The sequence below is a fragment of the Myotis myotis genome, unplaced genomic scaffold (genome assembly GCF_014108235.1).
Source record: "Myotis myotis isolate mMyoMyo1 unplaced genomic scaffold, mMyoMyo1.p scaffold_m19_p_7, whole genome shotgun sequence".
NCBI lineage: Eukaryota > Metazoa > Chordata > Mammalia > Chiroptera > Vespertilionidae > Myotis > Myotis myotis.
This window is the reverse complement of record NW_023416379.1, coordinates 3,617,140-3,747,804: the sequence shown is the minus strand read 5'-3', so window position 1 is coordinate 3,747,804 and position 130,665 is coordinate 3,617,140. Positions and strand designations below refer to the sequence as shown.

The window sequence follows — 130,665 nt, the reverse complement described above, 5'->3', positions numbered from 1 at the left end:
ATTATCTCAAATTAGATCTAGACCTACATGTAAAACCTAAAACTACAACTTGTAGGAGAAAGCATAACAGAAAGCCTGTTACCTTGGCTTAGGCAGAGCTTTCTTAGACAGAACACCAACCACACAGCCCGTAAAACAGCAAATTGATCAATTGTGCTTCCTCAAAATGAAAAACTGCTCCTCGGAAGGTTCCGTAAAGAGAATGAGAAGAAAAGCCATAGGCGGGGAGGACATTTTTGCAAAGCATTTATGTGAAAATTGTAACCGGACAACCAAGGGGTCTGGGCTGCCTGTCACTACCAGATACTTGGCCAACGAAGCAGAGACAGGGTTGAATCATATATGAGCGCTTATTCCAGCAATGCCGGCAGCCTGGGGGAGCAGCAGGTCACCCACAAACATCTGCTCCGCCACTCCCATAAGCCAGCTGCTCCTGTTGGGTAGAAGGACAAAGATACCAGGGGAAGTAGGCAATGTGAGCGGGGGGCGGGGTTCCACTGTTTGGGCAACAAGGTTGTTCATCTCTCCCTGATAATAGGCAGCTCTTGAATGAGAATGGACTGTATTCCAAGGGTGACTCCCAGGTCCAAGATTGACAGCCAGGTCCCCGGGGCAGACAACTCCCAGCCAGGTTAGAATGTCCTTTTTAAAATCAGAACAAAACAACCACTATTAACAGAGCATGATTAACATGTCTTATAACTATCGCTGGTCCCCTATATTCTATTTTTGCCCCTAACGAAACAACTGGTATCCAGAATATATAAAGAATTCTCAAAACTCAGCAATAAACAACTCAATTTTAAAATGGGCAGAAATGAGCTAGGTAGATGGAAGATATAAGGATGGCAAATAAGCACACAGAAAGATGCTCATCATCATTAATTAGGGAAATGCAAATTACAACCACAGTGAGGTAACACTACACACTTATGACAAAGGCTCACATTTAAAAGACTAACACACCCAATGTTGGGGAGGATGTGGAAAAAGTGGAACTCTCAGACACTGCTGGTGGAAATGTAAAACGGTGCACCCATTTTTAAAAACAGTTTAGTAGGATGTTAAAAAATTAGACATATACCTACCATATATCTGGCCAGCCTGCTCCTAGGAAAAAAGAAGACATGTGTTCAAAGACACGTATACTACCCTAACCGTTCTGGCTCAGTGGATAGAGCGTCGGCCTGTGGACTGAAAGTTCCCAGGTTTGATTCCGGTCAAGGGCATGTACCTTGGTTGCGGGCACATCCCCAGCAGGATGTGTGCAGGAGGCAGCTGATCGATGTTTCTAACTCTCTCTCTTCCATCCTCGCTGTAAAAAAATTAATAAAATATATTTTAAAATAATAAAAATATAAAACTTAAAAAATAAAAAAAGACACGTACACTAATGTTCCTAGCACCCAGCCCAAATTTCCATCAGCACGTGAGTGGATAAGCAAGCAAGTGGTACAACAGAACATTACGCAGCAATAAAAAGGAATGAAGTGTTGATCCAGGCAACAACGTCGATAAATCTCAAAATAATTACAGCGAGTGAAAGAATGCAGACAAAGAGAAGCGCATGCTACATGATCCCATTTATAGTAAAACCTAGAAGATGCAAACGCATCTAGTGACAGAAAGCAGAGCGGAGGTTGTTTGGGGGGAGGGAGGGGTGGGATCACCAAGGAGAGGCACAGGAAACTTCTGGAGGGTGGATTTTTTCAGTATCTTGACCGCGCTGATGGCTGCTTTATATGGCTGGTTTCTTGTACGTTGATATGCAGTTTATTGCATGACAATGATACCTCAATAAAGCCATTTGAATTTCCAAAATCCCCCTAACTGAGCTGCTGCCAAGCGCTTTTCAGCAAAGCTCCCTTTCTCAAAATCGAGAGATAAGGTGGTGCCAAAAGCTGAAACTAAAAGGAGTCATCCCTCCCAAAGGAGAGAAGATTCTAGAACAGGGGTGGGCAAACTTTTTGACTTGAGGGCCACAATGGGTTCTTAAACTGGACCGGAGGGCCGGAACAAAAGCATGGATGGAGTGTTTGTGTGAACTAATATAAATTCAAAGTAAACATCATTACATAAAAGGGTACGGTCTTTTTTTTCAATAGTTTTATTCATTTCAAACGGGCCCCCGCGGGCCGTAGTTTGCCCACGGCTGTTCTAGAACCTCGTGCATTTTCTGGGAAGGGGCTGAGTGAGGGGATAGAGAAGAGCAGGCTGGTTGGCGTGTCCAGGAGCCTTCACTTCCTCCCTGAGCTGTGTCCTCCCCTGTCAGATGGCAGCCTTGGGGAAGTGGCCTGTACAGTCAAGGCCTCGGGGTGTGGTGGGAGCACCCTGTGAGTGAATACTGGGCAATGCTGGATTTGAATTCTGGCTCCACCGCACACTGGCTATTGCCTTTGCAGCCCTTCACCTCTTTTTTTTAAAAAAATATGTTTTTATTGATTTTGGAGAGAGAGGAAGATGGGGAGAGAGAAATATATATCAGTTGTCTCCTGCACACCCCCTACTGGGGATTGAGCCCGAAACCAAGGCATGTGCCTTGACTGGAAATCAAAACAGTGACCTCTGGGTGCCTGGGATGATGCTCTACCACTGAGCTACCCCTACCAGGGCTAGTCCTTGACCTCTCTGACCCTGGGCGTCCTCCGTCAGTGTGGGGAGAGGGGAGATTCTGAACCCCTTGCGGACTGTGGGGAGGACTCATGCATTGATGTTGAAGAGGGTCTGGGCTAGAGAATACACTCCGTGTGTTGAGTCCTTCCTTCCCCTCATTCTACTGGGTATGAATCTCAGTCCACCCCGTCAGATATGCAGGAAGTCGGATTTTCTCTCTGCTTTTCTGGTATTGAGTTTAATTTCTACTTTGAGCCGTCAATTCATTGGAGAGTAGCGATCAATCAATTTGATTGGAGCCTTTCCTCAGAATAACTTCCTAGTTGCAGAGGGTTTACGTAGGGCCCTGGTGGCAGTGGGGGGCTGAGCCTCACCCCGACTGAGGTCTACTCAAATGTCCTGACTGGCCCTCGGGGGGCAATCCGTGCGGCTCACAGAAGCGTCCTATCTCGTGCCACCTCAGGCCTCGGCAGGCCCCACCTGCTTCCTCCGTGCCCATGCAGGGCAGCGGTTGGCACGGAAGTTAGGAGTGGGAGCCTACCTTCTTGGGTGTGAAGTCCTGCTCGGCGTCTCTGAGTGAGGCAGACGCTTCATTCTCACATGTGAGCAGAATGGGAATTCAAATAACTTAACTCATCGGGTGGGTGTGAAATCAGACGGGTTAGAACTTCTGACCGTCCCGGGACTCGGTGAGCCTTCAGTAGGTTGATATGTACTGTGTCATGCTGGAGGGCGAGGCCCTGTCTGCCCTGCTGGGCTCCTGGTGCTTCCAGGCTCCACCAGAAAAGGGGGCATTCGGTCCTTCTGACCTCATCTCCCCCAAATGATCTGGGGGTTCCAAAGGATGGAGAGGCCAAGGCCCCGGCCCCGTCATGATCTACTCCCTGAAGGCTCCTCTCCAGAGAGGCCCACCTTGGAATCTGTCCAGTCTATGGGTAGAAGGGTGAGGGCATCTGCCAAAAACACCAACCGAACAAAAAGCCATCCCTGGGCCCTGAAACCGCAGTGCCAGGGACGGGCTCTGCTGTCGGCATTCTGCCCGATGCAGAGCGCCATGATACACCACACAGGTGGGCAGCCCTGGTTGAATGTGGGGGGCTCCCAGGCACAGTGGCAGGCAGGGGCACCCTTTGCTCACATCTCCAAACGTTAGCGTCCACCTGGCTCTCTGGGGCCTCGGAGGAGGTGCCTGGTGCAGAGGGGCTTTGCCAGTAGAAGCCACGCTGGCACACGGACCCCACAAGCATGAAGCTGGGATGGTGGCCGCAGGCCTCAGGCCTCTGCGTGCAGGTGACCAGACCTGCCGAGTCAGCATTCCCTGGCGCGTGGGCTCGGAGGTGGCCCTGCCTGTGTCCTTTGCCAAGGTCCAGGCTGAGCCGAAAGGGCTGAGGATGACCCAGGAGTAGAATCTGCGCCACCCCACTTTCTTCCGGGGACATTGACGCGAGCTATGGTTGGTAGCGGTAGCGTGCTGGGTAGCGTGCTGGGTGGCGTGCTGGGTGGGCTAGTAAGGATTTGGAAGAGAATTTGAAGCTGGGCAATACTGACGGAAGAGCAATGCCATTCTGCCACCTGGTGGTGACGTCCTTCTGGGACTGGTTTTTGTGACTGGCCTGGTAGGGAAACCCGACTTTTCCTGAAAAGGATGTGTTTAATCCTACGCTGTGTCTTCGTGACCACCATGGCACTCTCCAGGAAAAATAGATGATTTAGGTGCAAAGTCCATCATTAAGGTGAATCTTTGAGGTGTCTGACTCTGAAAATATTCCTTCAACCTTTGTCTTCCTATCCTCAAGGAGCAGTGCTGGGCTGGAGGGGGGGGGGGGGGGGCGGGGGGGCGGGGCGGGACTATACATACAGTCTCTGTTGTAAGTCATACAGACAATAAGGAGCGTTTACCTGAATATCTATGTTACAAGGAGAAAAGAAGCGTCTGTCATGTGCGGAGGTCTGGGTCACCAGGGGAAGAAGCTGATGACAGCATGGGCAACTGGGCAGGTCCAATGAGGGAGGGGGCATTTGAGCCCAGGGAGGCACCAAATGCAGGAGGGACATCGGAGGGTCCGTGTGGCAGAAAGGGCCCTGGGTTAGTGGTGGAGAGCCATGACCTGCAAACTTTTCTGACCGTGTACCACTGAAATCTAACGAGAGCAGAAGTGAGAAGTGAGTGTGCTTTTCACTGAAAGCATTTCTTTATAATAAAAGGGTAATATGCAAATTGTTTCCTCCACTGGGAGTTCAACCAGAGTTCAATCAGAGTTCGACCAGGGGGTGGGGCTGGCCCGCCAACCACCTGTGGCCCCTCTCCCCGGCTGCCCCGACCCCACCTGTGCACAAATTCGTGCACCAGGCCTCTAGCTTCTCTATAAGTCATAAGCATTTGTGGATGTAGCACGGACAGCATAAGGCATGTATTTTTTTTTAATCCTCACCCAAGGATATATTCCCATTGGTTTTTAGAGAGAGTGGAATAAAGAGGAAAAGATAGAAAGAAACATCAACGTGAGAGAAGCACATCCATTGCTTGCCCCCTGCACGCGCCCTGACCAGGGCCCAGGCCACAGAAGAGCCTGTAACCACAATACATGCCCTTGACCAGAATCAGACCCAGGACCACGGGCCAATGCTCTATCCACTGAACCAAACCAGCTAGGGCAGGCATGTATTAAAAGGGACAGACCAGCCCTAGCCAGTTTGGCTCAGTGGATAGAGTGTCGGCCTGCCAACTGAAGGGCCCCGGGTTCGATTCCCAGTCAGGGCTCGATCTCCAGTGGGGGGCGTGCAGGAGGCAGCTGACAATGATTCTCTCTCACTGATGTTTCTACTTCTCTCCCCCTCTCCCTTCCTCTCTGCAGTCGATAAAAGCATATGTATTATGAAAAAGGGACAGATTAACTAATGAAGAGAGTAGTCCCCGACCCGCTTCTTCTTCCTATTGGGTTGCCAGGCCCGCCCCACTCTGGACATCGCTGGTGTAGACACGTATGTGTAGGAAGATGGACAAAGCGGGGGAGAGACCTTGGAGGCCTCAGGACAGCCCAGGCAGGAGGTGATAGGGACCCGGGGAAAGTGGACACAGAGGGACCCTGAGGGAAGGGACAGTTTTCAGAGACAGAGCTAGAGAATTGCCAGGCGTTTAGTAGACAAAGCTGTTACGGGTCATTCTAAGCCGTTTGCTGGAAGGGGATGAATCACTAACTGAAAAAACACAGAAGAGCCCGGGCAGTGTGGCTCAGTGGCTGAGCGTCAACCTATGAACCAGGAGGTCACAGTTCGACTCCTGGTCGGGGCACAGGCCCGGGTTGCGGCTCCATCCCCAGTGTGGGGCGTGCAGGAGGCAGCCGATCCATGATTCTCCCTCATCATTGACGTTTCTCTCTCCCTCCCTCTCCCTTCCTCTCTGAAATCAATAAAAATATATTTTTAAAAAAAGAACATAGAAGAAAGGGCAGGTTCCAGGAGAAGATAAGGGGCTTGTTTGTGCATATTGAGCACCAGTGAGAACTGTTTAGCTTCCACAGGAATCTGGAAGTTTCTGAAGGCCGGAGCAGAGGTGGGAAAGCCTGCAGATGAGAAGGAAGCAGAGCCGAGGACAGGCGCCCACGGACGCCAGAGCCAGGGGCTGCAGCGTGGGTTCCCTGGGAGACGGGCGGAGCTGGGAGTCCCAGCAGGTGTACTGGGGCGTGTCCAGGATCGACATCTGGAAGGCATGAGGGAGCAGGAGTGGGCGGAGGGAGGAGGAGCAGGGCTGTGGTTTCCGCAGGTCTCAGCTGATCCCATGGGAGTTCTGAATGGTGAAGGCCCTTTGAGAGCTGTCGGTGGCAGGAGGACTGGTTTCTGCCAGCTCTGGGAGGGACTGCGTGAGTCTCCTCCCAGCCCCTCACTCAGTGATGGCAGCTTGATCTTGACATTGGCCATGGTGGAAGCCTGAAACCTCCCAATATTACAAACCAGGGCTTCCCCCCAGGGAACCAGTTGTAACATGTTTACCAGGACACACACCTGTGTCCTAGTGAGGTCGAGGACAGAGCCTTTGAATCTTTGCAGCGGTGCATCGCTGGGTGTGGGCTGCCCCTCTCCCTGTCCCTCCCCAGAGGGATGCTACGTGGGGTAGGGCAGCTCCCTTCAGGTGAGGACCACACCTGGAGAAGAGCACAGGGTGAGCCTCCAGGAGACACAGTGCCGCACCCGGGGGATGGGGCCTCGGCTGTGAAGAGGGAACGTGGACGGCCCTATTACCATCTCCTGTGTAGAGGCTTTACACCGCTGTTCATCTGGAAACAGCTCCTCCAGGCTTCTGGTCGGTCTCTTTTCTTGGGGAAACGTAACAAGAGTAAGATTGGTCCCCCTGGCTGCAGGTAGTCTTGAGGCCGCTTGCTGTTCTTCATCTCCCTCCTCTTCTATCCATTCTAGATTCTCCTCCCCTCAGCCGGCACCTCTGCTGGTCCACGCAGTGTGCCTGGGGGTGACCCCGCCGCCCATCTCCTGGGCTGGAAATGCCGGTCATCATGTCCTCGGGCTGCAGCTGCTGCATGGTGACTGGTTGCCATCAGAACTGGGCGGGGGAGCGCCAGGGGACGGCCTGTGGACCACCCGTGTGCAGATCTCCTCTTCCTTCCCTTCCCTCACGGGGGAAGGCCAGACCCTCCCGAAAACCAGGGTCAATTACTCATCTCTTGACACAAGGACACCTGGTGGAGGCATCCTTCTCTGGGAGCCAGGGCCTCTCTCCCCACAGACCCAGGATCCTCTGCATCCACTCACCCAACTCTGGCCAAGCGCTCCATGTGCAACGTTCTTCCGGCTGCAAGGAAATGAGTCTGGCTTCCTGGTTGGTGGGAGTTGAACCATTAGGCTGTGGTTTGGACTCAGAACTGGGACACAGCTGCGCTCCTTTTTTAATTTTTATTTAATAGGAATTCTTTTCTTTTTTTTATTGATTTCAGAGAAGAAGGGAGAGGGAAAGAGAGATAGAAACATCAATGAGAGAGACTCATTGATCGGCTGCCACTGGGGATCGAGCCCACAACCCGGGCACGTGCCCTGACTGGGGACTGAACTCCTGGTACACAGGCCTGCAGGCCCGGCCCAGCTGCGCTCCTTTTAAAGGGCGCCCCTAAGTGTGCTGTAGCGAGCACAGGTCCTCCGCTCTCACTAACAAGAGCAGAAGCAGGAAGAACTGTGATTCCTTCTGCCCCAACAGGTCTGGTGAGGAGTAACTGGGCCATCTCCAAAACTAACATCATATGCTTGTCAGCGTTAGGGGCGGAGCTTTTATCGGACCCATTGTCTAATACTTCCTTTTCCATTAGTAATGAAGCATATGCTCTAAAAAGTAAACTCTCTCACAAGTCATATGGCTTCTTCGTCATGCACCCTCTCTGTGCATCATACACCCCTACCTTGTTTTAGAGTTTCTAGCCCCAATTTTTTACAAATATATTTTTATTGATTTTAGAGAGGGAGGGAGGGAGGGAGGGAGAGAGAGAGAGAAAGAGAGATCGAGAGAGAGAGAGAGAGAGAGAGAGAGAAACATCAATGATGAGAGAGAATCATTGATTGGCTGCCTCCTGCATGCCCCACAATGGGGATCAAGCTCACAACCTGGGCATGTGCCCTGACCGGGAATCGAACCGTGACCTCTTGGTTCATAGGTCAAATCTCAACCATTGAACCATGCCAGCTGTGCTCTAGCCTTAATTTTTTAGATAAGTCAAGGTGTCTATCCTTGTTCCAGAAATATGGAATTCTCAAAATGAAGTTAATTTTAACTCACTTAAAATGCCACAACCACACCATTACTAAGGGTGGGGAAGAGTAGAAAGGGAAGAGGGAGGTGTCATCACCCCGAAGCGTTAAGGATGATAATAACAGCGGGACTTATTGTGTGACCTCTCAGGGGGTGTTACTTTCGCCTCCCTCACTAGGTTGCGGATTCTTTGATGCTCCTGACTTGCCATTTGCCACAGCTAATGAAGAGTGCTAGAGGGCAGGTGAGAGTAAATGCTGGGCTACGTTACTTGGTTCTCACCAGAGAAAGGTTCACTGGATTGGCTTGATTTTCAACTTCATAACGAATAGGCCATAACAGATCATTCTACCGCATGGCCCAATGGTTCATGCCAGGCCGCTTCGCCAGACTCCTGACCTCACAGCTTCCTCCTGGTACTTATCCCCTTTTCCTCACTCTGTGCTCTGGGAGAATAGAAGACACTCACTCATTGGAATGTTACTTTCTCATTCATTCATTTATCAACTATTTTATTGGGTTCCTCTTATATGCCTAGTCACCTATGAGTTCCACTGGTATAATACAAAGGTACCTTGCTTTATTCAGAATAGGTATGTTCTGCATTGGGTACCTGCCTGGTCTTTATTGTTATTATCATTATTGAAATAACAATAATGGAGATTATTGTTATTGACATATAACTTACAGAGATATAACTCACATACCACACAATTTGCCTATTTAAAAATTTTTACTATATTCATCACCTCAAAAAGAAATCCCATACACCAGGGGTCCTCAAACTTTTTAAACAGGGGGCCAGTTCACTGTCCCTCAGACCGTTGGAGGGCCGGACTATAGTTTAAAAAAAAACTATGAACAAATTCCTATGTACACTGCACATATCTTATTTTGAAGTAAAAAACCAAAACGGGAACAAATACAATATTTGTATTTGCATGTGGCCCGTGGGCTGTAGTTTGAGGACCCCTGCCATACACTTTAGCCACCATCCCCGTGACCCTCTCCAGCCCCTGCCCATCCTTAAGCCATCATTAATCTATTCTTTCTATAGATTTCCTTTTTCTAGACTTTTCATATAAGTGGAATGATATAATATGTGGCCTTCCATGTCTGGCTTCTTTCACTTAGCACAATAGTTTCATGCTTCATCCATGTGCTAGTATGTGTCAGTATTTCATTCATTTTTGTGGCTGAATAATATTCCATTTTATGAATATACCATATTTTATTTAGCCATTTGTTAGTTGATGAAAATCTGGGTTGTTTCCACCAATTGACTATCATGAATAAAGCTGCTATAAACATAAGTTTTTAAAAAATATATATATTTTTAAAAATATATTTTATTGATTTTTTACAGAGAGAAAGGGAGAGAGATAGAGAGTTAGAAACATCGATGAGAGAGAAACATCGATCAGCTGCCTCCTGCACATCTCCCACCGGGGATGTGCGCGCAACCCAGGTACATGCCCTTGACCGGAATCGAACCCGGCACCCTTCAGTCCGCAGGCCGACGCTCTATCCACTAAGCCAAACCGGTTTCGGCAAAAAATATTTTTAATTGATTTTTAGAGAGAGAGGAGGGGAGATAGAGAGAAACATCGATGAGAGAGAAACATCATAGATTGGCTGCTTCCTGCCAGCACCCTACTGGGGATCGAGCCTGCACCCTGGGCATGTGCCCTGACCAGGAATCAGTGGGTGACTTCTTGGTTCCTGGGACGATGCTTAACCGGCAGAGCTAAGCACGAATGCTTATGTGGACAACTGTCTTCATTTCTCTTGGGTATATACCTACAAGGAAAATTGCTGGAAACCATTTTAAGAACTGGCAGACTGTTTTCCAAAGTGCTACACCATTTATATTCCCACGGGGAAGGGCAGGAGGGGCCCCGTTTCTCCACACCCTTGCCGACACCTGCTGTTATCTCACCTTTTCTTTTTATATATATTTTATTGAGTTTTTACAGAGAGGAAGAGAGAGGGATAGAGAGCTAGAAACATCGATGAGAGAGAAACATGGATTGGCTGCCTCCTGCATACTCCCCACTGGGGATGCGCCCGCAACCAAGATACATGCCCTTGACCGGAATCGAACCAGGGACCCTTCAGTTCGCAGGCTGATGCTCTAGCCACTGAGCCAAACCAGTTAGGGCTCACCTTTTTTTTTTTTTTTTTTTGAGTAATGCTGACACTAAGCATTTATTTTATTTTTATTGATTTCAGAGAGGAAGGGAGAGGAAGAGATAGAAACATCAATGAGAGAGAGTCACTGATCGGCTGCCTCCTGCGTGCCCCCGACTGGGGATCAAGTCCGAAACCCAGGCATGTGCCTTTGACTGGAATCGAACTTGGGACCCTTCAGTCCACAGGCAGAGGCTCTATCCACTGAGCCAAACTGTCTAGGACTTATCGCACTGTTTGGTTGTAGCCATTCTAGTGAGTAGGAAATGGTATCTTGCAGTTTTGAGGTGCATTTCTCTAATGACTAATGACCTCGAGGGCCTTTTCATGAGCTCCTTGGCCATTTGTGTAACTTCCTTGGAGAAATGTCTATTCAGATCCTTTGCCCGTTTTTTGATTGGGTTATTTGTCTTTTTAAAAATTGAGTTGTAAGAAGGTGCCTGGTCTTTTAGGGGAGCTAATATTTAGAGCAGCACACCCCAGTCTTGGGTGATATGGTCCTTAGGAGTTTCACCTTTGTATCATGTTATTTTTAACATTTCCAAAAACTGTACATGTACCGATGATGAGTCCTCGCAGAATAATTAAATTCCCAGATTCCATTCCGTCACTCAGCCCAGAGCGGTCACACGAGTAATGTCCTACTCGCCAGAGGCTGATGCCATCGAGTCTTCCAGAGGGAAACCAGTGACCTGGGCAAAGTGGACAGGGCCACATATCAGGGCCCTGAGCTGACATATCCAACATGCACTCAGCCTCCGATAAGAATACAAAGTGGCCCTCGCTGGTTTGGCCCAGTGGATAGAGCGTCAGCCTGCGGACTGAAGGGTCCCAGGTTCGATTCCAGTCAAGGGCACATGCCTGGGTTGTGGGCTTGATCCCCAGTGGGGGACGTGCAGGAGGCAGCCAATCAATGATTCTGTCTCATCATGGATGTTTGTATCTCTCTCTCCCTCTGTCTTCCTTCCTCTCTGAAATCAATAAAAATATATTTAAAAAAAGAATACAAAGTGAAGGAAGCAGTTACTGAAGATCGGCCGGCCTCCCTTGTCGCCCCTAAAAGATTTTGGGGATGGAAGTCCCTGAGGAGGGAGTGAGACAGCCCAGGGAGCCAGGACAAGGGGGATCGGGAAACTGAGACAGCAGAAAGTCACAAAATCCTATCTCCCCGAACCAGCACACTTAGGAATAAATGGTTTACACTCCTCCTCCCCGACCTGAGGGTAAATAGCTTACGGCTCAGGGAGACAGAGAGCAGAAGTCCAATCGGTGTCATTTGTGCCACCACACCCAGGGCAAGAGGAAGGTGAGGGAACCTCCTGTTGGCCATCAGCATTGAGACCCTCCTCTCAGCCCTCCCTGAACCCCAGCCTTCAAACCCTCGAGAGGAAGGCCTGAGGTGTGTCTCCCTCCCTGGAGCCAGCCCGCGCCTCTCCCTGCTCAGGCCTGCTTTTCCCAAGCTCTGAGGGTCCCCACGAGACTGGCAATGGGCCGCAGCAGCTCACCCCTGAGCCTGTCTGAGGCCCCTTCTCTCTGACTTCCCAGTGAACCACAGCTGCCCCGCCCAGGCTCCCTTCTTTCCTAGAACACGGCGAGGGAGCCAAGCACCCGCCCACGCTCCCGCCGGCTGTGCTTCCAAGCCCGTCTGTCTCAGTGTCCACGGCTTTAATGAACGGACTCGCAAAACAAAAGGAAGAGCCAGTGGTTGCGCGTCGACCTATGAACCAGGAGGTCACGGTTCGATTCCCCGTCAGGGCACATGCCTGGGTTGTGGCTTGATCCCCAGTGGCAGCCGATCGATCAATGATTCTCTCTCATCATTGATGTTTCTAACTCTCTCTCCTTCTCCCTTCCTCTCTGAAACCAATGAAAATATACTTTAAAAAAATAAAGTAAAACTAAGAAAAAAGAATGTGAATTAGTAACATACCAAATCTTAGCAGCATTTGCGATCATTTATTCTTTCAACAAGCTGATGACATTTTGTAGGTTGTGAACGATGAGAATAATTTGTAAGGCAAGTTGTTGACTTCATGTATTGCCTCTGTAAATGCACACTTTCTTATTGGAAAAGAGAACACCTGTGTGACCATTACTCTTCAGCATTCTTCAGGCTAAAGATTACTCCATTTTTTTTTTAAATGTGCTTTTATTGATTTCTAGAGAGAGAGAGGAAGGGAGAGGGATAGAGAGATAGAAACACCAATGAGAGAGGAACATCACCGATCGGCTGGCTCCTGCACACCCCACACAGGCGATTGAGCCTGCAACCCGGGCATGTGCCCTGACCGGGAATCGAACCTCGACCTCCTGGTTCATGGATCAACGTTCAAGGGCTGAGCCACGCTGGCCGGGCTCCACTTTGTCATATTTTGTTGTTATTTATCCTGCTCTCTCCAGGGTCTTCTTCAGCAAATCGCAACTTGCTTGGAGCATGGGTTACACTGTGGACACATGGTTCTCTTTTCCACCTCACCAGTGGGGGGCAGAGGCCGGCTGACCAGAGCTCCCCTCCCTCCTCTGAGTCATGCACAGCCCCTCCTTCTCTGATGGGGAAGAACTATAAGTGCCGTTCCCTCTGGGTCCCCACCCCTCAGATATGCGGGCCTTGCCCACTCCCGTCCCAGTACATCAACTGGTTTTCTCTCCGGGGCTGGGAAGCTCAGTGGTCAGCCAGTCATTCCCCGCCTCCAACTGCCAGTGCACTTTCTGGAGCCCTCGGTTATGCTGCTTCGTAGGTTGTCTGCTTGCGTGTCCACTTGTTCAACAGTCACTTGGCAGGTGCCCCCGTACGTGGGTGCTGTGCTCGGACGAGGGTGTCACGGTGGGCGCCGAGGGCAGTCCCCGCCCCCACGGAGCTCGCAGTGCAGCGGCGACACGTCATAAACGAGCAAGTGGCTGTGGAGTGGGAAATGCTGTGGATGAAGAGAGAAGCGTGCCGAGGTGGAGAACAGGATGTCGAGAGCAGGCTGCTTAGCTCAGTGGGAGGCGCGCTCTGCAGGAGGGAGGGAGGGCACCTGGCAGAGAACCTCATGGTCAGCCTGGTCAGGAAGGGCCTTGGCCAGCGTGCCCGTGCCGTTCACAGAGGACACCAGTGGGGCAGGGGAGCGGAGGAGGCGGGCGTGGCAAATGGACAAGAGCACCGGGAACCACGTGGCCGGGTGAGCGGGCGGTTGCTGTGCCGAGATAAAGGCCTCGCTCCTCCACCTGCTGACCTGGTGCAGAAAGGGGCCTGCTCCCCCCGGGCTCTCCTTGGCTGACAGCTTTTCATTTCTTCTGATGGAGAACTTTGTCCTCCACAGCCCAGTGACCTCCAGTTTGCAGTCTCTTCAGGAAACTGCTGGATAATTCGGGGTTCGCTAACCCAGCTCCCTCCTCCTCTGTCCCCAGGTGGCATCTGGGTTCAGGCTCCCACACTGCCTTGTGGTGGGGAAGGCACTTTGTGGTCCTTGGCCTTCTTGTTCTTCTATTTTTTTAAAAAAATCCTCATCGGAGGATATTTGTTCCATTAATTTTCAGAGTGGAGACACACAGAGAGAAACATCGATTGGTTGCCTACAACCAAGGTACATGCCCTTGACCGGAATCGAACCCAGGACCCTTCAGTCCACAGCTGACGCTCTCACCACTGAACCAAACTGGCCAGAGCACAGCCTTCTGGTTCTCGCTGGCCTCCAGGGAGGCACACTGTCCCGCCAGGCCACCCCACTGGGCCGACTTGGTGGTCTTTGTTCCAACCAGTGGAGCCCCATTCGGGACCTTGGACCCCTAGGCATCCTGGCCATTCCCTTGTTGCCCCACCCCCTGTGATCCTCTCTCCAGCCCACCTGCCTGAGGCCTGGGCTTTGCTACCCATCCACTCAGGGGCCGCCCTGTGGGCTCAGAAACTCTCTCTGGGAGTTGCCGCCTTGGGCACTCCGCCCTGAGAGCCAGGCGTGATCCGTTTGCCTGGATTTTCTTTCCTCCTTTCTGTGCTCGCCCACCCCAGGAGCCAGCCCAGAAGGCAGCGTGTGGGTCCCAGGAGCCAGCCCAGAAAGCAGCGTGTGGGTCCCTTTCCAGAGACCCCCAGCATCTGAGCTGTTAATGACGCTCCATTTTGCCTTCTCGCCTGTAGGTGGCGCTCTGCCTTTGGGGTGGGCCATGGCTTTGTGCTGCTCCTTTCCCATTCCGAAGGCAGCTCGTTACCAGAGTCCTGGGAAGTACAGCAGGCTCAGCATATTCCACCCCGGGGCTTAAAAACGAGTTCCATCTAAGCCAGCCTGCTAAAGTGAGAGTTCCCTGCATGCTCCCAGCCCCCCGCCTCCGGTGCACACCCCACAAGCACCTCTGTCCTCTATTCTAGGGGACTTGGGAGTGACCTGGGCCCCAGACAGCGGAATGGGGAGTCAGGAGGCACAGGTTTGAGTCGACTAAAACCAGCTACTTGGCGGGCAACAGGCTGGCGATCCCCAACAAAGGGCAGCGGGAGGCCGCCCCCCTTACCCCCTCCTGCAGACTTGAGGCGACCTGAGGCCTCTCTTGCCTGCTCCCCGGGGACCCTCCCCTTCCTCTCTGCCTCCTCAGCTCCTGGCATATTTATCTCAGCTCTTTGAGCTACAAACTAGCCCTCTAAATCTGCATCAGAACCTTCCATCTGAGCCTGGTAGACAAGCATTTGCAAACTTGGTTCCTGGTGCAAGTGGGTGACTCAGGCCCCAGGGAGGAGAGGCCCGAGGTCCCTAGAAGGGGGTGGGGGTGGGGATGGAGAGCCCAGAGGGATAGTCTCTGGCAAGTGCTTTGAAATCTGATTCTAGAGCTTTCTAAACATTCTAAAACTTCCCAGTGGCTCCCAGGGAGCAGAGAGGAGGGAGGGAGCCCAGGCAGGAGGCTGGAGAGGAGGGTGGCCGGGCCTGGGGGTGGCCCTGGAGGCGGAAGGGCTCCCAAGTGGTCTGTTTTGTATCCGTGGCCCCCACTGTATTGTGTGCCCCTGAGTCAGGGACCTCATTCTATTTCCATGTTTCAAGGAACCTTGGAGAGTAGTCGTGCATGTTCGTGGAATTCACCAACGGCTATTTCAGTCCATTAACCTTTCTCAGCCTTTCGGGGTCATCTTGATTATATTCTTGTTCTGCCAAAGACTAGCCATTCCACATAAATTTTGATTAACGGCAACAACTGGCCAAAGAAAGCAGATGTCTTTTGTAACCGCTCTCAGGATCTACTTTATCTGCAGGAGCGCCGGCTCCTCCCGAGGGCGCCTCCAGGAAGGGCCTGCGTGCAAGTGATGAGGCGGCGAGGGAAGCTGTGTAATTAAAGGGGAATGTGCCTTCGCCGTTCCTTCTTGGAAGGTGTCTGGTTTCTCTCTGTAGCCCAAAGCCAGCCAGTTCCAGCCCTCGTTTGGGAAAGTCAGAGCCTGCTGGGCCTGGGCAGAGCCCACGCACGCCGTCTCCCTCGCCCACCAGAAAGGGAAGACTTGCTGAAGGGATGCCAAGGTCAACCACGGAACACACCCCTGGTGCTTGGGTGCCTCCTGCCGAGATTTGCTGTCTCCTGGGTGGCAAGTCGGCCTGGGCTCGATTGCACCATCTGCATTGGTTCTGCGGGACAGGAAACCGTGAGGCAATAATCCATATATAATTAGCCCAGCCCACCCAGCCTTTTTAACGTCTGTAACCCCTATAGCATACTCTTGGGAAACAGAGACAGTGTCAGAACTCCCAAAGGTACGCTTTTACAAACTCTGGGATTGCTCGGAGCGAAGCCTAGTGCTCAAGGTGGAAAATCAAGTTCGGAGCAAACGGACAGCGAGCACAGCGGGTTTGCGGGGGCCGTTCTCGGGAGCCGCAGCCTGGCACGGGGGGCACCCTTCTTAACCTAAAACGAAGGCGATTCTTCCGCAACAGTGTCCGTGGGCCTTGCTTGTTTTGCAACTGTGATTACGAACAGGAACGTGGGCAGGACCTCCTGAAACAGACCCATCAGGAAAATGTGTTCTGAAGTCAGAGGGCGTCCTCAGCACTGCTGGGGGGGTGGGGGGGGTGGAGGGGGGAAGATGCAGGACAGGGGGTTTCTCACGGGCCCCTGCAAAGGGAGCTCATGGGCGTCTAGATCTGGGGTTCCTACACCTGGTCTCGGGATGCCTTGGCACTCTTAAAAATTATGGAGACCCCGAAGTGGTTTCTTTTTCTTTAATGTGAGTTATATCTATTGGTATTTACCGTATTCAAAATGGAAAGACATGTAAAAGACACAGCGATACTGAAACGCTCATGCCGTTAGCTGAGAGAGACGACATCCTCACACCTATGGAAAATACCGCTGTGCACGTGTGAGCAAGTGAAAGAGACAGAGCACACCGTAGTTCTATTATAAAAAAGCGCGTTGACCTCACAGACACGTTGCCAGGCTGTCAGGGCCCCTCAGGGTTCCCGGGACCACACTTTGAGCACTGCTGATATAAAGAACTAGGAATGGCTCCTGGGTCCCTGCTGGACACCACTGAAGAAGTGATTTCTATGCACAGGGGGACGTGCAAGTTTGGTAAAACCTATGCCCGAAGAAAGGGCTGCAGCACCAGGTGGAGCAGGGGCGAGTCCCTCTCATAGGGATCAAAATACGGCCCCCAGCGCTGCAAGAGGGCAGCAGAGCTGAAGTCACGTTTACTCCTGTGAATGCTTAGTCTGCTTTCTTATGTGCACTCAGCAGGTGCCTTTGTCACTGATATTTAAAAACCGCACCACGCCTGTTCCATCCTGAGTACTTCTGTGTCAGGTGCTGTCTGTGCTCGCATGGCAGTGCTAGGCACTTCAACGCCATTCCTTATTATGCATATTTTACAGGTTAGGAAATCAAAGTTGAGGGGATTAAGGAAATCTCCAGAATGTAGGAGAGCAGGGTTTCAAACCCAGGATGACTTTTTGGAAGTCCAGGCACTTAACCATAAAACCATAGTGCATCCTATAAACACTTCTATTATTCAAGAGCCTACAGGGAAAGGCTCACACATCCAGATCCACCACAAAAAGCTCACAGATCTAGATTCATCAAGAAAGGGCTCACACATCCAGATCCATCAAGAAAGGCTCACACATCCAGATCCACCAGGAGAAGCTCACACACCCAGATCCATCAGGAAAAGGCTCTCACATCCAGATCCACCAGGAGAAGCTCACACATCCAGATCCACCAGGAGAAGCTCACACATCCAGATCCATCAGGGAAGGCTCTCACATCCAGATCCACCAGGAGAAGCTCACACATCCAGATCCATCAGGAAAAGGCTCACACATCCAGATCCACCAGGAAAGGCTCACCCATCCAGATCCATCAGGGAAGGCCCACTCATCTAGATCCATCAGGAAAAGACTCACTCATCTTGATATGTGTCACTGGTCAAGCTCTCTTGCCAGGCCGATTGGACATCCAATAAGTGCGTGTTGTTGCATGCTTGGTGTTGTATTAGAGCCTGTGATAGGCATAAAAAATACTATGTGGGCACAAAACACAGCCCCTGACTTTGAGTTCACAGACATAATTGCACGTAGATGGAACATGAACTAACAGTACAAATTAGTATTTGGCAAACGCCAAACAAGAACACCATCCTTGGCATCAGAGCGGAGGCCCTGGAAGCCAGAGAGGATTGTGGAGGAGGAGGGTTTTGCGCTGGGCTTCAAGGGAAGATGTCAGTTTACAGGGAAGAAAATGGACTTGGATTTAGAAACTCGCCTTCAGCTGGAGTCCCAGTTCTCCCATCAATCAGATGCGTGAACTTGAGCCCTTCCAGAGCTTCCCGGGCTTGGGAGCAGCGTGCAGCGTGCAGCGTGGACGTGGCCGTCTCCGGAGCTGATGCCAGCTCCCGCTCACCGGCCGCCCCTCGGGGCAGCTTGTCATCACGTTTCCTGCTCATGCCCACGTGCCGTCCCCAGAGCCCTGCTACCCCGAGGTGCAGGTCCCACCCCTGGCGCTGGCCTCGCAGGCCGCGGCACTACTCGAAGTCTGGCACTTTTCTAAGCTTCTGGCAGCTCACACCTTCCCTAGTGTTTCCCAACTGAGTCATTCTCCCCGAACCTCCTTTGAGATCTCCCAGACCTCTCTGTGACTCCGGGGGGGTGGGGGGGCCCCCACTTCCTGTTCTGCAGCCCTCGGCAAGCTGCTTTAACCTCTTGTGAACCTCAACTTGCTCACGCGTAAAACCCAAGACGATGATGCCTTACGGGCTGGAGGGAAGGTTAATGATTGTCCGCCACCCAGTACCACGCTACACGGGGCCCAGCGCAGGCCTTGATGCGGTGGAGAGGCCACTTCTTAATTTATTATCCGCATCTGGACTCTGTACCTATGACATAGTTGCGGGCAATGCGAGTTATGAAATGTCATATTGGATTAATTTATTTCCCTGTTTCAAATTTCAAATCATCAGGAAACTGGGTCATCATGGAAACGTAAAAAAAGAAATAGAGAAAGAAAGACTTCGAGTTGCGCTCAACGTCCCAGGGGGGAGAGGAGAGCCAGAGAGTTTAAACTTTCTGTCTTTTACGAAATAGCTGCACACCCCTACTGCCACCCCCACTTGCACCCCTTTCTCACTAGGGAACATCACTTGTGAGGACAGTGATATCTAGTCTGTAATTTACTTGGGGGCAGAAGCTGTTTAGGCAAGAAGACCGATTTCTGACTCCAGCCCCACACCCTCCGACCCAAGGCTCTGCGTTGCTGTTTCCAGGAGAGAAGGAAAGGGATGAAGAGGGAGGCGGGAGCTGCTCGCAGGAAACTTCAGTGCATCACTCTGACAGGCCGATAATTACTGCTGGTTTCCTGCTCCACGCCTTTCCTTCTGTGGGTTGGGACTCTCAAGCTAAAAGAAATAATAGTTTGCAATTTTAAAAAGTTTCGGATGGCGGTGGCCAGAGGGAGGGAGCGGGGACTGGGTGGAGGTGAGTCAAGGGGGCGCTGGGGGAATCTGTAATCATGTCAACAATAAGTTTAAAAAACTTATGGAAGAGAAACGAAGGGCTTTGATTTTCGGTGGAATAGGGTGTCAAAGGCCTGCGTGGACAGTCCATGTGACTGAGACCCAGCATTGACCTGGGGGAGGGGTGTTTGGTGATTATTTCAATAGGACCAATATTCATGTTGGTAGAGCTTATTTATTTATTTTAAGTGTTTTAAATCCTCCCCTTTGGAGTGAGGATATTTTTTCCATTGATTTTTAGAGAGAGTGGAAGGGGGGAGGGCAGAGAGAGAGAGAGAGAGAGAGAGAGAGAGAGAGAGAGAAACATAGATGAGAGAGAGAGACATCAATTGATTGCCTCCCACACGCACCCTGACCAGGGGATGGGGATTGAACCCTCACCCCCTGCGGAGCACAGGCCGATATTCTCACCACTGAGCACGCCCGCCAGGGCTTTTATTGATTCTTCAGTCACTGCGGCATTCAGTATTATATTAGTTTCAGGTGTGCTTTACAATTTACATGCCATGGTGACATTATCCATTAAGATTTCATAACTACCCTTTGAAGGAGGTTTTCACTCAGGATGCTTTTAGCTGAAATAACAGATGACCCGATTCAGAGCTAATAAAGAGAAGTTGGGAGGTTGTTGTTTTTTTTTTTAGCTCACATGAAAAGAAGGCTAGAGACAAGCTCTTCTCCACCGTCCACGTTGTCAGATTGTTCCTAAAGCTGGCGGGATAGCTGCTCGTGGTGACAGAGCCTTGGCGGTTTCTTGCCCACACCCGGGCCAGCTTTGGGCAGTAGCATTTTCCCAAGAGCAAGGGCTGACTTCCCAGAAGCCTCCAGGGCGGCCGCATTGGCACAGCACGGCTCGGGCATGCCCACTTCTGAGCTAGTAGAGAGCTTTGGTTGGCTTCGAGTAATGAGCTGGGATGTAATCGATATTGAACACTGAACCACAACGTTCTCCACATGCGGCCATTTTCTGGATCAGGGGTTGGCGAGCCGTAGCCTGTGCTCCAAGCCTGGCTGCCTGCCTGCTCTTCTAAATAACACGAAAGCCAACTACACATGCGGTAGCAGTCTGCGCCCACTCAGGAGACAGACACACGGAAAGTTTAATATAAAGAGTTATTAACGGCCCGACCGGGTGGCTCGGTTGGTTGGAGCATCATCCTGTATGCCAAAAAGTTTGTGGGTTCGATTCCTGGTCAGAATACATACTTAGGTTGCGGGTTTGATCCCTGGTCGGAGTGTGTATGGGAGGCAACTGATCAATGTTTCTCTCTCGCATTGATGTTCCTCTTTCTCCTCTTTCCCTAAAAAAAAATCAATAAACATATCCTCAGGCAAGGATTAAAAATGCATAAAAAAAAGAATTATTAACTAGAAGGGAGCTCTATGTGGTGCCCTAGGGCTGAGGGAGAGGACCCAAGAAAAGCCCAGCTGGGAAGGGGTTCGGAGCGCATCGGAGAAGGTGCGGTTCAGCTCACCGAGTAGCAGAGCCGTTCCCGGAGCGGCCAGGCCGGCGCTGGCCCCCAGCGGCAGCAGGTCCCCCTCCGGCCTGCGGGGCAGGTGGCGGTGCCCGCGGCGTGGCTGTGCTGGACACAGCGAGGAACCCCTTCTCCCGCGAGGTCCCCCCAGAGTGTGTTCCACTCAGAAAGCTGACCAGCATGCTCACTGGGAAGAAGCACTTACTAGTAAAAGAATGTCTTTGTTTATCACGGAGCATCCATCAAAGCTGAGAGGCAATAACTTATTAACTAACACACAGGGCTCAAGCACTGTTATTTATTGTGCCCCAGAGCCAATGGCCAGACCTCGGCCAGTGCGAGGGCTCTGGTGACGTGGTCAACAACAGCACCGAAGGTCCTGATGCTCTCCATCTTCCTCGCACGGTGCTGGCCACTTCTCCCTTCAGAGTTCAGGGGCTACGGCAGCCACAGGGGCCTCAAGCTGAGACACTCACACACACGCTAAAAGGAAGGGTTCCTGCGGCCGGCAGGGCTCAGTGGTTGAATGTCAACCTATGAACCAGGAGGTTACGGTTCAATTCCTGGTCAGGGCACATGCCTGGGTTGCGGGCTTGATCCCCAGTAGGGGGCGTGCAGGAGGCAGCTGATCAATGATTCTCTATCATCATTGATATTTCTATCTCTCTCTCCCTTCCTCCCTGGAATCAATAAAGACATTCTCAGAGGGTCCCAGGAGACCTCCCATCAATGTCATGGTCAGGATTGGGTCACATGCCCTTGCTCTGGTTGTAAAATAGCTGGGGTGCAAGGGCCTCACACCTTTAGCCTCTTTGTTGGGAGGGGCTGTGCCCGCAGAGGAGGGAATGCCCGCAGGAAGGCAGCCAACCGTCTGGGCCTCACGCCTCTATCCCCATCCCCCTCCGTTCCCAGGCCACTGCTCTCGGGAGTCACGGGGTGCCCAGGTGTTCTTGAAGTCACCAGGCCTGCGCGCTCCCCGTGGCCAGGTGTGACCCAGTTCTTGGGGAAGGACACAGGGCTTCTGCAGTCTCTTTTGTCGCCTTGACTCTAATACTGTCACTGAGCAGCTCCTAGTCTCTCCTGCCACCAGATGGGTCACCCGTGAGCCCCTCTCTCAGGCTCAAAGCTCTGAGTGAGGGAGTTTGTGAGGTAAGGTGATGGGCTTTACGGTACCAGATCATACAGCTCGTGTCGAAGGTCTGTCTCTTATTTGCACGACCGTGGCAAGGTATCTGATGTCTTTATGCCTGAATGAAGGTCTCACCTTTTAAAGGAGGGTAATAAAAGCCCCTGTCTCATAGGTGTCTGATGTTTAAATGATACGAGGCCGAATGGTTTTGGACGGGTCGTGAGTCTTTAATAAGTATTATTTTGCCAGCTATTATTGTTCCTCACTTTATAGCCATGGAAATCTAAATTTCTTAAGTGACCCTTCCAGATCCTATAGGAAATGGCCCTAATAAAATTGTTCCAAACTTATATTAAAATGGACTATGGTCCCTATTAAGCCATGAACTACTCGAGGGAAGGAATACATTTCATAAGGCCAGGATGTAGCACAATATTTGGCTAAAGTAGCTTCTATTCCCATATGGTTTTCACTCAAGCAAAGAAGTCTTGTTCATGACACAGCTTCTGCCTGAGCCTTGTTCTCCCGTCTACAGTGCCCTTTCTCTACATCCCCTCACCCCATCCTCCCACAATTCACTCAGAAACAGTCTCCTCCATGATGGGATTTCTTTCCCAACTTTTTTTTTTTTTCAAAAAGAAATATTTTTATTGATTTCAGAGAGGAAGGGAGAGGGAGCGAGAGATAGAAACATCAATGATGAGAGAGACTCATTGATTGGTTGCCTCCTACATGCCCCTACTGGGGATCAAGCCTGCAACCCAGGTATGTGCCCTGAATGGGAATCGAACCCAGGACCTCTTGGTCCATGGGACGATGCTCAACCCACTGAGCCACCACAGCCGGGCCCCAACTTTCTTTTAAAAAATGTCAAACCTCCACAGGAGTTGAGAGGCTACTCCAGGAGCACCGATACAGGCTTCCCCTGCGTTCAGCAGCTGTTAATATTCCGACCTCTGCTTTCTTTCTTGTTTTAAATTAATGTTTTCATTGATTTTTAGAGAGATAGAAACATGCATGAGAGAGGAACATCACTCATCAGCTGCCTCCTGCACGCCCCTACTGGGGATTGAACCTGCAACCCAGGCATGTGCCCTTGACCGGGAATCGAACTGGCCACCTGTGCTCTCTACCTGTACACGTAGCCTTGTAGACTCTTCTTTTCTGGACCATTTAAAAGTTGCCGACATGGTGATATCACACTCTGCATGAACCACGTAAGAAGAAGGACGTTCTTCTACACACGCACAATACCATTATCTCAGTCAAGAAATGTCACATTGATTTTACGATACTACTTCCCATACAGGTTTTGTTTCTTTTTTCTGGGCTGTTCAGGAAAGTGGCTGGGACTGGTTGCGCCTTCTGCCTGAGATGCACTGAGCACCGCCGGCTGCACAGCTGGGTGGTACCCCACAGGGGCATCCAGCAGCCTGACCTGCAGCCCCACGGCTCATGGCTCCAGAAACCAAGCTGGGAGCCCACAGCAGCGCGTGCCTCTGTTCCTGCACTGCCTCCTGAGCTGTTTCCACAGCCAGGCGGGCGTCCGAGGCCGGCAGACCGAGCCTGCAGTGGGCAGTGGCTGGAGCTGCGGGATCTGCCCTGTGGGGGCGAGGTGGTGGCGAGGTGTGTTCACCTAGCACTGCCGTAACCAGGTGCCACTTTGTTCAAACAGAAATGGATGGTCTCAGTTCTGGAGGCTGGAAGGTCCAAAGTCCAGGTGTGGGGAGGGCCGTGCGCCCTCTGAGGTTCTGCGGGGCCATCTATTCCTCTCCCCCGGTCCCTGGTGTTGCGGCCGAGCTCGCCCTCCCCTCCCCCGGCTCTCAGATGCCACCCCTGCATCCAGACACGGCCGCCTTCTCCCTGTCTCTGCGTCTCCTCTTCTTCTCAGGACCCAGCCACACTGGACTGACCCCACCACCCCCCGGTATGACGTGATGTTAGCTAATTGCATCCGCAACGACTGTTCTCCAATAAGGTCACGTTCTGAAGTAACGGGGGGGCTGGGACTTCAATGCATCTTTTTAGGGGACCTAACTCCATAGCATGGGGTCTTGGGCTAACGCCTCTGAGTCTCTGTTTTCTGGAAGGTTTGCAGCACAATTTCAATGAAATACAGGAGTTAGTCCCTATACCAGGGGTAGGCAAGCCCTGGCACGCGTGCCAAACATGGCACGCCAGTCAGTAACTGTTGCTGGCACGCGAAACCCTCTCCTATAATCTTCCAATTACAATTTTTTTCTTAATATCAACTTTTTTATTTTTCAGATAAATTCAGTGTAGGTGCATCTTAGATAAATAAATAATTTTACATAACAAGTTATCTTGAAGACCATAGACATGGATTGACGAGAGAGGGGAAGAGCAATTTCTATGCCTCTGCCTTAACTCTCCCTGCCTTCCTAGAGCCGACCAGTGTTTTGGTTTCATCCACATATGCTTGTGGATCTTTGTTCTCAGTGATGAATTTTGTTAAGTCTCGTAATAGGAGTAGCCTGACGGATGAAAGTAGTAGCGCATGCGTATCTCTGAAGGTCACAAAATAGAAACCTGATGTAAAATCTCTGTCATCACCGATGCAGCAGCAAAAGTCCCACTGATAATATCACACGGAGTCATAAAGTCTTCTGTCGGACTATCAGTGTACATGTATACATTAAAAAATAAATGTATTTTTCATCATCATATACTGTGTTTCTGTCGCTCGAATGAATTTTATTATTTCTTCAAGGTTCTTCACATACATACACCTTAAGAGATATCAAGTAGGCGTAACATGTTCTCAAAAAATTAGGGTTGGCACGCAGAAGTATTTTGAGTCAGAGATTTTGCTGGTTTTGGCACGCACTCACAAAAAGGTTGCCCACCCCTGCCCTGTACCATTTGCCTTTAGAGTTTCTAATAGACCATTTCTATCCAAGTTTTTCCAGTGATCCCCAAGCACCCCTTATCCCTTCCTTTTTTGGGACCCAGGCTCTAGGTAAGGGTCATGCATCATACTTTGTTGTCTTGATTAGTCTCCTTTGATTGAAGACAGTGTTTCTCAAACCTTCGAGGTGCGTGTGAGAATCCCCCGGAGAACTTGTTCAAACACTTTCCTGGGGCCGTCGCCAAAGACTCGGAGTCACTAGGTCAGAGTTTGTGTCACTAGGTCAGAGTGGAGCACATGGATGGGCGCTTCTTTGTTTGTTTGTTTGTTTGTTGGAATCCTCACCTGAGGATATGGTTTTCATTGAAGAGAGAGAGAGAGAGAGAGAGAGAGAGAGAGAGAGAGAGAGAAAGGAAGGCAAGAAGGAAGGAGGAAAGGAAGGAGGGAGGGAGGGAGTAAAGAAAGAAGGAAAGAAGGTTGGCTGGTTGCCTTCCACCCTGGCTCAAACCCGACCCTCTGGTGCACAGGATGACGCTGTAACCATCTGAGCCACACCAGCCAGGGTGTGAAGTGGGGTTTCTAACAAGCTGCCAGGAAATGCTAAAACTGCTGTTCCCAGGACCACACTTTTGCAAACCACTGATCTAGAAAAGAGTTACAAACCTTTTCTGTAGAGGGCCAGATGGTGAAACACTTGCTGTTCCGCGGGTTCTGTTGCAACTGAGTCCTGCCATGGTAGACAAGAGCAGCCACAGGAAAGTGCAGGCACAAAGGGGTGTGGCTGTCTTCCAATGACACTTGACTTTCAACACAGCCTCCTGGCCAGAGCGGGCCCTCAGCCTGCAGTGTGCCAGTCTGACCGGGGACAGTGCTCCCACTTCTCCTCTATTTTGGTGGTGGTGGTGGAGGGGGCGGGGGGGAGCAATATTCCAAAGCACTGACATCTTTGAATTGTCCAGTTCAGTTTTCTAGTAGAATGTTTCACAATCTGGATTTGATGGTTTCATTCTGATTACATTTAGGTTATATGTTGGCAAGAATACCACAGAAGTGGTATTTTGTACTATAGACAAAACTTGTGAAAGACTGTGAAATGGACCAAATATATTATTGGGGAACTTGAATGGACAGCTGGGCATTGTATAGTGCGTCCTCTGGGTTATCTAATTGGCTGTGGGCCTGTGCTTTTCATAGTCTTTGAGCTATTTTACAGCTCTGTAATTTGTGGACTACTGATGGTATTGTCTCTTAATTCTTCTCTTTAGAAATGCAAATGGTGTCCATTAGACATACAGTTGATTTTTGACCCATGGATGTTGATCAGTCTTCTATTAGGCAACTGAACTTCAGCGTCCTGACTGCCTATACTGTATATAAAATGTTGGGCTCTCTTCAGAATCTACCTTAAACCAGTTTTAACATGTTACTGGTTCTTACATTAATTAATGAGTCAAATAATACCTTTGACATGTTCATTTCACATCTGCATCTGAGTCATAATTATACTCTCGGCTTAAATATTAACCGTTAGCAGTATTTTTCATCACATCACTTTGGAAAGCAGAAAGTGTTAGTTCTTCACAAAAGTTGGTGATACTAATTTAAATCACCTGATTAAGGTGGTTCGACCAGACCCTTCTATTGTAAAGATATCTTTCCTCTTTATCAGGAGAAAAATACTTCGAGACAAAGTGAATATTCCAGTTTGCAATAATGTTTCACCCGGTGGTTTGAGTATCCGCTGAAGATCTTTGCCTGTGTCAACGGTAACATTGGGATTGAAAACATGACCACGACGGGGAGCAGAACATGCCACTCCAAAATGGGCTACGCTGGCGCGTGGGTTATTTTGAACTGAGGGCAATCAAGACCCAGGGGACTCAAGAAAATCCCTCACCTCTCCCAGAACCGTCTAGAAGAATTTAGATAGAAGCCTGACTTAGAAAGAGAGCTATTACCACAGGTGACCTTTTTTTTTTTTTTTAAAAAAAAAATATTTTATTGATTTTTTACAGAGAAGAAGGGAGAGGGATAGAGAATTAGAAACATCGATGAGAGAGATCCATCAGTTGCCTCCTGCACGCCTCCCAGTGGGGATGTGCTCGCAACCAAGATACATGCCCTTGACCAGAATCAAACCCGGGACCCTTCAGAGCGCAGTCCGATGCTCTATCCACTGAGCCAAACCCGTTCGGCCACAGGTGACTTTTTAATCTGGAAGATTTCCCTGCCGCTTGGGGCAAATATTTGGTTATCAAACTCTGGCTCTTCCTGTGGTTCTGGAAATTACCGTCCTCTCCGGTGAATTCCCAGGCTTAACTCCTTCCATTCCTTAGTTTAGGGTGGCATAGAAGCCTCAATTGCCTGACCTTTGGGTCTCATATTTTTATGGGGCTTCAATGTGCCCGAAATGGAATGTTTTCCTCCTGTTAATCTGTTTTATGCCGATTTAATGAGGAGGCCAGACAAAGAACCTAGAAGGGCAAAGGACATTTTTCTGCCTGGACAAATCCTTTCTTGATGTCCCCAGCCGGACATTGGAGCCACGCCCTTTGAGCCACTGCAACACTTTCCTCTTGGGCCGCATTACTCTGTGGCAGCGTAGCCTCGTGGCTAATCACAGGCTCTGGGGCTGCCCCGCTCGGGCTCCAACCCCGGCTTTTTCACTTACTCGTTTCATGACCTGAAAGTCATTTAATCTCTTAGTGCCTCCGTTTCCTTCAGTATAAAATGGTGCGATCAAGATACTTTTCTCATAGGATTGCCTTAGGGTCAAATGAGCTAAGTAAAAGCGCCAGTATGTTGCATGGCACATCATTACCTACTCGATACATGTTAGCTATTATTGAATCGCGGTTACTGTGTGTGTGTGTGTGTGTGTGTGTGTGTGTGTGTGTGTGTGTGTGAGTTCCAGCTCTGCCACGTCTCACGGTGCCTTTGGGCAAGTTATTAACAGTCTGTGCCTCCGCCCCACACCTGTGACAAGGTTCCCACCGATTGAGGCTTGTGGAGCGCTGGCCGAGCATCAAGAAAGATGAGCTGTTTCCATCGCGATGGTCCTGGATGCTGTCTTTGCTGGGAGAGAAGGTGAACGAGCTGAACTTTTTACTTTCACTCTGCCCAGCTCCCAGGCGTTCCCATGCTGTGGGTGCAACCACATACTTGAACGGAGGGATGAATACGGCTTTGTTGAGGGGCGCTCGCTGGGCAGTTACACTTTTGCCTCCTTTACAGTCCACGGCCCCATACTTGTGCCCCCCTTTTCTTTGTGGGAGCCACGCGCTCAGGGAAGACCGTTCCCACCGGAGATCGCGGGAGGCTCCCTCCCGGGCAAAGGCTGGAAAGCCCGGCGCAGGGCTGCGCGACCTGCGTCCGCGGGGCAGGACCCCAGCAACAGCTGTGCGGTGGCACCGGTGGCACCGGCGCCCGGGCACCAGCCCGCCCCGGGCCGCCCCCGGCCCGTCCAGGTTGGGAAGCGGTTCCTCTAAGCGGAGAAGCGCCCACGTGCCGATCCGGCGTTCGCTGGGAGAAACTGAGGCCGCGTCGGGCAGGCAGGTCTCCGCCCACACCTGCGCCCGCGCCCCGCCACGCCGCTTCTCGCCCCGCGCGTGGGGTGCCCACGTGACCCGGCCTGGGCGGAGCCGGCGGGCGGGGATCACCTGAACAAGGGAGTCACGTGAGCGGGGCGGGGCGGGGGCGGGACTGGCGGTGGTCACGTGACGCGGTTCCGGGGCCGCCGCCGCCGCCGCCGAGCCCAGCCGAGCCGCGCGCCCCTCGGCTCTCACTCCGCTCCCGCTCCTCTCGCGCTCCTGTCCGCCTCCACCCTGGCGGCGCATCCATGTCCCGGGCGCGGCCCCCGGCAGCCGCGCGCCGCCAACCCCGCGCCCGCCGTGCCGCCCGGGCCCCGCGCGATGGGTGCTGCCGCCGGCCGGAGCGCCCACCTGGGGCCCGCGCCCGCCGGCCGCCCGCTGCGCTCCCTGCTCGCGCTGCAGCTGCTGCTGCTCGTCGGGGCCCCGGGGGCCGCGAGGGCCCAGGGCGCCGAGTTCCCCGAGCTGTGCAGGTGGGTGGCCCGCCCGGCGGTGGCTGCGCTCGCGGTGCCCCGGCGCGCCGCGGGGCTGGGCGGGGGGCGGGGGCGCTCGGGAGGGTCCGGGGTCCCCGGGGCACCTCTCGTCCAGGCTGGGTTCCCCCCCGCCCCCGAGGGAAAGTTGCCCGCGTGGTGGGGAAGGAAGCGACCCCGCCGGCGGGGGGTGCGGCGGGCGGGGGCGCGCCGTGCCGGCGCTGGCGGGGCCCGGGGCCCGGCCACTTGTGGCTGTCACCGAGTCCGGCGGCTTTGTGTGCGGGTGCGGGTGCGGGCCGGCGCCACCCGTGCGGGGGACACGCCGCGGGCCCCTGGCGCCGGGCGCCGGCGAAAGTTGGAGGGCGCAGGACCCCGGGCACGGCCTCGCTTTGTTCCCACCCCACGTTTCCTCAAAGTTCCACCGGGGCCGCGGCGCCCCTTCCGTGGGACGCTCACGGCACAGATGGCCGTGGGGTTGGGGTTTTGGTTTCATTTGCTGATGGGTTTCCTCCATGTGGGTTTTCCATTTTTTCTTTGAGTATCATTTCCACAGAAAGCGACTTTCTTTTTTCTTTTCTTTTTTTTTTTTTTGGTGGAGGAACGGGGTGAACGGGCTTTCAAGATCTCACCCTTCGCTCCTCGGAGCCTAACTTCCTGTCTAGTTGCTCACATGATGTCATTGTCTCGTGCAGATTATTCTAGCGGAGCCTTCTGCTCTGGGAACCATGATTGTGTAATGCCATCGCTGGTCTCGTCGACGGCTTTTGGTTTTCGCCAGTGGCCAGGAGCCGCGGGGAGCCGTCTATGCGGAGGATTTCTCACCCGCCTCCTCTGGCCTGTGGAGGAGGATGGGGACTCCAGCGCGCCCCCACCCCCTTTGGGGTAAAGGAAGCTGATGGGAAGCCGAGGGGCGCTGGTGGCCAGCCCGCCGCCCCCTCCCTCGCACTGGCGAGTTACTTCTCAGCGTAAAGTGAGGCTGAGCCCGCCGTGGGCTGGGCTGCGAGTTGGTGGCGGGGCTTTGTGGGGTCTTACTCTTCCCACGGGTCAGAGATGGCCTGGCCAGCACCCGCACCCCCAGCCCAGAACTTGGAGGAATGTTTTTCTAAGGGGAGTGAGGCTCAGCTCCCGGTGGAAACTCTTTGGAAAGAGACTCTCTCTTCCCTTTCTTTGGAGGGGGGAGGGGCCGGAGGGAGCGGCTACTGCCCATGAGTTTGCCAGCCAGTTAGCGGCCCCGACCCCCACAGTTACTCGGGTAAATCAACGAGCAGGACACGGAGGGGAGGGCTGCAGCGCCAGCATGGTCGGGCCGGGGCTGCCGTGGCACGGCGTTCCGAGTCATGGCTGCGGTGACCAGCCTTATCTCCAAGAAACTCGTCCAGCTGGGCTCGTGAGGTCCAAGTCTGGCTCTTGTGAGCACATCGGAGTTTATTTCTTAATAGTTAAGGTTAAACTTGGCCTCAAGGGCGGCCCCAGCCGGCGTGGCTGGCTAGTGTGGGGGAGGGGGGAGGGCCTTGCTTTTGCTTTGGTGTCGTCGTCTGCGCCTTGAACCTGCATTCATTCACTTCATCTCCAGGTGGAATGCCCAGGGCCTCGCTGTGGAGCAGAAAATGGCCTTTGTATCTCTAAGTGCTTCTCCCTCCCGTGATAGGTGGGCAGGACTTGCCACAGGGGAGAGTGCCTGCAGGGTGATAGGCACGTTAGCTGATAAACTGCCCTCCGCAGTTTATCTGAGAGTATCTTCGAAGTGGGTGTGTTTAGTTTTTCTTAGGACGCAAACCCCTGGCCCGACCTGAGGGCTCGTCCACGTTTTTCCCTTTGTCTGCGATGCTCTGTGCTTCGCGTGGGGACCTCTCCAGAGCCATGTGCACAATCTCTCTCTCCACCCAGGACCTGCCAAGGGAAGTTCTTCCATTTGTTTGTTTTAAATGGATACCTTGGCCTCGATCCTTGTTAAGGCATTTTCTTTGGTGTGTGTGTGAGAGAGAATAATTGGTGTACTTTTCTTGAGAGAACTCTGGCTAAAAGTTCCTTAACTCCGGCTCACAGTTACTTGAAGTTTGGGAATGTGAGCTGGTCTTTTTTTTTTTTTAATCCAGTATGAAAAGTTCTATGAAATATCACCAAAGCAGGATGTATGAAGCTGCCTTTTCAACCCATTCCTGGGTGTCCATTTGGCCGAAACGTAAACAGCTCTGCAAGGTCTCCCCGGGAGTGTGAAAAGTCAAGTCGGCTTCAGAAGTGTTACTGTTTCTTTGTGCTGCTTGTGTGTGGAGCAGGCCCTGGTGGGCGCGGGATCACACGCCAAATGCTTGTCCAGCGGTATATTTTCTGTTGAAATTGTCTCATTCATTGTGGTTTGGTGCTCAGGGCAGTCCCCAGACACCCCTCCTCGGAGCCACAGGTTTGGAGTGCCCAGACACTGTCCAGGCCTCACTAGATCTCCCCCCCCCACAATAGTAAATTCTCATCGCCTCTAAAACACAGAGTTGGAGTTCTGCGGATACAACCTCCCCTCTAGCATCCCAGAGGGACTTTCATCTGCAGTCCCCTAGGGCCAGCGGGAGGGGAGGCTGGGCCTGCTGCAGGGGAGCTGGCCCCATGCTGGGCCCTCGGATTGGGGGACAAAGCTGCGGGGTGAGCAGTGGCCCTGACCGCTCCTGGGGTCAGGGTGGTGGGCAGGGGTGCAGTTCCTGGCGCGCTCTGCGGTTGGAAGGATTTCAGCAGCAGCTTGAGCTGCGCTCGGGCACATGGAGAGAACAGGCCGCTGCGGCCGTGCACAGAGGCAGGGACGGCCCTGCATGTTTCCCAAAGTGCCTGGCTCCACTCACTCAAAGTACTGGTTCTTCGGGGCGATTCAGCTCTAGTTTCTAGGGGTCAGGAGGACTCCTGGCCGGTGAGCCCTGTGCTCTGGAAGAAGTTGGCGATTCTTAACTGCCGAGTCAGCTCTTTGTTGGGAGGTGGTGGCTATTAGGAGGCCAGCGTGAGCGGCTGCGGGCTCGGCCGCACAGAGGTCTTGAGGCCTGAGGGCTGTTGTGCTGGTGAGGAATGTCTGAGGGTCTCAGGACCAGAGAGAGAGAGAAAGAGAGGGAGAGAGAGAGTGAGCACAGAGGCCAAGCAGTCGCCAGAAGTGACCACGATGCCCTGTAGCTTTCCTCACTGCGGTGTGATTCTCACTTTCTAAAAGTGTTATCTTGCACGTATAATAGGTGAGCTTCCACCCTTTATTTAAGGTGTTAACATCCTTAATGAGTGAGGTCTTAACAGTTTGTACTAGTTATAAACTAATGCATTGGGCTGGCTTGATTTACGTAGTTAACCACTTTAAAATTTATTCAGAACAAGTTTCCCCCCAATTGTTTGGGTATAAATCCTGGAAGTTTTTATTACATTGAGGACAAGAGGATAATGAAGCCAGCTGGGAGTTGAGGTTGGTTTAGTTGCTGTCTCTAGATTTTTTTCCCTGCAAATTTTTTTTTTTTTTTTCCGAAGGAACAATGCTTATATGCTTAATTTGGGCCACATGTTAAACTTGGACCACATCCACTTGTGTGTGTACATTTCTTGCAACAATAAGTGTGTCGAAGTCCAGGATGGTTAATTACGGGTACGTTAGACCACATGCATTAATTCTTAGAACAACTTCCGGACACATTCCCAGGGAATGAATTCCTGATTGGGCTCCACATCTTTTATCAGCGTTTTACAGAGGAATTTTTGAAGGATGGGGTTGAGAAAAAGAATTCCGATGTTCTCATCTTTACTTTGACCCTTGGCATATGAAACTGTATTGTGCGGGCAGAGAGAATGTAACAGGGTTCTGGACCTGGGAATAGGGGCAGAGAGTAGCTCATTACTTCGCAGGTCCTGTTCTTTCCTTCCTTTTTACAGCTTGTCCCAGGAATGGAGACTTCCTGGGAATGGAGACTTCGTGGGACTGCTCCCACCGGTGGTGGGTGGTGTGTGAGGTGGATGGAGCTGAGATTGGGTCTCCTCACAGTCCTTTGTTTTCCTCACAGCTGGCTCATGACCAGTGAGGGACAGAGGCCTGAATATATGCCAGGAGCGTCTCCTCACCTTTAATCCTGGCAAGGTGACGCAGGATTCGTATATTCTCCAAGTGGTTCTGAAGCATTTCTTAAGCAGAGGGGAGGACTGGGAGGGGCTAGAGCTGGAATGGAGACATCTCAAACGGAATGTCACACTGGGATCCCAAAAGATTGTTTTGGCCTTGGCCTTTACCTTGACCTTGACCACTCTCCCCGGGAGGCAGCGGCCATGAGCACCCTCCTCTTCCTATTTCTGTTAATTTTAAATAATATGTCGTCTTAGCCTTGATTTTGTTTTCCATCCAAGAGTAATTTAGATGTTGCTAGTTTGTGGCTATCATGAATAAAAGCCATTGTGAATATTTGAGTACAAGATTTTGTGTGGACACATGCATTCTTTTTGGGGCGGGGAGAGGGTTGGAGGGGAGATTCTTGAATGGCGAGTGAGCGTTTAACTTCATGGAAACTGTCAGACTGTTTGGAAGTGGTGGTCCATTTTGTATCCCCACCAGCAGTCTGTTCCATTTGCTCCGTATCTTCGGCCAACACTGATGGTATCAGTCTTCTCTCTTTGAGCCATTCTTGCGGGTTTGCAGTTGTATCTGTGGTTTTAATGTTCGTGTCCCCCTGGCTCGTGATGTTGAATATGTTTTTGTATTTATTGTGATGCCTGATGATGTTGAACGTCTTTCATGAACTCTTGACTATGTGGATGTCCTTTGTAGTGTCTGTTAAAAACAGTCTTTTGTCCCTCAGCCCTTACAATTTTTTTGGGGTCATCTTGCTGAGTTTTAAGAATTCGTTTTTTCATTCTTTTTATTTTTTTTAAATATATTTTTATTGATTTTAGAGAGGGAGGGAGAGAGAGAGAGAAACATCAGTGATGAGAGAGCACGGCCCCTACCTGGGGTCAAACCCGGGGACCCTTCAGTCTGCAGTGGACACTATCCACTGAGCCAAACTGGCTAGGGCTTAAGAATTCTTTATTCTGGGTACAAGTCCTTTCTTAGGTATGTATAATATGTATTATGAATATTTTTTCCCCAGTCTTTGGCTTGCTCCTTTTCATGTCCTTAATGTATTCTTTGAAATATAGATACTTTAAAAAATTTTGATGAACTCCAACTGATTTTTTAAAAAAATATTTTTAAATCTTTGGTTCCCCAAGGTTTCTCAGCCTCAGCAGCATCGACGTTTGGGCCAGGTAACGTGTGTGTGGAGGCTGCGCTGTACAGTGTGGGGTCAGCAGCACCCCTGGAGTACTACCCCCAAACCCCAGTGGTAACAAGCAGAAATGTCTTCACATTTCAAATGACTCCTGGGTGGAGGACAAAATTACCTCCAATTGAGAACCCCTGGTCTACCCTGAGGTCAAATAGATTTTTCCCCCCCTATGATTGTTTCTAGAAGTTTTATAATTTTAACTTTATGTTTACCCATATGATAATTTTTTGAGTTAATTAAAAAAACACATGTTTTTATTGATTTTTTTTTTTTTTTTGAGAGGAAGGGAGAGGGGGAGAGAGAGGAACATCAGTCGTGGGGCTGCCTTCTGCATGCCGCCCCGGCTGGGATTGAGCCTGAAACCCAGGCACGTGCCCTGTTGGGGAGTGGAACCGGTGACCTTTCGGTGCATGGGACAGTATTCAACCAACTGAGCCACAGCAGCCAGGGCTGAGTTAGCTTTTGAGTGTGATGTGAGGAAAGGGTGAAAATATTTTCCCCCATTAATATATCTAGTTCTGTTTGCTAATACTTTATGTAGGATGCTCGCAGCTGTTTTTAAGAGTGATGGGGCTGTAATTTTCTTTGCTGTGCTGTTCTTGGCTGACTTTAGTATCAAGCATATGTTTGCTTTGTGGAAAGCGCGAGGTAGATTTTAGTATTTTGTATGCCGTGGTACAGTGTCTGTATAGGACCGACATTTTCTCTTTCTTAAATCTTGGTAGAACTCACCAGTAAAACTGTCTGATGCCTTTGTGGAGGTGGAGTTTTGCCTATAGTTTCAGTTTTATCTGCTTTATCTGTTCAGGTTTTCTACTTTTTCTTGAGCCAGTTTTGGTTGTCTGTTGTTTTCCTAGAAAGCTTGTAATTTTAATTAGGTATTCATATATAAATATGCAGCGTGCTACTTTTATACTTTTGAAAATACTGTTTGTATCTGTAGGTAAATTTAAAAAACTCCTGCTCCTTATTTATGTAAAATTTCCCCCTTAATCACATTTCCTAAAGATTTACCTTTTTTAACCTTTCCAAAAGAAATAGCGTTTTCATTTCCTTAATGTAAATGGGAATCTCTATCTCCATTTTTCCCCCCATGCTGTTAATTTCTGCTCTCTGTTACTAGCTCTCACCTCATTCTTCTTTTTCTAGTTTGAGATGAATTTAAAGCTGTATGCTTCTTTGTCCTGAAGAACACACCATCCAGAGCCTTTGGTACCTAGCTTCTAATCCTTCCATTCTGAGTCTTTCCTTCTGGGGCCCACATGTTCTAACTTTGTCAACTTCCTGAACTCACGAAGTTTTTGACGATTTATCCCCAGGTTAAATGGACTCCCCCGTCATGGTGGCAGGGAACGGGGTAGAATTTATTGACACTTCCCGTGTGGCCTTGCACCTAGTCAGGCTGAGAGTGTGCTGTGTGTTTGGAAACAATGTTCTCTCTTTGAGTCAGAGTTTCATTAACGGTGCTGGTTCAGCCTTTCCTCAGCCTAAAACCTGTTCTTTGTCTTGCTCGGTTTGTCCTTTGTATCTGGCTACCACTTTGGACGGGGCTCCGGGGAATGTCCTGTGTCCTGTGTCCCAGCTTAGCAACTCTCCTGTGTTTATAAGCCCTTTAACCTCTCGAGTGTGTCCACTGTGTGTGTGTGTGTGTGTGTGTGTGTGTGTGTGTGTGTATGTCAACAAGGTTTCCAATGGATGTATATTCGCCACGGCCTGTTCTTTCTTCATGGACGGCTCTTGGCTGTGAGGTTCTGCTCTGTGAAGGCTGCTCAATCCATTCTCGCTCCCTGGGCCCAGCTTCTTTGTTGGCATTTGTAATATTGATTTTGTGGTGCCCTGTGGCCACTGGTGATTCCCGAGAGAGCTCTTTGCAGTCCAGCCCCGTCCAGCCCCCTCCGGCCCCCTCCCCCCTCCGGCCCCCTCCGGCCTGCAGCTGCACGGAGTCAGATGGAAGCAGTTGTTGGAGCTTGGCTATAAATTGTTTTTGGGGAGGTCGGGGGGATGGGCAGGGCGTTCCTCTGGCTGGTATGTCTCCGTGGCTTTTCCGCCCTCCCCGTGACGACCCCCAGCCTGTTCCTGCCAGGAGACAGCTGCTGGGCCCCGCAGAGGGCCGCTGGCAGGGTGCGGCTGGAGCGGGAGAGCTGGATTATGGAGTTGGCGGGGGCAGATCGCCTCCTTTCTCTGGCCTCAGTTCCCTCCTGCGAGATGGTCCCTGAGTTGGGAAGTGGCTGTCCTGGTTTTGAATCCAGACTCTTCCCTGCATTCGTCGTGGGGCCTCAGGAAGTCAGTGATCCTGAGGTCTGCCCTCCTGAGCCCAGTGGTGCTGTTAGGGCGGGAGGGAGAGTCAGGAGGCTTGGCGGGGGCCGGCCCACCTCGGGCCCCTCCGCGGTGGGGAGGGGCGGCAGTGACTGCTTTCCCTCTGTAAGTTGGGGCTGCTGGGTTAGATCAGAGACATTGTTAGCCCGTCACTCTGTCCCCCGAGTCCCCGTTAGCGTCTCGGGGCTTCTGCCTCAACCAGGACGCATTTCTCATTTCTCTGTTTTATGCATTGACACCCCACGTCAGAATCCTTTGGAGAGAGCAACGTTTCCATCTAAAAAAGTTTTAAAACCACTGGACTGTGATTCTCGGGGTCCATCTTGCATCCAAACTCCTGTGGTTTCGAGGTATGTATCCTCGAGGATTCCTGCAGCCCGAGGAGCAGAAAGCCCAACTCACATTCCCTCGAACAAGGAGGGGCTTGAGGACAGGAGGTGTGGGGTTTGGGCGGGTGCCAGGTGCCATATGTCGGGTGGCCGGGGGGCAGGGGGGGCCCTCCTGCGTTTTCTTGGCTTCGTCCTCCCTTCCTGTTGTGGCTGCTGCACTTCAGGCCGAGTGGAGAAGTCCCAGCCGGCTTGGGCCCGGGGTGGCGGTCGGGGGGCTCCCGCCCTCGCGGGGGCCTCACCAGGTGGGGACAGGGAAGGAGGATGCAAGCCCATGGGAAGGTTGTGAAAGCGCCTGGGGAAACCACGGTGCCAGACGAGAAGCAGCTGCTGCAGGCTCGGGCGTCGAGGTGCCCGGAGCTGTGCGTCACGGCCTATTTCTGTGAGGCGGGGCGGAGGCAGGGCCTGCGAGTCCTCTGTGTGGGGAAGTCCCAGGCCCTCTGGTTCCGGTGACACTTGCCCCTCCGATCAGCTCCCGACCTGGGGTGGGATTTTCCTTTTCCTTTTGTGCATTTAGATCCCCGGGGGCAGCTTCCCCAGGCCCAGGGGCACATTCCTGCACGTAGTTCTGGCCTGACCATCTGGCCGGGAGAGTTGGAGGGACTGGAGATGGTGAAAGTCTTTTTTTTTAAATATATTTTCAATATATGTTTATTGATTTTAGAGAGGAAGGGAGAAGGAGAGGGAGATAGAAATACCAATGATGAGAGAGAATCATCGATTGGCTGCCTCCTGCCTGTGCCCTGACCGGGAATCGAACCGTGAGCTCCTGGTTCATAGGTCGACGCTCAACCACTGAGCCAGGCCGGCCGGGCGAGATTGTGAAAGCCTTCATGTCAGTTTTGTTAGCACACGGAGGGGCCAGGGAAAGGCCAGGGAACGTGGGAGCAGTGGAGGGTGGGCGGCTGGGAGGAAAGTGTCGGAGGAGCTCCCTGCCCCTGCGGCTTGCACGCGGAGAGCTGGTCAGGAGCCTGTGGCCCCGGGTGTTGACGGCGTATGGAATCAGTTTGTTGCCATCTCTACTCTAAAGCACTGCTTTACACAGAAACAAAAACTCCCCAACAGCCCCTGCTCCTCGCCCCCGGCTTGTAAGTAGAAACCCAAACCACTGGCCTGGAAGAGCTGAAGAGCAGGGTTCCTAGAAGTGACGAGGGTGTGTCGCACCGAGTCCCCTCCGGCTCCGCCCCCTGCCATCTGCTCTGGAAGTGTGATCAAAGTGAGAAGCCAGCCTAGCTCTCTTGTCCTTTCAGAAGTGGCCCCGCAGAGGAGGCAGAGGAGTTAGTGGCGTTGGTTGACATTCTGAGGGTGGGGGGTGGGGGAAGTGAGGGTTTGGGCTGCTCTCAGTGGGTGCACCCCCTGGCCTGTCTGTAAGATGGAGTTTCAGCAGAGACCGCGAAGGCCATGAGTGAGGGAACCCTGTGTCTAGTTGGGGGGGACATGCTTGGGGACTGGCGAAGGGGCCCTTGGGGCTGGAGCGGCGAGTGCCCGAGAGGAGGATGGGGGAGAGGATAGGGCGGTTGAGTGAGGAGGGAGGAGAGGACGTGGTGGAGACGTGGTTCCGGACCAGTCCTTCCGAGGAGCTTGCTGTGAAAGGGCTCAGAGGACCGGTGGTCGCTGCCCTGGAATGTGGGGCCCAGGGAGGGCTGTGGAATGGTGCTCCAGGAGGAGCGCGGGAGGGGGAGAGGGGAAGCAGCAGTCTGGGGGAGTGCCGGGGCCAGGGCTGAGGTGCAGGGCCGGGTGCAGGGTGGCCCTAGGGACGGGGGAGGGGGCGGGGGGTGAGGTGGTGGGTGGGGGTGGGGGGTGGGGGAGGGAGGCAGAGTGTGGGAGGACCATGCAGGCATCGATGGAGACGTGGAAGATCCAGTTCGGTCTCCCCAGGGACCCAGGACGCAAGGCCTCCTCTCAGGCTAGCGGTTGAGCACGCGGCCGCTTTTCCTCCGCACGGCGCGCCGACGCGGGCCAGCCACGCGTGTGCAGGTCATGCCCTGGACACGCGGGCGTCCAGTCAGTTGCTCAACGGACATTCCTCTTGTTCTTCTTTTTCCTTCCTCTTGTCCTTAAAGTCTTTCAAGGGTTAGGTGAGACCATGCTGCTCCTTTCAAATGAACACACATGGGGACGTGCGTTTCTCTTCCCCGCGGAGCCCCAGGTGCCAGCCTTACCGGGACCCCCGCAGCTGCAAGCAGAGGCGTTTCCTGTGTCACCTCATCAGCCCAGGGAAGAGCCAGCACCTTCGGGGGCCGCATTCGCATCATGAACTAACCAGCCGAGCTGACTGCCCAGGACTGAGGAAGGCAGACGCCTTCCCTTCCGAAGGAGGGACACTGTGTCCGGCCGGGAGGGTGCCTGGCCGGGGTGACCTGGCTTGGGGCCTGAGCATTAAGGTTTGCGTTCTCTGCCGAGGGCTGGGTTGACTTTCAAGGCAGTTGGATTCTGACATCCGTGTAATTACGAAGGAGGTTTCGCCTCTAATCCAACCTCTCCTTACGCATATGAGGGACGAGGGATGAGAACATCAGGTGATTACTCTGATTTTTAAAAACTCCTCCCCGAGCAGGGTTCAGGGTGGACGTGCCGGCTGGTGCCCTGGTGGTGCCTGAGAGCGGAACTGGGCGAAGGCGTGGAGCGGCAGTCGACCTCACAGAGCGAGGCCAGGCCAGTCCTTCGGCAGCTTTGTGCTGGGAGGGTCACTTGCGATCTGTGACGAATTCCACACCTTGCCCTGCTGTGAGGCCTCTTTAGGGACAGCGTGTCCTGTCCTCTTCTCCTGCCCCTCTGCTGGAAGTCCGGTTCTGCAGGTCTGTGCTGGCGTCGGCTCGGGAGGCCCAGCGGCGCTGTCCTGTCCGAAGTGGTCCCAGGAGGCTGCTGTGTGTGTGTGTCTGTCTGTCCTGAGCCCTCCTCTTCCCCCATCTCTGTCTTGAGTTCCACCAGCTCGGAGGAGAAGGGCAAGACAAGATCCTGTCCCCTCCCTTTCGCCCTCCTCTCCAGTTCTTGCCAGTGTCAGGTGACATTCCTTTAGGAGGCCCCACACCCACTTAACCTTTCTTTGTAAAGTTAATTTTTAGCAGTCTGAGTCCTGTTGAGCCAGATGAAAGCCTTCGATCCTAGGCTCTCAAAAGCTCTACCTTACCAGTCTCCATTTTCTTGGCAGCGACCTTTTGGGGTGACTCAGTTCTGTAGATCAGGAAGCCAGGGCTCAGAAACTACGCCTGACTCACAGCTGGCCAGGGTGGAGCTGGAGTCAGGGCTGGGGCCAGGGCTGGGGCCAGGGCCGGGGCTGTGGGCTGTGCCCATGGTTGCCATGCCCCTTTCTGAGTGCCCTCATCTCCTTCTGTTTCAGGTGACCTCGGTCAGCCACTTGGGATGCTGGCTTTTAAAGCTTTGCTGGGGCCTGCGCCCCTGCTCTGGGGAGGACTAGCGCCTGGCTCAGCCGGATCTCTCTCTCTCTCTCTCTCTCTCTCTCTCTCTCTCTCTCTCGCTCTCTCGCTCGCCACTGGCTTCCTGCGCCCAGACCTGTGGAGCCACCAGGGAAAGACCTCTCCTTTATTTCTCTCTTTCTCGCAGGCCCCGTATCTTTTCCACAGCCTGTGGGTTTGTTAGAATAGGAAGTGAAGTGCTTCCTGTATGAGCGTTGGCCACGCTGTGTCAGATGTGCTTGTCCCCCGCCTTCAGGTCAGGGTGCAGATTGTCACACCAAACCCGATCTTTCTCCTCCAGTGTCCGCGGCCGAGCGTGGTGACACTCCGCCGCTGACGCCCATGTCCCATGTCGGGAGCCCTGCCTCTTGCTGTGCCGTCTTTCTTGCCCGCCTCTCCCCCCTTCATCCCTCCCCGTCTTATTGGAAAAGACTTGGGGATTTTTGAAGGGCATGGGGCTGGATGTATGAGCTGAGAAGCTCTCTGATCATGATAAGGGGCAGTCACGAGCCAAACAATTTCCTCCATGTTCTGTTAAGGACTTGGATGCAGGCCAAAGTAGGAACCCTCCCCCCCCCCGCCTTTTCTTTATTGAATTTTAGAGAGAGGAAGGGAGGGAGGGAGGGAGGAGGAAAGAAAGAGAGACATCGATTTGTTGTTATACTTCCTTATGCACTCACTGGTTGCTTTTTGTATGCGTCCTGACTGGGGATTGAACCCACAACCTTGGTGTATGGGGACGACGCTCTAACCAACTGAGCTACCTGGCCAAGGCAGGAAAATCCTTTTTGATGTACAGATTGGAAAGACTTTTCATTCCCCTCGTCCCCCCAACTTTAGATTTTCTGTTCACTCTAGATTCAGATTCAGAAAAACAACCCTCTAGCCCAGGGGTCCTCAAACTTTTTAAACAGGGGCCAGTTCACTGTCCCTCAGACCGTTGGAGGGCTGGACTATAGTTTAAAAAAAAACAATGAACAAATTCCTATGCACACTGCACATATCTTATTTTGAAGTAAAAAACCAAAACGGGAACAAATACAGTATTTGTATTTGCATGTGGCCCGCGGGCCGTAGTCTGAGGACCCCTGCTCTAGCCAGTGGCCACGCTATGGGAATTTAGCTCGTATATCACCAACTCGGTTGTCTTTTTTTTTTAATTTTTTTTTTTAAGGAAACCAAATTATAGATTTATACATGCTTATTTTATTACTGACTCCTCTGTCCTGCTTTATGCAACGACCATTGTAGGCCAATAATAAAATGTTTAATAGCCATGTGACCATTGCCGTAGCCCCGGGCTCAGGGGGCCAGGGAGCACAGACGTATTTCAGAAGCGTCCGGCCATGTGGCCGTGGGAGGCAGGGAGAGGAGGAGGGCTCACGAACTCAGTTTTCCAGGATTTTTTTTTTTTTCTTTTAAGGGGTTGGGCACACCATCCATTTTGTAACTGAATTTTATAGGCTTTATTTTAGATGTTAGCCGGTTTTAAACTGAAAGAACCCCAAGTTATATTTTACAAGGTATTGTAGTTTTGTAGCACTCACTGATGACATACGAAAACTTGAGAGACATTGTGGAAGACACCAATGTCAAATGCTTTAAAAACATTGTCCAGTCCTAGCCAGTTTGGCTCAGTGGATAGAGCACTGGCCTGCAGACTGAAGGATCCCAGGTTCGATTCTGGGTACGTACCTCTCAGTTGCAGGCTCAATCCCTGCCCCTGGTCAGGGCACGTATGGGAGGCAACCAGTCGATGTGTCGCTCTCACATGGATGTTTCTCTCTCTGTCTCTCCCTCTCCCTTCCAATCTCCCTAAAAATCAATGGAAAAATATCCTCGGGTGAGGATTAACGAAAAATAAATAAATACACAAGTAAATAAATAAATGTAACGTTTTTAAAAAAGAGATTGTCCAGTTGTACCCCTCTAGCTTTTTCTTTAGAATTTCCTCGTTCGCTGGACACGTTCACAGAGGTGTGGTCTGGTGGAGACGGCTCTGCACGTCTCCGTGAGGCTTGGGGCTCCGGGCGGCTGTGTTGGCCACGCGGACTGCCCTGCAGGGCTGCCCTCGGCTGCTGAGCCTGGACCAGGATGGCGCTCGGCGTGGCATTTGCCGGAGCAACGCTGCGAAGGTCGAAGCGCCTTCCTGTCTCTGGGTTGGCTGGCAGTGTGCTGCTTGTGTGCTTCCTGCTAACTGGTGACCTGCCAGCACCTTTCAGGATATTAGGAAACTTAACCAATTGAGGTTAAAACGGAACCTCCGTGCCATGAACAAATGCGGACCGAGTGCAGAAGTCTGCGATGGGCTTGGCAGAGGCCGTGGGATCATCGTCAGGGTCAGACAGTCCTCCTCTTTCTGTGTGCTCAGCGAGGAGGGCGAAGTCAATTGTCCACGTCCAGGCGTATTTCCGCCGCACAGATCACTCTAAAGTCTGAGGTCCCTTCAAGGGATTTCCTTGGGCATGACTTCTGCCCCCACCCCCGGGCCCTGCTGGAGCTGATGGTTTGCTGGTGGGCTGCTTTCCGAGTTCCTGAGGATGCTTTGTGAGGGCGGCTCTCTCTGCACTAAGTAGTCACGTTCAAGGAGAGTGAGTCCGAGATGGGGACAGCATGGATGTGTCCCTTCCTAGCGGGGCCTCAGCCAGCTGGGTGCAGAGTGAGGCGAGAGCAGCCGGGAGAAGGGGATGGATGGCCTTCCCGGGGGAACCGCTGGGCGAGGAAGCAGAGGTTGCAGAAGGTGCGGCTGCCTCTGGTGTTTGGCCGCTCAGCTGTGCAGAAGAGAAAGCAGAGCCGGGTGGGGGTGTAAGGAGCAGACGTGTAAAACTTGGGGAAGAGCTTGATCCAGCTCAGGTCCACCACCTGTCGATCGGTCCCACGGCACAGCCTGGACCTTGCAGAGGCCACCGCTTGGCCTCGGTGGGCTCACCCAGCTCCGGCGAGGTCCACCCCGTGCCCAGTCCCCTCGGTGGCATCAGGGTACATCACGAGATCAAGACTCAAGTTCTGTAAAACGTTTTGCCACGTTCAGTGTTGTGTTGTCATTGAAACAGAATGTTTTCTGAAGAGGTAAAGAGACTTCTTTGAGCGTGGGAATGAGTGAGGGGCTCGGACGGACCGGGCTAGTTCCTGGCCTCGTCCTTCCAACTGAGTGATGTTGGACGAGGGGCTTGCCTGATCCTTCTGCGCTTTGGCCTCTGACCGCAAAGCTGGGCCCCGGGACAGGTGACTTATGGCAGCGAGTCCTGGGGGCTTTGCCCTGGAGATGCTCGCTCCCAAAGACGTGCTGCGATGCCGTGCGGGTGTCCTTCCTCCCCCGCGTTGATTCTGTGCCTGCCTGTCCTTGTCCTGGGCGGGTGGGCCCGCCTGTCCTGCGTGGCGGTGTGGTGGGGGCCCGAGATCTGGCCTTAAATGGTGGGAGAGGCCGGCGGGGCCGGCGCCAGAGCTGCGGCCCCAGGGGGTGAGGCCGCGCGGTCCAGAGGACATCCATCTAGCAATGTCAGGGTTGCTTTGACATGGATGTGGATTTTTTGAGAGTGGGAGGCGACATCGGCTCAGTACATTTGACGCTCTGGGAGATGAGGTGTGGAATGACGAGGATTTTGCTTGCTTTTGCTGATTTTCAAAGCCAAGGCTCTCGCACATACCGTTTTGTGTCCAGAAGAGCTGTTCTGACTGGGGCTGGGCTGCTCCCTTAAGGATATTAACTGCCTTTCGCAAGGCTGGGCCCCGGGACAGGGCTTCTGGGTGGTGGCTCTTATGGACCATCTGCTTCTCCCCCCCCCCCCCCTTTGTGGGCCCCACCTCCCTGGGGCCCCTCAGATAAGAGGGAGGACAGCCTTGTGACTTTTGGAAGGCTTGACCCTGACACGGGGAGTTAGTGTTTCAAGAACACGCCTGCGGCTCTCCTGCCTACCCCGCTGCAGGAGCTGCCTGAGAGCAGATAGATTTAAACCATACGTGTGTGCTTTTGAGCACAGATTACATTTCCACACAGCTTGCAAATATTTTCTTCCAGAGGTTTGTTTCTTGCCAAAAATTTAAATTTTAATGTTACAGCTTAGTTTTCATTTTGATCTAACATGTCGGTCTCATTTCTTGCTGTTTTCCCCTTGTCTTTCCTCGCACACGCCCCAACGGTTGGTCTAGGTCAGGGTACGGACTCTCTGTGACTCTGGCTGTGGCGTGAGTCGCGCTGCAGGCTGTGTTCTGCTCACTTCAGGTAGAGCACTTCTAGCACACGAGTTCTTGGACAAAAGTTTATTATTCCTTAAAGATATCATTAAGTTTTATTTCGTGTATATAATACGTTTTTTTATTGTTTCTGAGACCATTTTCCGATTCTCTGACATGATCGTGCTGCCTTTGAATGTTCACATACGTGGAGAGATCGGTTTCGGCCTGGGCCCTTTGATCTGGCAAGGAGTCTGGGATCATCTGGTTCCAAACACGTAATTTTCTTAAACAGTGCTATCAGATATTTACATGACTTCCAAGCTTATTACGAAACAGTCTTTAAAAGTATTTATTACCAGCAGAAGCAGATCTAGATAATAATTTGATCTAACTAGGGTGCATACCAGACTACACAGCCGTTTCTGGAAAATGTTTCCTGAGTTTTCAGATAAATTATTGCAACTAGAGGATTATTCCTGATAGAAGGTGATAGGCATGTTTTTTTTTGTTTTAAAGCTGACATAAGTCCATTGGACTCAGGATGCTTCAGGCATTGATGGTCTGCAGATGCCAGGGTAGCTAGTGGGGAACATGCCGTGGCCCTCCCCTCCTCTGTAAGTGACCGAGGACTGCGCCCACGTGCTGCAGTTGGGTGCGTGAGTGGCATTGAGGCGCCGGCCTGGAGGGGCCACCCTGTGCGAAGTGGCTCAGTCAACCCCCTGAAAAAAGCCGGCACTCAAGTACTTACCTAGGACCCTCCCTTCCTGCTCCCATAACCACTTATCCTTTGGGTAAATCTTGACAAAGCAAATACGAAGTGCACACAGAGAAGAGACGTGTAATCGGATGGAGCAACCGTTTTTCTTTCTAGGGACCCTGGTTTCCAGAGAAGCAGGACAGTGTCCCCCATTTCTCTCTCTCTCTTCTCTTTTCTGCTCCCCAAACACCCACTCTTTACAGCTCGCTTACTTAAATACCATCTCTACAAACACCCCAGTGGGTTTCTGTTGTTAAAGAATTGCATAGCATTTTAGGTGCTGTGTGGATTTCCTTAGTTTATTCCTACCAGTCAGCTCGTTCTGAAATGATGCCTTCCTGCCCTCTCTGGCATACTCGGGCTGTGGAGCAGCTCAGCGAGGCTGGCGGAGGGGCACGCTGGCTGTCCAGTGTCCGGGAGAACTTAGTCCTGGCTTCCGGACAAGAGGCTAGCCGTCTCCGAAATTAACCGTGACTAATAGACAAGTTTCACTAATGCCCTGCAAATAAAAACACTGACAACTTTAAGGAAAGATCCATGGGGTCTTCTCTTTGAGGGGCCTTCCTTCGCTTCAAGTACAAAGTCAAAACTGCTTCCTTTAAAAAAACAAAACAAAACAGCAAAACTGCTTCCTTTAATCTGCAGGCCCTGGCGCGGCCGGCGGCCCATGTCCTTGGCCTCACCACCTGCCACCCTCACCTGCTCTAGCCGCAGGCCTTTCTTTTCCATCAGCCTCGCGGCCTTGCCACGGCCGGTCCCTCTGCGGAATCCTCATCCCACCACATCTCAGTCTGCGGCTCCTTTTTGGTATTGGCCTCAGGCAATTGCCCTCGGAAGGAGGTCCCGTCCGCATGGCTCCTGGGCTGGTTCCACTTTGTTTCGGTCCCAGCAGCACAGACTCCTCGGTAGAACGTCCTGTGTATTTGTCTTGCTTGTTTTCTGTTCTCAACTGGAAAAGACCCCAGGAGGGCAAGGGCTTTTGGGTCTGATTTGATCACTGCTGTACTCAGTACCTGTGCTGTACTTGGTACCCCTGCAGTCCTAGGGAACATTTGGTGCGGCAAAGGAAAGAGGTTAATGAAGGTCAAAGGGAGCAGGCTTTGTTGATGACTTTCTGCTGCCTGGTAACGGCTATTTTCTCCTGCGGCCAGCCCTCCGACGGTAGGAGGTAGCCAGCTCTGTTCCTGGTGCGGAAGGGGGTTCAATGGCACCTGCTTCCCAGCCGCCGTCACCCCGGGGCAGGCACTTGACAAGCACACCAGCCTGTTTTTCAGGGTTCTACCAGTGCAGGGGCCGCTGAACTGGGGGAGGAAGAGGCAGCCCGCCACCCTGCCTGACCGCTCCCGTGTGCTTCCCTCCCCCGGGCTTTGTGGGGGGGTGTGTGACCAGGCCCCACACCTACGTGCAGGAGAACGCGGGGCTTCTTGCTGCCACCAACCCCACTGTGGGGTTCCTCCGTTGCCGGATGGGCTTCTGGGGGGACTCTTCTCGGCTGGAGGGGTGTTGCCTGGTGTGTTCTGCCCAGCCCTGGTCCCTACGTGTGGGGGAGGGTATCTGGGGAGTGGGCCGCGCCCTCTCTGAGGGAGTGCCTATCGTCCAGGGGCGCTGTGTGGGGAGCAAACACTGACACTGATGAGTCTGACCTCCAGCAGCTCCTGGGCAGGCCAGCTAGGCTAGTGGTCGGCAAACTCATTAGTCCACAGAGCCAAATGTCAACAGTACAACGATTGAAATTTCTTTTGAGAGCCACATTTTTAAACTTAAACTATATAGGTAGGTACATTGTTATTAACTTAATTAGGGTCCTCCTCAGGCTTAGGAAGAGCCACACGCAAGGGGCCAAAGAGCTGCAGGTGGCTCGTGAGCCGCAGTTTGCCGACCGCAGAGCTAGGCGGTTCCCAGGTGCTCCCTTTCCCTTTCACCAGTTTTGGTGACAGACGCTGCATTCTGCAGGGGACGTCCAGCCACATGCCGCCCTTTCTGCCTACCCTGAGGAAATGACCCCCAGGCTCCCAAATGGACAGAACATTCTCTCTGTCCGGACTGGAGAATTGAGACTCATTGTTTTGACACAACTGACAAGCCATTATTTTGTCCCAAGTATGCAGATTCATTCATTAACAGTTCATTAACTCAAGAGCTACTTTGCTAGAGGTTTGAACATACAATGAGGTTTTTTTTAAAAAAAATTCTCATTCGAGGATATGTTTTTTAAATTGATTTTTAGAGAGAGAGAGGAGGAGAGAGAGGGAGAGAGGTTGAACCTACAACCTAGGTATGTGGCCTGACTGGGAATCGAACCCACAATCTTTTGGTGTACAGGCTGACACTCCAGCCAACCGAGCCACCTGGCCAGGGTGCGCACAGTGCCTGTGACATGCTCGTCCCAGTGGGCCAACCTAGGGGTGCGTCTGATTTTGAATCTGATAGTGGACTCATTACATGACTTCGTCTTGTCAGTTTCAGTCTGAGCTGTAGCTGTAAAAGTAAAACCAGAAGTAGAACCGGCTTTCATGCCACAACTAGTTTTTAAGTAAAATAAACAAAGTAGAAAACACTCTGGCTTTCCAGCACTCCAGTGTGATTTGAACGGTTCCTGTCTTACACCAACACGATTCTTGGGCAATGACTTTTCTGAGTTGATACTCCTAAGCGGATGGTAGCATTTTAAGAATTTTGATGACCGATGAGTCTTGAGGTGGCTTCAGGGCGGGTGGGAGCAGAGCTGGGTGGTGGTTAGTGGTTTCTGCCCTGGCTTCTGGTCAACTTGATGTCGTCGCCTTCGGGATCTGGCTGATGGCGGCTCCGTGGCCCTAAAGCAAATGAGGCTTGAATGTTAAACCAGAGAGAGGGTTAATTATTGGCAGATCCCTGACAACGACATATTTTCTTCCTTTTCAGCTACACTTGGGAAGCTGTTGATACCAAAAATCAGATGCTTTACAAGATCAGCGTCTGCGGGAACGTGGCCATTGCCGCGTGCGGGGCGTCGAGTGCCGTCTGCGTGCAGGACCTGAAGACGGGCCGCTACCGCTCCGTGGGTGAGTGAACTGGCCTGGCGCCACTGGGCGCACCTCCCGGCGTTGCCAGGATAACTCGGTGACTGTACAGCAGCCTACACAGTTACATGTCCAGCTATAATGGACGTTTTATGTTTGATCATAGTTAAAAGGGATAACAGTTTAAATGTCCACTATGAGATCAGATTAGATGTCTTCCATTTAGTGCAGCGATTTTCAACCGGGGAGCCGCGAGAGTGTTGAAAAGACGCAATACCTGGCGCTCTCATCAGGGGCGCCGACCTCTCCTTCCTTAGGCTGGCATAGAAAAATGACAAAATGACAAGCTACGGTTGGGAACGAATCAAAATTATACCTTTTTTTTTTTTTTTTGTCAGATTGGCAAAAAAAGGTATTTTTTGGTGTGCTGCCAAATCTTAGTAATTCTAAAATGTGTGCCGTGAGGTGAGAAAGGTTGAAAATCGCTGATCTGGTGGATCCTATGTCGGTAATCGTTACGAAGAACTATGCACGTTTGTACTTACTGACCTAGAAGGACGCTTCCCGTGGGCTGTGCCTTCTCACGCTTTTCTCAAACCCTCTCTCCACTCTCCTCCCTCCCTCCCTCCTCCCTCCCTCCCCCTCTCCCTCCCTCCCTCCCTCCTTCCCCCATCTCCTCTATTGTTGGGTCCTTTCCCCGTGTCATGTCTGCTTCCTTCTGGGGTCCCTTGATTCTCAGGCAGTGTGTGTTCACGTGGGGTCCACGGTGGCCGTTGGTTCTAGGCTTACGTGAACGAATGAGTGGTCCCAAGGGCCGGCATTCCTCCATTAAACGCGCAGACCTTTCTCCTGGGGCCCCAGTGCCCTCCTTTTGGATCATGACCCCCTTCCCTTGGTGAGGAGGGAAAGGGGCCGATGCCTAAATGAAGGGACTCAGGACCGACCGAAGAGCAGCAGGTGCCAGGGTCCTTGCACTTGGCGGCATGGATGCCCGCGGCGGTTAGACGGGTGGGGTCCCCTGGGGTGGCGCGGGAGGCTTTGGCGTGGGAGGCTTTGGCGTGGGAGGGGCAGGTGTTGCGGTAGCTCTGCCCGTCGTTTTGAATGGAAAGGTTTCGAGTAAGAAGAGTCAGGTCTCCAAGGTCAGCTGGTGGAGGCCCGGGCCCTCCTTGGTTTCTCTGTCTCCCACGGAGGAGACTCAGACGGAAAACACAGCGCGAGGGGCTTGCGGCCCAGACGAAGACCTGAGGAGCACCAGGTTCGGAACTCTCGGGCCCGGCAGGTTTTTGTGTGTGATACACTTAAAACACGGGCAAGTGGGATGGCCGTTTTCCTGCCTGGGATCTTTTGATGATTCATGGAGAGGCCCCGAGTGGGCCTGTGTGCCAGCGTTACTCAGGTTTTCAGAAAGAGGAAAAAGAGGTTTCCTCTGTTTTTCACTGTGATGCTTGACTGTAATGCTTTTGGCTAAGGAAAGTGTGTCCTATGTTACAGTCTAATGTAGCCCCAGATGCAGAAAAATCACCAGAGGAGGATTTGTGAGGTTGGCGTGGTGGGACAAAATTTGAGAATGACCAAGTTCCGTAAGCTTTGGCCCTGGCTGGTGTGCTCAGTGGTTAGAGATTCATCCTGCCTTCCGAAGGGTCACAGGTTCGATTCTGGTCATGGGCATGCACCTGGTGCAGGTTCCCGCCCAGTCGGGGTACGTGTGGGAGACAACCAGTTGAGGTGGCTCTCTCACATCGATGTTTTTCTTTCTCTCTCTCTTCCCCACTCCCCCCTTCCACTCTCTCTAAAGTCAATGGAAAAAATATCCATTGATATTAACAAAAAAAGAAAGAAAGAAAAAAAGAAAGAAGTTACATAGGCTTTGGAAGCCAGGCAGAAGCATGGTGATATTCCGGGGTAGGTAGTAGATTATTTGTGATGGTGATAGGGGAGGCGATTTGATAAAATGTGAGTTTAGAAAGCTGGGCCCAGTGGAATAGCAGAGCTTGGTTAAAGGAGAGAGGCTGACGGTAACTAGACGAGTTAACAGCTAAGCTACAGGTTGACGATGATATGAACCAGCAGTTTTCAGTCTCGTTTGCTCTCCCAGACACATACCACATGCTTTTCCCAGAGCTCCAAACTCCCAAACTCCCACGGGGAGGAGGCAGGCTGGGTGCCGTGAACTTTTAGCACTAGCACTTACTGCCCTGTCCTTCAGCTCAAGAAAGCAACTAGGGGGAGTGGATGAAGGTGACATTAACATGTAGAGGTGATTTTGAATTAGATCTAATTTTGCTGATATGTGTCTTACAGTGGATGTAACGAAATTTGCCTTTATAACTTGTTTTATAAGTTTCTTGTGTACTGTGTGTGAGGTGTTATGTTTTAAAATAAAATAATCTCAATTCATTCAGCAACTTTTTTGAAGTAGGTGATTTCATTTCCCTCATTTTATAAATGAGGACACGAGAGCCCAAAATAGATAAGCCGTTTGCCAGAGGCTGGTTGCCAGAGGCTGATGGTTGCGAATGTGAGCTGACAGGCCAGCCCGGAGCCTGTACTTATTTGGGGCTGTGTTGTTTGGAGAGTCGTGGAGGCACATCAGACAGTTGTAGAGCTAAAATGGGAACCACGACGGGAAATCTGAACTCCTGGAAAACTAACTTATGAACTAGCTAGGAAGGGGGGGGAAAGTGAATTTTGAGAACAGGCACAAAAACTGGAGTTTCCAATAGATCAGAGGAACGGGAGAATTAGGATGGCAATAGAGCCAAATATATATGAGAATTTAATGTATAACCAAAATTTTAGGTGTAATTTAGGTATTTCTCTCTCAGCAAACAGTGTCAGACCTCTCCTTCATGTCACGTAACAGGAGTGACAGGTCGGTTAGAATTAAAAAGACAGCGGAGCGCTAGGGGAATAGAAATATATCTAGAGGAGGCAGGATCTTCTCTTAATAAATAAGACGAACAACCTGGGAGAAAAGCGGCCAAGTCTAAGAGCAGGCACTTCCCCAAGAGGAAATCCTGATCGTCAGTGCAGCTTCATTAGTAAGTCAGGTGTAAATGCAAAGCAAAGCAAGAAAAAAATCTCACTTTTCTTCAGTCAAATTGGCAGAAGTTTAAATGGTTGCATCAGACAGCGTTGGCAGGGAGCCTAGACGTGGGCACGTTTGTATGGTGCTGTGGAATGGTTGTCTACAGCCCTTGAGGGAAGATAATTGTTGATGCAAGTTTTATAGTGCCCACAGGGCTGTTATACTTAGAAACAAATAGTAAGACCTCAGCTTTGGTTTAAATAATAGTACATTATTTTTGATTAAGAAATCAAACATTAGTTCTTCCTTAAGCAGATGATCCTGTTACATGTGTAATGTAGCAGAGTGGAGCAGCTAGGTTTTATGGGGCCTGCAAACAACATTTGGTTCCATTTACAACTTAGATGAGTCACCTTCACCACATTTTAAAATGACTTTTACGTCTTATATATTTGATTTCCTTTGAAAGTGTGATCTGACCATGAAACCTTAAGCACTAATAATAATTCTTAAAAATGTAACACTTTAAACTTTTAAATAGGATGAACCTAAAATTCTTAGTCTGATACAATTAGTCTAAAGGAATTGCTCGTTATAACCTTTGAGTTAGAGTTATAACATTAAACATTGCAAGTATGTAAAAACACCAAAGGTGTTCACGTTCCTCCCAACATCCTAAATATTAATACTGTGGTTTTAATTTAATCTAAGGGTTAGAAGCTATATATCCACCACTGAAAGCCCGTTACCAGCCCATTTAACAGGTAATGTGCCCACGAGGGAAGAATGTTAATTGCGGTTACTCACCATCAGAGCCTGGGATTCTGGCTGCCTTCTTGTTGGGGACCTGGGTGTAGGACACAGGGAATCCGTCTGGTTGTAGGCGCTGTGTCCAGTGACTTCATTTACTCAGGAGCCTGGCCGACTTCAGGTGGTACCTATGCTGTGACTCCCGTGTGCAGCCTCAGGAATCTCCCACCACCCCACCCAGCCTGATCACTGGATTGAATTTTGTATCACTGGTTATTAAGATGTGAAAATATATTCTTTTCTTCTTAAGCCCTACATATATATATATATATATATACACACACACACACACACACACACACACATATATATATGTGTGTGTGTGTGTGTGTGTATATATATTTTTTTTTTTTTGGTAAAACCATGTAATTCTATTGGACATTTAAGATATCTGGTTGAGTTTTAGATATAACTCATGTTTTTGTCCCATTTATGGTCTCTCCCGATAGTCTAGCAATTTCTGCTAAATTTTAAAACATATTCCTATAACCTACTTTTGCAAATCTTACCAATAGAGGAATTAGTACTGTACAGAGATTTCTGTACAGATTTTTTTTTGTAGTGCTGTGATAAATAGTATGCTGGGACAGCCTACCTGTATGGGGCAGTTCAATAAATTGTTTTATTCTGATTTCCTTGGTTAATTCCCAGATATATAAATAAAATATGTAAAAACAACCGACACTTAATATTCATTTATTTGAAGAAACAAATACTTGAATGAATCAGTCACTAAAACAGACACAAACCCCTTTTCTCATGGAACTTACACACAAAACCACAAGGGCTCAGTCGGGTATTGGAATGTGATGAGTTCTGTAGAAACAGGGAAGGAGAGAGTCAGCGCTGGCGGTCTCAGGGGCGTGTATGTGCTCAGGCATATTAGCTCGGGAACCTGCTGCCGAGAAAAGCCACATTGAAGCAAAGACTGGGAGCCGAGGGAGTGAGTCTTGTGCCTCTTGGGGAACAGCCAGTGCAGGGGAGGAAGGGGAGTACGGGGTGGGGGTCACCGGTGGTAGCAAGAATAGAAATCTCTTTTCAGGGGTGTTGTTGCTAGAGAGCAGAACACGGAGGCAGTAGCTTGGAGGGGAGACCACGGTAGAGGGGATTCTTTCTCAATTTGGTGACACAGCATGTGACAGTCCACTTTGAAGGACACGACACAGTCAAGATGGGAGGTGGGCAGCCAGGAAGCCCCGCTCGGGAGCCTTGCTGAGCGCAGCGCTGCCTAGCGCGGCGAGGGCTGCGCGCCCGCCTGGCCAGCCCTGCGGGAGGAGTTGGCGGGGCGCCGCGGCCGCCCGGTGGCCGGCCCCGGAGGCGGGATCACGAGGCCCAGCAGCCTCAGCGAGGCCGGGTAGCGAGCTCGGCTGGGCTCGGCCGGGGGCGCCTGGGGTGGCAGATGAGGCTCGGCCGGCTGGGCTCCGGGGAGCGGGGCCTGGCGCGCAGGGTCTGCACGACCCGGCGCGGCCTGGCGGGGACGGGCGAGCGCGGCCTGGGGCGCAGGGTCTGGAGGACTCGGCGAGGCCTGGCTGGCAGAGCGTGGCCCGGCCGGGCGGGGACTGGCGAGCGCGGCCTGGGAGGTCCCCTGGTGCGCAGGGTCGGGAGGATCTGGCGAGGCCTGGCTGGCAGAGCGTGGCTCGGTCTGGAGGGTCCCGGCGAGCGCGGCCTGGTCTGGCGGGCCCGGGCGAGCGCGGCCTGCAGGGCTCGGGACGGCGAGCGTGGTCTGGCGGATCCAGCGCGCGACCTGGCGGAGCCGGCGCGATCGGGCGGCCCGGGCCTGCTGGAGCCCGCCGCCTGGCGGACCTGCCACGGCCGGGCGGGGCCGGCGGGCGCGGACGGGTCTGGCGGGCCCAGGCGAACGCGGCGCGGCCTGGCGGGCCCGTCCTGCAGCGCGCGGGACGGCGGGCTCGGCGCGCGCATCCTGCTCGGCGGGGCCCGGCCAGGAGAGCGGGGCCTGGAGGAGCCGGAGCGGTCTAGTCTCGGGGGGCCCTGCCAGTGCGGCCGGCCCTGATGAGGCCGGGCGAGCTCGACCTGGTCTGGCGGAGCGGGCCTGGAGAGCGCGGTCGGGAGGACACGGCGAGGCCTGGCGGGCCCTGGAGAGCGCGGCCTGGCGGGTCCGGTACGCAGGGTCTGTAGGACCCGACGCGGCCTGGCCTGCAGAGCTCGGCCTGCTCTGGCTGACCCGGCCTGGAGAGCGCCGTCTGCTGGGCCGGGAGCTCGGGATCTGGTGGGGAGCGCCCGGCCTGGAGACCGCGGTCGGGAGGACCGGGCGCGCGCGGCCGGGCGCGCTCTGGAGGACCCGGCGCGATCTGGCGGGCCCGGCGAGCGCGGCCTGGTCTGGCGGGCCCAGCGGGCGCGGCCTGCTCGGGTGGGCCCGGTTTGGAGAGCGTGGTGAGGAGGACCTGGCGCCCGCGGTCGGGTGGGCCTGGCGCGGTCCGGCGGGCCCAGCGCGCGGTTCGGCGGGCCCAGCGCGCGGTCTGGCGGACCCAGCGCGCGGTCTGGAGGACCCAGCGCGGTCTGGCGGACCCGGCCTGGCGATCGGGATCTGGAGGACTCGGTGCGGCCCGGCGGGCCTGGGCGAGCGCGGCCTGGCCTGGCGGGCTCGGCCTGGAGACCGTGGTCGGGCGGGCCTGGCGCGCGCAGCCTGGGCTGGAGGAAGCGCCCTGGCGAGCGCGGCCTGGAACTCGCGCGCTCCGATCGGCCGGGGCCCCGCCAGTGCGTTCTGGCCTGGCGGACCCGGCCTGGAGAACGTGGCCTGGCGGGCCCTGCGCGAGGTCTGGAGGACCCGGCGCGGTCTGACGGGCCCGGCGAGCGCGACCCAGCCCATTTGGCGCCGTCCTCGGGAGCTGGCCGTGGGCCTGGCGTGCTGGCCGCCGCCCCGCAGTCCTCGCCCGGCTCTCGTCCGGGGAGGATGGCCTGGCTGGCCGGTTGCCGCGGTGGTTTGCCGCGGTTGCGTGCCGCGGTGCGCTGCGCTGCGGCCTCTCCTCGTGTGCCCTGGGCGGCAGCCGGTCTCGGCCGCCAGGCGGAGCGGGCAGAGGAGGAAGACGAGATGGATGGGCTGGCGCAATGCCGATGGGGCCTGGTGCTGAGGGATGCCGGTGCCTCGCGCCGCGGCGGCAGAGCTCGGCCGGATCCCTCTCGGCCCGAGGCCAGGGCCCTTCTCCTTCCCTTTTCAGGATGGGCCCGCAGTTATGAGGAGCCCCCAGGAGCTCTGGGCACAGGGCCGGAACGGGCTGCGGTATGGGGGGACTGCAGTGTGGGGGAGGGTCTTTAAGATGGGGGGGTGCCGGCCCGTGCGCGCCCTCTTGTGGCCGCAGCGCACTGCTTTCCGCCGCCGCCTCCGCGTCTCCTGCAGCGCTGGGCTGCGGGGGCGCCCGGAAGCCCCGCCCCATCGCCCGGTCCCAGACACGCCCACTGTGGGCGGGGCTTCGGGCGCTGTCCACGGGCGCTGTCCACGGTCCGGGCGCTGTCCACGGTCCCGGCGCTGCGGCGGGGTTTCTGCGTCCTTTTGCCGAGGAAAGGGTTGAGCGGACAGACCTCCGAGTCTCCCGCAGACGCCGGCGCGCAGGCGGGCAGGACAAAGAACCGCTGCGCTGTCATGTCAGCGCGCCGCTGTCGCAGCTCTGAAACCATGGCCTCTTCCCAGTTGGCATCATCATTTTACCCCCTCTCCTTTCTTTAAAAAGACCTCAGCTGTATGTATTGAATTGAACTATACTCCTGCGTTCATGATATGCACTTACCAGTAATCCGAGGGCTAACCTTTTAATTTAATTTTTTTAAAAATATATTTTTATTGACTTCAGAGAGGAAGGGAGAGGGGGAGATAGAAACATCAGTGATGAGAGAGAATCATTGATTGGCTGCCTCCTGCACGCCCCCCACTGGGCCTGCAATCCCAGCATGTGCCCTTGATCGGAATGGAACCTGGGACCCTTCAGTCCGCAGGCCGACGCTCTGTCCACTGAGCCAGACCAGCTAGGGCTCATTTTGTTTTTAATTAGTTGTTTTAGAAAATGTAGTGAATCCTATCTTCAACAAAATGTAGGAACCTGACAGTAACCACTACTTATGTCTTCCCCCAATGACTGGGAGTGACCATCAGCCCACATCTGTATTTAAAAATTTGTCCGTTCTCTTCCTCCCTTCCTCATCCCCCATCCCCCAATCTGGGTGTGTGTATACGTGAGGTTTTCAACTTTTTGGGGACTCGAATGGTAACAGTATTGTGTTGCTGAAAATCAGCTATATTGTCATCTTTCACTGTGGTTTATTCCCTGTAACCCCTATGCAATGTTGTGTGGCCCAACCAAGTTTAATCTGCTCTTCTGTTGAGGGGCATTTGGGTTGTTTCCAGGTGATTGCTAGTGTGAAGTACACAAGTTGTTCTTTCACTTGTTTCCTGCTACGAGAGTGCATGATTTTCTCTTAGGTATATGCCTGAGAGTTGAATAGTTAGGTCATAGGGTATATGAAAATTCAATTTTAGGGCATGATGCCAAACTGACTTCCGAAGTGGTCATACCAGTTTACACGTCCACACAACATAGGAGAGCTCTCCACTGTGTCTCCTCCACCGCTTGGTATTTAATTTTTTCAATGGAATTGCTGAAATTGGCATGCCATGTGGTCTCGATTAGCAGTTCCTTGTTCACCAGTGATGTTCTACATCTTCATGTATTTATTGATGTGCTTCCTTCTGTCTGAATATGTCCTGTCCATTTTATATTGAGTTTAGTCATATGACTTATTCTTTCTGCCTAGAAGGTTTAGATTTTTCTCTTTGCTTTTGATATTAAAATTCATCATATCTTGACTAGTTGTGGGTCTGAAAAAAACACTCTCTTTTTGTGTTCTGTCAGGTCATTCATTTCCTTTATTCCCTAGATTTATAAATTTGTTGGTCTTTGTGATTATATATATATTCTAGATGCCAGTTCTTTGCCAGCTCTGTGTATCTCCCAGTTTATAACTTGTTTCTTTTGTTAAGCTATTTTTGATGAATATAAAATTTTCAATTTAGTAACAAATTTACCAGTTTTTTATAGTTAATGCTACTTAGTGTTATTTTCTCTCATTAAGATATAAAAGATGGCTAACTATATTTTCTACTAAAAATTTGAAAGTTTGGTGTTTGATGTTTACATCTTTAACCCATTTAGAGTTTATTTTTGCATATGGTGGTAGGTAGTGATCCTATTTTATCTTTTTTTTTATATGGATTGCCATTTTGTTTCCAGTTCCATTTGTTGACTATCCTCTTCTTTGCCCATTGATGATATATTAAAGTTTGATTTGCACAAATGTCTCTGCTATGTTCTAGTCTATTTGTCAGTTTATCTGTTTCTATGCTAACTACCATCAGTTAACTGCCATGCGTCCAAAACGGAAACCATTCCCACACACCACGATATTTTGAATTTAATTAAAAAAAATCAATTTGCAATGAATATTATAAAAATAAATATATTACAATTCGGGTGTTCTTGAGTATTTTCAGTTGAAAATTCACACAAAAAATGATTTTAAAGTTGGTCTATAGACGCTTATGGCAGGCAAATGGTTAATACTATGCATATTTTTTATTTTTGATTATTACAGTAATGTCCCAGGCCAACTAAGACATTATTACTCAACTTGTGGGCCATTCTAAAGAATTTTGATTTATAGCACATATGGGAAGTTATTGAAGAATATTAGTGGCCGAGTAATAGGTTCTAAAATTCATTTTTGATGATCACACTGGTGCTAGATGGATGGGGTGGGGAGATGGTGAGGGACAAGACAAGAGTTGAGTTAAGGGGACCAGTTAGGCTAGAGCTGGTGAGAGATGAGAGTGGTTTTAGTAGTAACAGCGATGGAGGGATGTGGGTGGATTTGAGATGGAGGTAGAACCAGTAGAACTTTCCGATGTGTTGAATGTGGTAGAGAGAAAGGTAGGACTCAATGTGATGTGTTTGGGGCTTGAACAGCTGGGTGGATAAGATGCCATTCCTGGGATGCAGAATTCTGGGGAAAGGATAGTTTGTAAGTTTGTAAACTTTCAGATGAGTGATAGCACCGCTTTTAATTTGTTTTTGCTTGGAGATAGCTTTATGGTGGTGAATATTTTATAGCTTGTTAATTCTCTTTCCTTTCCGAATAGGTGACTCTCTTCTGAAAAGTGCAACCAGAACTCTTCTGGAATTCAACACGACAGTGGACTGTGACGGGGAGCGGCGTGCACGTCACAAAACCCAGAGCAGCATCACCTTCCTCTGCGGGAAAACCTTGGTGAGCCCGAGGTCGCATTTTATAATCTTTTGTTAGAAATGTTTGCCCCTTGGGAGGCCTTGCTATAGTGGTTATTCCAGGGAGAATAAGTGAAAAAAATGGAAAGCACAAAAGATAAAAACCCCAACCAAAATCACCATCGCCATTAAGAACCAATAAGTAAAAAATCCGAAGTCTATAGTTACAACTTTTGAGTGAAACTTGATCCACATCCTGTGTAAAACTACAAATCAAAGTGATTAATGTGTTTAAACTCAAAGCACAGTTTAATGTTTATTGCAGGCATAATTTTTTTTTCTTCTTTCTAAAGTCTCTTCTCCCAGCATTTTATTTGGATAGTTTTTAGGGCAATGTGTTTATTTTTTAAAATGTTTTTCTTTCCTCATTTACATTAAACTGTAGAGACGGACATCTATGTAGGACAGCGGTTTTCAAATGCTGTGCGGCAGAATGTTTAAAACGTGCAATACCTATTTAGTTGGGGGCGCTGACCTTTTTTCCCTTAGATTGTCAAATAAAAAAAAGCACAACAATAGCCGTCCGGCGTGAATGAATCAAAATTACATGGATTTTTTTTGTCAGATCGGCAAAAAATGTATTTTTTGGTGTGCTGCTTAATGTTAGTAATTCGTTTACGTGTGTGTCATGAGATGAAAATAGTTGAAAATAGCTGATCTAGAAGGTTTTGCTAGTGGGTAGTAGGCTTTCCAACCTTTCTGGGTATTCCTAGTGTTGAAATGGGACATAATTGTTTAAAGTGTGATTTGTTCTTGCTGTCTCTATATTGCATGGGATTTAAAAAATTTTAATCTTTAGTGGTTAGTGAGCATCTTGAAGTAAATAATTGTTAGTTTTTAGGAAAAGCAATTTGTATACAGATCCTATAAACGTTCTCTAATCAGAGTAAGCGCCCAAGTATTTAGAAAAATCAGGGTGAGTAAAACTCATGTGGCCACCAGATTGCTTTAAAATATTACTTTAGAATTTGCTGTGCCTGTTATATCCTCAGGCCCATAATGTCTCATCTCAAGAATTTTTTAAAGATAGGACTTACATGTTACATTTGGACCGGCCTATCAGTTGTCCATGTTGAAACACTGGGAGAAAGTTGGTTTGCCGTGCTCTGAAATATGGAGGTCTGTGTTACTGAATATGCTAGCTCCTGTTTTAATTTTAACTGATTTCCTTCAAGAATTCTGTGTTCACCATAAAAGAACCAGAATTGTGGCGAACTCCAGATTTGCACATGGGTGTGTAGAGGTAAATTCCCGCCGGGTCAGGTATCGCCCGGCAGCGCTGTGGCTAAGTTTGGAGTCTACCCGGGTCCAGGCGTTCGGGGGGGTGGAGTGGGGTGTGGGGGGGGCAGCGGCTGAAGCGAGGCTGGCGTAGGAACTCAGCCGGGCTTGGGTGGGCCTCCTCCCTCGCTGACAGGAAGCATGAGGTCACATTTTCTGGCTTTGATTTTGTTGGCATTTGGTTAAGAGAACATTTGGAGTTTGAGAGGATCAGGACTCTGAGGATTGCTTCCCATGAGTTTACTGTACTCGCATAGTTGGGGCAGTAGAACAGTGTTGGCCCGATTCTACCAAAATTCCAACATGATTTCATGAAGCTTTTGTCTCAGAGTTCTTGGGTTTGGGAACTTGGTGATGACCTTGTTGAACTAAAAACGGTTGCGTTTGCCCGCCACCCCCGTGTTGCTACTTTTAAAACGGCCGTTCGCTGTTTCTGACTTTAATAAGGGAGCCTCACAGGGTGCAGCAGGGTGACTTTTAATCTTATTTTTAACAGGGCACTCCCGAGTTTGTCGCTGCTGCAGACTGTGTGCACTACTTCGAGTGGAGGACTTCCGCAGCCTGCAAGAAAGACACGTTCAAAGCGAAGAAAGAGGTAACCTCAAGGTTACATGCTTGGAAAGAACGTTCGGGGACCCTTCAGACCTGAAATACTGGTTTAGTTGTTAATATTGTGCTGGGTGTTTCTCCGCTTAGGACAGGGCTCTCGGCATCCCACAGGAATGGAATGGCCCACCCGTGCAAGCAGGTTCGTTCCTGGTTTCTGGTGCCGTGCAACTCAGTACCTAAGGGACTCGGTGGAGTGGGTGCAGTGTGTTCACGATGCCTCCAGGTGCCGTCTCCCCCTGGAGCTCTAGGGAGGCTGCTGGATGGTGGCTCCCGGCCAGGCGTCCTGAGCCCTCCAGGTCTTGGCCAGCTCACCTCGGAGACTGGATGGCTTACCGTTCCTTCCGTTCTTTCTTGGTCAGATCATTCTTTAAAAAAAATAAATTTTAAAATAAATTAAAAAAAAATTTAATTTCAGAGAGGAGGCAAGAGGGAGATAGAGATAGAAACATTAATGATGAGAGAGAATCATTGATTGGCTGCCTCCTGTACATCCCCTACCGGGGATTGAGCCCGCAACTCAGGCATGTGCCCTGACCAGGAATCCAACAGTGACCTCCTGGTTCATGGACTGACGCTCACCACTGACCCACACCAGCCGGCCCGGTCAGGTCATTCTTGTTGATCCCCGAAGTGTCCTGCTCCCTAGACTAGGGCCTCTGAAGGTGGCTCCACCGCGTGCCTTTCCCTGGTCATGGAGGAGAGGGGAGTGGGTAGCACTCTCTTTCTGCTTCACTCCTCCCGCCACCGGGTCGGACCCGTGCTCGCCTGGACAGCGGTGTTCGTGGGCTGGCTATTCTCACTTTCGCCATTAGTTTTCTGTTCTGAAGGGTTGAGTTCAAAGTCTTAGGAGCGGGGAACTGAGCAGTGGGAGTTGTTTTCACTGATGGCTTAATGCCGTATCGTTCCAGAAGGGCAAAAAGAGGTACATTCGTTTTTAAAAAGTAAAACCAGTGACATGATGAGTGCTGAGTGATCGCAGGCCTTTCACACGGGCAGTCCGGGAAAGAGGACAGTCTCACGCGGCGTGGAAGAGGCCACGCTGCCTCGCGGAGGAGCCGGAGGAGGCTCAGTGCAGAACAGCTTCAAGTGTGAAAGGGAATAAGGCCCATGAAATGTCACCGACATTGAGGAACGGTGTCAGGTTTACACTTTCAATCGTAAAATGGAGGGCGAGCAGTTTGCCAGCATACAGTGCGTGGCGGGAGGAGCCTGTCGGGGCTGCAGGGTAGCTGCCTGCTCTTCCCGGAGACCTGCACCTCCCCGGCCCCTCGAGCCCCCGCGGCCCGACGCCCCCGCCTGCCAGCGAGGCTGTTTTCCTGCCGCTGCCGCGGGGCCTCTTCCTCGCTCTCCTGAGCTGGCGGCGGCGTCTCCCACCACCTGGGGAAAGCGCCTTTCCACGCTAAAGAAAGAAATAAGAAGCAGTTTGTCTCCCCTCTGCCTGGTGCGGCGGTGGGAAGTCACACAGCCGCCCGGGGCCCAGCCCTGCTGGTCTGTTTGTACAGCCCAGAGCGGAGAATGGCCTCACGTTTTATAGGCTGTAAAGAGACAAAGAAGAATGCAGGGCAGAGGCCTACGTGACGCGAGCCTGGCATGTTTACTCTGTGGCCTTTGCAGCAGACGGGTGCCCTGCTCTAAATTGTTCTTTGGGGCGGAGGGGGGAGGGCCAGCTGTTTTTTCTCAAGACAGTGACATTTAATTTCTCTTCGAAGTGGACCTGAAGGTGCAGGAGAGACGTTGCAGTCTGCGCTCTGCTGTCTCTGGGGCTGGGTGGCAGCGGGGCCTGATCCCTCCCGTTCCCAGGCAGGGAGGGCCCGTGGGGGGCCACGCAGGAGGAATTCCTTGCGTTTTGAAAGGCTGCTTGCTTTCAGGGGCCCGTGGACTCAAGGTCCGGAGGGCGCGTCCCTGCTCACGACCTGAACTCCTTTCTGCCCCCCGTGCCGGCACCTTAGAGGGAGGGCCCGAAGAGCATGTGGCCGCTCGCGCACTGCTGTCGCCGCTCCGGTCCCAGTCGCTCCCGGGTGACAGTCGAGCACACCCGCTCTGCCCTGTCTCCGGGGGATGGATTGTGCCGAGCGGCTGTGGTGTGACTCCAGAATGGTTAAAGCTCTCAGCATTTCTTCTCTTTTTTTCTCTCAACTTAAATTCTTTATTGTTGAAAGTCTTAGGTTTGTCTCCTTTTTCCCCCATTGACCTCTCCCCGGCTGCTCCCGCCCCCAGCACATACCCTCGCCCCCTATTCTCTGTGTCCGTGGGTTGTGCTTATCCGCCTGCATACAGCACCCGGCATTTCTTAAACAAGAATCCGCGCTCGGTCTAGGGTTGCTGTCGCCATGATGTCCACACCTCACTCATATTTCCTGGTTTCTTTGTTTGTGTTGCTCTGACGGCAGTGCGCGGCTGCCTTTAGCACGGCCACTTTGGCCCCTTCAGTGGGCCCTGGGAGGGTTTTTTCCGATGGTAATTTCTCTAAAGGACCCTGGGCGGACGCCCCCTACCCTAGCACTCCGGGGAACACAGGGGACTCAGAACTCAGCAGCCACACAAGCCCGGTTAACATACGGCGTGAACAAGGTCCACTCAGTGTGCGGAGCGGGGGGCCGGCTGCCCCTCCCCCGGCGGCCGCGTTCCTGCTCTCATGAATGTCTCCATTGCTTTGCTCCGTGGGGCAGGAAGTGGGAGGCCTTTCCCCAGGAGCCCGGCTGTTTTCCGACGCGCACTCCAGTTCTGTGGGCGCAGAGCTGGGCGGGCCCGCAATTCCTTCCTGGCCCGCGCGCCGGCCAGCGGTGGCTGGCTGCCTGGAGTGGGGGTCTGAGCGCCTGCTTCTCACTGGGATCCCTCGAGCCCGTCCAGGACGGCGAGTCCTTGCACACGTGGCCGTCTTGCCTTCCCCCCGCCTGGGCCACGGCCCCCTGGCTTTCACAGGCTTTCATTTTGTCGCTGGGGAGGTGCCCCGCCTCCATTCTGACCCTCTCGAGTTGGTGTCTGTGTGAACGTGCTGGGGATCGGCACCCGTCAGATTCACAAGATTAGGAACGCTGTGACCACTGTCCTGGGGTCCGGTGACAGCCTGCAGGGAGACCTTTATTTTAATTTAGGTAATTTTTAAAGTGTGTGGACCTAGCCTCTCTGCAGGATGTAGCCTGAGGCCTGGCGTCTAGCCCCTGTGTCATGTTCTCCCTGTACCAGATGTGCCAGCCCCTGCGGTTATCAGCGGGATCTCCGATCGTGGGAGCCTCTGCTTTAGGGATCTGGTCGGAATGAGGGCGCGTGTCCCCCGAGGCAGCGAGGAGGTGCAAGTTGTTGATTCAGGCCACTAGCTCTCCATGAAATCTTGGGAAACGGGGCTGGGGAAAAAAGGTTAGTGGGTCAGAGCGTTCCTGCAGGTCTGATAGCATCTTTCTAAGAAGGATTTGAAAGCTAAATATTAGGCAGTTAACCTTTGCGAGCAGACCTGCATGTAAAAGGCTTCATTGTCAAAGACGGAGTCTCAACAACATCGTGTCTAGAAAACGCTGAAACACACTACTTTGAAATGATTGCCGAGAACACGAGTCTTCAGAGTCCTTCTTCGCACGAGTGATTGAAGTGATGCCAGGGTATTTTTTTGGAAATAAGACTTACAAGGGGGTTTCAAAGGCAGACCTGGGAGGGGGTGGTGTGATCTGGGTGACGAGGGCCTTTGTGTGTCTGGGCACGTGTCTGGGCGCGATGGCTCTGCTTTAGAAGGAGGAGGAACTGTTGGAGCCCGGAGCCGTGTCAGCTGGAATGGGCTCCTTGACATTTTAGAAATAAGAGGCCATTAGTTCCTAGAGATGAGGGCGTGAGTGGTCATAAATGAGAATCAGGAAGGTGGCTCGGTGCTCGAAGGAGGGCCCTGTCTTCATGCTGCTGAGCAGAGGCTGGTGCAGGCGTTGTCCTGAGCCTGTCCTTTAGGCTTCAGCAAGGACAGCCCTGCACTCAGCCAGCGGTCTCTCCCGTGGGAGGAAGCTAACAGGTAACACACACCAGCGCTCTGAAGGGCAGGAAGGCGGGGGAGGCACAGAGAGGTGGAGAGCACTGCTTTAGATCAGGGTGTCAAGACAGGCTCCCCGAGCACGTGACGGCTCATCCGAGACTGGAGCGAGGTGGAGAGAGAGCGGTGTGATCCCGGGGAAGTGCATTCCAGCGGGAGGGAGGGTCGAGTTCCCCGGGCCGAGCAGCACCTGGGGGCCCAGAGACTGCGTCCTCGAGGTTGGGGGGGCTCCCTCTCTGTGGATCTGAGCAGAGTGATATGGCCGATGCGGCTTGGGCAGGGCTGAGCTGGTGGTGGTGGGGACATGGGCCGCAGGGCAGGGTGTGTGTCATCGGGAAGCAAGGACCCGGTGAAAAGACGGGTGGTCGCAGGCCAGTTGGAAGGTGTGTGTTCGAGACTGACTCTCTCCCCCTCTCTTCTAGGTGCCGTGCTATGCGTTTGATGGCGAGTTCAAGAAGCACGATTTAAACCCACTGATCAAGCTCAGTGGCGCTTACTTGGTGGACGACTCGGACCCGGACACGTCTCTGTTCATCAATGTTTGCAGAGACATAGGTGTGGACCTTGGGGGGCGTGGGCGAGGGGTGGGGAAGGGTCGCTTGGAAACGTCCTTGTCTTTGCCCTCCGCCTGCGCTCACCTGTCTGGAGAAACACGTGGCTTGTGAGGCCTCTGCGATAGCGCTTGTCCCCACAGATGTCTCTGTGCATAGCCCACCCCGCGGCCCCAGGAATCCGATCCCTCACACGTCCCCTCCACACTGCGAGTCCAGCCCCGTGTGCTCTCTCTGTCTGACAGTTGGGGTTTCAGGATTCTCACGTGAATCTTACTTCCAATGAGATTGGGGTGGGGGTGGGGGATGGATGGATTTGGTGTGTGGGCGCTGAGGACGGCTGGAGGAAATGGAGTCCGGAGTTCCTGCCAGGCTGGGGAAGCCACATGCCCCGGCTGTGGGTATCTGAGTCCCTTGGCTGTGAGCTGCAGGCTGGGAAAAGGGGGAGAGGGGTGCCCAGGGTCCTGGGGCACTTGGTCATGACCCATATTTCGTTCTGGGCCGACTTCCTGCCTGGCTGTCTCTGAAGCTGCCAGGACTGGTGTGAGAAGCTTGGGTGTCTGCTCAGCTACCTGAAGGCTGTGCCCAGCCTTTATCCAGCGAGGCCGTGGGAAGCTGTGCTAAGCCCGGCTGGAGCCTCGCTTGGCCTTGGCTTCAAGGGCTGTGAGTTGTTAGTCCTATGCTAGCTTTGCTCATAATTAATAAAAAATAATTCTTCCGTTTCCTTTACATTCTTATTCCTCACATCGTATGTAGGACTTTGGCCTTAGAAAAGTTTGGAAAAGTTTTTAAAAAGAAAGCCAGCCCATGAGAGGACTGTGGGCGCAGGCACACGCGTGAGTGTGTGAGTGTTCTTTACCCTGTGCGTGGCCATCACGTGCCACTTGGCTCACTACTTCTACCTTGTTCTAAAAAGGGAGCCACACGGCTCCCCAGGGGCCAGCGCCGGGCAGGTGTGCCTCAGGCTGTTCATGCCATTCTTTTGTGCTCCAAGGATGGCTTCTGTTGTTCTTCTGGAAAAAGGTCGGTAGACAAAGTCTTTGTCTTAAGTGCGCCTGTAACTCAGATTTGATGATTAAGTTGAAGAGGCCTGTAGGTGGTTGAATTCTGAAATAATATGCGATTATTCACGTTCACTGGATATATTCTTTTTTTAAATTTTATTTTATTGTTTAAAGTATTACAGATAGTAGTACATATGTCTCCCCCTGCCCCCCCATTGACCTTCCCCCAGCCTCCCCTACTCCCCGGCACATGCCCTTACCAACCCCCCCCCGGCTCCCCCCCCCAGTGTCTTGTGTCCATTGGTTATGCTTATATGCATGCATACAAGTCCTTTGGTTGATCTTTTACCTCCCCACCCCCAACACTCCCCAGCCTTCCCGCTGTAATTTGACAGTCTGTTCCATGCTTCTCTGCCTCTGTATCTTTTTTCATCAGGTTATAATGATTTATTCTTAAAAGCGCTTTGTTTCTTTCCCATTGACTGGCAGTTTGAGTTGGGTTTCTGTGACTTTGATTCACACGGGATCATCCACACTGAGTGTCTTTACCCTGACTTCCTCCAGCCCCAGGAGATTGCTCCGGGCCTCCCACTGGTTTGAAAGTGACCCTGGAAACCATGAACAGCGTAGCTTTCCTGCCGGCTGCTCAACTGCACGCTGAGGGCTTGTGCCTTGCATTTGCTTTCAGTCCCCCAAGTGCTCCGTCCCCGTGGGTCACTGTGGGCGCAGACGCTTGGGGTGCACGAACCACCCGGCAGGGAAACCTCATGATGGGGCCTGAGACCGATGGTCGTGTCCCTTCATTGTCCGTGATTCCTCAACCCTGTGAGGGGCTCGGCTGGGAGAGCTGTGGAGTTAGGTCAAAGGTATAGCAGAAGTCAGTGGTGGATCGGGGATTTGAATCCAGAACCATCTGTGGGTTCTCTCTCGGATCTGTGTGTCTTCACACAGACCGGTGGATCCCTGCCTTTGCTGGTCTGTTTATAGATGGAAAGGTGGTCATGCTGAAGGTAGTGAGTTTCCAGGAGGAGGGGGCACATTCCTTAACGTCAGCGAACACGAGAGCCCCGGCTTATCGGGCGCCTCTGACGTGCCAGGTGCGGAGCGAGTGCCCTGCATTCCTTCCCCGACACGTGCCCGCAGCCCTGCCGGTGGGGGCTGCTGCTCTCCCTCCTCCTGACACGCAGGCAGGTCACTGATGTCCAAGGTCTCAGAATGGAATGTGGTCCAAACGTCTACCTTATGTTACTTAGGGAGACTTTTGAAATGTTGATCTTGTTTTTTTCTTTAAGGGGACCTTGGGCCCGAGGGTAAGTGTGATGACCCTTGCTGATGCATAATCCACATCCCATGTAATGTTTTACAGACACTCTCCGGGACCCGAGCCTGCAGCTGCGCGCCTGCCCCGTGGGCACCGCCGCCTGCCTGGTGCGAGGGGGCCAGGCCTTCGACGTGGGCCAGCCCAAGGAGGGGCTGAAGCTCGTGAGCAAGGACAGGTCAGTGTGCGTGGGGCAGCTGCCTCCTCAGCAGGAGCCTGGCTTTGTAGTTTGCTGCAAGATAATGCTTGCAAAACGATGGCTTCCCACATGCTTGCAAAACCACCAGTCATCGCGGTGAGTCACCGAGGCTGCCTGACTCCTAATCGCTTGTCTCCAGAGCTGTAGACGTGGGTCGGGATGAGCCCCACACGGCTGCCTCGTGACAGCTCCATGTGACAGCTCCCTGCAGGTGTGTCTGACGGTGGCCATGGCAGCTCCCTGGTGAAGTTCACTGTTTCCTCCTTATCTGCTCTTTAGAGACACACTCCTGCAGGGAGAGGGCAGGAAGGGCAGTTTGCTGGCTCCCTTCCAGGGCGCGGGGCCTGCTTCCTGCCGGGGCACTGGCGCCCCAGGCCCTCCAGGCCCCCAGGCCCCCCAGGCGCCCCAGGCCCGGTGCTTCATTCCTCATGATAAGAGGTGCTGCTTGCTCGTGCTCTTCCTGCCTCTGTGCCTGACTTGGCAGGGAGACGCTTTTCTCCGTGGGCACACGTGACCGCGACCGGCACCGGGGGGAGGGGTTTTGATGGCCCCGGTGGCAGGGCCCTTGATGGACACCTCGTGGGCTGCTCTGCGTGGAGCTGTGGCTCATCAGTGCTGCGATTACAGATGCCTGCGGAAACGGGGCATGCCTGTGATGTGACATGTTGGGGAGGTTTCTAGGTGCGTGTCTGCATTAGTTTGCAGGGCTGCTGTGAGCAAAGTACCACAGCTTGGGCGGCCGGCAGCGGAAAGTTATTTGCTCTGTTTTGGAGGCCAGCGGTCCAGGGCGCCAGGGCTGTTTTCCTGCGGCCTTTCTCCTTGGTGTGCGGGCGGCCGTCTTCTCCCTGTGCCCGCGTGCTTCCCTCTGCCTGTCCTGGTCTCTTCTTACAAGGACACGGTGCTGTCTGATTAGCGCCCACCCTGATGGCCTCGCCTTACTCACCTCTTTAAATACCTCATCTCCAAAGACTCACATGCTGAGGGGCTGGGGTTCGGGCTTCTGCGGGAGTCGGGGGAGGGAGGACACCATGCAGCCCATCATGTTGTCCTACGTGACAAATGGGGGATCCTTCGTACCCGGAGGGCTTTGTGAGAAGCGGGTATTGGAAGAAAGCCTGGGCTTGTCTTCAGGGGAAAGGCAGGCCGTGCTTTCGGCTGTTCTGTGGCCGGCTCACCAGGAGCTCGGGTGAGGCCCCGAGGTGAGGCCCCCACCCCTCGTGAGGCCTTCCCGCTGCGGCCAGCTGGCCAGCACGCTCCGCTATCTTCAGGTGACAAAGGCGACCTTGGCTCGCACGGAGACGACGTTGTTTGGGAGGAAGTGGTCTTGCGGGCTCTGGCGCGATGGCTTGACCTGCTCAGCTGTGTTTGTTTGGTTTTGTTAGAGTGTAATGTTTTTTGTTTGACTCAAACAGCTTTTCTTAGCATTTAAATTTACACGTTGCTTGTTTTTAAAAGAAAATAGCACAAAATTGAAGTTTACTCTTAAATTTATTTCTCTTCCCCAAATGGAAATGAATTAAAGTGTTGTACTACGTGTGGCTTCTTTCACATTGTAATCTTCCTTCAGTTACCAGTGTCCCCCAAATGAATGCTCAGGGCTCTCGGGTGAATTTGAATGCCTTTAATTTGAAAGCGATTCTTTGTAACACTCTTGTCTCTCTGTGGCCTCCAGGCTGGTCCTGACCTACGGAAAAGAAGGGGCAGGGAGGCCCGACTTCTGTGAGGGCCACAGCCCGGCCGTGACCATTACCTTCGTCTGCCCCTCGGAGCGCCGGGAGGTGAGCTGTTCTGTTCTCTCGGGACTTCCCAGTGCCCGCCAGCGGGCTCCCTGGGAGCAGGGGCCAGGGCTGCGGTGGGCGGTGGGTCTGTGCGGGCCGGGGGTGCGGACTGGGGGAAATCATGCTTCCCGGGATGGCCGAGCGGTCGAGGCTCCTGGAGAACAGCCGGCTTTTTGCTCTCTCAGACACCTCTAGGGGCCCGGGGTGTTCACGTAGGACTGTGTTTTGTTCTGTTGTGGGAGACAATTTTAATTGGTTCGTGGACAGATTTAAAAATTTTCATAGCTACGCTGATTTGAGTGGGTTTTGAAAAACCATCCTTACATCCCCAAACCCGTGATTTCATGGCCCTTATTGTTTTGGGATGAAACCAGGTGAAAGTAGCTAATGAGTTTCCAGAAACGTGGTCAGAAAGAAGCAGTGCAGATGCGGTGCAGACCCGGGAGGCTTCATGCAGGGCCGTGGCGGGCTGTGGGGGTCCTGCCTGGTGTGGGAGGATGTCGGCCGAGGGAAGGCTCCCTGGGCTCACAGGGGAGCGGTCACCCTCCCTGCCTCCCCCCTCCCCGCCGGCCCCCCCCTGCCGAGCTGCCAGCAGCCTGATTGCTCTGTCCTTTGGCTGTTTACGCAGTTGAGCACAGCTGTAAACTCCGTGAGGGTAGGGCGGTCTGGGTTGTCCTTGGCCGGTGCCCAGTGGTGTTGCATGCACGTGTGGCTGTGAAGTGTTTTAGCAGATGTGGGTGCCGATGGACGGAGACAGCCCGAAGGAAGGGCAGGGCTTCCCCCTGATTTATTCCCGTCTCCTCCGAGCAGAGGGAGCGAGGAGGAGGGGAGTTCTTGGGCTAGGGAGCCCTACTCCCCTCCCCCCAAATAAACGTGGAATGTGCCGTGGCAGCCGGCCAGCTTTGTGCGCTGGGGTATGGGGACAAAGGTTTAGTCCTGACCAGCTTTCCACGTTAGGTCCCCAGACTCCCAGGGCCCGCGGTGGCAGCTCACAGGACCCGCCTGGCCGCCCCGGGCTCGACGTCAGCTCTGAATGCTAGGTGGAGGGGCTCTGATTTATTCCTTCCGTCCGTGCCTACGCATGGGAATGGAAACCTTCTCAGGCTGTGGAGGCTGTCTCGGGGCCGCGGGCTCACAGGCTCCCCCCTCGTTTGCGCGGCGTTCAGTGAGGACCCTGTGTGCTGGAGAGGAGTGGGCGCCCCCTCTCCCGCCCGCCCCTCCCGCCCTCTCCTCCCAGACGTGAGGCACCGCGGTGTCCGTGCAGGGGCTGGTTTGCTGCTAGGAAGGGAAGGGTCCCGCCCAGGCTAGCTGTTCACGGGCAGCACTCGGGTTACATGTGGTGCCTTCACACTTGAAGGTTTGCTGAAGCGTTTGCGCTGGCTGTTGAACACTTTTAGGAGCTGGGAGTTCAGTCAGCGTGTACCTTGTAGATCTCTTTAAAAAAGCTTTAGTGAATGTACAGATGGCAAAAGCCCCTGTTGTAAGCACAGGAACAGAATTGTGCAACCAGTGCCCCCTGTCTGATGTTCGGACGTGTCCATCACCCCGAAAGAGACTTTGTGTGGCCACTACTACCCCTGCCCCAGCCTGGCGGCCACAGCCTGTGGACTTGCCTTTCTGGGCATCTTGTGCAGTGACCGTCTAGTGCAGTGACCGCACACCGTGTGCCTTTGTGCCCAACTTCTCCCACGCGGCCCGCCGCCGTCAGCACGGGTCCGACCTGACCGCGCTGAGGGCTGAAAGCACCAGCTCTGAGTCAGAGTCGGAGCCGGACACGCCACTTCACAGCTTAGTCATCACATGACCTGTGTTTGCAACCAGCGTGGAGGCCTGTGCCTGGCACGCAGCGGCGCCGGGTAAACGTTTGCAGAGCGGCGGCGCTCAAGAGGCAGCAGCCCTGCCTGGTGCTGAGCAGCTGCACGCTCTCCCGGCGATGGTTACGGACGGACGGCACTGCCCTCGGGAGCAGGGCCTCCCGGCCTCCGTCCCTGTCCCACCGCAGGCTTGGCCAGAGCTCACGTCTGCAGTGTGTGGGTGAGGCCCTGTCCCTGGGGCAGGAGCATATGGAGGCGTGCCCAGGACCCTGAGACAGTCGGGAGAGGGGTGCAGGGCCGTCTCCCTAGAGCAGCTGTGGGCAAACTACAGTTTGAAATGAATAAAACTAAAAAAAAAAAAAAAAAAAAGACCGTACCCTTTCATGTAATGATGTTTACTTTGAATTTATATTAGTTCACACAAACACTCCATCCATGCTTTTGTTCTGGCCCTCCGGTCCAGTTTAAGAACCCATTGTGGCCCTCGAGTCAAAAAGTTTGCCCACCCCTGCCCTAGAGGCTCCCAGGCACAGCGATTCCCATGCAACTTGGGGGGGGGGGGGGGTGGGCCCGGGCTCCCCAGCTCTTCTGATTGGAAGGCACGGCTGCCCGCCCTTTGCCTCACTCGCCTGGCTGCTGCTGAGGCCGGGGTGTCGGGTGACGCTGGGTTCAGGGTGCACTGGCTGAAGTCCAGTGTGACCCTGAAGGTGTGGGGGTGCTGGCGAGTCCCTGGGGTCGTGGCGAGTCAGAGAGTCCAGACACTGAGGGTGCAGAGCAGGGACAGGAAAGCGTAAAACCCAGCAACTGACTCCTGAGACTTCAGAAGGGGGAACCTGGGTTGAAGCTGAATGCTCACAATTTAAGTTTGCACCTTCCCAACCGTTTCCGATAGGGCACCCTTCCCAAGCTCACGGCCAAATCCAACTGCCGCTACGAGGTCGAGTGGGTCACGGAGTACGCCTGCCACCGGGATTACCTGGAGAGCAGCAACTGCTCCCTGAGCAGCGCACAGCACGACATCGCCATCGACCTGTGGCCGCTGCGGCAGAGCCGAGGTGAGCGGCCGGCCGGTGCTGGGCGCCCTTCCCGCGGGGGGTGCAGAGCCCGGGCCGCCGAGCGGCGCCGTGACTTCCAGCGGCTGTGGCTGCGGCGGGGCCTCTCTCATTTGCTCCCTTCTCTCCAGGTCGTTACTACACTGCCGACGGGAAGGAGTACGTTTTTTATTTGAATATCTGCGGAGAGATTGAAGCAGCCCCGAAGGCCTGTAATGAGAAGCAGGCTGCGGTTTGCCAAGGGAAGAAGCCTGATTTCACTCAAGTCAGAGCGGCAGGAAAATTCCAGAGCCAGACTCTCCGGTGTGTAAACAGCCTTCCCGCGCTTTTCGAGCGCATTGTGTCTGTTCTCGTTAAACTTACCCGACTTCCCGTGGCCCTTCCTCCTCCGTCCCCGCAAAGCCCAGGAGCCGGGAGGACGCGTCCCTCCCTCCGACCTGCCTGGGGCGTGGGGCCTTGGTCACTGGGCACCGGGCTGCTCTTCCTGGCAGGACAATGAGATGGCTCCTGTTAAATCTGTTTGCTTTACAAGCCATTGTTTGGAAGGAGCCACACTGTAGGAAACTTACTTAATTAGTTTACAGTTGAAGCAGCTTTTGTACTTAAAAATTTATGTTTCCTAGCTTCCCGTTGTCTCCGGCACTTAGAGAATCTGAAATGCCGTTAGCATAACGTAAAGGTTTTAAACAACTAAGAAAACACACCCAGCCCAATTCTCATGGCCCCTGACTTAGTGGTCATCGTTACTGAGCGAGAGGAGATGCCGTTCCCTGAGAACGCGCATCGTCCAGGGCCCGCAGGTAAGGCCGCGCCGATGGCCGTGGCCGCAGCACCATGCGCTTCACGGCCATTGTTTGTCTTGTACAAAATCCAAGGAGGAGAGCGGAGGAGTGTGCAGGCTCACAGCAAACCTTCGGCGCTGTCCTGCCGCCGTTAGGACTTTGAAGTAAGAGGACGATAAGCCCGTCCATTTGGAACTCATTTCCTCTCGCCGTTTTCCCCAGCTGGCGAGAGCGTGCTGTTCTGTGTCAGCACCGATTTGTCGGGGGTATGCGAAGGGCTTAATGGAGAAAAGTTTAAAAATGCAGGTTCCTCTCGGGGTTCTGCTAAACATGCATGCATGTGTGTTTCCAAAATCCAGGTACTCGGACGGAGACCTCACCCTCATCTACTCAGGAGGCGACGAGTGCAGCTCGGGCTTCCAGCGCATGAGCGTCATAAACTTCGAGTGCAACGAGACCGCAGGTGAGTGTGCCGCGGGTGAGCGTGCCCAAGGGTGAGCACTTTCGTCTGTGTCAGGCGCCGGGCACGGGTGTTCCTGGGAGTGGAGCGCTGAATGGGGCCGTCAGGCGTCCTCCAGGCGTGGCACCTCCAGCCCCCAGCCAGCGACACACATCCTGTTTCCACTTTCCTCCCCTCTGTTTGCTTTGGGAGTGGCCAGCGCTGGGCCTGCTGGGATGGAGGCTCTGCCTTGGGTTCCATTCTCAACAGCATGGGTACGGATTCTGCAAGGTGGGTCTGCTCTCTGACCCCTTTTCTTGTACAAACTGAGGTTCAAAGGGACCCTTTAAGATGGTGGCCCAGTGATAGCGGCTAGATTTTGGGATCCCAGGAGGTCGCAGAGCAAGTTTGGTTTTTCCGAGCGATTAGGAGAAGCTTCCTTTTTAAAAATATTTTTATTGACTTCAGAGAGGAAGGGAGAGGGAGGGAGGGAGGGAGGGAGGGAGGGAGGGAGAGAGAGAGAGAGAGAGAGAGAGAGAGAGAGAGAGAGAGAGAAACATCAATGAGGAGAGAGAATCATGGATCGGCTGCCTCCTGTGCGTCCCCTGACTGGGGATCGAGCCCACAACCTGGGCCTGTGCTTGACTGGGAATCGAACCCTGACCTCCTGGTTCACAGGGTGATGCTCAACCACTGAGCCCTGCCGCCGGGCAGGAGAAGCTTCCTTGAGGTCACACTCTGCATCTGCAGAGGTGACGGGATCCGTTGTCATCAGGGAGCGGGCCTGTCTGTTGACCTTCCAGCTGTGACCCCAAGCGTCCGCAGGCTGGCCCCGCCTCTGTACCTAGTGCTGGTTCTGGAGCCACCTGGCCCATGAGGCCGCCAGCCCAGGTCCTCCCGGCTCCGCACGCTGTTTGTTTTGTGTGTTTGTGGCAGCGTCGGCCATTTGGTCATGGGCAGCTTTTGACATGGTTCGTTGCAGAGCCCAGCAGAGGCAGCTGTGCGTGACGGGAGTGGGGCCCTGAGAGCCGAGCCTGGGATGTGAAGGAGCTGGGAAGAGGTGGTGAGCAGAACTGAGCTCCCATAAACTGCCCAGCGGGCCCCAAAGGGGGGCCTCGTGCAACGAGGGGGGCCTCGCCCACACACACGCCCTTCCTGCTCCTCTGCTGCCCTTGATCCGCTGCCCCTCGTGCCCGGCAGCCGCTCCCCCACGCACTCTCGCTGACGGGAGACGGCCAGCCGGCCCTGTGAACGCGCACGTTCTCCGTGAGTCACCAGCACACGCTTGTTTGACCTTGTGAGATGGATGGACACACAGGGCCCGCGAGGCGGTTCCTGGCCAGGAGCCGAAGGAGAAGGGAACTGGCCAGTGTTGTGCAGGGTGACTCAGGTTGTGCCATCACCCAGGACCTCACCAGGAGGGAGGCCCCGAGACCAGATCTGGAGTCGGGAGCCTCGGGATCGAGGCAGTGAGGGAAAGAGGAGGCCCTGTTTGGGGGAGCCCGCAGGAGGACGGGAGTGAGGCAGAGCAGGGTGGCTGTGGCGCTGTCTGTGGCAGAGGGAACAGCTCTCCCAAGCCATGCATTTGTGTCGCGGTGAGCAGCTCCAGGGTGTATATTTAGACTGTGGCTAGAGATAACCCTAGAAGGGAGAGTGGGCAGCCCCGGGACGAGTGCCTACAGCCTGTGGAGGAGGTGACGTGATCCAGAAGTGAGTGTGAGGCCCGGGGGCTTTCGGCAGGTGGGGACGTGGCTTGACTGGGTGTGGCCTTGGCCGGGCTGCGCCTCCCATCTGGCTCAAGCGCCCTCTGCCCTCCCAGGTCCTCTGTCTCCATCGTCCTCCCCTCCAGGTTCACAGGAGACCCTCTCTGCGGCACCCTGCCCCTCTGTCCCTGTCCCTGGGAGTGCAGCCTGCTGCTTAGCTGTGTCCCTGGATTTTCTGCACTCGGCGTGCCAGCCCCTTCCCCAGCCGGGCCTCCCAGCCCCCCATCCCCGCTGGCCGCTGCTCGGCTGTGGGTGACTCCTGTGATCCCAGCCTTCCTCCCTTGCGATTACCTCTTGGCCTCGTTCTGGGCGTTTTATAAATGACTTGGCCGAGGTCTTTGGGAGTGCGCTGATCTCATCCGGGCACGCTGGGAACATGGGATCGTGATCCAGAGAGATCCCGGCGGAGGAGGTGGAGGCGGAGAAGGGCACACAGATGGGGGCTCACGGGAAGGGGTGTGGCCGTTGTGCACATGAGCCGAGGCGTGAAAAGACTGCAGACCCCTTTCTCTTCCTTCCTTCACTTCTTTATTAGAAAAAATTTTCACAAGAAAGAACATCACAAGAATGAAAATTCATTTCCCCGCCACTCAGGTTTATCGGTCATTCATGTTTTGCCAAATTTGCTTCATAGAAACCACAGGTCGCTGATGGAGCATAGCACTCCCCTCCACCTTCGACCCGGCGATTAGCAAGGGCCCCAATGCTGGAAACGCCGTGTTTCCTGGCCGTTTTCATGGTGATGTGACCAGGAGGTCGATGGGGAGATGGACGTTCTGGGGCGGGGTCTTGAGCTCAGGCCGGCCTTGGGGTATAAAATATGTAAGGCTGCCCCCCCCCCCCCCCCCCCCCCCCCCCCCGCCGCCCAGGGCTTCCACTCCCGTCACCCCCGGTACACGCTGTAACACCATTTCATTATTACTGTGTCCACATCTAGGTTGGGAGGTTTGAGAGGAAGTCCTCTGGTGGGTTCCATGCTTACTGGATAGATGTAATCATAGGGTTTTGCATGTGAACGGGTGTTAATTGGCTGTGTGTATAATATGGCTTATAATTTAACTTGGATCTCCACGAATTATTTATGCTTATGAATCTATGGCCTATGCACACTCTTCATACATTTATTCTTTTTGCCGTAATATATTTTGAGCCATCTGTTTCAATAATTTACATCTAGTTTGCTGTAATAAGATACCCTATTTTTGTGAAATAAGGACCTTAGGTCATTTTTTGGGAGGAGTAATATATTAGGAGAGGCTAGTAAGAAATCTAAAAATTTAAGCAACTCATTACCTTAAATGTTTATTTTCTTTAGTTTATGCCATTGCAGGGGCTGGAGGCGGGGCCCTGCTCCAGGGGCTCAGTCAGGGGCCTTTGTGCCCTCCTGCTGTGTTGCTGCCTCCTCAGACCCTGCAGGATGGGAGGGAGCAGCAGTTCTTCTTAAGTGGCACGGGCCCACCTCCTTGGCAGGGGGGCCGGGAAATGCAGCTTAGCTGTGACAGAGAGGAAAGGTCCCGCTTGGTGAGGGGCAGCACTGCCCATTGCAGAGGGACGGTGGAGCGGGGGCCGCGGCCCCGCAGCCAGGGAGCAGCGCCTGGTTCCCCTGGAGCAACCACTCTCCCTCAGCTGGTCGTGGAGTCCATGCTGGGAGCATGTTCAGGCCGTGCTGGGAGGGGGCCACGGGGGCGGGAGCGCCAGGACCGTGGATTGACAGAGGGAAACACTCCTACAGATGCTCTGGTGCGGGACCTGCCGCCCGGGAGAGTGGTCCCACGGCAAAGCCCACTGCCCTTCACGGCAACAGAAGAGGCTCGGGGGAGGGCGTGGGGCTGACTCGCCTCCTAAAGCCGTTTGAGGAGTTAAATATGATGGGCAAGGTGCACCCCACTGCTTATCCATGGACTCCCACAGATCCTCAGCGCGTTTCAGATGCAGAACGCCCCCCCCTCGGAGTGGGGGGGCTGCTGGGACCCTCGTGGTCGGATGGAGTCGTGCGTCAGCTAATCTGGTGCAGGGCGCACGCAGCAGTTCGAGGAAACGGGACTGTTTTCCAAGTAGAGACATGAGTCACCGGCCGTGACGCGGGGGCGGGAGCGAGCGGGCGGGCTGGCTCCTGAGCAGCGGCCCCGCAGGCGGTGCGTGTTGTCAGCAAGGAGGGGGGCCGCCCTGCTCCTTCGAGAGAAGGGCTCTGACGTTGGAAAGGGAGCCGTGGCCGCAGCGGTGCGGCAGCGGTGCCTGTGCTCACGAGCCTGGCGCAGGGGCCAGCCCGTCTGGATTGGATCCTGGCTGCTCGCGTTCTAGCTGTGAAACCATCGGCAAATTATGTAGCCGCCCCGAATCTAGTAAACGGGCTAGAATTGTGCCTGTGCCATGGGGTGCTGAGGATTGCCTATGCCGGTTTTTATAAAGTGCTTAAATCAGAGCCTGTTCCTACAGCCGGCCCCACGGCACACTCAGACGCCTGCCCAGTGCCTGGCTCAGGGTGTGCGCAGTGCAGGGGAGCTGCTGGTAGCATGACTGTGCTGTTTGTAATATTAAATGCTTAATAGAAACTGCAGTGGAACCCTCATTTTCCCTTGGTACAGAAATCATTTCCCGTTCCTGGAGAACATTGCGCGCTGTGGGACACCACGCCGCGGAGAGGCGGAGCTGTAGGACGGGGAGGATTGCTAAACCGGCAGGGGAGGGAGACAGCCTGGTGCCAGCGCCCACCAGCGCAGAGGGGCCCGGGAGAGGAGTCAGCACAGCTCGTCGACCCCCGGCTGGCTCCGTGGACCGGGGGCGACCTGGGAGGAGCTGGCTTTCTGGGCAGAGCTGAGCTGTGGGGCTCCTCGTGGGGAAACGGGGGCTCCCTGATGGGGTGGTCAGCAGACTGCAGATGTGAGCAGGGTGTGGGAGACACGTACTCATGCAGTCCCCAGAATGCAGGGTGCTGGCGCCACCTGGAGGCCAGCCTGCAGCTTTGCGAGGTGACGCCCACAGCTGCTGCAGTAGGGGGACTGTAGGAACGGTTCCTCTTCTGCTTTCAGCCCCAGGGAACTTGTCTTGCCCACAGCGACATCACTGAGCCCCACTGAGCCCGGGGCACTCCTGGGATGAGCTCTGGCCACTGCCTCCTGCCCGTGGGTCTGGTCTGGCCCAGCAGCTGGCGGAGCTGAGCTGACCGCAGGCCTCATTAGCACCCTTTCAGGGCCCCATCCAGCGTGTGTAAACAGCCTGTGTCCTACCAAGATGAAAGGGGCGCAGGCTGCTCTGAGGGTTGGGGTTAGCGGAGCTTCTGCTCTAATCTCAGCCTCTGACCCGGGGCTTTGGGGCTGGAGTTCGTTTATGGTCAACTGCGTCTGGGTTGCTGGCTGTTGGTGTCTTCCCTGTTTCTCCCCTTGCTCCTTTGACAACCCTGGGTTTAGGCATATAGTGGAGTGTGTGTTTGTTTTTAAATATATTTTTATTGTTGATAGGTTACAGATATCTCCCATTTCCCCCCTTCCTCTCCTCTTCCCACCCCTTCCCCCTGCCCCCCAGGCCTTCACTACCCTATTGCCGGCCCATGGCCTGTGCATATAAGTGTAAAAGTTCTTAGGTTTATCTCTTCTCGTCCCCCAACCCCACATCGAGGTCTGTCAGTCTGCTCCATGCCTCCCTGCTTCGGGTCTTATTTTGTTGGTCAGTTCGTTGTGTTCATTAGATTAGTGGAGTGTTTTATTTTTCCTTTTCCAATTGCACAGGTAATGGCGGGAGAGGCGCTCCTGTGTTCACCGGGGAGGTGGACTGCACCTACTTCTTCACGTGGGACACGAAGCACGCGTGTGTGAAAGAGAAGGAGGACCTCCTGTGTGGCCTCACCGACGGGAAGCGGCGGTACGACCTGTCCGCTCTGGCCCGGCACGCAGGTAGGCCGCTGTGCCCGCCGGCAGGCCCCTGTGCCCGCCGGCAGCCCCCTGTGCCCGCCGGCAGCCCCCTGTGCCCGCCGGCAGGCCCCTGTGCCCGCCGGGAGGGCCCTGTGCCCACAGGGAGGGCCCTGTACATGCAGGGAGGGCCCTGTACATGCAGGGAGGGCCCCATGCCCACAGGTAAGGCCCTGTGCCCGCAGGGAGGTCCCTTGTGCTCACAGGTAGTGCCCTGTGCTCACAGGTAGTGCCCTGTTCCCACAGGTAGGGCCCCCGTGCCCACATGGGTCTCAGGCGCGTGCGTGTTGGGGACACATTTTCCTGTCTCCTTCCCCACAAACATTTGGAAAGGCTGTCCCTACTTCCGCTGCCAGCTCACCAGCGTGGCCTTTCCCTCCTCACGTAGCAGTATGAGTGATGAGAAATGGCACTGACTCATTGCAGGATGTCTGAGTTTGAGGTCGGCATCACTGTTTTCCACTTGGGGTACTTTGAGCTAATCTTGCCATGTTGTAGTAAAAACTGCCAAGTGCCTACTGTGTGCCAGGCCTTGTGCTTTGTGATTAGAAACTTTTTAAAAAAATCCTCACCCAAGGATATTTTTTCCATTGATTTTTAGAGAGAGCGGAAGGGAGGGAGGGAGGGGGAACAAAAGAGCGAGAGAGAGAAACATCGATGTGAGAGAGTCACATCGATTGGCTGCCTCTCACCTGTTCCCTGACTGGGACCAGGGATTGAACCTGTAACCCAGGTACATGCCCTTGACAGGTAATTGAACCCAGGACCCTTTGGTGCAAGGGCCAACACTCTAACCACAGAGCAACACTGGCCAGGGCGAAACTTTTCTATTTTTTATTTTTAATTTAAACTCTTGTTGCTAAGAGAGTAGATCTTCCAAGTTCTCATCGTGTTTGTAACTGTGGTGAAGGACGTTCACTAAGCTTATTGTCATCATTTCGCAGCATATCCACATAGCAGGTCATATTGTGCACCTAAAGCTAATACAACGTTACTTGTCAATTTTATCTCAATGAAAAAATTCAAAAGATAAACGGAGAGTCGGCTGGGTTCCCACTGAACAGGTGGCTGCCAGGCTCAGAGGGTGGGGGGTTTGGGTGAAGGTAGGGGGCTGGGTGGGCTCATGCCTTGGGCCTCAAGCTTTCCGTTGGCCTCACTGCTCTTTTCCCATCTCTGTGGTGGATCAGGCTCCTCTCCCGCCTCCGGTTCTTTGGTGAGGCCAAAAGGAGGAAGGGCATGGGAGCCCTTGGGACACAGCCACGCGAGCCTCTTGGTGAGAGCCTCGGTGTGGTGTGTGTCGCTGTTCGTGGCCGAGGCAGACATGTGGCTGCACAGATGCTTGCTGAGCGTCTGTCACCTGTAGCAGGGACCACGTGCTGGGGACCTGGCAGCAAACCTGACACGGATGCCCCGTGCCTGTGGGCCTGAGACCTGAGCAGGCAGAGAGCCCGGATGGCGAGGATGGGGCTTCACGGGGAAACCAAGTCTGGCTGGGACGTTTCTGGTTTTGTCTGGTTTTCAGCAGCGCGGGAATTGGGTGTCTGCAGAAGCAAGCTGCGTCTGTGAGGTGGAGATGGTCCCTGGGACGGGGGAGGGAGGTGCCTGGAGTCACATAATGACCAGCTGTGATGGGGACTCGCGTTTGGAGTCCCGCCTGCTTGGGAACGTGGCATGGTAAGAGAAGGTTCCTCTTGCGTGGACGTGGGCGAGCCTGCCTTTGAGCGTGGGCCTGCGGAAGTAGGTGGATTGTACTCTGTGCCCCAGGGCCCTTGCCCTGCTGGGGACGTGGCCAGGTCAGCTCTGGTGCGTGTGTGCTCGTGGGGAGGTGGCTTCCTGTGAAGCGGGACGAGCTCTCGGCTCCGATCACAGCCTGGAGCGAGGCCGGGTATGGCCACGTCCGGCATGTTGCTGACCCCCTCCAGGGGGTTTTCTCACAGTCACATGGGTGTGACCGTAGGTCCCTTTATTCAGCCTTTTTAGAAAACATCACTGGGCACCACACCCCTAGGATCTGCGCCCGTGGGCCCGGCGCCTGCCCTGCTCGGGGTCCCCAGGAACCTGGACTTTCTCAGCTCCTGCACCCACTGGCTCCCGGGACCTGTGAGCCGAGCTGACCCCCTCCCTGTCACTTAAACGTCCTCCTGCTCTACAGCCTTCACCCACCCGAGACCCCGGCTTTCAGAGGGGCTGTCCTGCTCGCTCACTCGCTCGGTCATCGTGGGTTCTTCAGGGTAGTGACGTGGGTGTCACTCCCCCACGCGATCCTAGCAGCGCCTTCGACACCCGGGCTCCGGGCGCGAGAGGAGCCTGTGCGTCTCACCCTCTTCAACAGCCCGGTTCCCCCGGCTGTTCCTGCCGGTCTGTCTGCCTCCCGGGCTGGCCTCCTCGCGGGAGGACCCTCTGCTCTCAGCACTGAGCAGGTGCGCCCCCTGCTGCTGAGGATCTTCAGTTTCTGTCGTGTTTCTGTGTCGCGTGTGACGGCCTCGTGAGCTGTTGGAGTTTGGGGACCACGCATGTCTTGTGTGCCTTCTCGGTGGTTGACGGAGGGGCCGTGACTGACGGCTGGTGCTGCCCGGGCCCGAGCGGGGCTGGCGTCCGGACTTGGTTTCGGTTTCTGATTTCATACCGTGAATTCTGGGAGAATCTCACTGTTTAATGGTCTGTCCCCCGTGACCCCTGCTCCCGGGGAGTGTGGGGTGCGGTTTACGGTTTATTTCTGTCATGTTAAACAGAAGCAGAGGACCTCGGGCGTGGCTGTGCCTGCCGCCCGCCTGCCCAGAGCGTGAGGCCGAGGCTGGTGGCCACGTGCTCGCTGAGCCTGTTGACCCCCCGCCCCCCGCCCCCCATCATTTTTGGGAAACAATCGCTGCCTTTGACGAAAGAAGCTTCTTTTACTTTATTTGTTCACAGAACCGGAACGGAACTGGGAAGCGGTGGATGGCATCCAGAAGGAAGCAGAGAAGAAGCACTTCTTCATCAACATTTGCCACCGGCTGCTGCCGGAGGGCCAGGCCCGGGGCTGCCCCGAGGACGCGGCCGTGTGCGCCGTGGGTGAGTTGCCGGGCACACCCAGGGTGGGCGTAGGAAGCCCCCCGGGGTTCAGCACCTCGGGCTGGTGAGGACGCAGGGGTGAGGCCGCAGCGGCCACGGCGCCTCCCGGACGGAGACGGCCTCCGGGAGCCCGGCCTTCTGCTGGCCAGGCTGACGGGAGCAGAGAGAACCTGTTGGAAATGCTTGGCTATCTGTTCGCTCTGTGACCTGAAGACTCACATTGCTAGCGCTCGTGCAAAACGGATTTTGATTATTTTAACTTGACTGCTTGGTTTCTCATACGTTATGGTGTAAGGCGACTGGAATCTGATATTGTGGCCTTCGCCTGAGAGCGCTGTCCCCAGGTCCTTCCGCTGGCTGGTCTGTCCTGCCCTGCAGACCACCTTAGATGTATGTAGCGTGTTGGTGTCACTTAGGAGTCACCTTGAAAGTGACAAGCAGGGTAGTCACTGGAGTCTGTTACATACGTGAAACGAGTCGTGAGCTCAGGTGGGGGTTAGGAGTCACCCCCTCTTGAGAAGGTGCTGTGTCTTTCCGAGCAGGTCCAAGCGTGGCCATGCCTTTGTTTAAGGACGTGGTCCAGCGTTTCAGAGCTTGATAGTAAAAATCCACCAAATCATGAATTATGTGGCCACATTCTTGGCTGCCTGAGCAGTTTAGTTACTTTCTAGCCCCCTGGCTGTGCCTTTAAAAGCCCTGTGTCTCGGGCAGCCGAGGCCCCAGAATGGGGGAGCAGTCCTCCTGCTAAGGGCCACTTGGATATTTATAACATCATTGGATCAACTTAAACACGTTGGTCAAACATTTAGTTAACTCACCCCTAATGCCATGTCAGGGCCAGACCAAATGATTTCGGGGCCATAGGCCCGCGGGCCGGACGTTTCCCACCCTGCTGTACGGGATGGCATGATGTGGGCACAGAGGACTTTGTTTATCGTTCTTGCACTTTCCTGATAAGCCCTGAGGTGGCCTTTGGGGTTTTTCTACGTGGCTGCCACCACCCGGCCGCACTTGTCACTCAAGAAAAAGTTGACCATCTGGCCAGGGCCGGAGGCCGAGAGAGGGGTGTGGCACACCTGCTGAGTTTAGGTATCTCTTTGTGTCATTATCGTTTTTAATCATGTCTTCTGTCGCTCCCTCCCCCTTTTTTTCCAGATAAGAATGGAAAGAAAAGTCTGGGCAAATTTATTTCTTCTCCCACAAAAGAGAATGGGAACATTCTACTCTCCTATTCGGATGGTGATGCTTGTGGCGATAAGAAGAGAATAAAAACTGATATAATACTTGTGTGCAAGCCAGGTAACAGCTTAAAAAAAGAAAAGATAAAATGCTTCTGTGGCTTTTGCCAGGGGTGTGCCCACGCTCTTCATTGCTGTTTCTTGTTGGCCCTGCCGGGTGATGAGGCCGAAGGGGTGGGGTCAAGCATTTCAGGTTCCAGAACCCTTGGCGGTGGTCAGTTGATTTGATCCCCCACCCCCTGCCCAGAACCAGGCCAGAAATGGCGAAACCGTATGGTGTCTGAGGGCATCGTCGTAATTTTCCTAAAGAGCTATGTTCTGCGCATGGCTTCTTGCTTAGGACTGATACACAGCAGTCACACAGCCGCTTAACTCCTGGGAGTGGCTTAAAAATGCTGTCTGGCCCAGCCGGCGTGGCTCGGTACCAGGAGGTCACGGTTCGATTCCAGGTCAGGGCACATGCCTGGGTTGCGGGCTCGATCCCCAGTGGGGGCCATACAGGAGGCAGCCAATCAATGACTCTCTCATCGTTGATGTTTCTCTCTTCCTCTTCCTCTCCCTTCCTCTCTGAAACCAAGAAAAATATATTGAAAAAAAGTGCTGTCCTCGGTTTCACTGAACATGGAACACAGCGCGTCCGGTCCTGTCCTTCACTCCCATTGGCTTACAGGGGCAGAACCTATAGGGAGAGGCACACATTTTTGTGTTTCTCAAAATGTATTTGTGAGTAACCTCCTGTTTCACAGTCATACGTGTATGTTCCGGACTTCCTTGTTGTGAGTGCTGGGAGAGTTGATCATGGCTCGGTCTTACTATCTTTAAACGTGGCCCTTGCTGTTGGGTTAATAGCATATTGCCACCGTCGCTAACCATGCTGTTACATATCCTCCCTTCCTCCCATCAGGGAAATTCCCTTAGATAAATTCTCAGCTGTGGAATAAGCTCAGGGGCTAGGAGTATTTTTCTTTTTTTAAAAATATGTTTTTATTGATTTTAGAGAGAGAGGAAGGGAGAAGGAGAGAGAGAAACATGCATCGGTGGGCTGCACGTGCACGCCCCCTACTGGCGACGGAGCCTGCACCCTGGGCCTGTGTGCTCACCCGGAATCAAACCAGCAACCTTTTGGTGCGTCTGTCGGCACCCAACCAAGCCACCTAGCCCGACTAGGACTATTTTTTTGAGCTTTTTCCTTTTTTTTTTTTTTCAATTATGGCATCATATGCATAATATGAAATTTATATATTTTAAGGACGTGTAGTAAACTACACAAGACATGAACTTCACCACTTTAACCGTTTTAAACGGACAGTTCATTGGCATGAAGCACGTTCCCATTGTTGGGCAACAATCACCACTATCATCTCCAGAACCTCCTCATCTTCCCAAACCGATGCTCTGCCCCGCAGCCCCCCTCCCCCTCTGCAGGGTTGGCTCTGGGAACCTCGGTACATGGACCCACACAGTATCTGTACGGTGACGGCTCTGCTCCGCCCACAGGAGAACTGGAAAGCGCCCCGGTGCTGATGGACGCCAGCGAGGACGGCTGCTACTACGAGTTCGAGTGGCACACGGCTGCCGCCTGCGTGCTGTCCCGGACCGAGGGCGACAACTGCACCGTCTTGGACTCCCAGGCAGGTGCGTATCCCGTGTGTCCAGCAGCACCTGGCGGGCAGCGTCCCCGGAACCTGCGTGGGCTTTTAGAAAACGTACTTCCTAGGAGTGTTTTAGAGGTGGCCTGCTTTAGGATGACGTTAACATGTGGGACCAGCATCCTGACAAGCTGGTGTTTGAGGTCACGAGAAACCTGCCTTAACTTCATGGTTCAGGTAGGTTTTGCTGAACACGAAACCTGAGGGTCACAAGGAAATAAGCCACATGGAAAAGGCTTTTCATGGGAGCGGCCACGAAACCCGCCTTAGAGGCTTCACGCAGGTCCCGTGGCTTCCATCCCGCTGAGCCACGCGGGTTACGTGACCGGCAGTCATGGGCTTCGCACAGAACTTCTAGGTTGACAGCGGAGCGACCCCTCCCAGGCACAGGCAGGGGCTGTGTCTGTGCCCGGAGGAAGGGCCCTCGTCCACCTGCCGGGCTCCCTGTTGCCAGGCGTCCGGGAAGCGTCCGTGAGAGGCTGTGCCAGGTCCCTCTGGTCTGTGCCCGACTGACCTGCACCGGGGCTGCTGCTCTTTCGTAGGGTTCTCCTTCGACCTGTCGCCTCTCACGAAGAAAGATGGCTACAAGGTTGAGACGGCCAAGTACGACTTCTACATCAACGTGTGCGCAGCGGTGACCATGGGCGCCTGCCAGCGGGGCTCGGGGGCCTGCCAGGTGGCGAGAAGGCAAGTCTCCAGTCAGCAGCCCCGAGGTTTCTTGGGTAACAGACGTTTATTCAGGGTCAGGTGCACTCTCTGCATTCAGATGCTGAGGAGAGGTAGCCTGTGAACCAGAGGATGCTGGGAGTTCTGTTTCCCTTGGCAACAAGGAGCGGTTTCCATGATGCCCGCCTTCGTGTGGCTGGCTCAGCTCACTTGTTAGACATTTGTGCCTGTTTCTTCACTCACTAGTGCAAATGAAGGGGTTGCACCTTCAGCCAGCCGTGGGCTTGGGTTCCCCAGGGGGGTTGCCCTCTCACCGTCCCCGCCCCCCGCCCCCCAGGCTTAGCATCCTGGCTGCAGCCAGGGTGGTCTGCGCCCTGGCTCCTGGCCCAGCTGCTCCCCATCCTGCACGCCGGCCCTCCTCCCGTGCCAGCGTCTGGGGCGGCTGGTCTGGGTCTCTTTTCTGAGAGGCGCTTGCTTGTTTCAGCGATGGGAAGGCTTGGAACTTGGGACAGAGCAATGCTAAGCTTTCCTATTACGATGGGATGATCCAGCTGAACTACAGGGACGGCACGCCCTACAATAACAACAGGCACACACCCAGAGCCACGCTGATCACCTTCCTCTGCGACCGGGACGCAGGCGTGGGCGTCCCCGAGTACCAGGTAGGGAGGGGCTGTGGGTCCGCGAGTACCAGGGAAGGAGGGGCTGTGGGTGCCTGCCTGGGCTTGCATGGCGCTGCGAGAGATGTCATTCCGTGAAGGCAGGAGGAAAGAAGAAAGAGTCCTCGGGGCTGGTGCCTTTCTAGTCTGAGACGAGGCTCTCCCTGTAGGTGGGTGTGAGCTGGGGTGTCCCCGGGGATAAACAGCTGCATTGTCTGGCTCCCCAAGACTGGGCACTGAGCCTCCTGCCATGGCCCTTCACTTAGAGACACAGCTTTCAGTCTGGTCTCCTGGCCACGTTACCACCTTTGAGATTGTAATGGATCCTGTTAGCCTTCCTGGGCCCGTAGGCAGTTTCCATTTCTGAGCTGTCCCTGCAGCAGGCCTTTCTGCTCCGATCGGCCACAGCCCTGTTCGGGTGGGTCCCAAGCACACCGGCATCGCAGCCATCCCTCCTTCCCACTTAACAGCCTGGGTTTCCGTCTTAATTTTTTTTTAAATTTATTGATTTATTGCAGAGAGGAAGGGAGAGGGATAGAGAGTTAGAAACATCAATGAGAGAGAAACATCGATCAGCTGCCTCCTGCACACCCCCTACTGGGAATGTGCCCACAACCAAGGTACATGCCCTCGACCGGAATCGAACCTGGGACCATTCAGTCCGTAGGCCGACGCTCTATCCACTGAGCCAAACCGGTTAGGGCTCCGTCTTATTTTTTTATTGGACACGCTTACTGCTAATAAAATGCGGGAACGTAGCCGTTCTTTCCTACAGTGTTTGTGTAGAGAGCGTGTGCCTGTCTTTGCTTTCGTTTAACCCTGGCTTCGCATGACATTCCCTCCCTCTGCGTCCTCCCGTGTCTCCTGTCGCGACAGGAGGAAGACAACTCGACCTACAACTTCCGGTGGTACACCAGCTACGCCTGCCCCGAGGAGCCGCTGGAGTGCCTGGTGACCGACCCGCTCTCCATGGAGCAGTACGACCTCTCCAGGTGCGGGGCAGCTGCCCTTGGCCTCGCCCTGGCCGGGCCAGTTAGTGCCAAGGTCTCGCATGTGGGCCGAGCCTGGAGCTGAGCGGTGGTAGGGAGGCCGCTCGGGGCTGCAGGACCCGGGTGGGAGATGACGCAGAGTCACCCTGACCGTGGGCTGGAGCCTCCGTCTTCAGTGGCATCACTTAAGTCAGTCACTGTCGGTGCGGAGAGGGGGCAGGTTGGGGTGTGCTGCGGTCTGCCTTTAGCAGAAGTCACGCTGCTGGGTGCTGAGTCACGGGGGGCGGGGTTGGGGGCGGGCAGCTCAGGAGTGTGACCGCAGGGCGTGTTCTCTGCGTTTCTCTAAGAGCTTAGGAATGAGCTGTCAGGCTTCACAAGCAAACACTGCTCTGAAATCGTAGGCTGGCAAAGTCCGAAGACGGCCCCGAAGGGAACTGGTACGCCCTGGACAGCGCCGGGGCGCACAGCGCGTGGCGCAAGTACTACATCAACGTGTGCCGGCCTCTGAGCCCGGTGCCGGGCTGCGACCGCTACGCGTCCGCCTGCCAGATGCGATACGAGAACAAGCAGGTGAGGCTGCTTGCCCCTCGGGGTCGCCTTTCTCCGTCGGCGCACTCACCTCCGTGGCCCGGCGTGGTGGTGTCTGGACTCCCAGCTCACCGTCGGGCTGGCCTGGAAGCGGGGCCTCTGAGCGGAGTGAGGCCTGCTGGCGTGTGGTTGGTAAATCATTGTTCAGATTTAAGCCCTAAGGGGGCCTCGGTGTGGGGAACCTCTGCTCACAGTACGGGGCCGAGGAAACTCCCGTCGAGTGTCTAGTCTGAATTCAAAAGTGCCTTCCAGCGGCCGGCAGATGTCGGTGAAGAGTCGTGTTTGCTTCCAAGAGCTCTTGCTTCTGGCTAATGAGGGGGAACTGGCTCAGGGCGTCACTGGGGGTGAAGTAATCAGCACTTGCTCTGTCCGGACGCCGAGCTGCCCGACGTCGTCGGGAGAGTGTGGTTACTGCCAGGAGTTTGGTATGTTCCCTTGTGCTCTTTGCCCAGTGAGTCTTTTTATTTATTTTTAAATATATTTTTATTGGTTTTTAGAGAGAGAGGAAGGGAAAGGGATAGAGAGATCGAAACATCCATGAGAGAGAAGCAACATCAATCAGCTGCCTCCTGCAGGCCCCCTGCTGGGGATTGAGCCGGCGAACTAGTATGTGCCCTGACTGGGAATCGAACTGGTGACCTCTTGGTTCCTGGGTCGATGCTCACTCACTGAGCCACACCCCCTGGGCTGCGGGCGAGTTTAAAATAAAGATGGGCACGTGCTCCTGTAGAAATAGCACACCGGAACGTGCGTTTCCTGGCGTGGGTTTCGAGGTCTGGCGTTGCTGTGGAGGTGAGGTGAGTGCCCTGCGAGGTTTTGCGCTCCAACACGTGTGCACTCTGGGAGCAGTGGCCTCAGTACAGTCAGCACTCGAGATCCACGGATTCCGTGTTTGCAGACTCGTCACATTTGTTACCCCCCAAATCGATACAGTCACGTGGGACATGGGCACAGTGGCCTGACCCATCGTTCCCCGCTGAGGTGGAACAAGGGACGCCCTCCATCCTTGTCTACTTCCTGCTCTTGTGGCCGGAGGGTGGGATGTGAGGGGCGGGGTCGTGCAGGCCGGAGCTCCGGGCTGGGTTGGGGATTGAGGCCTGCCCCAGGACTGTTAGAGGATGGCCTTGGACAGTCAGTGTCTGATCACCGTTTTCCTATAGTAACGACGGTGGAATGCACCAGCGTGAGCTCCTGTGAGGGCTGAGGGTCAGATGCTGAGTGAGCTGCGTGTGCACGGAGGTGCAGGGCTCCCCTGCGTGTAGGAGTGGGCTCCCCTGCGCACTGACTCCGTGTTCGCCGGGACTTCACGGACCACGAGCTGAGTGCGCGAACCCGCTGCGCGCGTGCGGACGCAGGGCCCCTCACAGGCATGTTGTCCGCAGGGTGTGTTTTCCGAAGTCGTGTCCATCAGCAACCTGGGCGTGGCGCGGTTCGGCCCCTTGGTGGAGGAGAGCGGCAGCCTCCTGCTGGAGTACGAGAACGGCTCGGCCTGCACCACCAGCGACGGCATGCAGACCACCTACACCACCCGGATCCACCTCGTCTGCTCCAGGGGCAGCCTGGTGAGGCGCCCGGCGGGCGGGGGAGTGCGGGCGTCTCCTGTGGCCAGTACCGCCTGGAGTGTCTCTTAACGGGGCGAGCGAGTCTGGTGGGTAGAGGAGTCAGGTTCTCTTTTTCAAAAGCGTGGACTTGAACTCAAGCTTGGGTTTGGGTCCCAGTTGCACCCTTTACTGCTGGCAAGACCTCAGGTAAATGTCTTAGCATCCAAGCCTGAGAGGTAATAGCATCCCAGCCTTCAGAGCAGGAACAGTGAGGACGCGCCTTGTAATTGGATGACGCTCATTGAGCACCCAGCCTGTCGAGCGACACCGAGTCCGGTGCCAGGAGATTTGAGCAGTTTTCTGTGGTGGCTGGGCTTCCTTTGGCTGGAGGGTCCGCTCTCAGACTGACCGCTGTCCTGGATTTGACCTTCCAGAACACCCACCCGATATTTTCTCTCATCTGGGAGTGCGTGGTCACCTTCCTGTGGAACACGGAGGCCGCCTGTCCCATCCAGATCACCACGGAAACGGAGCAGGTACGTGTGCCGTCAGGACCTCTCGGTGAGGTGCCCCGTCCGGCTCTGCACACACCCCTTCCCTCCCCTTCCTAATCTCACCAGCATCACCATGGAGACACTGATCAGCTGCCTCCTGCATGCCCCCTTCCGCGAGTCGAGCTCGCAACCACGCATGTGCCCTGAGTGGGAATTGGACCGTGATCTCCTGGTTTATGGGTCAGCGCCCAACCAGTGAGCCACGCCAGGGGGCATGAAGGGTTGCTTTCTCTCTGGGGTTCCCGTCGGGAGGAGCACACTTGCAGGTTTGGGAGGCACTGTGTGTGCTGTGCCCTCCAGGACTGGGTTCGAGTGTGTCTCTTCCCACCTTGTTCACGCAGGCCTGTGCCATAAGGGACCCGAACAGTGGGTATGTGTTTGACCTCAACCCGCTGAACAGCTCCCAAGGCTACGTGGTCTCTGGCATCGGGAAGACCTTCCTGGTAAGAGTTCTGTGTGAATCCCAGTTTGCTTTGGAATGGACAGTGGCTGCGGCCACCAGCAGCTGGTGTAACTTACAGTAGGTGAGAGTGTAGTTTATAGTAGATGAGGGTGTAAATTATAGTAGGTGAAAGTGTCCTTTACAGTAGTTGAGGGTGTATGTTACAGTAGGCAAGGGTTTGGGTTACAGCAGGCGAGAGTGTAGGTTACAATAGGTGAGGTATAGTAGTTACAATAGGCAAGAGTGTAGTTACAATGGGTGAGGGTGTAACAATGGATGAGGGTGTAGTTACAGTGGATGAGCGTGTAGTTACAATAGGTAAGGGAGTAGTTACGATAGGTAAGGATGTAGTTACAATGGGCGAGAGTGTACTTAGCTGCCTGTAAGAGTATGAGAGGCAGATGAGAGCCTTGTTGAACCCTGTAGAGAACATTCTAGATAACATGAATCCCTACAGAACATGCTAGAAGTGAAGAGCCCCGATTACTTGGTGTTGCACCGACCAGCCATTTCTGAAGTAGGAGATCCTGGTCTTTCAGAAACCCGCTTTTTGTCTGTAGTCAGTAATTTTGTATACGTTTCCACGCACACTTACCAGAGAGCGGTCTTTCCTTCCCGTCTTCCCACCCGGGGGCCTGCTCTCCTTCATTTTCATGGGATGATGTCACCGTCTTTAAGAAGTCTAGGGTTATCCCATCATGATGGCTTAATTAACACGTTAGCTGTCTGTCACTTCTCTAACATGATATAAAACACTGTGACACCAGGACTTACATAGGTCCTCTGCTACATGTGGTCACTGTTATGGGAAATGCGTCTGAGCGTTTGGAGGTGCAGGGCCCTATAAACACGTGCTGAGCCTTGGAGGCATCTGTGGGCACTGCCACTGGCCTTGGTCTTTGCCTGGGGTGCCGACGCCAGGACTCTTGCCCAAATGTGGGGCGGTGACCAAGCAGCGGGCATCCGCTTCCCAGCTGGGCCAGGACAGGGTCGCAGGCTCTCCCCTGTGGCGAGGTGCGTAGCCTGAGGGTGTGGGTTTGGTTCTTACCGTCTGGCCTGCAGTTTAACGTGTGCGGCACGATGCCCGTCTGTGGGACCCTGGACGGAAAGCCAGCTTCCGGCTGCGAGGCGGCGACCCAGACAGCAGATCTCAACAACCTGAAGCCAGAGCGGCTGGTTGGACTCGAGAAGACCCTCCAGCTGTCCACGGAGGGTTTCATGACGCTGACCTACAAGGGCCCCTACTCCGACACCAAGGGTGAGCCCAGCGCCATGCTGTTGTGGCTGAGCGTGTGCTGGCGGTTCTGTAACTGTCACCCTTTCCTTTCTGAGAGCGTCACGTCAGTGAGTCCCTGCGGTGTCTGAGTCCCCCCGCCTCCGGGCACACGGGCGCCACACTGATGTGCCCTCGTGCTCACCCAGGTCCCAACTAGAGAGGTGGCCGGACCCCTGCTGCCCATTTGCCCCTCCTCCCCATGTCCTTCAACAGCTGTCCCTCTGATGCAGGACGTTGTCACTTTTTAAAAAAAATACATTTTTATGGATTTCAGAGAGGAAGGGAGAGGGAGAGAGAGAGATAGAAACATCAAAGAGGAGAGAGAATCATTGATTGGCTGCCTTCTGCACACCCCACAACCCGGGCATGTGCCCTGACTGGGAGTCGAACTGTGACCTCCTGGTTCATAGGTTGATGCTCAGCCACTGAGCCACGCCAGCCGACTCACTTTCCTTCTGTCTCTTTCACATACTGAAGCAGTGTTGGGTGACGATAATAAAAGTTACTTTTTTTGTTTCCTGAATTTCCTTTGTTTCCTCCTCTTATCCCACTCAGTCTTATTGCATCTTTACATAGTTTTTTTTTTTTAATATATTTTTATTTATTTCACAGAGGAAGGGAGAGGGAGAGATAGAAACATCAATGAAGAGAGAGAATCACTGATTGGCTGCCTCCTCCAAGCCCCCTACTGGGTGGGGGTCGAGCCCGAAACCTGGGCATGTGCCCTGGCCAGAATTGAACCTGGGACCCTTCAGTCTGCAGGCCAACACTCTGCACATACAGTTTTGCTGTGTTAAGTTTCTTAACATTTTTACTCTTCTCTGCACTGTGTTGCACAGCAGGAACTTGGTATCAGAGTGCCAGCCCAGTTTGCAGGTGGTCGGATCCCAGCCACGCCTCCTTTGTCGGGATGCTGAGTGCACGTGGCTGGTCGGTTCTCACCAGCCCGCGCCTCTCACCCTCATCGGTGTCACGCCCTCTGCTTAACCACCTCCTCACTTGATGGGGACGAGGGCCCGGACTGGCCCGTGCCCAGGGCAGAGCCAGCGGCTCCTTGGTGGGCAGAGCCAGATCTTTTGATCAGGGTCAGGGTCCAGATCTTTTGATCCTCATCCTGGCTCTGTCCTCAAACGTCCTGGCTCTGAAAGCATCGAGGCACGCTCTTGCCCACACACCCCTTCTGGCCTTGATCCTTACTGTTCCCCTGCCCTCAGTGTTCTTCCCTCAAGATGCCAGGTGGTTCACTTCCTCACCTTCCGGTATCGACTCAGGTTCACCTTCTCAGTGAGCCTGGCCACTGCCTTTAATACCGCCGCACTCCATGCCACCACCCCCGGGGTTCTGTGCCCGTCCCTGCCTTTCCCTTCTTACACTTCTCACTCCCGGCCTGTCCTGGGCTGCGTGTAATTTGCTTATTTTCAGGGCCACCAGATGGGAGTGGGAGCTCCGTTTTTTTCACTCCTGTGTGTAATGGGAACTTAGTAAATGTTTTTGATTAAATCGATAGAGGAGAGTTACGTTGTTTTCTAATGTTTTTATTGGTAAACAGGTGTTGCATTTGTATATTTTCTGGAATATAGGGTAGAGCAAAAGTAGGTTTTACAGTTGTTTGTATGTGAAATAATACAATCTGTATATATAAAAGCCTAAGTGACCGGCCAGGAGCTATGACGTGCACTGACCACCAGGGGGCAGACACTCAACGCAAGAGCTGCCGAGCTACGGTGACTTGGCAGCTGTGGTTCTTGGGTGACGCACCCGGAACCGGAAAGGAGGGAGCCCGATTCTGGGGTGCGTCACCTGAGAACCATCCTCTTGCGATCCGGGACCCTTTGGGGGGATGTCGGAGGGCCAGTTTTGGCGCGATCCCCACAGGCCAGCTGAGGGACCCCACCGGTGCATGAATCTGTGCACTGGGCCTCCACTAATAAATAAATGTACAAGAATAAACTCTTTTTGTGTACTTGCACCCGTAGACCTGCTTTTGCCCTGCCCTGTATGAGGCCAAGACACTAGGTTCACATACTAGCATAACCCCATCTGTACGTAGGTCACTGTGACCATGAATGTGGCCACTCAGGTTCTGCTCAGGCCCCTTGAAACACCTGGCGCTGTGACATCACTGTTTCCGAGGTGACCTCGGGGCTGTTTCAGCGGAAGGGCTGTTGGGGCGGTGCTGTGATTGCTGTTGTTTCTTACAGTCCGTACTTCTTGTTCCCCAGCGTCTGGTAATTCTTTTATCATCCGCTTTGTTTGCAATGACGACGAGTACCCAGGAACCGCCAAATTCCTGCATCAAGACATTGATGCTGGCCTGGGAATCCGAAAGACTTACATTGAGTTTGAAACAGCACTGGCCTGCGTGCCTTCTCCAGTGGATTGCCAGGTCACAGGTAAGGCCTGGGGGACCAGGAACTCAGAGGCCAGTCAAAAGTGTGTGTGTGCACATGAGTGAGTAGGTGTGCATGTGAGTGTGTGTGTGCTTATGAGTAAGTGTGTGCATGGGTACATATGTGAACCTGCACGTGAGTGTGTGCATGTGTGCGTGTGTGTGCTTATGAATGTGTGCACGAGTGCATGTATGCACACGAGTGTGTACGTGGCATGTTTTACTACAGGCAGCATTGCCATGTGTATTTGCACATTTCCTTTGAATGATGCCTAGATTTGGAATCTTTCCCTTGAAGAGAATCTGGGATAATTAATGGTTTTAAGTTATATTTTGGGATCAGAATTACATGCCTAAGAACAGAGAAGAAAACTTGGGGAAAAATAAAATACACTGTCAGAGCTTCTTATTTGAGGAAGGAGATTAAGAAGAGGATCAGGTTGCGTAAGGGGGACCCAAGACCGAGCAGTGTCCCGGGACCCTCCCCCGTACTCTCTGGTTGGCCTCCACACGGCGGCTGTGAGGGTCAGAGGGGGGCTGCGTTTCTGCAGGAGCCTCCTTGCTGCTGCTGCTGCTTTTTTGATCCTCACCTGAGGGAATTTTCCATTGATTTTTAGGAGAGTGGGAGGGAGGGAAGAAGGCAGAGAGAGAGGGGTGAACATCGATGTGAGAGGGACACATCAATTGGTTGCCTCCTGCATGCTTCTCGACCAGGGCCAGATCATACCTGCAACCCAGGTACGTGCCCTTGACTGGGAATCGTACCTGCAAACCTTCCGTGTGCAGCCGGCGTTCTAACCACTGGGAACACCAGCCAGGCCCCCTCCTCTCTGTCACGAGTGCCAGGGGTGCAGCGTGGGTTTCCGCTGGTAGGAGGGCCGCGCTCACAGCCGACGAGAAGGCCCCGCTGCCCTGCGTGTCCCCGATGTTTCAGACCTGGCCGGGAACGAGTATGACCTGAGCGGCCTGAGCAGCGTCCGGAAGCCCTGGGTTGCTGTGGACCCCTCGCCGGACGGACAGAAGAGAACCTTCTACCTGAGCGTGTGCACGCCCCTCCCGTACATCCCTGGGTGCCGAGGTGAGTGTGGAGCATTTGACTCCAGTTCCACCTGCCTTCCCCTCCCCCACTCCCCACCCAAGCGAATCCCCGGCTCTTCCAGGCAACGCAGTGGGGTCGTGCCTGGTGTCTGAGGAGGACAGCTGGAACCTGGGCGTGGTGCAGATCAGCCCTCAGGCTGCAGCCAACGGGTCCCTGAGCCTCGTCTACGTCAATGGTGACAAGTGCGGGAACCAGCGCTTTTCCACCAGGATAACGCTGGAGTGTGCCCAGACGTCGGTGAGTGTGCCCAGATGTCGGTGTGTGTGCCCAGACATCGGTGAGTGTGCCCAGACGTCGGTGAGTGTGCCCAGACGTCGGTGTGTGTGCACAGACGTCGGTGTGTGTGCACAGACGTCGGTGAGTGTGCCCAGACGTCGGTGTGTGTGCACAGATGTTGGTGAGTGTGCCCAGACGTCGGTGAGTGTGCCCAGATGTCGGTGTGTGTGCACAGACGTCGGTGAGTGTGCACAGAGTCAGTGAGTGTGCCCAGATGTCGGTGCGTGTGCCCAGACATCAGTGTGTGTGTGCGACAAGCAGTGCATCTCGTGTGTCGGCCCCATTCCCTAGGTCCCTCCCATCTCTGAATCTTCTGACTCACAACTTGTCCGGATTCTCACGGGTCCAGGCCTTTGATGGGGTTCTTTGGAGCGTGCTCTTCCCCAGGGCCCACGTGATTGACAAGTGCCATGGATTTCTCCCGGAGGTGAAACGCTGGCTCTTCGTCGTGGCTGTCATTTCACTTCATTTTCCTTGTTGCAGGGCTCGCCCACGTTCCAGCTGCTGAACGACTGCGAGTACGTGTTCGTCTGGAGGACGGTGGAAGCCTGCCCGGTGGTCAGAGCAGAAGGTAGGCCTGGCTCGCCGACAGCGTGAGGGCAGCAGGGGCTACGCCCTGCCCTCGCCCAGACGGGAGACCTGCGGTCACGGGCACGGGTGTGGCCGTGGAACACGCGTCCGTGGCGGAGAGTTCTCTTTTCCAGCATCACCTCGGGGGTTTCTGTTCTCAGTCACAGTGGACATGCCCTGCTGTGTTAGTGCAGGTGTGCAGGGGAGTGACTAGGATGAACAGATATCTTTTTTTTTTTTTTTAACATAATTTTTATTGATTTCAGAGAGAAAGGGAGAGGGAGAGAGAGAAGCATCAATGATGAGAGGGAATCATGGATCGTCTGCCTCCTGTACGCCCCCCTCTGGGGATCGAGTCTGCAGCCGTGAATCGAACCGTGACCTCCTGGTTCATAGGTCGATGCTCAGCCACTGAGCCCCGCGGCCGGCTGCACAGATAGTCTCTTATCCGGGAGTTACGTTACTCCACGCGGTGTTTTCCTCAGGTGCCCGGGCTGCTGGCTGCTGGCGGCTCACACTGAGCACATTATATGGGGCGTTTACTGTCCGATGAAGTGGATCCTCGTCATGTGTCCTAGGCTCTCCTAGGAAGTTGTTTGCCAGGCAGTCCTCGTCATGTATCTGTAGAAACAAAACGAAGCGGCGGGCACGTGTGTGACGCCTGTTTTAAGGCGGCAGTTGTCTGGTGGAAAGAGGGTAACTTTCCGCTGCACGTGCGCGTGGCTCCGTTGTCCGAGTGACTCCTGCCGTGTCCTGCAGGAGACAACTGTGAGGTGCGAGACCCCAGGCACGGCCACCTGTACGACCTGAAGCCCCTCGCCCTGAACGACAGCGTGGTGAACGCCGGGGAGTACACCTACTACTTCCGGGTCTGCGGGAAGCTGTCCTCCAGCGTCTGCTCCACCGACGACAAGTCCAAGGTGATCTCGTCCTGTCAGGAGAAGCGCGGCCCGCTGGGATTCCACAAAGTGGCAGGTACCGGGGCTTTCTCTGCTCTCGCCGCAAGCACAGCCTGGGGGCTGCGGTCGAAGGAGCCAGGCTGGGGAGTGCATCTCCTTGGGCAGGAGGACGGCTGCTGGGTGCCCTGCCGAGAGGTGTCTGCTTGCTGGTTTTCTTAGCCAGAGTGTGCTCTGACGGAGCTGCTAGAGATTCGTTTCTTTCATTCGTATTTAGCAATGCCAGTTATGGATCCTAAGGCCTTGTTTTTTTATCTTATTTATTTTTTTTAAAATATGTTTTTATTGACTTCAGAGAGCAAGTGAGAGAGAGAGAGAGAAACATCAATGATGACAGAATCATTGATCGGCTGCCTCCTGCATGCCCCTCCTGGGGATCGAGCCCGCAACCCGGGCATGTGCCCTTGACCAGAATTGAACCCAGGACCCTTCAGTCTGCAGGCCGACGCTGTATCTACTGAGCCACACTGGCGCGGGCAGACTTGTTTCTTTTCTCTATTGCAACAGTGGGGCTGCTGAACCAGCCAGGGGTGTTCCGAGGTAGTACTTTCTAGAATCGAATCGGGACCCGTTTAGTAAAGGGTTTGGTTCTGAAACTCATAGGCAGGCTGTGGGTCACCATGCCGTCTCAGCCGGGGTGAGTGGTAATAAGTTGAAGGACATTTAAAGAAGAAGTCCAAGGAGCGGCTGTGTGTGTGGCAGCCGCCAGGGCCACTCGGAGGTGTGACTGCTGTTTGCTGGCTGGGCTGAGGAATGTCTGTGGCTCGTCCTATGGTCAGGCTAGGCCGCTGCAGCCCTGGGCTGAGAAGCCTGGCTCTGCCTCCTGCTGTGACGTGGCAGGAGCAGGTGCATGGCCGTGGCCGGCACGGCGGTCGCCTGTGGCTCGGGTGCGTGAGGCAGTGGGTGTGTCGTGGTCAGCGTGGCACCTGGCATGATCCTTGTTAACCAGCCGCCTCTCCCACAGGCCTCCTCACGCAGAAGCTGACTTACGAGAACGGGCTGCTGAAGATGAACTACACTGGGGGGGACACTTGCCATAAGGTGTATCAGCGCTCAACGACCATCTTCTTCTACTGCGACCGCAGCACCCAGAAGGTGAGCGGGAGCCCGTGGGGAGGTCTCCGCGGCGGGCGCCCTCGCGGCTCCGCTCAGACAGGCAGCGTGCCCCCCTCACAGCTGCGCTGAGCTGAGTGGGACCCTGTTACGGGGCCTGTTGAAACCGTGGTGGATTTGAGTGGGTTTCAGGGAACAGAGTCCCCCCTGACCACTTCACCCTTAAAACTCAAAGCGTAAGCGAACGGGAGGTCCCTGTGTCACGAGAGCGTGTCTGTCCCTCTGCAGCCCGTGTTCCTCCAGGAGACCTCCGACTGCTCCTACCTGTTCGAGTGGCGCACACAGTACGCCTGCCGCCCTTTCGACGTGACAGAATGCTCCTTCAAGTGAGTCCCGGCCTGGGGCGTGCTTCTCCGACGGCCAGAAGCGTGGCTACGTGAATCACTTTTTATAAAAAGAAAAAGAAATGCGTCTCTCTCTGTCCTTGACTCACTTCCTTTTTGCATCGTGCTCTCTGCTTTGATTTAGTTTCCCCTCCCGGTGCTTTGGGTAGTGTAGGCACGACTCCGGGTGCGGTTCCCACCCCTCCTCCTGGTCTCTGGTGGGGCGCGGAGCTCGCACCAGCGTGCCAACCAGCTTCCCACTGACAGTGGCTGTCATGTGCCTTCTCTGTGGCCTGAGCTTAGAGAGCACCCACTTCTCGGGCTTGGTGTTTGGAGGTTCTTGTTAATATATAATTAAAAAATACATACTTTTTTATTGACTTCAGGGAGGAAGGGAGAGAGAAAGAGGTAGAAACATCAGTGACGAGAAAGAATCATTGATTGGCCGCCTCCTGCACGCCCCCTACTGGGGGAGTGAGCCTGCAACCAAGGCATGTGCCCTTGACTGGAATCGAACCCAGGACTCTTCAGTCCGCAGGCCGATGCTCTGTCCACTGGGCCACACCAGCCGGGGCTGGTTTTGTTGAACTATGTCTTTGTGAATATGAGTTGTCGCTGACCTGACCGTGGGGGTGTGGTCCAGCCCTGTCCTTGGGGAAGAGCCGACTCCCGGACAGCGTGCCAACCTCTCACGTGGACACAGCTGACCCTGACTTCCTCCCTGCAGGGACGGGGCCGGCAACAACTTCGACCTCTCATCCCTGTCACGGTACAGTGACAACTGGGAGGCCGTCACCAGCACCGGGGCCACGGAGCACTACCTCATCAATGTCTGCAAGTCTCTGGCCCCGCAGCCCGGCGCGGGTGAGGATGGGGCGCGGGCGAGGACGGGGCACGGGCGAGGACGGGGGTGCGGGCGAGGACGGGGCGCGGGCGAGGCTGGGGACGCGGGCGAGGACGGGCGGGCTGGTCAGTGTGGGGCGAGGAGCACGGGCTGCTGGGCGCCGTCCTCCCTGGGACACGAGGCTTCGGCCAAGCAGCACAGGAGGATTATTCAGGCTCTCAGTGACCGGTCCCTGGGGGGGCCCAGGATAAACCGGCGCCCCAGGCTCTGCAGGGGACGTTAGGGCCCTTTGGAACATGAGGGGGTGGAGGTAACCGCAGCGGCAGGTGGTTCCCAGCAGGGAGGGGGGAGGCGTGGCGCGGAGAAGGTGTGCGGCTGTCTAGAGAGTGGCGTGGCGGGGGGCCTTCTTCCGAGGCAAGAGCCAGCCCGCCCGGATCTGAGTGCTGGGCCGTCAGCTGTGCGCGTGGGGCCAGGAGCGGGCTGCCCTCACCCTTGGCGTTTACATGGCCCCGCCCACGCCGGCGGCCCAGCGCCAAGGCTCTGGTTCCTCCTAAGACAGTGGTTTGCATGAGGCCACGGCCCCTTCCCCTTGCTCTGTGCCGGGCAGGTGGGCGACATCGTGGTCGTAACCCACGGAGCGGGGCCCGTTCTTTCTCCAGGGCCGACGGCGCAGGCGTTTGGGGCCTGGCAAGTGGCTGAGTTCTTGGTGCCTCTTGTTTAAAGACAACACGCGAGTGCAGGGCAGGGACGTGTCCCTGTGGCCTCGTCTACGTACTTTAGCGTCCTCGTTCCTGAGGCTCAGAGGAGTTCAGGCTGTCACACCGTGGACCCGCCCGCACCCCGAGCCTTTCCCAGTCGCTCTGGTCACACAGCATTTACACGAGTGAAGACTCGGCATCATTGTCTGGTTGATGTGAAAGAAGGAGGTTATTTTAGGGTGACGTTAGGTGCAGCCTGAGCGTGCCTGACCTCATTGCCAGGAGTTAAATTCCATATGGAAAAGGCCAGGAGGTAACCCCTGTATCTCCCGCTGCAGAGCCGTGCCCTCCGGAAGCAGCCGCGTGCCTGCTGAACGGCTCCAAGCCCGTGAACCTGGGCAGGGTGCGGGACGGTCCCCAGCAGAAGGACGGCATTACTGTCCTCAAGTACGTGGATGGCGACTTGTGTCCTGACCAGATTCGGAAAAAGTCGACCACCATCCGCTTCACCTGCAGCGAGAACCAAGTGGTAAGTGACTCTGCGTCCTCAGCCCTGGGCCGCGGCGCTGGGGCCAGCCAGGGTGGAGGTCGGGGAGACGGCGTCTGCCTTCCCTGGAGGTGTGAGTCTCAGGGCTCAGGCGGCAGGCGTGGCCGCGGGTGAGGCAGCATCACACCGACCCTGTGGTCCTGGGCACTTCTCCGGCTCCACACACACCAGGCCTGGCCGCTCTGGCTTCACAGTTCATTGGGTTGAAGTTTCACTCAGATCCCCAGAGACTGTAGGGAACCGACACTTGGCAGCGTGCCCTGGGCTCGTGGCGGTGACCTGGGTTAGTGGCCGGTCAGCCGGAGCTGGTCAAGGCAGCACCTCCCCTTCCCACCCAGGGACTCGGCTCCCTCCTTAACCACACTGAGCTGCTCACCCCGTGCTGCCGGGAGCCCTGCGGCCTGTGGAGGGAACGCGGGCGGGGGAGGGGTTGCGTGGGGGTGGGGAGGGCCTGGCCATGCCCGGAGGTGTGGCCCCGGGCAGATCTGAGCACGCGTGTGGTGGACGGGGGTTGAGACTCGGAGCAGGCTTGGCGGTGTGTGGAGGGTGCAGGGAATTCACGGCGGCTCCTCTGTCTTGTTCCTGATCACAGGCTCTAGTTCACTTGCTTTTTAGAGCATTATCCCTTATTTGCTCGTGGGAGCAGCCCCCTGGGCATCATTGTCCGCCCTGACTCCCCCTCACCCTGTGGGGAACCTTCAGGCCCCGAGTGGGTCTCCCTCACCCTGTGTGTGCGAAGCCCCCAGTGTCTCTCAGGAGCAGACCTGACTCTCTGCTCTTCCTAAATCGGTGCGTTCCTTAGTGGGGGACAGTCTTGTGCTGCAGGGAGGGCCCACCCCCTGTCCCCCGCCCCCCGCCCCCCACCCCTTGTCCCCCGCCTCTGCCAGGCACATGATTCCAAACATAGACGTGCCCGTCAGCAGCCTCTGTCCTGCCCTAGAACGCCAGGCCCATGTTCATCAGCGCCGTGGAGGACTGCGAGTTCACCTTCGCCTGGCCCACCCCGGCCGCCTGCCCTGCGCGGAGCAATGTGCACGGCGACTGCAAAGTCACCAACCCTGCCACCGGTGAGACGTCACCAGCCCCACCTCAGGGAGGGACCCGCCAGTCACCGGGGCCCACGGTCGCCTGTGCGTGGGCACAGGGGCGGTGGGCCCCGCACCGCGCCGGCCCGAGGCGGCTGTGACTGGTGGCAGCTCGCCTGTGGCGGAGTTGGTGACGGTCTCGACCCTTGACAGGACACCTGTTTGACCTGAACTCGCTGGGTGGCAGAGACGGACACACGGCCGCGTACAGCGAGAAGGGGCTCGTCTTCATCAGCATCTGCGGGGAGAACGAGAACTGCGCCCCCGGTGTGGGTGAGTGCCGCCCCCACGGTCTCGCCCCGAGGCCGTCCCGGCCTCTGTCCCTCCAGCCGAGGGCCGAGGACACGCGAAGGCCACACGCCCTCTCCTGCCGCGGCTGCCGGCGGTGCGCGGCCGCGTGATGGGATAGTGCCTGTGTGGCATCTGCTCAGACCGTATCGGACCCTCAGAATCACGGTGTCAGCGTGAGCTTGAAAGCCTGCACTTGCGGAAGAGCTCATAGGAAACTGGCCGTGTGCGTCCGTGACCGTGTGTTTCTCCCCTCCCCCCTCCTGGCGCAGGGGCCTGCTTCGGGCAGACCAGGATCAGCGTGGGCAAGGCCAACAAGAGGCTCACCTACGCGGACCAGGTCCTGCAGCTGGTGTACGAGGACGGCTCCCCCTGTCCCTCCAAGTCCGGCCTGAGGTACAAGAGCGTCATCAGCTTCGTGTGCAGGCCCGAGGCCGGGCCCACCAGCAGGCCCATGCTCATCTCCCTGGAAAAACGGACGTGCACGCTCTTCTTCTCCTGGCACACGCCCCTGGCCTGCGAGCAGGTGGTGAGTCCGGGCCGCACGTGGACCTGAGGAAGGAAGGCCGGGGGCCCCGAGGTCCTCCCAGCAGGTGCCTGGGTCTCTCGTCCACTCCTAGGGTCCCAGTGACTATCGGTTCCACGTGCTCAGTCTTCTATAACCAGCGTTTGGGGCGATGAATCCACCCTTTGTGCTTCCTTTGGTGGTGGTGAAGCTTTTAAATTCGTGTGGGTGACATAATGAGGACTAGGAATTGTGCTGCCGACTCCAGCGGTCTCCCTCTCTCGCAGACGGAATGTTCCGTGAAGAATGGCAGCTCCATCATTGACCTGTCCCCCCTCATCCACCAAACGGGGGGCTACGAGGCTTATGACGAGAGTGAGGACGACGCCTCCGACACCAACCCCGACTACTATATCAACATCTGCCAGCCACTGAACCCCGTGCACGGGCTGGCTTGTCCCGCTGGAGCCGCCGTGTGCAAGGTGCCCGTGGACGGAGCCCCCATAGTAAGTGCGGTAATCCAGGGGGGAGCCACGCCTGCAAGGTTTTTGACCACACGCCTGTGCGCGTGCTGCTTGCGTTCCCCGGAGAGGTCCTCCAGCAGAAAGCATGGAGCCGACCTGGCCGTGTTCTGGGAGCATGGGGAGGAGCAGCACGGGGTGCTGCGTCAGGCCCCCCGCCGATGAGGGTGGCCGGTCTCTGAGCTGTGGACGGAGGTGTGAACACGTGTAGTCACAGGCTTGTGTGCCACAGGAGGAGTCGTGGTGGAGAAACATTTACGTAAAGTGCAGGAACGAATTCGGCAGAGCTGGGTTTCTGTGGATGCACATCTTAGGTCGTTAGCATTCTTCTGAAACGCAAGCGCTTTTTAAAAAAATAATATTTTTATTGATTTCAGAGAGGAAGGGAGAGGGAGAGAGAGAAAGAGAGAGAAACATCAAAGATGAGAATCATGGATCGGTTGCCTCCTGCACGCCCCCTACTGGGGATCGAGCCCACAACCTGGGCATGTGGCCTGACTGTGACCTCCTGGCTCACAGGTTGGCGCCCAACCACTGAGCCATGCCAGCCGGGCCGAGCGCTTGCTTTAGTAAAACCAGGGACAGTTAAGGGCTGATGCGGCTGTGCTGACAGCTACACGTTCTGCCTCAAAAGCTTTGGTTTTATACTCGCGTTTTCAGTGTAGGTTTGCAGCTCCGGAACCTGTCTTCACGAGTTACATGCATGTTCTGTCAAACCCTGGGTAGGTGTGGTATTTAAAATGCACCTCAAAAGTGGTGTTTCTCTGTGTTCTTTAAGTAATGAGCTCTGTTTCAGGGTCTCAGGTCCTCGTGAAAGGTGAGCGTGTCTGTAGCATCAGGAGTGGGCAGGGGAGTTGCTCGAGGGGCTGGCAGAGCCGCCGCCCTGTGGGCGGGAGGGTGGGGTGAGCCAGGCCTCGGTGGGAGCCCTGCCCACAGTGCAGGTTGGGGTCCTCGCTCTGGGTCCCCTTCTGAGACGCCCCATCTGCTGTCTTATTGCCCATCTACCCTTTCTCAGATTCTACAAACTAGCGGTTTCTCTAACCGGAGAGGGTGTTGCAGTGCTGTGGCCTGATCGTGCCCCACAGTGATAAACAGTGTTACAGCTTCATTTACACACTCACTGTGCACACGCACACACTCACACACATTCTCTGTTACACACACATTCTCTGTCACACACACATTCTCTGTCACACACATTATCACACACATTATCACACACACATTCTCTATCACACACACATTCTCTGTCACACACACATTCTCTGTCACACACACATTCTCTGTTACACACACATTCTCTATCACACACACATTCTCTATCACACACACATTCTCTATCACATTATCACACACACATTATCACACACACATTCTCTATCACACACATTATCACACACACATTATCACACACACATTCTCTATCACACACATTATCACACACACATTCTCTCTCACACACACATTCTCTATCACACACATTATCACACACACACTCTATCACACACACATTCTCTATCACACACATTATCACACACCCATTCTCTATCACACACATTATCACACACACATTATCACACACATTCTCTATCACACACACATTCTCTATCACACACACATTCTCTATCACACACATTATCACACACCCATTCTCTATCACACACACATTCTCTGTCACACACACATTCTCTATCACACACACATTCTCTATCACACACACAATCTCTATCACACACACATTCTCTCACACACACATTTTCTGTCACACACATTCTCTATCACACACACATTCTCTATCACACACACATTCTCTATCACACACACACTCTCTATGACACACCCCCTTTATCACACACACACACACACACACACTCTTTCTCTCCTGGTGCTCACCTGTCTTTCCTTCATGTGTTCATTGGCTTCAAAATACCTACTGAGCAGCCCGGGTGCTGGTGCTGTGCTGAGCCGATGGTGAAGGTGGCGCGGAGCAGGGCTGTGCCCTCCCGGTGAGGGGCATCGCAGTGCAGTGCTGGGCGTGAGGGTCAGCGTGGGGCACGTACGGCGGTTCCCGCCTCCCACCGCCGGGTCCCAGAAGACCGTGCGACGTTCTCAGTGTGACGGAGAGGAACAGCCTGGAGTCTCTGAACATTCTGGGGTAGAAACGGAGCCGCTATTTCTAGCGGTGGGTCAAAGCGGATGGCCCCTGCATTTTCCGTGTGGCCGCTGAGTGTCAGGCCTGCCGAGTGAGCCGCTACCACAGGTTTCCTTAGACGCTGCTCATTTTCCAAACGGACGAGGCGTGAACGTGGCCATTTTGTACGAACCGGGGGGACAGCGACTGTCCTGAAATGCTGCCGTGTTTCTCTTCGTTTAGGACATTGGCCGAGTCTCAGGGCCTCCGATTCTCAATCCCGTGGCCAACGAGGTCTACCTGAACTTTGAGAGCAGCACCCCTTGCTCAGCGGACAGGAATTTCAACTACACCTCGCTGATCTCCTTCCACTGCAAGAGGGGCGTGCGCATGGTGAGTGCCCGCGCGCGCATGGTGAGTGCCCGTGAGCATGGTGAGTGCCCGCGCGCATGGTGAGTGCCCGCGCGCATGGTGAGTGCCCGCGCGCATGGTGAGTTGTCCCGCGAGCATGGTGAGTGTGCCCGCGAGCATGGTGAGTGCCCGCGCGCATGGTGAGTGTCCCCGCGCGCATGGTGAGTGTCCCCGCGAGCATGGCGTGTGTCCCCGCGCGCATGGTGAGTGCCCGCGCGCATGGCGGGTGTCCCCGCGCGTGGTGGGTGTCCCCGCGAGCATGGTGAGTGCCCGCGCGCATGGCGGGTGTCCCCGCGCGTGGTGGGTGTCCCCGCGAGCATGGTGAGTGCCCGCGCGCATGGTGGGTGTGCCCGTGAGCATGGCGAGTGCCCGCGCGCATGGCGGGTGTCCCCGCGAGCATGGTGAGTGTGCCCGCGCGTGGCGGGTGTGCCCGCGCGCATGGTGAGTGCCCGCGCGTGGTGGGTGTCCCCGCGAGCATGGTGAGTGCCCGCGCGTGGTGGGTGTCCCCGCGAGCATGGTGAGTGCCCGCGCGCATGGCGGGTGTCCCCGCGCGTGGTGGGTGTGCCCCGTGGGGACGGGGGCTGCAGTGTGCGGGAGAGGCTGAGCTGGGACCCGCGAGGCCTGTTTCAGAGCCAGGGTGCCGAGCTCACGGTCTCCCTTGGGTCCCATGTCCGGCTGGCATGCATCTGCCTAATTTAGTGAATGAATTCAGCACGAACCGGCCCACCCTGAGTTACAGGGCAGGTTGCACAGAGGGGCGTATTGTAACCTAAAAACACGAACAGCCCGGGTGCAGGAGCGGTACTCAGCTCTGCCTCGCAGTGTGTGAAAGGTCATGCCGAGTTTTTAACCCTGACGTTGGGGGCTGATTCCGGTTGGGAGTCTGGCAGGCTTTCGGCCGCTGTGATCACCTCGAATTCATAAGTTAGTAAAACAGGAGACCCCTGGATCAACACAGGTCCCACAAAGCCGTACATTTGACTCCCAAGGCGGTTACTGATTCCTGTTCTGTGTGCATTTAACAAAGCGGCGTTTTGTTATAGAGCCTTTGCACGTGCGTTTCTCTTGACCCCCGCCCCCGCCCCCAATAAGAGAGAAACTGTAATGACGGCCCCCATTTCTCCGTGGGTCAGAGCCGCCAGGGACGTGCCTGGGCCCTAGTTGGCAGCCGATCCCTGCCTGCCGCGCGGCGTGCTTTCAGCAACGAGGGCTCTCCCACTGCATGTTGGCTCCAGTTTTCTCCCCTGTGGTTTTTGTCTTCAGTTGAAGCGCTTTTTTCCATTTGAGTTTCTAGGAAAAAGATTCTCAGCAGAAACAAAAATAAATTTCCCGACCAGTGGCGCATCTGCTCAGTGGCTGTTGCTGAGCGAGGGAGTAAAGACGGGATTGGAGCCCGCGCTGTGCGCTGGCCGGGGTGTCGCCTCGTACATGTCCCGTGTTTAGAAGGGGGGTGCTGCCTGGGAGCGCGTCCAAGTGCTTGCTCCCCTCCTCGCGGGGTCTGTTTCGCACACGTCTCTGTTGTGACATGGAGGGCAGGTCACCGGGGACCTGGTGGTCCGCGGCCAGCACCTGTTCCCTGGGGCAGGGAGGGTGCCGCAGCCCCAGGGCCCAGTCTCGGCCCTTGCGGGGTTGCGAGCAGGGGGAGGCGCTGGGCCTACCCCATGAGCTTGTGCTCTACCCGACAGGGGACCCCGGAGCTGCTGCGGGTTAGCGACTGTGACTTCGTGTTCGAGTGGGAGACGCCGCTGGTCTGTCCGGACGAGGTGAGGACGGAGGGCTGCTCCCTGATGGACGAGCAGCTCGACTACAGCTTCAACCTGTCCAGCTTGTCCAAGAGCACCTTCAAGGTAACTGCCCGGCCCTCGCCTCTGCATGGGCATGTGCCCTGAGGCGGGCATGGGGTGGCGCAGTTAGTCGCCACCTGGGGACATGGACGGGCCGGCCTGTGGGGTTCTGGGGGCATGGACGGGCCGGCCTGTGGGGTTCTGGGGGCATGGACGGGCCGGCCTGTGGGGTCCTGGGGCATGGACAGGCCGGCCTGTGGGGTTCCGGGGCATGGACGGGCAGGCCTGTGGGGTTCCGGGGACATGGACGGGCCGGCCTGTGGGGTTCTGGGGGCATGGACGGGCCGGCCTATAGGGTTCTGGGGGCATGGACGGGCCGGCCTGTGGGGGCCCTGGGGCATGGACAGGTTGCCTGTGGGGTTCTGGGACGTGTGGCGAAGCAGCCACGCTGACATAGCTGTGCCCCTGGGTTGGAGCTCTCACTCTGTAGGGCCTGTGAGGATTCAGTGACCCTGTGGGGCCACCAGTGAGGGCCAGGTGGCTCGGGACGTGCTGGGACCACGTACTGCAGGGACAGGGCCAGGGCTGGTGGCTGGCGGAGGCGTGTGGAGTGCCACGTTAGCCCAGCCAACTCTAGGAAAGAGGCGGGTGCAGGGCGATGGAGGCCCCTGACCCGGGCACCTTGGAGCTGGCGTGGGGCCCGTCTGGTCCAGTCGGTGTGACACGGACGGTTTTCTATGGCGATGAGGCCATGGCCAGCTCAGGTTACTGGTGGTTGGGGGCCCTAGGCCTCCAGGCCTGTGATCTGGGTGTGACTGAGTCATACAGCTGTGGGCCATGCCCAAGAGACCCGCGCCGCCTGGGGAGGGCATGCCCTGGACCCTGTAAGCAGAGATCTTGCCCAGGCCCAGGCCCTCCGAACTGGTGTGCAGTAGGTAGAGTCTGCAAAGGGCGGGCAAGCCAGGAAGGGAAGGTGCACGCTTAGGGAGCGCCCACTCTGCTCGTTAGCGTAGGCCTCACCACCCCCGGGTCCCGGGGGGAGACGGGCTCCAGGAGTGGGCTGATCGGCCTGAGGTCTCCCCGTTGCTCTCTGTCCCAGGCCCAGCTGCAGGCGAGGCTGGCAGGTGCTGCCCCAGGAGGCAGGAGGAGGAAGCAGGCTGGGCCGGGTGGGGAGGGTGGGGGGCCAGGAGGAGAAGCAGGCTGGCCTGGGTGGAGGGAGGTCGGGTTTTCCATGCCCCGGGGAGGTGCCCAGTGAGCAGGCAGAAGGTCGGGACTCAGAGCAGGGGGCGAGCCCGAGGCTGATGCACATGCGGGTGCAGCCCTGCCTCCTGCTTATGCTGCCTCCCGGCAGGGGCAGCCCGCTCACCGCCCCACGTGGTGTCCTCTGTCCAGGTGACTCGAGACTCGCGCACCTACAGCGTGGGCGTGTGCACGGCGGCCGCGGGCCTGGACGAGGGCGGCTGCAAGGATGGAGGCGTCTGCCTGCTCTCCGGGAGCAAGGGCGTGTCTTTCGGGCGGCTGGCGTCTATGAGGCTGGACTACAGGCACCAGGACGAGGCCGTCATTTTAAGTTATGCCAACGGTGACACCTGCCCTCCAGGTAAGGCTTGGTGGCGGGGACATCTGCGTTCCCAGTAAAGGTGGCATTAGACCGGGCGGCGGGGGGGAAACGGGAGGGAAGCGCCCCACTGTGAGCGCCGAGATGTGGATGGGACACGGGACGCCACGTCTCACAGCCCTGGGAGCGGAGCTCAGGCTGGAGACACTCGGGCCTGGGGGCTGCTGCCACACTGGGCGGGAGACCTGGGGTCCGAGGGGGTCCTCCATGGGCAGCTCTAGGCCATCCGTCATCGCACCGCAAAGCACAGTGCCGGCAACCCGGGTTATGCTGCTGTCCTTTCCAGAAACCGAGGAGGGCGACCCCTGTGTGTTCCCCTTCACTTTCAACGGGAAGAGCTACGAGGAGTGCGTGCTGGAGAACAGGGTGCGGCTGTGGTGCGCCACCACGGCCAACTATGACCGCGACCGCGAGTGGGGCTTCTGCAGGCAGTGTGAGTACCAGGGACCGTGAGGGGGCTCCTGCAGGCAGTGTGAGTACCAGGGACCGTGAGGGGGCTCCTGCAGGCAGTGTGAGTACCAGGGACCGTGAGGGGGCTCCTGCAGGCAGTGTGAGTACCAGGGACCGTGAGGGGGCTCCTGCAGGCAGTGTGAGTACCAGGGACCGTGAGGGGGCTCCTGCAGGCAGTGTGAGTACCAGGGACCGTGAGGGGGCTCCTGCAGGCAGTGTGAGTACCAGGGACCGTGAGTGGGGCTCCTGTAGGCAGTGTGAGTACCACGGACCGCGACTGGGGATCCTGCAGGCAGTGTGAGTACGGTGTGGACACAGCCAGCTGATGGTGCACGGGGGCGGTCATCCGGGCGGTCAGTGGGGCTCACCCACCAGCTCCAGAGGCTGAGACCCACACTGGTGCCCAGCACTGGTGGTCATGTGCCTGCCTCAGCGAAGTGACCGCTTGTCACGGGCCTGCAGGGTGGCAGGTGAGTGACCGGAAAGTCTCCATAGACTTTCTGCCACGTGACAGGCCGGCCGGGAGGGCCGAGCAGGGAGCCCGACGCTGCGCCCTGCCTCCTGCGAGGTTCACGAGAGTCCCACTCGTGTGGCGCAGTCTGATGGGCGTTCCCAGGAGAAACACGTCAGGAATGACTTAATCCTGTAGCCCCCGGGACAGAGTGGGGTCTGAGGAGTGTAAGCGTTCGCTCTGCGAGGCTGGCTGCTGCTTTGTTGTGGGCTCACTGTGCCGGGACGCGCCCCTGGGCTGTGGGTGACACGGACATGCTCAGGTCCTGCGGGCTCTTACGGTCAGTAGCACTTTGCTTGCTTGTTGTTATCATTGGCGCCTTAGACGACGAGCTGGGCCCTGCCCTTGGGGAGTGGCGCTAGTGGCAGGGATGTTACAACAGTGAGAGACACGGCCTGGTAGAGATGAGACATGTGTGAAACAGCACCATCTGCGGGGGCAGTGTGGGGGGGTTGGGAGGAAGCATGGGGGGCCAGGGGAAGCATCGGGGCCCAGGGGAAGCGTTGGGAGCATGGGGGGCTGGGGGCAGTGTGGGGGGGTTGGGGGCAGTGTAGTGGGGGGCGGGGGCAGTGTGGAGGGCTGGGGGCAGCGTGGGGGGGTTGGGGGCAGTGTAGTGGGGGGCGGGGGCAGCGTGGGGGGCGGGGGCAGTTTGAAGACAGCGTGAGACACGGCCGTGTGTAGTCTGATGGTCCCCCCGCTGCTCCCCAGCCAACAGCCACCGGACGTCCGCTATCATCTTTAAGTGTGACGAGGAAGCCGATATCGGGAGGCCCCAGGTCTTCAGTGAGACGCGTGGGTGCGAGGTGACGTTTGAGTGGAAAACCAAAGTGGTCTGTCCCCCGAAGAAGATGGAGTGCAAGTTCATCCAGGGGCACAAGACCTACGACCTGCGGCTGCTGTCCTCCCTCACCGGGTCCTGGTTCTTCGACCACGAGGGAACCTCGTGAGTACCCGCCCCGCCAGCCGAGCCGACCTGGGCGGGAGGGGGCCGTCTTTGTTTGAAGCTGTGTTAGCCGCACGCAGGTGCTGTGGGCACCGTCACTGTCATGCTTGGCTTTTTCTTTTTCAATTTTTTTGAAACACATTTTTTAAATTGGTTTCAGAGAGGAAGAGAGAGGGAGAGAAAGAGAGAGAAACATCAATGATGAGAGCCTTAACTGGTTTGGCTCAGTGGATAGAGCATCGGCCTATGGATTAAAGGGTCCCAGGTTTGATTCCAGTCAAGGGTACATGCCCAGTTTGCCGGTTCGATCCCCAGTAGGGGGTGTGCAGGAGGCAGCCGATCAATGATTCTTGCTCATCATTAATGTTTCTATCTCTTCCTCTCCCTTCCTCTCTGAACTCAATAAGAATATAAAATACATTTTAAAAAAAGAAAGGAAGACCTGTGCATTAAAAAAAAAAAAAAGAAACATCAATGATGAGAGAGAATCATTGATCAGCTGCCTCCTTCTCGTCCCCTATTGGGGATTGAGCCCGCAACCCGGGCGTGTGCCCTTGATCGGAATCGAACCCAGGACCCTTTAGTCTGCAGGCTGACGCTCTATCCACTGAGCCACACCTGCTAGAGCAGGCGTGGCCTTTCCTGAGAGCCGCGGAGAGAGCTGCTCTGGTGTGTGGGGCCGAGGCTGACCGCTCTCTGTGGTTTCACAGGTACTACATAAACTTGTGCCAGAAAATAAACAAGGGGCCCCTGGACTGCTCGGACAGGGCCAGCATTTGCAAGAAGAGCGCCTCTGGGGACGTGCAGGTGCTGGGGCTGGTGCACACGCAGAAGCTGGACGTCGTCGGTACGGCCGGGGCCTCGTGGCTCAGGCTGCGTGGCATGGGGGGGGGGAGGTGTTCTCCAGTGCCCGGGAGGGTCGGTGAGACTTTGGGTGGAACTCGCAGGCACTATTTCCAGGACCACGTCTCAGGCCTCCTGGAACTCCTGGGACGGTAAGGGAGGGGCTGCCGGCACAGTGCTGAGCGCGGCTGTTAATTGAGGGTCCTGCTCCGTGCTCTCTCCCGCCTCCGGGTTTGGTGTTTCTGACACACACACGGAGGCCACGACTCGTCCTGAAACTGGTGAGCAGGAGGCTGGGGTCGGACCCAGGTCTCTGTGTGAGCAGCGGGGCCAGGAGGCCCTCACCGGGCCGATGACCCGGCGATGAGTTTCCAGGAAGCCCAGCATTCTTTCTGTCCTGGTCCCTAGTGCAGATTTGGATTCCTGACTTGGAAGGTTTTCACGCTATGTGAGAACGAACGGCTTTTCCCTCACCGTGTGTTTCAGACGACAAAATCATCGTGACGTATTCAAAAGGCGACGCGTGTGGTGAAAACAAGACTGCGTCTGCCGTCATAGAACTGACGTGTGCGAAGACCGTGGGCAGGCCCGCCTTCAGGAGGTGAGGGCGGGGCGGGGCCGTGGGGCGTGGCGGGGGCGCCACAGCGTTTCTCTCTGGTTTTCCCGGCGTGTGGATGTGTGAGCAGGAAGAGGATGCTGGTGGCCATGCCAGGGAGGGGCCTGGGCTGGGGGAAGGGCTGCTCCCCACAAGGAAAATGCGTGGGGACACGCGGTGACTAGACCAGAGCAACCACGTGAGGCGGCATGTCACTGGCCTCCGTCCTTGGAAGTCACGGAGCCAAAAGGGCGTTGATCGTGTTAAGTGCGGGCCCACGGGCAGGTGGGTGGCACCTGGGAGGCTCTTGGAATTTACTAGAATTCTCCAGGCAGTTCTGCATCTGGCCTGAGGGAAGTGTGGCCAGCAGAGGGAGCATGTGAGCTGCTATTTGTGAACAAAGAATCCCTTCCCTCCAGAGCTGAGCTTGGGAAAGGGAAGACCCGGGAGTTGTCCGTTGTCCACGGCGTGGTCAACTTATGAGTCTAACACTTGTCAAACAAGAATTCAGAAATCTAGGAGCAAATTTTTTTGGCTTTTCGATGTTGCACGGTTTCTAAATTTAAGGAATTGTATTAAATTGTTGCCTACCTTTCTACGTTGCTGATGTACCGGCTGGTCCTCTTTCCTGAGATGGTTTTGTGGAAAGTGAACAAAAGAGCCGTCTTAGAGCTGCCTGCCTGTTGCCGGGGGGAGGGGGGGTGTGTTGGGGGGAGGGGGCTGGAACCTGAAGGTGAACAGGGCCTGCGGCTGTGTGCCATCTCCTCAAGACGCCCGCCTGGCCCTGGGTGTGACCGTCCCCGCACCCCTCCAGGCTCGACGTGGACACCTGCACCTACCACTTCAGCTGGGACTCGCGGGCTGCCTGCGCCGTGAAGCCCCAGGAGGTGCAGATGGTGAACGGGACCATCACCAACCCCGTCAACGGCAAGAGCGTCAGCCTCGGGGACATTTACTTTAAGTAAGTGAGCATATCCTCCGAGTGCGGCCGTGCGTTCCAGATGGACCCGGCAGCTCGGGTCTCTGCCTGGCGGGAGCACCACAAGATAAACAGGCCGTGTGCCCGAGTTACTGTGCCCAGGCTGTCGGCACAGCCTGCTCGTCCAGGGAAACTGCTCAACTCTTAGGTTTTCACACCAAAGAAGGTGAATCCTCTTGAGTGTAAAAATACAGGCGCTCCGCCCCCCTCACTTTATGATAACCCCGGGGTTGAAGCCAAAGCTCTCAGAAACAATTTTTAATCAGGGATCTGTGGGCTAATCAGCTTCTGAAAAACGGATCAGCATCTTGGCAGTGTCACCGGGAGGTTCTTGGGGTCAGGAGGCCGGTGTGTGGCAGGGCCGGGACAGGGTGAGGCGGGTGTGTGCTGTGCAGTTCAAAGAAGGCGCACTGTGCAGAGTGCCACGTGGTGGGGACGGAAGTCTGCCCACCAGGGTCCTCGCGGGCCTGGAGAACGGGCGCGTCCTGCCGTCCGCACTTGCTCCCAGGACTGTGGGTCTAAACAGCTTTCTTTTTTAAAATACATTTGTGTTGATTTCAGAGAGGAGGGGGGCGGGAGCTAGAAACATCAATGCTGAGGATCATTGATCAGCTGCCTCCTGCACACCTCCGACAGGATCCAGCCCGCAACCTTGGCGCGTGCCCTGACCGGGGATGGAACTGTGACCTCCTGGTTCATAGGTTGACACTTACCCACTGAGCCACGCTGGCCGGGTGTAAACAGCTTTGTTAAAGGACGGCCGGAGTCACTGCTGCCTTTTCTGTCTCTCCAGGCAGTTCAGTGCCTCCGGGGACATTCGGACCAACGGGGACAAGTACCTGTATGAGATCCAGCTTTCTTCCATCACGAGCTCCAACAACCCGGCCTGCTACGGGGCCAGCGTCTGCCAGGTGAAGCCCAGCGACCAGCACTTCAGCAGGAAAGTGGGGGCTTCCGATAGAACCAAATACTACGTTCAAGGTGATTGCGTTTTCCCGTTGGTCCATTTCACTCCCTCGAAGGAAGAGGTTTACAATATTCATGAAGTCCCCTCAGTTGAAATCTCAGATCCTTTTTTATTTTATTTTAATGCCTTGATTTTAAAATTAAAAAAAATATATTTAAGCCCTGGTACTATTCTTGCCTTGTGTGCATCCATCCCAGTGGGTTGAACAGCCTGGGTCCCAGGGCTCCCCTCTCTGATCTGTCTGCCTCACACACTAACCTCCCGGCCTCCCCGCTGTGGCTGACTGAACAGTTCGAATCGCCTACAGAGTGGGGAGTGGACTGAATCCACACAAGGCTGCCTCACTTCTAACACCAACTGTTAGTTTGGGGGCTCCCATCGCCAGCCTCAGGTTTGATCATTCCCTGAAAGGGCTCTGAGACTCACTGAGAGCTCTTGGTCCCGGTGTGGTTCATTCCAGTGAAAGGATGTAGATGAAAATCAGCCAAAGGAAGAAGCATGCAGGCAGGGTCAGGAGGGAGCCAGACCCCCTGCTTTCTCCCTGCGGGATTGGGGTGTGTACATTCCCAGGTCAGTGTGTGACACAGTGCGCCCAGTATTGCCAACCAAGGAGCTCACTGCCCCCTGGGGGCCAGAGCTTTTATTGAGGCTCCATTACATTGGTTTGGTTGGTTAATTGGTTGGTTGATTGATTGGCTGATTGGTTGGTTGGTTGATTGGCTGTCTGGCTGGTTAATTAAATAGTTGGCTTGCTGGCTGGCTGGTTGATTGGATGGTTGGTTGGTTACCTAGTTGATTAATTAGCTGGCTAGCTGGTTGGTTGGTTTCTCACTTGGTTTATTCCAGTCTCCAGGGAGGCCAGTACCACCTAGCCAGCTGCCACTCCAGGTCCTATTGTTACCTGAGAACAAAGCCAGCCCTTTTCAGTCAAGGCTCAGGCTGTCTTGCACACTGACTTAGGGGAGAGGCTCCATCGTGTGTGCAGGTGGCCTGTGAGGAAGGGCACACGGGACATTTGATGAGGGACCCTTCTGCTTGACTTTAAGTCTTTGCAAACTTTTTATAAACTTTGAGAAGATGAACTGTTACTGAAATAGTGGTGATAACGTTGCTGTGTTGTGTGCTCGCCTTCCTTTCTGACAGATGGGGATCTGGATGTGGTGTTTTCCTCGTCCTCCAAATGCGGGAAAGATAAGACAAAAACGGTCTCTTCCACCATCTTCTTCCACTGTGACCCTTTGGTGAAGGAGGGGATCCCCGAGTTCAACCACGAGACCGCCGACTGCCAGTACCTCTTCTCTTGGTACACCTCCGCCGTGTGTCCTCTGGGGTGAGTGCGGCGTCCCGGTGCTGGTGGGAGCTTGTTCTCGGTCACTTTCCTCTCTGGATGGACACTTAGCAACTTTACCCCCACCTCCTCGCTCAAAACTCAGCTCCAGCATTAGTGTGTGTGTGTGTTTTCCGCCCAGTGTTTTATTGTGGAAAGAATTCAAACATGAACAAATCTAGAGAAGTGGTAGAGGTAAACCCTAGTAGCCAGCACCTGGCTTCAGCCGTTGTCCATGTCCTGTCTCGGTGGTCCACTCCCAGCAGTATCAGCTCGAGTGCACCTTGGGCCCCGAGTGCCTTTCTCTTCTCATGTCTTCTTCCAGCAACGTGTCCCTTGGTGGCCCCTGGAAGGTGGCAGCTCTATCCCATCTTTGTTCCCAGCTAACCTTCTGTTTTCTAGTACAAGCTACTGTGTGGTTAACGGCACTTTACCTCGAGGGAAGTACTTTCTGCCCTGAGGGCTTCTTGTTGCGGGAAGGGAGGTGGCAGCCTCCGTGGCCTCGGGAACCTGCCTCTCTGGTGCCCACCCCGGGTTCCCTGGCACAGCCGTGGTGCCAGGTTTAGGGCCTCATCCAAAGCAGAGCGCATCCATGGCTCTCTTCTTCTGTTGCTCTCTTTCTGTCTCATCCACGTTACCGAATCACAGAAGCTTCCTATTCTCTGTCCTGAGACAAGATCAGGAGAAAACTGCGTTCCTGCCTGTAGTCGCTGTCCTTCATTGCCTGAAGGACCCTGCAGTCGGCAGAAAGCCATGGCAGGGACCATGCCGGGAGAGCCCAGGCCCCACCTGGAGATCTTAAATCTGACATTGGTTTTGTCTTTGACTCTCTGTGGGCGCTAGTCCAGCAAAGAAAGAGTCATCCTTGTCCTGACTTTCCCAGGAGCAGGGATGTAGAGCAAGGCTCAGCAAGTTCTTGCACGTGGCCATCTCACCGGCACACGCGGTGCGTTCAGCTAGGAGCAGTGACAGGAGAGTCACTGGAAAGTGGAAGTACATTTGGAGACAAAGTCACACTTTTCAGTACTCACGGGTCACGGGAGGGACCAGAAGTAGAAACAAATCACACTGGGGCCTGGGTGACGAGCACCGTCCGACGTCACGCCCCGGTGCGTGGCGGTGTCCCCGGCGCCGACTGGTCCTGGCTCAGGGGGCCTCTGGCTCTGAGGGCAGAGTCTTCAGAGCATCTCCCAGGTCCCTCCAACTCCTTGCTTCTGTTCCCCGAGGCCCTACAGAGGGACGGGCCAGGACCGAGGAGTGCGTCCCTCAAAGCTCAGCTTTCTCATTCCTTCCGTCCCCGTGGCTCCAGGCTGGGTGTTCAGCCTGTTTCCCGATGCTTCTGCCTGGACTCGTAATCAAGACAGTTCCGAGTTGGGGTTTCGTGTCTGGTGGATCTTGTGTGGTGCGACGTGGGGTGTGGCAATCAGAGCCGCTCCCGGGGGGCGCTGCGGGCCCCGCCGTAGCAGCAGGCCCCGAGTGACGTGCCTTCCTTGCAGGCCGGGCTTCGACAGCGAGGACACTGGGGCGGACGCGCCGGCGCGCACGGGGCTCTCGGAGCGGAGCCAGGCGGTGGGCGCGGTGCTCAGCCTGCTGCTGGTGGCGCTCACGGGCTGCCTGCTGACCCTGCTGCTCTACAAGAAGGAGAGGCGGTAAGGAGAGGGGGGGGGCCGTGGGCAGAGTCGCATCCAGGGGGGCCCAACAGCAACCAGAGCCCAAAAGTTAGAGCCAGGGGGTGGCTTCCAGTTGAGTTTTATAAATGCCTGCATTTCTGCGATGAGGTGTCCCAGGTGCTCCGCCAGGCTCCACCCTCATGCCATGGCCGCGCTCTGCGCCCTGGCCTGGCCAGCCGGTTCCCGGGGTGCCTGGATGAGGGACAGCAAGCTAAATACCTGCCACGAGCAGACTGCCTCCCAATCTAGCTCCCTCCCTCCCCTTGTCCCTCGTAAAGTAATCGCTTAGAGGCACCTGCTGCGGGCAAGGGCTCGTCACTCATCGCGTGTGACTTCCCATCGGGTTTCCACGTCACACGTGACAGGCGTGCAGCTGAGCCCTGTGGGGGTCAGCCCTGGGCCGGGCAGAGGAGCAGGCCAGCTCTGGGCTCCCTGTCCTCTCTCATCTGCTGTGAGCCAGAGGCCAGCAGAGGGCTTGGGCGTGAGCCGTCCGGGGGTTAGTCACCCATGCAGTGGCCCTCGCAGTCTCGGTGCAGCCTTGGGGTTCAGGAAGGTGTCCCGACTCGTTCATGCGTGGAAAAGCAGAAGCACGGATGCCCGATAGCTGGCTCCAGGCCTCGCTGGACTGCCAAGCGGTGGGGCGGGATTTGACCCCCTTCTGTCTGATTCCATGGTGTTCTGGCCGCCATCCTGGGTTTAGTGCTCCTGTGTGTGGAGAGGCGGGGGGGGGGGGGGGGGGGGGCGGGGCGGCCACACCTTCTCCGTTAGGCTGGGAGCCCTGCTGGGTCCACCTGGAGTAACTGGTCTCTTGCAGGGAAACGGTGCTGAGTAAGCTCACCAGCTGCTGTAGAGGAAGTGCAAACGTGTCCTACAAATACTCCAAGGTACGTCCCCACCCCACCCCCCAGGAGATCTGTGGGCGGGGGGCTGTGCTGTCAGTCGGTGATGAGAGGAACGTCATCACCAGCAGCTGGAGATAGGAAGGGAAAGCCGTCGGTGGCTTTTAGCCCAAACACAAGTCCATCTTTTATTCCTTCTGTCCTCACCGAGGAGGCAGCTGGTTTCTGAGCACCTCACGTCGGTGGCTCCTACTTTTGGACTGTTCTGAACCCGTGTTCTCGATGGTGGAAGCTTTTGTGCCTCTGGCATTTGGGTGATTTCCTTCAAGGCACGTTTCCAGGAAAGAGGACCAAAGGGCAATAATGTGCTCACGGCTCCTGATGTTACTGCCAAGTTGCCTGCTAAAGGCTTATCTTAGCTGGACCCCGACTCACGGCCTTCCCCCCACCTGCCCCGCCCAGGGCGCGGGCTCCTGTGAGCAGGGGGGGGCCGGACTCACCGGCTGCTTTCCTGCCCCTGTGACGCCGGCTGCCTGGCTGGCCACGCGGCTGGGCGGGCAGAAGTGGGGGCCCTGACCTGGGTGGGTGGGAAGGCGGGTGTGCAGCAGTGGACCTGGCCGCAGGTGGGCTCCACGGGCTCCGCTGTGTCCCCAGCAGGTCAACAAGGAGGAGGAGGTGGACGAGAACGAAACGGAGTGGCTGATGGAAGAGATCCAGGCGCCGGCCCCGCGGCCCGGGAAGGACGGGCAGGAGAACGGCCACGTCACCACCAAGCCCGTGGAGGCCGCGACCCTCGCCTCCCTGCACGGGGACGACCAGGACAGCGAGGACGAGGTCCTGACCATCCCAGAGGTGCGCGTGCACTCGGGCAGAGGGACTGGGGCCGCAAGCACCCACCCAATGCGCCACCCACCGAGGAAGACGCTCCGCGACACCCGGGTGGGGCTGGTGGGCGGCGACAAGGCCAGGCGGGGGCTGCCCCGGGCCGCAGCGCCAAGGCCCGGCCCCCCCAGCGGCCTGCGGTCCTTCCACGACGACAGCGACGAGGACCTCCTGAACATCTGAGTCCGGGGCCGGGGCTGGGGCCGCCGCCCGCCGGGCACGTCAACCAAATAAGACTCCAGCTCGATGATACTTCTGTCATTTTTGCCTTTAACAAAAACTGGTTCAAAAGGGAATGATTTCTGTGAAGGGGGAGAGAGAGGTGAGCAGGTCAGGCACCCCTTGTCCTGGCGGGCCGTGGCCCGGGATGAGGCATTGGTCCGGTTAGAAAGGGTGGTGCTGGGGCCCGGTCTGTCCCGAGTCCTCATTTAAGTGCGTGGCGCCGGGCCGGACGCACCTGGGGACAGAGGGCTCCGAGAGAACCCTTGCTGCTGTAGGCCCTGCCGGTGTCTGGCCGTTATATTTAGCATTTACTTCTCTCCTCCTATTTATTGACTCTGACAATTACTCAGGTTTGTTAAAAAAAAAAAAAAAAAAAAAAAAGAAAAAACACCCCAAAACACAAAAACAAAAAAACCCAAAACCTCCCCCCAGTTTCTTCCTGCGGGTGGGTGTGCGGCCACCCGGGTGCGGGAAGCCGTCTGCGGGGGTGGTTTCATATGCGATTTTGACCTTGTCGACATGTATCCTCTAAGTTAGAATACTCGTCTGTCTCCTTTCCTCTTGCTTTCTGTTTCCTGCGGGCGCACGCACGTGCGTGGCCCTGAGTGCCTGGGCTTCGAGGGCCGCCTGCCCCACGCCCCTAGTCAGTGCCGGCCCAGCTTCGCGTGGCGTCTGAGGCCTCGGGCGCAGAGCACACGGCCAGTGTTTCTCTCTGGCTGGTGCCCTCAGACACCCGCCCAAAGGTTGATTTTTGTGAGTCGAGATGTCAGAGAAGATGACGTGCGAGGTCTCGCCTCTTCAGGTTCTCTGACGCCACCACGACTGTGCTTATTTTTTTAAGAAAAAGTGTTTATCCACCATCCGACCCATAAGAAGCCTTAAATTGCACAGCGTGTGACTTGTAGGACTGCATGCAGGCTGGCGGTGGGACCCTCGCCCTGGCCTTGCGCGTGGGGTCCAGGCGGGGGCGGCCGAGGTCGGGGCCCCCAGCGGTGGGCGGGGCGGATGACTGCTCTCTCCCTGCCGCTGGCTCTTCTCGAAGTGTTTAATGGACTTTCCTCTTATTCTAGAATTGTACATAGTGGGAGTCACGTACTGAAGGGCAAACCGCCTACGGGTTCATTGGTTTGTACTCAGTTTGGCTGGCTTATTTGATTTCAACATGAGTATTTTTTAAAATTGATTTCTTTCCTCATTTTTTTTTTCAATCAAATTTACTGTAACGTAAAGTATTCAACGATTTCAATAAAAGATAAATTATTAACTGGGTGTCACTGCTTTTTCCCCTGGAGAGTGGGACGCTGCCCGCCTGCCCTCCCGTGAGGGTACCGGGGCCGCGTTCGGGCGCAGCTGCAGTGGGCGGGCGACCCCTCACGCAGCACCTCCGTCCTCTCTGGGTCGTCCCCACGTGCGGGACTGACTGGGTGCGCCGTGCTCCTCAGCGTCACCCACGTCTGGGTCGGGCCTCCTTCCGAGAAGGCAGACGCGGGGTTCCCCGTTCAACGCCACCCCGTGGGTGGGTCCCCGGTCCCGGGAGGCGGCCTAGGTGCAGCCTGTCGGAGTGGCTTCTCCTGCACACACTCGTCTTCCCTCTGGCCACTGACCAGCCGCTGGGTGCTCACGGGGAAGCAAAGCCGCCCGTGAAAGCAGGCTTCCCTTCATCCCACTTGCTAATGATCCGATGGGAGCTCGCTCCTTATTACATTTTTTAGGGTTCCACAGTGTTGTTGAAGTATCAGAACCACCGGAACGGTGCTTCTGACCCATTCCTTCTTCTTCTTCTCCTTTTTTTTTAAAAAAATACATTTTTATTGATTTCAGAGAGGAAGGGAGAGGGAGGGAGGGATAGAAATATCAGTGATGAGAGCAGATCATGGATCGGCTGCCTCTTGCACGTTGCCTGCTGGGGATCGAGCCCATAACCTGGGCATGTGCCTTTGACCGGAATCAAACCCCGGACCTTTCAGTTTGCAGGCCGACGCTCTATCCACTGGGCCAAACTGGCTAGGGCTCCTTCCTTTCTTTATTCTCCTCATTCGAGGGCTGGCATGTGGGGTTTGCTGAAACCAACCCCAGAATGTGACCTTACTCAGAGATCGGCCCTTGCACCAATGACCAAGTGACAGCGAGGTCAGCGGGGTGGGCCCTAACCCGCCATGACTGGTGTCCTTGCAGAATGGAGACCTGCAGACACAGACACACACAGAGGGAAGCGGATGTGAAGACACGGGGGAAGGACAGTCAAGTGCGAGCCAAGGCGAGCAGCCTGGACAGCCCTGCCCTCAGCCTCAGGAGGAGCCCACCCTGCCCACACCCTGATCTTGGACTTCTGGCCAAAGAGCGGTGAGGCAGTAACCCTCTGTTTCACCTCCCAGCCCATGGTGCTTTATTACGGCAGCCCGAAGAGGCGCACCCACACACTACAGGCTCGGCCCCAGCTTCCTCACGGGGCCGGGCAGCGACGACACACACGGCCCGCGACCACGGCAATGCTGCGCCGAGGAGCTCGGCACCCGTCTCGGCCGCCGTCCCGTGCTCGTCCCACACCCTCCCCTTTTTACTCTTGGCATTTATAGAAAACATGATGCAGAAAATACACTCGCTTCCTGGTCTGTTCATTCATTCAAGGAGAGGGTCCGTTTCAGGCCGGGGGTCCCGGCACAGGCCGCAGTGATGTCTCAGGCCCACGGTCGCCTGTTGCCCCGTCACTGCCTTGAACTGACACCAGAGACCAGTCTGGGAAGAGCTTTCAGTTCCGGATGGGGAACGGACCGGGCCCCAGGGGGACACAGTCACTGTGACACGGCTGCTGGTGGGCTTTGAACCTGAGCCAGGGCCTGCGCTCTGAGCCCATCGTCTGCCCGGGGCCCCATCACCCCCTCTGGTTCGGTCCGCACGCTCAGAGCAAGCTTCGCGTTTGTAAATGGCTGAGAAAATGAAGGCCGGATAGGATTGCATGACACGTGAGAGTCGGATGGGATGGAATCCCGGGTCCCTAGTGGAGCGTCAGCGGGCCCCCCCCCCCCCCCACTCGCTCTCCTCTCCTCTGGATGCTCTGGCACCAGGACCGCACACGTGACGCGGGCCGGGGGCTGACCCTGAGCCTTGGTTTCTCGTGTCTGATGCGTGGGTAACTCAGGTGCCAGCAAGGGTCATGGGACATGCTTGGTGAGCACCTGGCCGTCCTCCAAGCTTGGGATGGTGACACCAGCCAGGCCCTTCCCGATGGGCCATGGCCACAGTCCTTGGTAGCTTCTCCCCTTTGCCGTCAGGATCGCCTGAAGCAGGGCTGGGAGAGGGGGCGAGGGAGGGATGCAGGGCAAGGTGAGGGCCCCCCAATCTGTGGTGGGGGCTGGGGGCAGCTCCTGTCCATGGGAAAAAATGAGCGGTGGGAGTTCAGGTCAGGTCTCATCTGGCCTGGCTGCTGGGGAGGTGGGGGCGGGGAGGAACCCCCCTTTCTCCCCCTGATGCGTGGAGAGCAGGACCTTCAGGCTTCGGCCACTCCTCACGCAGGAGACCCCTGCCAGGGGAGCTGGCACCCCCATAGTCCTCTCCCTGTGTCACTCTGGGTTACCCCCCAAAAGCAATTCTCTGACCCCACGTTAGCTTGATCCCACAGAGCGTCAGACCCCATAGTTCAGGCCTGGGTCCCACAAGCCGCCCCCCACTGTAGGTGCCCCTCAGAGGCAGGAGGGCCCCAGCTCCCACAGTTCCGCCTGCTTTGGCCGCAGATCGGGGTTCCCATGACCCCCTTCCTCTTGGATTTGATTATTTGCTGGAGCGGCTGGCAGATCTCCGGTAACACTGAGTTTACCTGCTTCGTGAAGGGCACGATGGAGGATGCGGGTGATCGGCCAGGTGAAGGGCTGCACAGGGCGAGGTCTGGAGGGTCGAGCCTAGGAGCCTCTGTCCCTGCGGAGCTGGGACCCCTCCCCCCTCCTCCCGCCCCTGCCCATATGAACGCGTCCTGGACCTGGGAGCTCTGAGATCTGCGCCACTGGGGTTCTCACAGAGGCTTGCTCACGGGGCAGGGCCAGTGGCTAGCTCATGAGGATGGGGGGTGGCTTGGTCTTTCCTGCGGCCAGGGGCCATCGAGGCGCCCACCTGAGCCCCCCATTAGAACAAAGCCACTCCTCACCCGAGGCTCCTGGAGGCAGGCAGACTGCATTTCCTGCCTCGCCCAGGGCCGCGCTGAGTGTGCTGGGTCCCCCACTCCCTCTCCCTGCCTGGCTCCCCCTCTGGCCATGTGGGAGGGGATCTCGGAGCTGCAGTCCCCCCAGGAGGGGCCGTGCTTGTTACCAAACCACTGGGCTGGAGGCGGCTCCGGTGCCCAGGGGTGCGCATCCCAGGAACGAAGGGCACCCCTGGGCACCTGTTCACCTGTCCCTCCTGTGCGCGTGGAGAGCCCTGAATGTCGTGTGTCCTGGGGCTCCTGTCAGCAGCCCTGGCCTGGGCCCATGGGGCCTCACCGCTGTGGCCAGAGGACCTTGGGTCCTGTCCCAGGGTCAGGCCGTTTCAGGGCAGCTGGGAGCCTGCCCGGGAGACAGCGGCGCTGGTGGGGTCCCAGGTGGGTCCCGGGAAACCCAGCCGTGCGGAGTCGGGCGAGGACGGCGGGAGATGGGTCTGTGTGGGGAGCTGGGTCCTCGCACCCGTCCCATCCCACCCGCCCCGGCCAGAGGACGGGTTACCTGCAAACCCAGAGCTGCTTCCGGTTCGGTGGTGCTGCTGCTGACCCAACGCCGCGCCGGCTGCTGCCAGGCCCTCACCGTCCCCAGCCTGGGCCCCGCGTGTGACGTGCAGGGACGGGATGGGGAGGCTCGGCCTGTGTGGGGGGTGGAGGCCGGAGGACCCCGTGGCCGGCTCCCAGCTCTGCCCCGTGGGGAGCAGGCCCGTGCTCTGCATTCCCCTGCGGAGGGCAGGGTGGCCCGGGATGAAGGCCTGGAGCCTGGGGGCCCGGCCACCACAGGCTGCCCCCGCCCCCGCGTGTGCTCGGGGTCATCTGGGCCACTTTGCCGGCCGCCTCACTCCTCCTGCCTTGCCTCGCGCTTGTCGACCCCCCTGACCCTGCCGATAGCATGTGAGGCCGAGGCCGGGTGGGGCCCCCTGTGCCCTCGCCTGCGGCTGTCCCTCGGGGAGCCTGCCCGGGGACTGAGCTGGCGGAGTGAAGGGCGACTCGTCCCTGTGCCCAGCCCAGCGCCGCCTGCCATTGCCGGGACCTGGTGAATGTTTGTTGAGTCAACAAATGAACCAGCACGAGAGCCGCGAGCCAGAGGCAGCTTCCCTGGCCGGCACGCTCACTGGGCAGCCATGCGGGTTCCGTGGAGAGAGAGCTTGGGGCGCTGTGGCCCCCGTCAGCCTGCTCCCCGTGGTGCTGCAGGCTGCGGGGGAAGGAGCGGGCCGCGGGGGGGAGGCCTCTCCAGCTGGCGGCGCAGGTTCCGCGGGCCCAGGAGCCGCTCCATGGCAGACCCGCCCGCTGCCCGGAGCCCCGGGGACCCCTGACCTGGCGATGCGGGCGCGGGCCGGGCCCACGGGGATGACGCTCTGGAGCAGGTCGGGGAGTCGGCTGGTTCCAGAAGCGAACGTTTCTCCTCCTCGCTCTGCTCTCGGCCTCATTCCCCATCTACGTGGGCATCGTCTTCCTGGCTTCACCCCGAGCACCGCTGCCGGAGCCCGGGCGTGGCCCAGCTGAGCCGGCGGAGGAGCTGAACCTCACGGTGAGGCCCGGGGCCCGCGGGCGAGGCCTTCCCCCGCCAGTGCCGCAGCTACGCGGTGGACTGGAACCGGAGCGGCCTGGACTGCGTGGACCCGCTGGCCGGCCTGGCCGCCAACAGGAGCCTCCTGCCGCTGGGCCCCTGCGGGCACGGCTGGGTGTACGACATGCCCGGCTCCTCCATCGTGACCGAGGTGAGAGCAGGCCCTGCATGTTGGGGACCGTGTGGGTTTCAGGGAAGAAGCAGACACCAAGTTCTCAGGTTTGGTGTCACAGCAAGAAAGAGGGCGGAGTTCTGTGCAGCAAACAGTGGGCGCGGTCAGGCTCCCGGGGCCTGCGCCACCCTTTTGACGCTGTTGCACGTGGCGGGTGTGGGCCTTGGAGGGGGCATCGGGTCACGGCCAGCCCTGGGCAGTGGCTCTGTGTTAGCCAGGGCCAGCTTGGACGAGGCCACCGCTTCCCAGAAACGAGAGGCCATGGGGTGTCCGTCACCACCTTTGGGCTGTCCCCTCCCTCTGCCTGGTCAGCACGCTCAGGGGTGGGGGTGAGGGGGTGCGGGGGGAGGGGGAGGGGACAGAGGGGCGGGTGCTGGTGCCACTTGCTTTGTGCTCAAGGTGTCCCCCAAAGCAACGGTCGCCAACCTTCCGAACCTCATGCACCACCAGGGTCCGCGCATCACCCGTTGGTGGCCACTGCTCCAAAGACATGGCCGGTGAGAGGCCTGGCCGCCCAGGGACACTGACGGGTGCCAGGACTCTGGGAGCAGCCCCAGGCGGGCGCTGGGTTCTGTGCCGAGACTCACTCTGCCTGTCAAGGCCCAGATGGGTCTCCTCCTGCCCAGCAGGTCCGCTCCGAGCTGGTCCCTGCTCCCCCATTGGGTGCGGTGCTGGAGGGGCAGGGAGAGCAGGGCCATGAGGCTCCCTCCGGAATCTGCAGTGGGGGGGGGGGGGGGGAGGTTGGTGAGAATAGGACCCCGTGTGGGCAGATGCAGCGGGGCTGTGGGCTCTGAGGGGTCACAGTGGCTGAGCTGCTCTGGCCTCTTCCGGAAGGAGGGGTGTGGGGTGGAGCTGTGAGGAGAGGGCACAGCAAGGGAGGAGCCGGGCTGTTGAACTGGTTCCATGTCAGGGTTCGCTGGAGCAGTCATGGGGGACAATGGGGTGATCTCTCACCTTCGGGCCGGGACGCCCCGCTAAGTTAAAGTCAAGTCAACATGCACCTTTCTGGGGTGGCTCTGTCCCAGACTCCAGGCGATACCTGGTACTGAAAACGGAGGCGTGCTTATACTAAAAGGAAGCGTGCACTTGAATTCAGGTGCGCACAGCCGCGCACCCTGACGGTTTTCTGCTCAACCCGCAGCCCTACCTTTGTGCCAAACAAAGGAGTTGGTCTTCACGCGGCGGTGGAGGGAGAGGATCCCGCTGGACCAGTGGCAGCTGCACTGGTCCCCACGCACAGCGGTGGGGGTGGGGGCCTCCCAGGAGGCAGGGAGGGTGTGAGGAGGCTGGAAAGGAGCCCCAGCGAGCAATGCCAACCACCATGGTTGTCACAGGTCAGAAAGAAGTAGCTTAAGAGACACAGCCTGGCATGGGCTGGGAGGAGGGACCCACTTTGCTCGAGGGTCTGGCTTGGGGGGAAGGGCGAATGGAGCCACTGGCTGGCGGGGGGGGGGGGGGGGGGTGCAGGGGGAGGCTGGTGAGGGGTGGCCTGGCGGGAAGGGGGCTGACCTGGAGAGGAGGGTCAGATGTCAGAGGACAAAAGGCCCTTTAGAACGGGTCACTGTGGGCTTCTGAGTGCCCGAGGTCTAGATGACCCGTGGACTGAGCGATTCCTGGAAATACTGGCAGAGCCAGAGGGGGAGGCGGCTGCGGGAGAAAGCGCTCCTGGGGTGAAGGTGCGGGTGCGGGTGCGGGTGCGGGCGGGGGCGGGGGCGGGGACAGGTGCTGTGTGTGACTGGCAGTGAGACTCCCCTGGGGCTGATGTAGGTGATTGGACACTGGGGTGGGGCTCGAGGTCAGAAGGTCAGGCGAGGCTCCTGGCAGCAATGGGTCTCCCTGCCCCTGCTGCCCGCCCCCGCCCCCCCCCCCCCCCCCCCCCCCCCCCCGCCAGCGGACCTGTTCCTGGGAACTTGCCACAGTCACTCATTTCTGCAGAACGAATCTTCCACACGGCCTGGCCTTGGACCTAGGACCTTGCTGGAGGGAGAACAGTGCACTCACGTGTTTGAATGCCCAGTGTCACCTGCTGGGGGACCGGGGCAGGGGTCAGTTGTGGGGGAAACATGCAGTTTCTGCCTTTGGCACCCCCCCAGGAGGCCCTGCCCCCTCTGCCACACGCCAGCCACAGCCCCAACCAGCCTAGGGGACCCCTGACCTTGAGTGTGAGCCCAAGGTGAGAGCAGTGCTTGCATTGCTGTTTGCACACTCGCTTGACCCTGGTCACCTGGCTTTCCCTCCATGACCTGCTGAGGCAGGTCCACGGGCATCTGCTCTGGCAGGGACTTGGGTGGTGCTGGGGACTGGGCGAGCCTGGCGCTGGCCCTCCCAGCGGAGCGGTGACCGGCCCCCAGAGCCCCAGGCTACGCCCAGCGGCCCGCCGGCTTCCAGCGAGCTCAGGTGTGTCCGGGCGGGAACTGGGGAGGCAGGGGGCATGCAGGTGTGAGCCCTGCAGGTGACTCTAGGCCAGCCGTGGGCAAACTACGGCCCGCGGGCCGGATCCGGCCCGTTTGAAATGAATAAAACTATTGAAAAAAAAGACCGTACCCTTTTATGTAATGATGTTTACTTTGAATTTATATTAGTTCACACAAACACTCCATCCATGCTTTTGTTCCGGCCCTCCGGTCCAGTTTAAGAACCCATTGTGGCCCTCGAGTCAAAAAGTTTGCCCACCCCTGCTCTAGGCACAACCCTCCAGGGAGCCTGGGCCGCCTCTCCTGGGGAGGCGTGTTGGTGGGAAAGGCTGCCCCATCTCCAGCTCTGGGCACTTGGCTTCCGCACAGCCGGGCACGGTTCAGGAGGCAGCAGGGCTCAGGTCAAGGACGGAAGCAGCCAGTCAGACAGCACACCAGGCTGGCTGAGGGCGGCGCCCAGGGGCTTGTCACGATGGACCCCGGAGGCCGGCACAAGGACGTGGTCAAAGGGGCATCTGAGAGATGGGGGAGGGGTTATAAAGCCTCCCGGTAGACGTTGAAGGGTTATTGCTCTCCCCTTCGGTGCTCACGGTAGATCTGTGACTGGGACAGGACAGGGGAGCTGAGGCCCATAGTTGCTAGGTAACGGCCCACGGGGATGTCTGGTCGGGTGGGAACATGAGTCTGAGTAAATAAGGTGGTGCAGGGACAGGGAGGAAAGGAAGGAGGAGACCCTGGACACCCCCCCCAAATAGGGGGGGCCGGCTGCGCCCCTTCAGATCCCTCGTTTCCCTGGAGCACCATCCTCCTCTCAGACCCTCTGAGCTCTAAAGAGGAGGAGACGAAGCTTCCACATTGGGGCCTTCCGGTCCCAGGTGCGGGCGGCCTCAACCGTGCTAGTGCCGGACATCGGGGGTGGGGGGGGTGGGGGCGGGCTCCTCCAGACCCCAACAGAGCACAGCCATCCCCAGGTGGGTCTCGACCTTCCCTCTCCCGGCTCGGGGCCCTGGCCCCCGAGTGTCCCCCAGGCCCCATCCCGCCCTGGTCCCTCCCGCACTCAGAGCTGGAGCGCCTGCCGCCCCCAATACGCCCACCTTCTCGACTCTTCGTCTTTGCTTGTCTTACGTTGCCACTCACGGGGCCATCATTCACAACAGAATTTGCATAATTATTAATGGCATTTACATGATTACATATGCAATTCGTAAGTACTTAGAAAACATGTTTCTTTTGTACATTTCTGCTTTGGGGAGAGTAGTCTGCTGTGCCTCTCAGGACACGAATCTGTTGGCCATGTTGTCCCCCAGTGACCCACCGTCAGCGGCAGAGCACGGACAGCAGCTCCTGAATGAATACGCGTCTAGTGGGGCTCCTGCCGGCCCTGACAGAGGCAGCGGAGACCGTGAGCGGCTGGAGGGACGTAGGGATGTAGCCGACAGAGGGGCGTGAGGCCCCTATGCCCGGGCTTTGCTTGGAGAGGGGCTGGAAGGCGGAGTTTGTGTTTGGGCCGCTGCTGTCTAACTGGGGCGTGAGGACACGTGGAAGGCGGGCCTCTGGGTCCCGCGGGAACATGGGCTTCTTCCTGGGCTCCCTGGGCGTCGGCTACATCGTGGACAGGCACGCAAAGGCCCACCGCCTGCACGGAGTGCCAGCGCCTCGAGGAGCATGGCTTTCGGGGACGGTGACAGAAGAGATGGCCAGTGGGAAGCGCTTGCAGAAGTGGACAGAGACGAGGTGGCGGCCAGGGCTTTGCATGCCTGTGGGAGCGAGGCGGAGAAAGGTGGGGTTCAGGCTGGATTCCAGAGGTCAGACTGCATGCGGGGTGCATAGATGGGGCTGGGAGAAGGGGGCACAAGGCTTACGCCTCCAGCAAATGGGGGGCGGGCCCTTGTTTGAGAAGGGACCGGCGGGTGGGAACAGACCTGGTGGCAGCTCTTCGGGGAGAAGGGGGGCGCCATCAGGAGCTCTGTGCTGGCAGTGCTAAGGCTGAGAGGTGTTAAGAGCAGCCTTTGAGTCCCGTGCGGACGGCCCCGTTGGGTGGAGCATCTCCCTGTGCACTGATTCCCGGTCAGGGCACATACCCAGGTTGTGGGTTCGATCCCCAGTTGGGGCACGTACAGGATGCAACCAATCGATGTTTCTCTCTCACATCAATGTTTCTCTCTCTCTCTCTCTCTCTCTCTCTCTCTCTCTCTCTCTCTTTCTCCCCCTTTCTCTATAAAAGATCAATAAAAAGCCCCCACATGTTCTCAGGTGAGGATTAAAGAAGTTACAAAACAACAACAGACAAGAGTATCCTGTGAGAGAGAAGGGCTGTCAGGCAGGCGGTTGGATGTCTGGGTTGTGCTCAGAAGAGAGCTTTGGGCTGGAGTTGTGTTCTGGGACGTGGCCCCAGGCACTGGTAGTTGGAGCTGGAGACAGGCCAGGAGGGGGCAGGGAGGGACAAGCGGAGGTCGGAGGGAGGGGCTGCTGGTGAAGGAAGTTTAGAAGACATGGCAGCCGACGGAAGGACAGCTGCCTACCGGGCTAGTGTGATGTACGGAGAAGGAGAGCAGGCTGGCCGAGGAGGAGCCGTCAGATCTGCGGACACAGCCACCGCGAGTCCCCGGGGCGAGGACGGGTCAGCGGGAGGCGAAGGGAAGTGAGAGACGAGGAGGTGGTGTTCATGTGTGTGGATCACCCTGTCCGGCGAGCTGGGCGTGGAGGACAGCTGGGGAGGGGGAGCACCAGAGAGGGCGGGTCAGGGCGAGATGACGTCACGTGGGGGGAGCGAGGGCCTGGGCGCAGGCAGGGGCTGGGCCCGCGTGCAGGGTGGAGGGGTCTTTGGTGGGTGACACGGGGGGAGGGGGAGGAGGTGGACGCCAGTGCCCTGAGGTCTGAACGTTCTGGGGTGAGAGGGTTTGGCTTCTGCCCGAGAAGTTTCCCTATTAGTGAAGGAGGAGGAAGGCCACGGGCTGGGGAGGGTGGCACGGGGAAGGGGCGAGAAACGTGGAGCCTAGGAAGGAGGAAGGCGGGGGACAAGCCGAGAACCTGCAAGAGGGTGCAGGCCGGCTGAGGGACCCCCCGAGTGCACGGATTTCATAGGTTAATAACAGTACCTGTCTCATAGCCCTGTCGGGAGCATGAATGAGATGATAATATGCGTAAAAGGCTTAGGTACAGGGAATGCTAGTTATTTTAATGTGCAATTCATGCGTCCTGCCAGAAGGTGGCAGCCCTGCCCATTTGGGAACTTGGAAAATCCAGGTTGTGCATTCCTTTCTCTGGAATTAAGCTCTTCACCGGGAATAGGTGGCTGTC

General features: G+C 55.6%; 1 protein-coding gene across 4 annotated transcripts; it reads left to right on the top strand.

Annotated features, from left to right (window-relative positions):
• Nucleotides 1-28,706: 28,706 nt before the first annotated feature.
• Nucleotides 28,707-121,624, top strand: IGF2R (insulin like growth factor 2 receptor). Of its 4 annotated transcripts, XM_036318306.1 has the most exons (49): nucleotides 28,709-29,038; nucleotides 48,258-48,397; nucleotides 58,339-58,466; nucleotides 60,258-60,356; nucleotides 64,805-64,937; nucleotides 67,304-67,433; nucleotides 69,127-69,232; nucleotides 71,939-72,101; nucleotides 72,230-72,401; nucleotides 73,240-73,343; nucleotides 78,808-78,972; nucleotides 81,898-82,038; nucleotides 83,194-83,337; nucleotides 84,774-84,911; nucleotides 85,468-85,612; nucleotides 86,076-86,253; nucleotides 87,127-87,242; nucleotides 87,641-87,809; nucleotides 89,210-89,389; nucleotides 89,803-89,904; nucleotides 90,264-90,365; nucleotides 91,427-91,622; nucleotides 93,863-94,033; nucleotides 94,964-95,107; nucleotides 95,190-95,365; nucleotides 95,888-95,975; nucleotides 96,734-96,949; nucleotides 97,895-98,025; nucleotides 98,272-98,369; nucleotides 99,094-99,230; nucleotides 100,247-100,437; nucleotides 101,396-101,522; nucleotides 101,694-101,813; nucleotides 102,101-102,357; nucleotides 102,621-102,839; nucleotides 105,229-105,378; nucleotides 107,082-107,243; nucleotides 108,573-108,780; nucleotides 109,085-109,231; nucleotides 110,468-110,702; nucleotides 111,413-111,549; nucleotides 112,032-112,146; nucleotides 112,955-113,101; nucleotides 113,913-114,100; nucleotides 115,230-115,416; nucleotides 116,910-117,062; nucleotides 117,898-117,967; nucleotides 118,577-118,774; nucleotides 121,202-121,624. In XM_036318306.1, exons 1-49 carry the CDS (start codon nucleotides 28,890-28,892, stop codon nucleotides 121,343-121,345), a joined length of 7,416 nt encoding a protein of 2,471 aa, XP_036174199.1. In that variant the 5' UTR covers nucleotides 28,709-28,889; the 3' UTR covers nucleotides 121,346-121,624. The 4 variants fall into 4 exon arrangements, 3 of the variants coding, with proteins under 3 accessions (XP_036174199.1, XP_036174198.1, XP_036174196.1); XM_036318305.1 differs by lacking the exon at nucleotides 121,202-121,624 and having other exon boundaries at nucleotides 28,710-29,038; nucleotides 118,580-120,290; XM_036318303.1 differs by lacking the exon at nucleotides 121,202-121,624 and having other exon boundaries at nucleotides 28,710-29,038; nucleotides 118,577-120,290.
• Nucleotides 121,625-130,665: the final 9,041 nt, after the last annotated feature.

What these genes read in the sequence shown, in the direction of transcription:
- IGF2R (XM_036318303.1), top strand. Translation starts at nt 28,890, where the DNA reads ATGGGTGCTGCCGCCGGCCGGAGCGCCCACCTGGGGCCCGCGCCCGCC. An exon ending in AAGCTCGTGAGCAAGGACAG is followed by an intron (nt 67,434 to 69,126) that starts GTCAGTGTGCGT and finishes TGTGGCCTCCAG; the next exon opens with GCTGGTCCTGACCTACGGAA. An exon ending in GGGATTCCACAAAGTGGCAG is followed by an intron (nt 96,950 to 97,894) that starts GTACCGGGGCTT and finishes CCTCTCCCACAG; the next exon opens with GCCTCCTCACGCAGAAGCTG.